Genomic DNA, 144179 nt, shown 5'->3' with positions numbered 1-144179 from the left:
CCCCATGAGTAGACAACATTCCATTAGAACTAGTGACAACCTTGGGAGAGCCAGTCCTGACAAAACTCTACCATCTGGTGAGCAAGATGTATGAGACAGGCGAAATTCCCTCAGACTTCAAGAAGAATATAATAATTCCAATCCCAAAGAAATCAGGTGTTGACAGATGTGAAAATTACCAACTATCAGTTTAATAAGTCACAGCTGCAAAATACTAATGTGAATTCTTTGCAGACGAATGGAAAAACTGGTAGAAGCCGACCTCGGGGAAGATCACTTTGGATTCCGTAGAAATGTTGGAACACGTGAGGCAATACTGACCCTATGACTTACCTTAGAAGAAAGATTAAGGAAAGGCAAACCTACAATTCTAGCATTTGTAGACTTGGAGAAAGCTTTTGACAATGTTGAGTGGAATACTCTCTATCAAATTCTGAAGGTGGCAGGGGTAAAATACAGGGAGAGAAAGGCTATTTACAATTTGTACAGAAACCAGATGGCAGTTATAAGAGGGGCATGAAAGGGAAGCAGTGGTTGGGAAGGGAGTGAGACAGGGTTGTAGCGTATCCCCGATGCTATTCAATCTGTATACTGAGCAAGCAGTAAAGGAAACAAAAGAAAATTTCAGAGTAGGTTTAAAATCCATGGAGAAGAAATAAAAACTTTGAGGTTCGCCGATGACATTGTAATTCTGTCAGAGACAGCAAAGGACTTGGAAGAGTAGTTGAAAGGAATGGACAGTGTCTTGAAAGGAGGATATAAGATGAACATCAACAAAAGCAAAATGAGGATAATGGGATGTAGTGGAATTAAGTCAGGTGATGCTGAGGGAATTAGATTAGGAAATGAGATACTTAAAGTAGTAAAGGATTTTTGCTATTTGGGGAGAAAAATTAATGATGATGGTCAAAGTAGAGAGGATATAAAATGTAGACTGGCAATGGCAAGAAAAGCGTTTCTGAAGATGAGAAATTTGTTAACATCGAGTATTGATTTAAGTGTTAGGAAGTCGTTTCTGAAAGTATTTGTATGGAGTGTAGCCATGTATGGAAGTGAAACATGGATCATAAATAGTTTAGACAAGAAGAGAATAGAAGCTTTCAAAATGTGGTGCTACAGAAGAATGCTGAAGATTAGATGGGTAGATCACATAACTAATGAAGAGGTATTAAATAGAATTGGCGAGAAGAGGAGTTTGTGGCACAACTTCACTAGAAGAAGGGAACGGTTGGTATGACACGTTCTGAGGCATCAAGGGATCACCAATTTAGTACTGGAGGGCAGCGTGGAGGGTAAAAATCGTAGAGGGAGACCAAGAGATGAGTTCACTAAGCAGATTCAGAAGGATGTAGGCTGTAGAAGGTACTGGGAGATGAAGCTTGCACAGGATAGAGTAGCATGGAGAGCTTCATCAAACCAGTCTCAGGACTGAAGACCACAACAACAACAACAACATACATGAGTTTACTCACTTCTGCCACGTAATATCCAACAAACTGCTTGGGATGTTGAGCAGTGGTCTAAAGAGGTGTGTGAGTAAGTTAAAACACAGAACTACCTTGAGATTCTGCATACTTCAAATCCACCCACACATTCTTGACCTGTTAATCTACCTGCCCTTACCTGTGATGCAGCTGTTCATGTGCTGCACTCCCACATGTGAACCAGATGGAACTTTGCATAAATACCACAATATCCCAGATAGGATTGGTATACTATTAAATACAGAACAGCTAATCTGGTAAATTCAAATATATAACTGAGGCCCTTTTTCCTCCACTTGAGTTGAGGTGCATATATTACAACATTTATGCAAAGTTGACTATAGGACTCATTAGAATTCAAGGTTCTTGCAAGACTGAAACTAATTCTGATTCACAAGATAATTTCATCCTACCAAATTATCTAATCACACATACCGTTACAATCACTTCGCTGTCCTGTCATATAGGACATACAGTCCACAGCTCTTGGTCTAATGGCTACTGCTGCTGCCTCTGGGTCACAGGGTCCCTGGTTCTATTCATGGCTGGGTTTTCTCTGCCCAGGGACTTGGTGTTTATGTTGTCCTCATCGTTTCATATTCATTATCATCATTCATGACAGTGGCCATATTGTATTGTGTAAAAACTGAACTTTGTAAAAATTAGGACTTTGTATGGGTGCTGGTGACCCCTCAGTTGAGTGCCCCACAAACTAAACATCATGATCATACAGGACATAGACACAAACCATCAGTATACTTTTCAAATTGCTGACAGTAAGTTACATGAATTCTCCTAGACACAAAATATCTTACTTAATCCCACAGTCAAAACCAGACGACCATCAGCAACAATCTATAGCAACACTGAACCAGTACACAATTAGATAAGTGGTCTTGTCCAACATACTGACATTTAGTTTATGTGCAATAAGCTTGGTCCAGTAAATCTAACACCATCAAAGTCTGTAGATGTGGTCTCCATCAAAAATATACTTCAAAACATCAACTAAAACCACTGTCAACATGACTTTATATATACAGACTTAGTTAACATAAATGAAGAAGTTTAAAGTTTATGATGTAACTAAGGTGAACTGCCATGCAATGTAGGTCAGACCTCAGGCAAGCCCCTATGCATTCTCTTCCACACAATGGTCTGCCACTCACACTTCTGGCTTTTGTGACTTCTGCAATGTCAGTTAAGCCATTTTATCATTAATTTTGTTAGCAAAACTGTAGTGTCCTTAATCAGTTCCTCCAATAGAAACTCTTCTGGAACACTATCAGAAATAATTCTCACTTAATTCTTACTCTTATGAAATGTGTTCTTAGATGAACTATTTTTCTTTCCTTGGTCGTCCATTACACCTTCTTGTTACCAATGGATGTCTGCCTTCAGGAACTGCATCTAACTTTTGACTTGTGCCCCTCATATTCTTGCATTAGCCTTCCAAAAATTGCCATCAGTGAATTCTAAACAATGCATTATTCACCCCAACTCATGACTGTGGTTGCCTTTGGCTTTTACATGCTGCTGTAAATTCTGATTTCAGTATTTAATTAAAACTGAACCATCTCATGATCCATAACGCTGATCACTATGTAGTTTTCATCAAAGTCTTAAAAAAATGACTGCACCCATAAAGCTTCCATTCCAGCCTTCTTCTCCTATTACTCAATTCTTATGCTCATGGAAACCACTTCATTGGCAATGAGTTATGTCAGTGATTGTATGCATGACTACCACATATAGAGCATCAGAATGTCTTTTTACACATAAGTATTGTTACTAAAGCACAGTTCTCAATAAACAGGAAAAAAACATAAAGGTAAAGTTCCACATTCTGGTCCTACACATGCCAACTGCGCCCAACCAACTGCCATGTCACAATTTGTCAGTGACATCACTGGATGCAGTATGAAGGGCACTTGTTCAGCTGTCAGGTTTCTCAACCTCAGAACCACAACTAATCAGTCAAGTAGCTCCTCAGTTGGTCTCGTGAGGCTGAGTGCACCTTGTACCAGTCCTCTCACTGAGGAAAAATCTGTGGCAGTATGGGGAATCAAACCCAAGTCCTGCACATTGCAGCCAGCTGAGCCAACCATTCAGCTATGGAGGTGGACAATAAATAAGAAAACTGTTAAACTGTTGCTGAATTTAATAATAAGCATATTTGCAGAGGTGATACTCCTGCAACGTATGTAGGAGAGATACTGTGAAGTTCAGAAACTGAGAGAGAATTGAGCTGGCAGAACTGAAGCTGAGGAGGCAAGTCATCAGATTATATTAGTTGTAATCTATGGATCCCATGGAAAGGAGTCTCTGTTATGTGGTGTAAAAGTGCAAACCTAACAACATGATTCATTACTGCAGGCAGCCAGTTGCTCCAATGTGCTGGCATGGCATTGTGCCATGGCATACACGTAGGCACCACAGCCTACCTTCAGGTGATGACCAGCTGGTTACCAAATCCAGAAACACTTCAGCAGACAGTGTATATGATATCTGCAGTAGTCACACCAAAACAAACCCACCTATGGTGAATCACAGCCATGCCACCTTGCACCATAGCTGAGCCAGCACTACTGGTAGCCTTAGTGTGCAGATACTGCAAGGTCCCTGCACTGCCATACTGAACTAGACATAGCAAAAGCCAGGCTGTGTCACCACTATGCTTCATGCACTGATGACTGAGAGCATGCTGCCCACTGCCCGAGCACCAGCTTGACATGGGCAAGAGCCTCCTGTAAACACTATGGACATAAAGGTACTTCCTGACAACAAGCTGCTTCTATTAGAGAACACCTACCACAACATTTCTAATTGATGTCAGAAGTGGGATTGGTGGAGGTGCTGTCATCGTCATCATCATCATCATCATCATCATCATCATCATCATCAGTGCACTCGAGAGTAAATAGCATTGCATGTATGCTCTAATTCCCCATGGGCTCATCATGTCTGCTGTTCCTTAGTTTTTAAACATCATCTTCCTGATGTCCTATTGACATGTCTTGATTATGTGAGGAATGTATTTGATTGTGTTATCTGGGGAGGGCCCAAGTGGCAAACCGATGGCATCTGTTATATGGATGCAGCGAAATGTATGAAGTCATGTGGCTCCATTTACCAACTCTCATGGTGGGATATGTTAGACATGATGGCAAAGAGGTCATAATGCCAGAAAAGTGCATGGCTGAGACATGGTAGACTGTGGGCATCAGGAAAGTTTAGGGTAATGTAAATAGTGGTGAGCGAAGGCATAATTTATTGTAAATATTGTTGTCATGTGAGTTATGTCCAAGGGTCTATACTAGTAGATATGTAGTTTGATGTCCATATCTACTAGTAGAATCATGTACAGAGCTTGTTCTCTCTATTTATGTTTCTGTGCAGTACTCCTTCTCCTTCAATTCTTTCTCTAGTGAGGTAGTTGTAAACAATGACACAGTGCTAAAACTAGTTTAGTGTCACAACAGTGTCTTGTGGTTCAGGTTTTTTTGCCTTCTCATCATGCAACTATGACTCAATATATTGTAGCAAGGTAATGAGGTACCACAAATGCAAGATGAGTCACTGGCCATGATATCACCATTATACCACTCCTGGTCCTTCAAAGACTAGTTGTCATGGTAGCAGGGAATCTACATAAGATAACTGTCAGAATCAGTGTGAGAAGTAATGGAAGAATGTATCAGATTCCAGCAAAATATGATCAGAAGGTGTTAGTTGAGTAATAGGAGTTGAAATAAGGTTGTACATGGTGTAGCTGGTAGAGTGCCAGAGTGTTATCACAGAGCTCATGAAGCGCGATACACTGAATGAGTCTCTTTGACATAAAGGAATGAGTTTTGAATATTTAAACAATAATCTACAGAGATGTTCAGAAATGTGACAGCAGTGACTTTACCACAGACTCCTTTTTATGTAAAATTTTATGTTAAATTTTTGTGCTTTTTTTGTGATGTGATAATATGTAATAGGCTCTTAGGATAATATGTAATATGAGGAACAGGATGACTATTTTGATGATGATGAGTCATAGTTTGATGGTGCTAGGTGTAGATTCAAGGAGGATAATCAACCGGGAATAGCAAGTAGATAATTCAGTAATGTTAGACAAGTCAAGCAGGAGAACTGTCATATGACACCTCCAAGAATTCGCAACCCTATCCCTATGAGATGATTTGACCCTACTTCCAAAGGGAAAAGTCAAAGTCATAGATGGTAAGTAGCTTATGGACACCTCAGTGTGACAGCATGGAGACTGCTGCAGTAAGCAAAGAGTGAGTGAATTGCCTAAAAGTGGACATAAGTGTGTATTGTGTACACAAAATTCAAAGTGTGATATTACATATGAGCTATCCTGATATTTGTTCACAAGACTAATACTAGTTCTCAGGGCCAGCTAGTAACTAGGATAGATGGAGAAATATACTATACAAAACACAGACAGGTTTCAAAACTATCTGGTTGGGTTGCAAAAATGGCTTCTAAAAATAAAGTGAGCCAAAGAAGATGAACAGTGAAAAATAAGCTACATCCAGGTACAGCAGCAGAGACAATTCAGAAGTCCAAATTAATGGCATGAACCTAATGCAAGAGGATTCATTGCCACAGGCAGCCACTCACTGTAAGATGATGGTGCAGCATTGCACCATGGTATGAGCTTAGGTACTATAGTCCGCCTGTCGACTGTTGACTAGTTGGTTACAGAAAACAGCCAGGCTGTCACTACTACACTTCATGTATAGGCAACAGAGAACATGACGCCTGCCATCCCAGCATCCACCTGATGTGGAAACAGGCCTCTTGTTTGGACAGAAACAAGGATTACTACTGACAATGTACTGCTTATCACTCACCTTGACCCACCATCCTCCACCAGAGAACACCTGCCACACCCTTTAGATAGGAAAGTATTCCAGGGTATACTTTACACAATGGAGAAATTTTGTTCTGCAGTGATGCTAATAATTACAAAATAGACTAAACATTAATGTTAAGATTATAAAGATATTCTTCACTGGAGTAGAAAACAAAAATTTTTGAGGCTTTTGTGGCCAAAGCTTACCTGTTGGGTTCTGTATCTGTTTCTGTAACTAATGTTTGATGATCTTTCTGCTGTTTCACCAGCACAAATGGCTCATGTTGTCAAAGCTTTGCCCTCTGCTGCTGGTGGTGGACTGGATCAAGCTCATAACTATCATTTACATGTATCTGTTAAGCCAACGTCTGAGAGGTTTTTACTGGTCATTACCACTGTGTTTCTCCCCTTTCTACCTGTAATTGTCATTCGGCCGCACTGGAATCCAGGAACCTTTTACTGTGAGGGTTTCCTCTTTCTTGTGGAAGCTATTGTCATGTTTGTGGATTTTTACAGCTCTCCAGAACAAGCAGCCACACTGAAATAATTTCCATCTTGGCAAATTTTACTATGGGGTCAGTCACACACACTGCATTCTGTGTTGTGGCTGATTTCTCCATCTGTCCCATGCTGCAATACCATTTATGTTCAGTGATCCTGGTGTTTATGAATCACCTAGTCATTCCCACATAGACTTTTCAACAGGTACAGGGTATGTGGCATACTTCTGACATTGCAAGTAGGCCCCTTTCATCCTATGCTGATATGAGACACTCTTTTGATCTTCTTGGTCAATTTGTAAATAGTCTTTACACTGTGTCTGCATGTGGTTAGTTCTGTCCCATCACCATGGGGATGTGCGGCAAAAAGGGCAGACCACATATTTCTTCTCCCAACATGACATTTTTGCTGATTGTCAGATTTTGTGACACTTTTTATACAGCCCGTTGAACCTCAGAATGCTTTCCAGATGTTGTATCTCATGTCTGAGGTGCTGCAGCTCACATATTCATCTCATGTGCATGATGAGCATATTTATCATTACTTTTTTCAGGTTTTGCGATGTTTGAGAGCTTGTGGAGTTATCAGTCTGTGAATGTTGGTTTTTGATACCTGCTGTGTCCCAGTTTCTCACCACTCATCATAACAAGCATGTCTAGATCTTTCATAGTAAATTTTATGTTGGCATTGAGACAGTTCAGATGTCTTAGGAAGTCACTGAGCTGTTCATCACCATGGCTCCATATGACAAAGGTGTCATTGGTATACCTGTACAACACCTTAGGTCTTCAAGGTGCCAAGTCCAGCACCTGTCTTCCAAAATGCTCCATGAAGAAATTGGGCACTACTGAACGAAGTGGCAATGATTTCCAGCTGTTTATACATATCGCCATTTCACATGGAGTAGCTCATGTTAAGGCATGTATGAAAGAGCTTGGTGATATAACTTGGGAAAATGTAACCATATGGTCCAGAGAATCACTGAGTGACACTTTGGTAATCAAAGAAACAACATCAAAGCTGACCAGAGGACATCATCTGGTCCAAGTTTTAGTTTCTTGAACTTCTCAATGAAATTTCCTGAGACCTTTAAGTTTGTGTTGGTCTTTCCCACATGTGGTTAAAGCAGAGAAGTCAAATGTTCTTCCAGTTTATATGTCAGTGAACTAGAGGTGCTTACAATCAGTCTTAGTGTTACATCATGCTTATAGATCGTTGGTAATCAATACAGGTGAGGCAATAGAACTTTTGTGTTGCGCAGGTTCCTCTGTATGTCTGCTGATGGAGAAGACAAAAGAGACTCACTTGCAATGCTTGGAATATATTGCATATACAGTACATGTGGGAAAGTCTATGTGAGAATGACTGGACAATCCATCACTACCAAGATCACCAAACATAAAAAGTATTGCAGATTGGTACAGGTAGAGAAATCAGCTGTGGCAGAACACATGCAGTCTGAGACCAACCATATAATAAAACTTGACAACATGGAAGTTATTTCTATGGAGGAGAGCAACCACACCTGCTTGTTCAGGGAAGGCATAGAAATGTACAAATTTGACAATAGCTTCAACAATAAAAAGGAAAGCCTCAAGCTACATGGATCCAGACTGCCTATGCTGCAGCAGATGACTATTACATGTATCAAGGGCATACCCACAGCCCCAATGACCAGGGAAAAGCCCACAGGCATTGACACAATAGGTATATATAATCTCCAGTCATGAGCTCAACTCCAGTCTGCCACCAGCAATGGAAAGTGAAGCTTTAACAATGGCAGCCAGTCATGCTTGTGGAACCTCAGAAAGATTGTCAAACAAACATCAGCCGCAGAAGCCAAGTCAGAAGCCAACAGGCAATATGTCAACAAGTGGCAGCAAAAGCCTCAACAATATTGTACTATGCCTCTGTGGGAAGGACAACATAAGCTTGTATGAAAGCTTTGATGAATGATGGAAGAAGAAATCCCATTTGCTCTCCCTTCTCACCTTTCTTTCATGGTGAAGGATAAAGGGGACACCCCAAAGTTTCTGAAATGTAAACACCTAATCACCATCTTCCAGGCACATCATATCTATGACAGAATGAAATGGGATTTTCTTCATGAGCAAATTCACGCAACATGTAGAGACTTGGTAAGAACTGATGAACAACTTTGGAACATTTTATATCAGTAAAGTGGCAGCATGCACAGAGACAGTTGGTATAAGATCAACAACATCACTCACAGGTGCATGCAGAATGAACTCAACTGCTGCACAGAGTGACAGAAGAAAAAGTTTGGAAGATGTAGAGAGCAGATCGACAAGTCGATTCCCAACACACCATGCATAGTGGTCAACCTCAGTGAATGAACATTGACCTCAGATGAACGGTCCATCATTCAAAAATGAGGGAATTTTGCAATCATTCCTAAAACTTTGCCTATAGAGGATATCATTGCTAACACCAAAACAGCAATCTGAACCATTCCTTGTGAAAAAGTTTTAAAACTGTCACAATACTGCACTTAGTAAAACCACCAGCTTGCAACCTGAAAAGAGAGTGTGTTACAAGCTATCAAGTACCTCAGTGCTGAAAAGAGTATATTGGTTTCTGCCTGCTGACAAGGGAAATATGGCTGTTGTAATGAAGACTGAAGATTATGAGCAGAAGATCTGAGACTATTAGATCCAAAAGCTAAACACACATCCAATACAGCATTTCACATGGAATATGAATTGATTAATCAAAGTGTCTTTTCTTTTGTGGTCATACAGAGGAACCTGCACAACACAGAAGCCCGTACTTCCTCACTGGTGTGGATTACCAAAAGTCTGTAAACATGATGTACCACCAAGGCAGATCATAACAGCTACTGGCTCACTAACACATGAACTGGCAAAAAACTTGGTGTGTCTGCTTCAGCTTCATGTGGAAAAGACTGCCACATACATAAAGGACTTGAGTCATTTCACTGGGAAGCTAAAGAAACTAAAACTTGGACCAAACAACATGCTGGTCAGCTCCAATATTGTTTGTTTGATCACCAAAGTGCCACTCAATGATTCTCTGGAATATACACTCCTGGAAATGGAAAAAAAGAACACATTGACACCGGTGTGTCAGACCCACCATACTTACTCCGGACACTGCGAGAGGGCTGTACAAGCAATGATCACACACTCGGCACAGCGGACACACCAGGAACTGCGGTGTTGGCCGTCGAATGGCGCTAGCTGCGCAGTATTTGTGCACCGCCGCCGTCAGTGTCAGCCAGTTTGCCGTGGCATACGGAGCTCCATCGCAGTCTTTAACACTGGTAGCATGCCGCGACAGCGGGGATGTGAACCATATGTGCAGTTGACGGACTTTGAGCGAGGGCGTATAGTGGGCATGCGGGAGGCCGGGTGGACGTACCGCCGAATTGCTCAACACGTGGGACGTGAGGTCTCCACAGTACATCGATGTTGTCGCCAGTGGTCGGCGGAAGGTGCACGTGCCCGTCAACCTGGGACCGGACCGCAGCGACGCACGGATGCATGCCAAGACCGAACGATCCTACGCAGTGCCGTAGGGGACCGCACTGCCACTTCCCAGCAAATTAGGGACACTGTTGCTCCTGGGATATCGGCGAGGACCATTCGCAACCGTCTCCATGAAGCTGGGCTACGGTCCTGCACACCGTTAGGCCGTCTTCCGCTCACGCCCCAACATCGTGCAGCCCGCCTCCAGTGGTGTCGCGACAGGCGTGAATGGAGGGACGAATGGAGACGTGTCATCTTCAGCGATGAGAGTCGCTTCTGCCTTGGTGCCAATGATGGTCGTATGCCTGTTTGGCGCCGTGCAGGTGAGCGCTACAATCGGGACTGCATACGACCGAGGCACACAGGGCCAACACCCGGCATCATGGTGTGGGGAGCGATCTCCTACACTGGCCGTACACCTCTGGTGATCGTCGAGGGGACACTGAATAGTGCACGGTACATCCAAACCGTCATCGAACCCATCGTCCTACCATTCCTAGACCAGCAAGGGAACTTGCTGTTCCAACAGGACAATGCACGTCCACATGTATCCCGTGCCACCCAACGTGCTCTAGAAGGTGTAAGTCAACTACCCTGGCCAGCAAGATCTCCGGATCTGTCCCCCATTGAGCATGTTTGGGACTGGATGGAGCGTCGTCTCACGCGGTCTGCACGTCCAGCACGAACGCTGGTCCAACTGAGGCGCCAGGTGGAAATGGCATGGCAAGCCGTTCCACAGGACTACATCCAGCATCTCTACGATCGTCTCCATGGGAGAATAGCAGCCTGCATTGCTGCGAAAGGTGGATATACACTGTACTAGTGCCGACATTGTGCATGCTCTGTTGCCTGTGTCTATGTGCCTGTGGTTCTGTCAGTGTGATCATGTGATGTATCTGACCCCAGGAATGTGGCAATAAAGTTTCCCCTTCCTGGGACAATGAATTCACGGTGTTCTTATTTCAATTTCCAGGAGTGTATCTGTTCCATATTCTCGTGTGATATCAGCAAGCTCTTTCATACATTTCTCACAATAAGCTACTTCATGTGAAATGGCAGTTTCTACAAACAGCTGGAAGGCATCACCATAAGTTGTCCACTTAGTGGCCAATTTCTTCATGGACCATTTTGAAAGACACACACTGGACTTAGCACCTTATTGACCTAACATGTGGTACTGACTGGTACATAGTGACGCTTTTGTCACCTGGAGCCACTGTGACGAACAGCTCAGTGACTTCATAAGACATCTGAACAGTCTCCATCCCAACATAAAATGTACTGTGGAAGTAGAAAAGAACCAACCTGCATAAACTGTGAAATCATCACCTGAGCCAGAAAATAGGAATGATTAATATGCTCGTAATTTGTGCGACAGAACTCAGATATGAAAGGCAACATCTGTAAAGCATTCTGAGGAGCTGTGTATACTCCACCAGTTGTATAAGAATTGTCAGAAATCTAACACTTGGTGAAGTGACAAGTTGGAGGAAGAAATATTGGGTTTGGCCCTTTTGCCGTACATCCCCAGGATGACGGGCAGAGTTGTCCATTTATTGTTCAAACACAGCATAAAGACTATTTACAAACTGACTGAGAAGATTACAGAGTGTCTCTGATCGGCAAAGGACAAAAGGGATGCACTTACAAAGTCGGAAATATACTGTACACCCTGTACCTGTGAAAATGTCTATGTGGCAATACCTGGATGATTAATGAACACAAGGATCATTGAACATAAATTGTATGGCAGGTCAGGATAGATGGAGAAATCAGCCACAGTGGAACACGACAATTCTGTTAGCTAGAGCAGAAACACAGTGATGATGATTGGGGAATAGCCCTCAGATATTAGTGTGATACATACATATAATCAATGGCTGCAAGTTCAACTCCAGTCAGTCACTTGTGCTAGCAAAATGTCAGAAAAATCACCAAACAAACACTGACTGAATAATACAAGACAGAAGCCAACAGGCAACATGTCAAGGAAATACAAAGTTCTTTAATTCAGTCTTAAACTTCACATGTTTATCCACAAGATATTTAATATTCTCTGGCTTGTTGTTCAATACTTGTATACCCATGTATCTGACTGTATCTGATTCCTTTCTGTAACACTGTTCAGCTCTTTAAGTCTTTGAAGGGATATTGTACTGATACTTTGCATTAGGTTTTGAAAAAAGATAAATATGGGTAATAACTAAGTTTTAATCTGTAAGTAAATTTCGTGAACATTTGATTCCAGGCTCTGTTGCTATGATGTATGATGAACTGGCCTATCTCAAGGACAGACAGTGGATTGTATTCTGTACTTGTTGTTAATGAAACTAAGAAAAGGAATATAACTTAAACACTGCCCGTAAATCTCATTATTTTTGCTCTCTGTCTCAGAATACAGCAGCTCCTTGACATCCGCCACTGAGATGACCTAACACCGGATTTATTGAATGCTGAAAAAATCAAAAACAAAAAACAACTTCTAGCAATTTATTGACAGTTTGAGAAAGAATACAACTGATTTTGTGAACTAGTTTGTAGCTGGCACCATCCGACTTCACATATGTCTATGTTTAAAGAATCTTTAGCTGGAAAACATTTGGGGGAGGTTATGTATGGCAGAACCAACTTCACTGATAGAATCTATTCACAGAGAAGGAAGGAAGTCTCAGTTTTAAGTTCCATTGATGACAATTTCATCAGAGACTGAGCATAAGTTTGCATTGCAGGGAGGAAATTGGCTGCGCTCTTTTAAAAGAAACAATATCACCAAATGCCTTCAGTGAGTTAGAGAAATTGTGGGAAATCTAAATCTGTATGGCCAGATGGGGATTTCATCTGTCTTAACCCCTGCACCACATTACTTGGTCTGCTTAAACAGCAGTCATCAGTGCCAGTAACTATCCATACTGGATACAGTTTTCTTTTCAGAATGAGTTTCACCAGAAAAATTTGGAAGCTGAAATGATAGGAATTCATTGCTGCAGAGCTGGCTGGGATCATTATTGCAACTTTTCATTCATAGACACAAACCAATCTTGTCACATGGTCTAAGTAATGTGAAAGTCACATAACATGGAAATCTGTTTATGAAATTCTGCTTTGCAGAAAACTGTTGCTAAACTAACATCATACAAATCTGAAACTGAAGTATTCTGCTATTGCATCAGAATGGCTCAAGAGAAAGAGATGTTCCATCAATCATTGCTGAAAGTTTTCATTTACTCTGGACCCTACATAAATAATTTGAACATATGTATGTACGTTCAAACAACTTATGGAAATGCAGTTGGGTGACATCTCTGAAAACACCAATGTTTCACACACACACACACACACACACACACACACACACACACACACACACACACACACACACACACAATAAACAACTAATTTCACCACAGAAGTGAAGAAAACTAACATCAGAAGTTATCAATAGTCAATATTAATTACCAACACAGTAACTATCATAAAAATTAAACACCTAGGAATAACCACCTGGAGAACTGAAAGTGGAATAATCACATACAAGTAACTGAAGGAAAAGCAGATTCAAGGATGAGGTTCATTGGAAATATAATAAGGAAATGTAATTCATCCACAAAAGAAGTGGCTAATGAAACACTTAACTATTACTCAACAGTGTGGGACCCCTCATCATTTTGGATTAGTAGAAGGGACTGAGAAGATGCAAAGAAGAGCAGTGCATTTCATCATGGAATCATTGAGTTAGCACAAGATCACCATGGAAACATTTAATAAACCCCAGTCACAGGTGTGAAAGACAGAACAAATGTGTGTTGCACTATCAGCCAAGGTGGCACTTAAGTCTATAACGTTTTGCATCATGGAGATGTTCACTGTTGAAATTTCCAAGAGAGCATGTTCTGGGAAGCATTGGGCAGCATATTGCTTCCTCGTACATATGCCTTGTGAAATGACCACAATGAAAAAATCAGAGAAATTAGAGCTGATACAGAGGTTTAGCAACAGTCGTTTTTCTCATTTCCAATTTGTGAACAGGTAACAGGAAGATAGTGGCACCAAAAGTACCCTCTGCTATGCACTGTGGCTTGCAGCATATAGATATAAATACCAATGAGTGAGCAAGTAGCATTAACTCTCTACCTCTGTTGTCTGACCACAAGAGAACAGGATTTCAAGCAGAATTTAAGTGGAAATTTCCATTTCTATTATTAAGGTCATTTGCTAATTTAATCTCAACTGCTTCCTTGATAACAAATTCCCAATAGCAGGAAGTGCATGCCAGAATCATTTATTTTGTTATATTCCATACAATGTTCTGGAATAGCACATTTGATTGGCTCCTGTAAGTGTGTTTGGTTCTAATGCTCTACACACTGGTCCTCCATGATCTGACTAAGGTAAGATGTCACAACTGCATTGGATGTGGTGTATGGTAGACACCATTTGACACAAACCAAGGTCATCAATTAAAGACCTTAAAAGGTCTCTATTATGGTCAAAAACACAGTTCTTATAGTGTTTCCGCAGCATATGATCAAATCTGTAGGAAATGCTAGTTGTTTAAGGCAAAAAGGTTATAGACTTAAGTGCCACCTTGGCTGATAGTGCAACACACATTTGTTCTGTCTTTCACTATAACCATTCTGGTAAAAGAGGACTTTGATGTGGGCTAACTCACCTGAGAAATTTTCAGAGTCTTAAATGACATGACCCCTATGAACAAAGATACAAATTATCCCTTCACACAGAATTGGATGGTCAAAACTATTAACTTGAAGATACAAAATCGATGTGGATTGGCTTCCTATAAATTATATGTCCCAAGGTACCATCAACCTTCTTCTTGATCAACACACCAAGGAAGTGAAGACAAATATCTTTTTCCATCTTCACAGTGAAGTGAATGTTGGGGTGGATTCAATGATGTGTTCTGCACTGTCCAGTCACATAAATGTGACCACCTGCCAAAAGCCTGAATAATCACCTATTGCAGTATGAACCGCTCCGAGACATGTAGGAAGAGTGTCAGTGATGTTCTGAAAGTACTGACAGCACTTTGGAGCCATGCTGACTCCTGTGCTGTGGCCAGCTGCACCAGGTTTGTAGACTGAGAATCTGTGGTGCGAACAGCTGGTCTCACGGATTCTTAATTGGATTTATATCCAAGGAGTTTGGTGGCCAGGGCAGTACAGTAACCTCGGCCAGGTGCTCTTCAAAGGAAGCTGTGTAACACATTGCATTGTCCTGCTGGTAGAAGCCAAAAAATCATGCTGAGGAAAAACTAACTGCATGTAGAGGTGGACATGGCCACCAAGGACAGATTTATACTTGTGTTGATCCACTGTGCCTTCCAGAATGATGAGACCACCCAGGGAATGCCATGAAAACATTCCTCAGATCGTAACACTCCCTCCTCCAGCCTGGACCCTTCTGACGATTGTTGCAGGATGTTATCTTTCACACATTTCATGCTGTACATGCCAACAACCATGTGTCATCTGAAAAGGCCTATTGATGTCTTGTCATGATACTGACATGCAAATTCGAGTCTTTGTTGCGATCAGGCAGCACAGGTGCATGAATCAGGTGCCTGTTGCAGTGGCCCATATGCAGCAATGTTCAGTGAACAGTCATTGAAAGGACATTGTTGGTAGCCCCTTGGTTCATCTGGGTGGTCAGTTGCTCAATAGTTGCACATCTCTGCAGCCAACCAACATCTATGGCCCATGGGGTACCACACTTGCCTCAACACTGGTTTTGAATAGCAGCTTATCAATATGCAAACTATGTTTCAACCATGGTGGCATGTGAACAGTTTAAAAACTTTGCCATTTCAGAAATGCTTCCACCTTTGTCGCAAAAGCCAATGATTATTTTGGATGTCAGATAAATGACTCCATTTCCACATTACAGCAATGAGTGCACTGTTTTCCGCATCCACTTACATGCTAGTGCTGTCACCTGCTGTCTGCGAGTTGTTATTGCATGTTGATGTCACACATAGGTGCAACTCCAGGGCACATTCCTCAAAATCTTCCATAAAGGGATTGGCGACAACAGAAGAAAAAGGGCTCTACATCACTACTACATCTGCCTGCTCATAGAACTTGTCATTGCATAAAATGCAAGTGGAAGTCAACATATGCCAAAATATGTTCGTTAATTCAACACCAAACCTAATTCAGTTAACCACAATGAATCTTGTAAACAAACACAGAGGTTTTTGATTGGAATCCTGCTCTCCCCTTGGTCAAACAACGGAGGTACCAAGCTAATGCTATTTGCACAAGTACTGTTAATTAATATTCATTACTGATAACTGCTGCCATTGCTCATCTTTGGTTCTGTGGTGGTGCTAGTTGTTTAAGTTGTGTGTTTTGTCTTACTATATATGCCATATTATGGTTCTTGGTCATCATAGCCCGGCCTCCAGAAGGTTTTAACTTCTTGCCAGTGCTCACTCATTGCATTTGTGTCTTGAAAAATGATAGGGTGTTTTCCTGCTGAAATACTAGCATTTGTCAAAGACATCACATAGCTGCATCCCCATTTGTTTGAACATTTTATATTCTGGAAGAGACTCAAATTTCACGTAGTTACGTATATTAATGAAATTGTTATTGATATTTCTATTTAATAAATGAACTTGTGACAATATTATTGCTTGTGTTATTTCTGTCTTCTTGAACATAGTCACTAAATTATATTTTCACAGGTGCACTCATTTGGTAGATAGCCAGTTACAATCTTTTCTGTGGAAGGAATTTTATCATCACTGTATATGGATAGCAAGACAGGAAAATGGCATCACATAGCTCTCAATCATTAACTGCACACCAACCCTAGACTCAATCTGCTTTTTTGCCTTCATTTTTGTTTCAGCATACAAGGACATTATAGTAGTTTGATATTTGGTCAAAGAATCCATTAAAAGTATGTTAATCTGCAACATATCAAACTGACATAGAGATTAAGTAGCAGTCCTTACTGTATTATTTTCTGATTTCATCAGACTATTTGTGCCTGGATTCCTTTCACTGCCTTTCTTACAATGTCAAAAAAAAAGTGTGTGGTTCTATTGTTCTACCTTGGTCCACACCTTCCATTTTGAGTAATACTGTGTACTGGCTATTTTGGCTCATCTGGTATTTTAACATAACATGTAGATCCTGTGGAATGGACCCAACTATAGCTTTTCTCATATATTTGTTCCACACTAGTTTCTGCTCACTTGCAGCCTGTCAACCTCTAATAACATCTCTCAGAGCTGTATTCTTGGAATAAAATATTCTTGCTTTCTTTGTTTCAAAAAGATCATGTCAGGTTAATAGTTGACATTCTTTTGTAAAAGATGTACTCCACTTGATGAGAAAATCTGTTTAGAATGTATCTTAGGTGGTTTTCCCCCTTGTTAATGAATACACCCCATACAAAGAAAATGAAGCATACAAAAGAAATTATCAGATACTAACATAACTTCATAAATGTACAAAACATTAGCATGTATGTAAATAATTAGAGTTGTGATTCTCTGTGGCAGAATGGCCACTAGGGTGCATTAGGTTTTTCATATTTAGTGTTGTTACCAGGCATGGAAGGTATATAAGAGGTGTGAACAGAATCACATGCTGAGTGATCACTGTGAAGGACAAAGAGATGCCATAAACTTGGGTGAGGGTGTGTTATCACCACCTGACATACTTCGAAATGGGTCTTATTGTGGGTTTCCATTTGGGCAACTGGTTGAGTGGTGCGATAATATGGCATCATTCTGATCTAACAGTACCCCATTGCTGGACTGCATGGAAACGCGGCAGCAGGCATACCCATCATTCTGGTTCTGGTCGACCACGTTTGTCTATCAGACAAAAGGCTCGCTGTAATGTGTGCCAAGTAACTCATAACCCCTTCATGCCTGCACCTGTCATCTGAGAACACATAATGGACACCCTGCAACATTCTGTGCCATCCCATACCATTGGTTGGATTAGGCTAGATTAGGAAATCACCTTTCCACACATAGGCTTCTGTTAACATCACAACACAAATGACTGTGTTTGGAGTGGTGTCATGACTGGGAAGCATGGATTGCTGATGGACAGTCTTGCACTGTGTTCACTGATGAACTGTGATTCTGCACTACCCTGGATGACCACTGTTGGCAAGTATGGTGGCAGAGAGGTCCCATTCTTCCAATGTTCTGAAGAGACACAGTGGTGTTACTCATGGTGTCATGCTGTGGGGGGACTATGGGGTGTGAATTCAGGTCACAGCTGTTAGTGATTCATGGAACTCTGTTGGCACAACTGTATGTCAAGAACATCCTATGTCCTCATGTGTTAATTCTTATGCGACAGTATCTTTGTCCTATTTTGCAACAGGACAATGCTTGTACACACATGGCATGTGTCTCTATGAACTAATTGTGTGACGCTGAGGCACTCCGAGGCCAGAGAGATCACCATATCCATCCCAGACAGAACATGTTGTACCAGCTCATACGTCAGCTCTACCTCAATGTCAATATCCGGGATATCAAGGACCAGTTATAACTCTTGTGGGACATCTTGCCTCAGGAGAGGATAAAACAGTTCTACAACTCTCTTTTCAGCTGAATCAGTGCATGTATCCTGGTCAGAGGGGGATGCAACATCACACTGGTAAATGGGCTTATATTGCAAAGTTTTTTGTAAATTTAACTCGAGTTTGTAATCACTGAAATAACATCTCACATTATCTCAACCCATGACATTTCATTTTGTTTCCTCTTCCACTGTTGGGTGCTTCATTTCTTTCCCATGCAGTGTATTAATACCTCTTGGACTTGAAAGTAATATGTATGTCATAATACTAGCACTCTTTCCATTAAGAGTTCCAGTGAAATACTTCTCTTCAGCTGCTCTGTCAATTCTGAAACACTGCCATAAAAACAGAGTGCTTCTTCATTACAATATCACTGGTAATAAAGTATGAATTTATCATATCACACAGCAGAACAAGCTAGTGCAGTGTTTACAACTCTAAATTCTTATTTTGGAGTAACATGAAAAACTTACAGTGCAAAGTCCCAAGTGAATGGTAAAAAGTACAGGTAATTTCTGTATATGAGAAGGGTAAACGAATTGACCTGCAAAATTACAGACCAATATCCTTAACATCGGTTTGCTGCATAATTCTGGAATGTATTCTCAGTTCAAATATAATACATAGATTTCAGAGAAGCATTTGACACGGCGCCCCTGTACACTGATAATGAAGGTTCCCAGACATGAAAGTGGATGGAAGACTTCCTAAGTAATAGAACCTTGTATGTTGTTCTCGACAGCGCTTCTCCATTAGAGACAAGATACCATAAGGAGTGCTACAGGGAAGTGTGATAGGACTGCTCTTATTCTCTAGATACATGATCTGACAAGACAAGGTGAGCAGTAATCTGTGGCTGTTTGTTCATGATGTGACATACAGAAAGGTGTTGTAATTGAGAGACTGTAGGAGAATACAAGATGACAAAATTTCTAGTTGGTGTGATGAATGGCAGCTAGCTGTAAATGTACAAAAATTATGTTAATGTAGATGAGTAAGAAAAACAATCCTATAATGTTCAAATACACCATTAGTAGTATATTAATCAACACAGTCATGTTGATTAAATATCTAGGCAAAACACTGAAACGTGATATGAAATGGGACAAGCACATAAGAATGATAGTAAGGAAGGTGAATGGTTGACTTTGGTTTATTGGGAGAGTTTTAGGAAACTGTGGTTCATCTGTAAAGGAGATAGTGTATACAACAATAGTGTGACTCATTCTTGAATATTGCTCAAGTGTTTGGGATTCCAACCAGGTCAGATTAAAAGAAGACATTAAAGCAATTCAGAGGTGGGCTGCTAGATTTGTTACCGGTAGGTCTGATAAACATGCAAGTATTATGGAGGTTTCTTCATGAACTCAAGTGGGGATCCCTGCAGGTAAGGCAACAGTCTTTTTGCAGAACACAGTTGAGAAGTTTTAGAGACTCAGCATTTGAAGCCGATTGCAGAACAGTTCTTCTGCTACCAATGTACACTTCGTATAAAGCCCACAAACATAAGCTATGAGAAATTAAGGATTGCATGGTGGCAATATACAGTTGTTTTCCCATCACTCTATTTGCAAGTCGAACAGGAAAGTAAATGATTAGCAGTGGTACAAGGTACCCTTCACCTTGCACCATATGGTGGCTAGTGGATTATGTATGTAGATGCAGATGTAGATGTAGACAAGCTGTCATATCAAAATGCCTCTGAGTGACAGTCATCATCATCATCATCATCATCATCACTACTACTACTACTACCACGCACAAGAAGGATGTTTATTAAGAAAGCAAGGCATAGTTTCTTATAAGACATAAACAATCACAGATTTTTCAAAGAACTGTTCATATTTTATTCCTTACATGTTTCTCTATTTTTCTACATAGGTTCCATATTTTTTTACACATTTGTCATAATGTTATACAAGCTTTTGTATCCCTAAGCATAGACGTCTGCCATCTGTGAGGATAAGCTGTCTCGTTTCACCTTTTCATCTGTTGTGAAGCACTTGCCATCAAGAAACTCCTTTAGGTAGTGGAACAAGTGAAATAGCTCAGTGCCAAATCTAGACTGTGCAGTCGGTGGACAATCTGTTTGCATCCAAAAGGCCTCATCATATTTTGTTTCTGAATAGCAGAATGGAGTCTGGCATTATCATGCAGCAACAAAGCTGCAGACATCAGAATGCCACATCACTTATTCTGTATTGGATGCTGAAGTTTTGTCAGGGAAGTGCAATAAGCAGCTGCATATATTGTTCTCTCTTGCTGCATAAATTCGATTATCAAGACTCCATATCCATCCTGAGGCACAGATGCCATAACCCTGTGTGTTGGGACTGTTTGCTTAGCCTTCACTTTGGCTGGTGATATTGTGAGACACCATTCCACTAACTGATGTTTAGACTCTGCGGTCATACGAGAAACACACATCTCACCCTATGTGACAATTTTCTCTAGAAACAGATTACCTTCCTTATGACATTGCTCCAGAAACATCAGGAGCACAAGCCATTCTTTCCATTTTGTTTCCTGAGTAAGTAGCCTGGGAACCGAACATGTACACAATTTGTAGGATTGCAAATTAAGAGAGACAATTTTGTGCAGAATTTTTCTGTCCATGTTCAGAAATTTCAATGCTTAAGCTGAAATTGTGATAAATGTTATTTTTCACAAATCTTTTCTTTCACACCTATGAACAAATCTTCCCAGATCACTGATGGTCAGTCTGGTCATGGTTCATCATGGACATTTTCCTATTCGTCCTTGAAAGCTTTCCCACTTACACACTTTGCTGTCACTCGTCACAATGGGGCACACCCCTAACTTACCTGCTGACGAATTTCCACTGCTGCAATGTTACTTGCTGTCAAAAAACGAATCACTGACCTTATTTCACAGTCAGCAGGCTGGTCAGTTGTTTAAAACATTTTGAACTAACACTATAAATAGCACACAGTGACAATATCAATGCAAATGGCATCGTTTGACGAGGGAGGCATGTGTGTTTCAATGTTTGTGTGACACTTGATTATAAAATGTAAACTTTCACGGCCGGAACTGTCATGATTAATAAAATTCTTTTCCGGGCTATTATGCCGTGGTCTGATGGATTTCGCATTGTAACCCAACGTTTCGTACCCATCTGCGGAGGACATTTTCAAGGGGGTTCGTGGCTTCTGTTAACTTTCGAAACACACACTGTCTCACTACTGACTGCAGCAAATTTTTGTTTTCGCGTGCTCCCGCGCATAGGCGTCACGTCACATGTTTTGAATACGCGAGCGCAATTGGCCGTTGTCGGTTGCCGCCGTCCGCTGTTGCTATCATCCCATGGCGGAAGACTGGTACACATCTTCTTCAGCACCGGCATCCAGATGTCATTCAATCGTTATCTACACCGGGATTCGAACCACCACCCACAACAAAAGCAAGGCATAATAAAAACGTTGGCGGATAGAGCGAGGAACATCTGTGAACCTGGACTACTGGATACGGAACTGGAACACCTCACTGATGCATTACTCAGGAATGGTTACTCGGCTGCTGAGATAAAAAGAGCGTTAAGACCGCCGCGTGAAAATCATAGCAATGCACAAGCGCTTGCAAAATCGAAAGTTTTCCTGCCTTTTATTAAGGACGTCACTGACCGCATAGGGAAAATATTGAAAAAAACGGAATATCGCGGTGATTTACAAACCTACCCGTAAGATACAAGAACACCTGAGATTGGCTAAGGATGCTCGTAAACCGCTGGAAAAAGCAGGAATTTACAGGATCCCGTGTAGTTGTGGGGAGGTATATGTGGGTACCACAAAAAGAACGGTCAAAAAACGACTAGAAGAGCACAAGGGCAATTGAAGAAGGGGAGAGATTGATAGATCAGCTGTTGCGGAACACGCTTTGCAGTCAGGAGACCACCATATTTATTTTGATAGAACTCAAGTACTGGCAGCCACAAGCGGATATCATGAAAGGCTTCACAGAGAGGCTATAGAGATTATGAAACACCCCAGGAATTTTAATAGGAAGGAGGAGGGCGTGAAATTGAATGACATCTGGATGCCGGTGCTGAAGAAGATGTGTACCAGTCTTCCGCCATGGGATGATAGCAACAGCGGACGGCGGCAACCGACAACGGCCAATTGCGCTCGCGTATTCAAAACATGTGACGTCACGCCTATGCGCGGGAGCACGCGAAAACAAAAATTTGCTGCAGTCAGTAGTGAGACAGTGTGTTTCGGAAGTTAACAGAAGCCACGAACCCCCTTGAAGATGTCCTCCGCAGATGGGGACGAAACGTTGGGTTACAATGCGAAATCCATCAGACCACGGCATAATAGCCCGGAAAAGAATTTTATTAATCATGACACTTGATTAGCTACGGCAATTCAGACCTTACTTTCTGATTATCCCTTGTCGAAATAAAGAACCTTCTAGCTTTCTTTTAGAGGGGGGATTAATGTCATTTTGAGATGATTCACTGGGCAATTAAGAACCACTATTAAGTAACAAATTTCCTTGTTTTATTCTTCCTTCTATGTTAGTATTTAATGCCTTATTTTTGAATGACGATCAAAGCGGGAGAATTTTCTATTTATGCACCAGAGATGCACCCATCATTTGTAAGTATTAATCAGTGGAACACTGCAGGAAGAAAATTTTTCAAGGTTTTGTAGTTAAACACCCTTTTAGTTTCTTATTAGCTTCAAAGATCTTTTGAGTTGTTTATTCGATATGATAAACAACACACATTGCGCAAATGAATGCCAAAATATCTGTATAAAACTGAAGCAGACCTGTCTAAATTAATTAGTAGTATGCTAAATCAGAAAGCAGCTGACCAGCAGGACAGTTTTGCAACAAGTCTACTTGAAATCTGTTTTTCTGTTAATGCAAGGCATTTCAGAATGTAATGCAGATTTCAAAACCATTTAAAGAATATACACAGTACCTAAATCTGGAGTTCACTCACATTCACCAGCATGTTTGAAAATTCTGTCTTCTACAGAAATACTGCTAGTAACAGGATTAAAAATTGTGAACAATGTGTACTAAATGCTTAGATAAAGTGTGTACTGTATAATATAACAATAATGTCAGCTGTAACTGCTATCTTCAGGAGATTGCATTGAACACAGACAGATAAAAATTTCCCAACAAGGAATTGTGCGAGGTAAATGAAAGTTGGTAGGCATGTTTCTACATCTTGAGGTTGATGTCTATTCAAATTTTGCACCAGCTGCATCAGAGTGGTACTTCAGCAACTCTATGAGGATGCAAATCAACTTTGCTTTAAAAATGCGCTGTACAGGTCATAAGCATTACTTACCTTTGAGACTGGACAGAGGGTTGATGTTAGTCAAAAATGTCTTTAAAACGATGAAGATGCCATTATAACAGCTCACTGAGTTTGAACAAGATTGTGTAATATGGTTATGAGAAGTTGGATGTTCCTCCCACAGTATTGCAGAGAGACTTGGTAGGAATGTAGCAACTACACATGACTGCTAGCAACATTGGTCATGGGAAGGTATGGTCACAACAAGATTGACTTCATATGACCACGTGGCAACACCTAGATGGAAGACTGTTGTGTACGGTGTATAGCTGTGTCACATCATATTGTGTCTGCAGCAGCAGTTGGCACTGTAATGACACAATGAGCCATTACAATCAGTTACTTCAAGTCAAGGACATCTCAAAGCCAGACACCCTGTAGCATGCAATCCCCTGACCACAGACCATAGCAGTTTTCAACTTCCATGGTGTCATGCGACACCTCACTGAAGGGCAGAGTGGAGGTCTGTTGTGTTTTCTGATGAAAACCAGTTCTGCATTGGTGACAATAATGGCCATGTGTTGGTTAAGAGGAGGCAAGTTAAGTGCCTGCAAGCAGCAACTTGTCTACAGCCTAGACACACTAAACATACACCTGGGGTTAGTGTCTGGGGCACAATTTCATAAAGCAAAAGGAGCGACTCCACGTGCCCAGACTGAAAAATGTGGTCGTCAGTCTGGTCATTGAACTTGTTGTGCCAGGGAAAAATGACCTCGCAGTTTGAGCCCTTACCCCCCCTTTCAAACCAACCAACCACACTAATCCACATACTGCTGTTGTAACCCAACACACACTACAGATTGTCGACATGTTGCCTTGGCCTGCTTGATCACCAAATCTGTCTGCAATCAATATTGTATGGGACAACATTGGATGACAACTCTAGTGTCATCCACTAACAACAGTAGCTATCCCTGGATTGACCAACCAAGTGGAACAGGCATTGAATTCCAGCCCACAAATTGGTATTTGGCACCTGTATTGCAATATATGCATGTTTGCATGCCTGCATTCAACATTCTCACAATTACACTGGTTATTTATGTACCAGCATTTCAAATTTGCAGTGGCTTTTCTCACACTTACATAATCCTGTGGTCTTGCAACATTAATCACTTAAGTATGTAACCTAGTCAAATGTATTCCTGAAATTTAATTACTCTAAATTAATTATTTCTTGGTGTGAAGAATTCCTTACCATCAAAGTATGTCAACTTGTCTCCACAAAGACTTGGTGTGAAATGTGTAAATTGTAACTACTTTATTACATTCTAGAGAGATAAAGGAAAGAACTAAATAGAAAAAGACATGTCCAAATCAGTCAGTATCTGTCTAAGGGTCATTAGACCACTCCTAAAATTAGATTCAGAACTGTACTGCATCTCTCTGTAATGTTCATCACGTAGAAGTATGACAGCAAGTAACCAATGAACAATAACAATTATGATAGACTTCATTTTGTTAAAAGAATGTGGGTCCTTTCCATGTTCAGTTTTCTCTCTCTCTCTCTCTCTCTCTCTCTCTCTCTCTCTCTCTCTCCCTCTCTTTCTCTATCTCTAACACCACATTCATTGTATCTGAGCCTAAGGCAAGGTGCCTGTGGATGTGGTGTAACATGTGATGTGACACATACATGGCAGTAGTGTGTTATGCATGTGACTCAACACCAATAGAAGTGATTCACTGTTAATAACATGGCACAATGTTCTGGCTTTAATCAACTTAATTTTAATCAGTGAAAGTCTAAAAGAAGATGTTTTGTACATCCTTACTAGGATACTAATGTGACTGAACAAGATGCTAATAGTATTTACAAAGTTGAATATGCTTCACACTTCTCTTTATTCTTTCTGAGGACACACTACAATTTGAATAACTGAGAGTGAAATGCGCAAAGCAATATGAGAACATCAGTAGATTGAATATTTAACAACACCAGCTCAAGGAATCTGAAAGAAGACTTCTAATTGTTACTGGAAACTATGGAATTTACCAAACTGTATTGGTATCTTAGACAGAAAGCACATCAGAGTTAAAGCTCCTGCTAAATCTGGGTCAACATTGTATAACAACACAGGTTTTACTTTCACAGTCTTATCAGCTGTTTCAGATTTAGATGGACTACTTTTATCAAATACTGGGGAATACAGCTGTATCAGTGACGGAAATTATTAGTCATGTCAGTAGTATATTATTTGGGGATGAGTTCTTACTTCTAGAACCTGCACCACTGCCACAAGAAGACTGCAAACTTCCTTATTATTTTGCTGTGGATGTTGCTTTTCCCCACTCAAAACAAATATTGAGTCCATATGATTGTAAACAATCACCTAATGAATGATGCATATCTAATAACAGATTATCTAGGGGTACATGACAGAGTGTACCCCTGAAACACTATTAGTCATTTCCTTTCCTGTTACACACTGAGCAGAGCAAGGGAAAAATTACTATCTCTATGTCCCCATACAAGCCATAATTTCTCTTATCTTCATGGTCCTTATACGAAATGTGAATTGGTGGCAGGAGAACCATTCTGCAATTAGCTTCAATTGCTGGTTTTCTAAATTTTCTCAACAGTGTTCCTCGAAAAGACCATCACCTTCCCTCCAGGGATTTCCTTTGAATTCCCAAAGCATCTCTGTAATATATGTGTGTTGTTTGGACCTACCAGTAACCCATTTAGCAGCCCACCTCTGAATTGCTTCAAAGTCTTCCTTTAATCCAACCTGGTGTGGATTCCAAACACTCAAACAGTACTCAAGAATGGTACACACTAATGTCTTGTGCGCGATCTCCTATGACAGATGAATCACACTATCCCAGAATTCTCCCAATAAACTAAAGTCTACCATTTGCCTTCCTTGCTACAATCCTTACATACTTGTACCACTTCATATCACTTTGCAATGTTGACCTAGAAATTTGGTCAATGTGACAAGCAGCACACTACAAATGCTGTATTCGAACATTACAGGTTTCTTTTTCCTACTCATTTGCATTAATTTCGATTTTTCTACATCTAGAGCTAGATGCCATTCATCACACCAACTAGAAATTTTGTCAAGTCATCTTGCCTCCTCCTACAGTCACTCGATGACACCTTCCCATACACAACCGCAGATTGCTGCTCACCCTGTCTGGAAATTCATTGATGTATATAGAAAATAACTGTGGCTCTATCACACATATTCTTGGAGCACTCCTGATAATATCCTTGTCTCAGATGAACACTCACGATTGATGACAACGTATTAGGTTCTATTACTTAAGAAGTCTTCAAGCCACTCACATGTATGTTTTCTTTTGTTTGTTTTGTCTTAGGGTGCAAAAACAAGTAAAGTCATATGCACCTATGTCAGGACCATAAAACATGACGACAAAAAAGAAGTTAAAAGCAACTACACATTAAGCCCAATTGACAGAAGGAAAGACAGTTAAAAACAGGGACTTGGAAAAACGCCCATAAAATGCACCATAGAGATAATGGAAGTCCTGAACTAAAGATTAAATTTCCTTGGCCATATTGCTATGCCAGATAAAAAATAAAACATGGTCAACATCAAGCGCATCGTTCGCTAAAATGGCTGATAACTCAGATGGTAAACATAAATTAGAATGTAAATGGTTAAAAAAAGGGCATTCCATCAGGAAATGGCAAACTGTCAAAGGTTGAAGACAATGAGCATAAAGTGGTGGCGGATCACCACTTAACAAATGGCTATGGCTAAGATGACAGCGCCCAATATGCAACCAAGCTAAAATGATCTCCACACAGCGAGACGGCCGAAAGGAGGTTGGCCAAGCCACTGAGAGAGGTTTAATTTCCCAGAGGTTTAATTTCCCAGAGGTTTAATTTCCCAGAGCTTGTTCCCATGAAGGTAAAACCAGTGGTGATGCCAAACTGATACCACTTGCTGACAGATGGCAAGACAGAGATTATTGGAGGCAATGGAAGAACTAGCAGGCTGAGATAGGACGCCTACAGTGTAAGCAGCAGGTCAGTGGCCTTGTTTTCCGTCAGACGGACATGACCAGCGACCCACATAAACATCACAGAGACTCCATCAAGTGAGAGCCAGCAAAAGCTTTCCTGGATCCACTGCACTAAGGGATGATTGGTGCAGAGCACACACAGGCTCTGGAGGGCTCAGAGAGATGGAGCAAATGACACAATTGGAAAGTGTGTCACCAGATGTACTGCATGCCCTGGTATGTGGCAAAGAGCCCTGCTGTAAATACTGAGCAGAGTTCCAGAAGCTGATATCAAAAATGGTTGGAGCCAATGATGAAGGCACATCCGACATCATGGTCAGTCCGAGAGCCACCAGTGAACACAAAGGTACTGTAGAGAAGTTCCACGTGAAAGTCAAACTTACAGCAATAGAGCAAGTCTGGGGTAGTTTCCTTAGAAAGCGAATGAAGTCCAAGGTGAACACAATCTGCCACACAAAGCCAAGGTGGTGAAGGGTTCACACCCATCGGAAAAGTGGCAAGTAGCATGAAGGTAAGCTGCACGAGCAATGGGCAATGGGCAAATGTGAACTCCAGGAGGTAACAGAAGAGGGACATGCCCCATACTGGCAGTTAAAAGAGTCATCAAAGAAGGCGGTACAAGTATCTGGTGAGGAGAACATCACATAGGTATGACAGTGGTAGTTCGGCAGGTTCTGCATACAGACACTCAAAACAGCTAATGTAAAAGGGAGCAATGGCCAAACGGATGCCATGATAGTGGATTGTATTGAGAAGGTATAAGATAGACGGACATGCAGATGCATAAACGAAACACCCATAGTCTAGTTTCGAACGGACAAGAGATCCGTACAAACTGAGGAGAGTGATTCGATCTGCCCCCCAGGAAGTACTGCTAAGGACATGTAGGACACTGAGGAACCAGTTAAAGCAGGTGTGAAGAACTGCATTATTTTGCAAAATCATTGACAAAAAGGGAGCCAGAGATGCCCAGCAGGAAACAGGCTATAACAGGGTTAATGGCGATAGCAAAGAGAAAAATGCTCAGGATGGAATCCTGAGGCACACCGTTTTCCTGGGTGAAGGTCTCCAAAAAGGAAGAACCCACGTGTACCTTGAAAACTCTGTCTTTGAAAAACTGCTGAAGGAAACAAGGAAGGTGGCCTTGTAAGCCCCACATGTAGACATCACAGAGATACCAGTCCTCCAGCAGATGATGTAAGCTTTGTCCAAATCAGAAAACATGGCCACAGTCTGGTATTTCCACAGAAAACCATTCATGACATGGGTTGACAAAGTGACAAGATGGTCAACTGCAGAACTAAATGCTCGAAATCCACATTGTGCAGTGGTTAGTAAATTGTGTGACTCAAGCCACCACACCAACCGGGCATGAATCACATGTTCCATCACCTTGCAATCTCAGCTGGTGAGATAAATGGGGTGGTAGCTAGATTAGAAGGAAGGTGTTTGTCCTTACCTGGCTTAGGTATGGGTATGACAGTGGCTTCATGTCAGCAACTGGGAAATGTACCCTCTGCCCAGATGTGATTGTATGTGTGAAGGAGGAAGCGCCTGCCCACAAGAGAAAGGTGCTGCAACACCTGAATGTGAACATTGTGCAGCCCAGGGGCATTGGACTGGGATGAAGTGAGCATGATCTAGCTCACTCGTAGTAAAAGTGGCATTGTAGCACTCATGATTCTGAGAAGAGAAGGACATAACCTGAGCCTACTCCAATCATTTCCGATGGAGGAAAGCAGAATGAAAGTGGGTAGGGTTCGAAATCTCCGCAAAATAGCAGCCCAAGATGTTGGAGATAGCAATAGAGTCCACTATGACATCATCTGCTATGGCCAGGCCAGAAACTGGAGAATGGACCTTGATCCCAAAGAGCCGTCAAAGGTTGGTCCACACGACGTAAGAGGGAGTGGAACTTTTAAAAGAACTAGTGAATGAAATCCAGCTAGCTTGTTTTCTATACTGAAGAAATATATAGCAAATACAGTTTGTCATAGTAGGATGATATTTAAAAACATGTAGAGCATGTGTCTGCACGCAAATTGCATTGCAGCATGCCTCAGTCCACTAAGGAACCAGGACACTGCGTGGTAATTATGAAGTGCGAGGAACGGAACGTCCTGTGACAATAAGGATAACATTCGTAAGGTCAAAGCGAATCAAAAAGAAATATGAGACATAAAAGTAGTTTTGAGGACACAATATTGTTCCCTGGAGGCAGAGAACAAGTGGATCCTGCAATTCCAAGAGCAGCCATAATTTCTCCTCGTTGGATCTAAGGCCGCAAACATTCCAGTGGAGCAGAGTCGTGACAGGGAAAGGGGAGTCCCCAACAAAAAAAATGGTTGGTGGTGAGCACTGACAAGACGGAGGTCGGCCAGGTGAGAGTATCACATGGCGACACCATTAAAGAGGATATCAGAGTCGGCGAAGGAGAAGACCATTTGCCTCTGCTTGATTTCTTGGAGCCTATCCAGTTGGCAGAGGAAGAATCAGACATTTTTTAGCTAGAGGGATGTAAAAAGTCTTCACGGAAGTAATATTTTTGCCCTTCCTGGCCTGCCAGTTGTGTAGCAGGAGACTTCATCCCGAGAGTTGAAAGTTTGGTGGCTTTTGCACAACTGGAAGAGGAGGAGGAGGAGGAGGAGGAGGAGGAGGAGGAGGAGAGAGGGATGTTACCATAACACTGGGCAATTTTACATCTGCTGTTCTGAATTTGAGGTTGCATGTCTGCATGGCCCTGTCCTTCGTGGAGCGAGATGCAGCAAGAACAGTACTATAAGTGCAGATTGGTAGAACAAAGGTTTTCCAACTAGCCAACAACTTGCAAGCGACAGGGTAAGGCACGTTTTCCTTCACCCAGATCTCCTTGGCAATCTCAGGAGGAGGCTGCATGGTCACCATTGCAATTGATACAGTGGAGAGGAGGAGTTGGACAATCACCCCTTGAGCATCCCTACCACAGGTTACACATTTGGGTGACTGTCAACAGGATATTCGAGTGTGGTTGTAATGATGACAATGGTTAGCAGCACATTGGGTTCAGAAAGTACAGTCTGACTGTGGTAACTACACAGCCTGCTCTGAACTCTGAGGGAAGCACTACTCTATCAAACATAAGAAAAAAAGTGCGTGTGTGTGGGCACTTAGAATGCATCTGCCTTTTTCATCACCCCATGGACTGCAATACTTCCGTGATGAGGGAGTTAAGTTTGGATTTCTGCCTCAGTCAGAGCATCGAGCAGCCTAGTGTAAAAGACACCTCATGAACAAATCAGCGTTCAATGGTCCTCAACACGAACAGAATAGCCATTGAGGAGTGAAACTGCAAGCATTTATTGTGCTTGAGAATCAGACGTAGTCTCAAAAAGCAAAGTCCCATTCCATGAACGAGAGCAAGATTTCACACGGCCGGCAATTTCATCAACACCTTTCTGAATAATAAATAGATTTACTGTAGTAAAGGAGTGGCTGTCTTCATTGCGTGGAACCATGAGGAACCATAGTGCAGCTCAAAGGTTCTTCTAATCGTTAGCCTCATTGTGTCCATGTTTAGTAGACATAGACAATGAAGAGATGATTGGCTGATACTGAGAAAATCCTGCACGATTGCCAGTGTCTCTGATGTTGCACTCCTCCCAACTGGGGATGCCCCTCAAAGGGGGTGCACCACCTTAAGTGTGTGTGTCACACCTCTGAACACCTGACAGGATGTCTAATTGGCAATTTGAGAATGTAATAGCTCAAGCAATGACCCTTTCCTGGGCCTGGCCTGTACCAGGGGGTATGTGCAAACCCTACCTGTCGACCAGGGGCTGGGAATTACACATTACACAGTCACCTGTTACATGTCAGATGTGTGGGCTGGCCTTCAGGAGCGAACAGGGAGGAAGAAGAAAAAGAAGAACCTCAAATGCCAATGTGAAGGAAGGATAGGAGAATGGGAAAGGAGGAAGAGAAAAGACCGAAAAAACAGTGGAGAGACTGTTCTGATGCCAGGCCACTGAAAATGCACAACACATTCTCTAAAACATCCCAGACATGTTGCCGAAAGGAGGGAAAAAGAATAGCAAGAGGATAGACATGCGGCACAGAAGGGAAAAGACGCTTCGAAGGCTACAGCCCCATGGTAGCCAAGCACTAACTTGCCAAAGATTGGTAAGTCCCCCTATGGTGGCCACTTACATATATGGGAACCAATTCCATACGCTTGTACCTTCGTTAATATGTGCAGAATGCTCTGTTCGTATGTTAGTGAAGAGGTTCCAGGTGTTGGCTACTTCAGTAAATTGTAAAGTGAATAAAACTGATATGATATTTCAAGTTATTTGTATGTTACGTAACTTTACACAGATTCATCATGGCGTATTTTCTGCCACTTGTGCAAGACAGTACAGAATGAGAACTCACATCAAAATCCGGGAAACCAACAGAGACCTATAAAAATGCTACGGACTTCAGAAAATGGCTCTGAAATTCCTTTCATAGTCCAAGTGGAGACTTGTCTTGACATGAAGTATATATGTAGCTACATACCGAAAGGATCTGATATTATGTTACATCCGGCGAAACAGAAAAATGTTTGTAGATCTATTTTATAGAAAAGTACATTATGTATCTCTGTTTTACCAAAAGGATCTAATATTATGTTACACCCAGCACAACTAAAAATGTTTGTAGATCTGTTTTATAGAACAGCACATTATACATTTCTGTTTAATTCTGCATCATTTTCCTCTTCCACAAATAAATTAAATGAGTTTCAATTACAATACAGGTTGCTCATATTTCACTTGCAATCCTTTCCCACAATTTATCTCAGATATTCCTGTGATAGTAAATACTGCAGAGATAATAAATACATAGGTATTTTTCCACAAAACTAACAAAACAAATGGTGAGTGCTGGAGTGTCTCATTTTTCTGGGTAGAGACACAATCACACAATCAAATCAGAAATGTTGATAAACTGTCACCACTCACAAATGTGTGTGGTAAAAGTGGAGCATGCCACATTCATCTGCAGTGATGTGACACGACATGTCTCAGTTACATTGCACAAGTCCAGTACGCATTGCTTCGTTAGACTGTGTTTATTCCTTATGCCACACCACACACCAGATCACTTGCTATGTCATTTCGGTGAGTTTGTGAACCATCTGTATCTCATGTGTGAGCACACTGTAGTACTCATGGACATACGTTTCTGCATATGAACAAACCGGGAGAAACTCAATTTAAAAGAAAACCACTGCAATTAAAACTAGTCATTTGACTGCAAAGTAATTTGAATGTATTGAGAAGAAGATGCACACAAACAGAGTGCAAATACTGCATTAATGACAATTTTACTAACATGTAGTGACTATTCACATTTCATATGTATGTATGAAAGTGGATGGGAAAAGAATGTTTGTAGATGTCACAAGTGTGTTCCTTTCATTAGGAGTACCGTATGACTTAAAACATACTGAAAATGGTACTTAATGATATTTTAAAACACACTACATAGTTGCATATAATCCACCTGTTTACAAAATAATACCCACTTTTCAGATAAAAATCTTTTATTTAACTCAGAAATATTCTCAGATCAAAAAGATACACAGTAACAATATATTCAGTTCACTACACATCCATCAAATGCTTTATAAAACTGCAATTGCACTATCAATGACACATCATCTCAAAATGCTTAATGTCAATGGCAGTTACCACATTTGATATTTTTCCCCTTACCTCTCAACAGAAACATAAAAAGACAGCTGGTAGTAATAAAATTAACTTGGTACAGAAATTCATTTTAAAACAGCATCCAGCATACCATTTTAAAATATCTGCACATTTACATGTAAGGACGAAAGGAATTTGCAAATGAAATCTACATACTTATCTGAGTACATTAATAATACTGTATAATATACTTATTCCAGATATAAGTCCAGAAAAAATATCACATTCTCTTTGATTGTGTTTTCAGTTTGAGTAATGAAACATTACTGCAGTTAATGCATGTTGAAAAGAGAACTGACAATGTTAACATTTGTAACAAAACAATATTTGTGGTACCCTTATGAATTCAGGGTCTTACAATTTACACTCGAAAAATGTAAATTATTTCCTAACTGAAATACTTTTTAACTTACTGCAATACATAGTCAAAACATTAAAAAAACTGTACAGTACCAACTTTCTGAGGAAAGTACAATGAGTTTTCTTACACTTCTGAACAACATATAGTCAGTTCTCTTTATGACATATTTAGTATTCTAATCACTCAAAAATATGCTTCAGCATGTGTAACAGATCCTAATAACTGGCAAGAGTCAAGCAACAACTATAAAACAATGATAAAATGCAATACTGATCTGCATTTATTATATGTTCATAAACTTAACAAATTCTTAGAAGCAGTACAACCTTCAGAAATCACTAACACATGGTGTAAACTTTCTAACTATTGATATAATCATCAAATCTTGGCTATACATACTGCCCACATTCGTATTATCTTTGGACATTTGAGATATATATTCATTACATTATAAAATATACTTCTCAATCTTGTCTATTCTCATCAAGTACATTTCTGCAGTTCGATTTTGATCTTTATTTTACAGCAAACAAAATTCTGCATTCAAAAAGTTCAACTTCATACTCATTCCAAAAGCCAAAGCAGTAACTTTAGTCACCACACTCCAGTTTATTTCAAAACTTGTTTTTTACAATTTGGAGTTTATCAGAAAACTAACAAGAATTTAAGCTACCTTCATAGCATAGCATTCAAGTAATTGGAGTACGCATTAGGAGTGATTTAAAATGGAACGATCATATAAAGTTGATCGTCGGTAAAGCAGATGCCAGACTGAGATTAAGTGGAAAAATCGTAAGGAAATGCAATCCGACAACAAAGGAAGTAGGTTACAGTCCGCTTGTTCGCCCACTGCTTGAATACTGCTCAGCAGTGTGGGATCCGCACCAGATAGGGTTGATAGAAGAGATAGAGAAGATCCAACGGAGAGCAGCGCGCTTTGTTACAGGATCATTTAGTAATCGCGAAAGCGTTACGGAGATGATAGGTAAACTCCAGTGGAAGACTCTGCAAGAGAGACGCTCAGTAGCTCGGTACGGGCTTTTGTTAAAGTTTCGAGAACATACCTTCACCGAAGAGTCAAGCAGTATATTGCTCCCTCCTACGTATGTCTTGCGGAGACACCATGAGGATAAAATCAGAGAGATTAGAGCCCACACAGAAGGATACCGACAATCCTTCTTTCCACGTACAATACGAGACTGGAATAGAAGGGAGAACCAATAGAGGTACTCAGGGTACCCTCTGCCACACACCGTCAGGTGGCTTGTGGAGTAGGGATGTAGATGTATAATAATGCAATAAATACACCACTACAAAGTGAACATAAAACAAGAAGTGAATGAAAAATCAGCAGGACCTGTTTGCAATTACAGTGTTACTTGGTAATGATTTACTTGAGTGTATAAATAACTCCTACAACCCACAAAAAGCACAGCCAAAGCTTTAAACTTTCACCTGCAGATTACAAGTATGGCTCTTTCATGAAAGATTAGTTTTACGTTTTAAATGAGATTGCTGCTTTGACAATTACAGCAACAAATTACACTGGTTTCACCTTTAATATTAATAAAATTTTCACATTTACACAGGAAGACTGAAAACTTTAAGACCATTAGGAGGCCGTTATGTCACAAATCCATTCTGCCAATGTGGACACAAGTGTTGAAAATGTAGCAAGTGGTTCTGAAAGGTAGTTAGTACATGTAGCACACAAGATTTGCTAGAGTATAATGTATGCCACTTATGATGACCAAAGGGACAGATACTATCAGAGACTAACATAATATTGAAGAAATTTAGGGAAAAAATACAGTATTACAAAATTATATTCAGAGAGCACACTTCATATCATTATGATCACCACTGGTAAATGATTGAAGACTGTCAATAATGAGTAAAGGCCAAAGGAAAAATTAAATGAAAAGCTTTCCCTCAAAACACATCACTTGGTGAAACACACCTGCACCTTATTCCAGTTGTGATGAACTAACTTGAAAAAGGGGACAGGGAGCCCTCAATTACATAAATAAAATACACAAAGATTTTGACAAAATGTTTCACCAGAACACAAAAGGTTGTGTGTGAAAATCTGAAAATTACATAGCTTCTCCTCGGTCAAATGTTCCTGTACTAAAATTTTATAATATTTTCATAAACTTAAATTCTTACAAGCAGTACAGCCTTCAGGAATCACTAACATGTGGTGTACATTTTCTAACTATTGATATAATCATCACATTATGGGCGCATATACTGCTCACATTAATATTGCTTTGGGACATTTGAGATATATATGTTACATTATAAAATATACTATTCAGTCTGGTCTGTTCTCATCAAGTTATGAAAGTAGCCTATACAAACTCAGTGTATAGTGAATGACAGCACCCAGTTTTTGCAAAGACAAAAGTTATGGAGGGAAATCTATCAAGCCACCACATTTAACAAAACAGTACTTCTGAACCAATTAGTCCTCTAAAAGCAAATTCCTAAGCTTAATCATGAACAAAATCTTATCTACACATCCAAGTGGTAGAGGACAGTAATGTCATACAGTGACTAACATAAGGATGAACTGAATAAATGCAAGGATAAGCATTTGTTAAAACTTCTATTTGTCACTGGGGTGAGAAATTGCCCTAAAAAATAAAAGAACCACTGTTATATGGAATGGAATGGGAACGAAAATGGCAACAAAAATCTACATAGATCCACAAATAGTTTTTGAGTAACGCCTTTCAGGAATAGTTGGGGGCGGGCAGACTTGCTCAAATGGAACCACTTCATAGATGAAAAGATGATGATAAACATTGGTATGTTCAACATAAATATTTCATTTGAAGCAGCAAAAGCTCAAATTTTATGTAAGAAATTGACAAGCTTCAAGTGGATAAATTGGGTGCTGCAGAAACTTGGGTGGTTTGGGTGTGAAAAATGTTGTGTCCCAGTTAGGGTTATCATGGTAGAATTTATAGGTAAGGAGTTGGAATCATATCAGAAAAACTCAGAAGTTTTGCTGTATATTCCACCCCAAAAATGTAACAAAAATTGATTAATTTTATGAAGATATCAAAGCACCATTAAAACGGGCAAGAAAGAATTGAATGCAGTCATGGACAGTTTTAAGACTAATGCAGAAATTACGAGGATATAATAGACCTACTTGGTCCAGGGCTTCATAATGAGAGAGGAAACCATTTCATTGAAATTTGTCAAGTGGAAAATATGAAAATCAAAAGCGCTTTGTATCAATGACCACCTTAGAGACTCTGGACACGGAAATTCCCACAGGCACACCACCGAACATATAAACAAAACAGATCATATACATACATCACAAAAGCTAAAACCAAAATAACATCCTAAAATTAAAATAATGTACTACTTACTCTGGAACAAGGGGTCAAAATGATCCCTAGCCTACATATTTTTGTTATAATCTGTTCAGTTTTTAGTTATTTAAAGCACATTATCTGACTTTTCATGATGATGTACCCTCATTACAATAATGTATTGCAACTTAAAAAAAAATACAAAATTCGATGTTTTCATTGAAACTTTGAACAGCAAAAAGGGTCAATTAGACTTCCCATCATTTCTACTCTGTGTGCTACAGTATAAATACTTTTTAGTGGTAAACATTCTAACAATAAATTAGCAAGTGCAGTAAATAATGCAACAATGAGGTAACAGTAGTTGATATCCAAAGCCAGTAAAAAAAACCTTCATTGTTGCTACCCTTTGTATGTAGGTTTCAGACGACACCAGAAAGACTCTTGAATCCTATATTGCCAGCACAAACTTTCTGACAAGAAATCTTTCATATTTCAGAGAATTCAGGTGCTGTATCCAAAACCAATTGCTTCCATAATGGCTGTAGTTTTGTACCAGAGACAAATGCAGGGCCAGTTCAAGAACATTTTGCCACACAAGCGAATTAGCATTTGGTGCCACTTTTTCCTCCCCTTTTCTCATGTACACTTTCACCCATGTCAGTTTCCATTACAAATTGGTCACCAATGGTGCCCCTCTCAGCTTGGCACGCCAAGCAGCCACTACTAATTGTTCATGTCCTATATCGAAATCTTGCAATTGTGGTGCCTCTGGCACCCATCATAGCTTGGTGCTCCAAGTAGCAGCTTATGTTGCTTGGGCCTCAAACTGGGCCTGAACTAATAATCACAGACTGGATGAACAAATTATGGTGGAGGTGAACAGGTTCACTTAATTGATTTAGCACTGACGGTACCTACAGATGGGACATGATAAAGTGTCAGACTCACCATAGTCATCAACTGGAAAACAGTCTGATATGAACATCCTAAATGTGTGACGAGGAACCATTAGTTACACCCAACAACTTGGTCATGCTGTTATCAGTGCTCTTTGAATTCTTGTCAATGAATCAGTGCTTCAACTTATGAAAACATGTAGAGTCAAATATTCTAAGAAATACTAAACAACAACAGTTAAACTGTGTTGGCAAATAGAATAAATTACTGCCATGATGTATGTTCAGGGTGCCACCTGCACAGGAGGAACATAAGCAGATGATCGGTAGTCGTATGCTTTGGAGACTACAGTTAGGGAGGACATGAGGGGAAGAACTAGAGTTCAGATTCCTCTTTTTTTCTTTTTCTTTAAAAAAAAAAAACAACCAACCCCAGTCAGTAACCTGGTAAGATCATTGTCCTGTCTGAAATTTAGAAGACTGTTGGAAATTGCCTTGCCTGATATCACCCATAAATAATACAGCAAAATAGGGTGCACATTCACATGTGCCCAATAAAACAGACAACTATGACATAAAACACCTGATTGCTGCTGACAGAGAGATGAAGAATGCATGCAATTCATTTCTATACATTGGCAAGAAAAATGCAAATTGAGTAAACCAGCTGTTGGGAGAGTAATTCATCTTGCATCTCACAGAGTCATCTGGAAGTCAAGAAAGAAAAGTGACTATAGACAATTCTTCACTTCTGTTCATCTATCTAAGAAGCTACAACACAAGGAAGCATTAGTGGACATAATAAACAAGGCTCACTGTGAAATTCTGGATGAGGTAAGAGGCCTGAAGCTGAAGTATGTCCCACTACAATCCAGTGACTGAATGGATACAGGGAATGCACTATGACTGCATTTATGTGTTTGACCAGATGAAACATAAATATACTATGAAGTATATGTGAGAGATGATCACTGATTGTCTTCTGCAATACCTGGTTGTGATGGCAATCAGAGCAATAGACAAGCTACAATACAGCAACAAATGAAAAGGGAGAAGTTAACTCCGCAGCCAGCAGATGAGCTAAAGAGAAGATAAGTTCACAGAGGAAAGCACTAGGGCGTACTACAGCATAACAGCCAGTCACAGTCAGTGTGGCCTGTTCTCCTGGTACATTTTGACAGGTCATCTGCAAGAGTCTACTTTGTGTTCAGTCACATTTTGTGTAGCACTTTTTGTTGGGTACATGTAGAAGTGTAAAATCTGGCCTGTTCGTGTATGGGTTTTGTTTTCCCACCTGTATTTCATTTAGACGTCCAAAAATTGTCACTGATAACACACTTTGGTTATGTACGTATGTGAATAGCATTAATTATTCACCTTACCACAACTGATAGTGAAAGGTACCCCTTTGAAACAAGTAAAAGTCATGAATAAATTCAACATGGCACAAGTATAACATTCATTTTACAAATATTTCTTCCAAAGGCCATGTGAAGATCATAGGCTTATTAGTATCATGGGGTGTGCTCCAAAAAACATATTTCAGACCTATTCACTTTGGATTGTATAAGGAAGGTGAAAATTTATTAGGTGATTCACTATATGGCTTCAGAATACAATTTCAATACAAGAGATGCAAAAGCAAAAACAAATCTTGGGATAAATTTAATATGATCAAAGGGTACATGCCTCTATTTTGTTAATTATGAAAATGCCATTGTAAGAACATTAGTGGTGTAGGTGCGTACCTAGTTACTTGGAAATCTAAAATCTATTTCATCCTTCACCTGAAAGAACTACAATACATAAGATTGAATTAAGTGAGGACACAAATGTGTGCACAGCAGTTGGTGGTAAGAAGGAAGGAAGACTAACTGAGGTTCAACAATCCATCCATGATTAGGTCTTTACATGGAGCACATGCTTGGATTAGAGAAGGAAGTTGGCTGTGCCCTTTCAAAGGACCTATCCTGCATTCACCATACACAATTTATGGAAAGCATGTGAAAATTCAATCTGGAATCGCTGACCACCTGAATACGAGTCAAGTGTGTTACCACTCTCACTCAGTGCATACTAATCCGATTGTCACTTTTTGACTGTGTGGTCTTTACAGTATAATAATACATGATATTCATACCAAGTCTGCCAAACCAACTAATAACAACCCAATAAAGCACCTGTAAAATTGTTTCCATGCAGAGTACAGTGAAATGCACCAATTCTTGAAATATTACATGAAAGAGAACATGTGGAATACCGGCCAAAAAGATAGGAGCAAGAACTCCAAAATGTCCTAAAACATGTCACTGGAAGTTTAATGAAATACTTTAGAAAATGATTGATAATGAGTGCACAGATGGAGATCACAATCTATTGTGAATGTGAGTTATATAAGGCTGAGACACAAACGTTATATCAATGATCTTACTAATTTAAAGGCCATATTGTGACATAACTGCCCGCAAAATATTGGCTTTATTATTTAATTTTATTAGTTCAGAGCTAAAATATATGTAACAGCAAAATTTCTTCAGTGCTCTTGCACTGAAAGGCAATAACGGATTAAGAATAGAAACATTTATCACAAGAATAAAAATAAAAGAAGTATCTAGAGATACTATCAGTTTTGTGCTGTAATACTACCAGGAACTGAATTTCCAAAAACTTATTAGTTTGACAGATACAAAAAAATTTCATAACTGAACAAAACCAGTTACTGTAATGGAGAAAGTGCAACAGCAGACTGTAATGAAAGACATGTTAACAGTTATGTTTCTTTCCAACAATTGTGTGAATGCCATTGTTTAACAACTTCCCTGTGTTTCAAATAGACAGACCACACAGTTGCTAAGAAAACAGTGATTAATTTCTCAATAATGTCGTTAACTTTGCTGTACACAGCAAATATTAGCAAAATGTAATTGCCACCAGACAAGAGAAGAGACAGATCAAGAAACTGAACTTCCTTACCAGTCATTTCTACAGTTAATGCATTACACAAACCGTACATGAAAACAAACCACATGATACTTTAGGTAACATTTCACAATCATTTAATACGGCTGCTGATATCAGTTTATAACAAGAAATGTTAGGCAGTCAGCATACACCAATTCTACAGTGCATTATCAAGTCATTTGAATACACAGGAGCACATTAGCCTTTGTACAACACACATATATTTCCAAAGTTAGTGTTGTGATAACATCACTAACAATTATGTCCTAGAAAGTATTGACAAATTACGGCAGGAGGAAAATGTGTGTACAACAGCTAATGGTAACAAGAAGGAAAGAATATTGTGGTTCAACAATCCTTAGATGATGAGGTCATTAGAGGTGGAGCACAAGCTAAGATTGAGGAAGGAAACTGGCCATGTCCTTTCAAAGGAACCATCCTAATATTTATCATTAACAATTTAGAAAAAGCACAGAAAACCTAAATCTGGATGATTGTACAAGGATTTGAATTGCTGTCCTACTAAATACGAGTCCAGCGTCTTACCAATGCACAACTGCATCTGTTCTTAGTGATAAAATGGTATTGAAAAACATGAAAAGCAGTATTAATGCACAGTCATTTGACTCTCCACTACTGACTGTGTGGGCTCATAGTGTAATAGCACACTGTAGTCCACGATGAGGCTGCAAACTAAACTAGAATCCCATAACAGTCCAGTTGTGAAAATGGAGCCAACTGTTTTTGTGCAGGGTGCTGTGAAATGCACCTATTCTTGAAAAATAAATGAGACAAAACATAGGAAACATTGATAGTACATACAAATTTAGTATAGGCACATAGATGGAAGCGTAAGTAAAACCTCTTAAAATGCACCTTTTAAAATTTTAAGAAAAACTTGACAACATAATTGATGAAGAGAGCAACAGTGGAGATTTTTAAAATGTGCTTTAGAGAACTGGGGAACAAGAAGAAATTCCATGTGGAAATTCATTTATTAAATTGCTAAGAAAATGGAAAATTATACGTTTCACGAATACTACTAGTTCATATTTCAAATGATTTTTAGAAGTTTTCAAGTCAGTACAAGTTTTTGTGGGACTGTCACAGCGAAGAAAACTGATTATGGGGCGCTGATAAACTTGTCGTTGAATGCTTGCAAACTCCAAACGCACAGGATTGACTGATGTTTTAATTGCTAGTAAAAAAAATCAGATATGTGCTTTTCAACAGTTTTGGTGAGATGATTTTAGCAATGATAGCTCTCAGTGTTGAGAGCCTTGAATTTCAAATGTTTAACTGGGTTATACAAACATTGCTGTAAAGTGTGTTAAATGCTAGTGAGTTATAATGAACATTTCATGAATACATTTGATGAAATGCACTGCACATTCAAAAACACTCCATTGCCAATAGGTACGGTAATATCATTGATGATTGCTATGTTGATTTCTCCACCAAGAAACAAGGAATCTCCCAAACAGTTTAGATACACCTCAACAATATTTTATTGTTTCATCATAACAAGTTAAAAAACATGACCCAAAAAAGTTTCAGACTGAACCTGTCATAATCTATAAGCCTGAGTATAAAGTTTTAAGTTCAGATAATAGTACCTGATAGTTCAGTCACTAGAGGAACATAAAAACACTATTTTCATAAAACAAATATAGCTTTTGAAAAGCTAAGGATTAATAAATGCCAAAAATGTGATATTTTATTGCTACAAGGGTAATCTCAAAACTAAGGTCTCCTATTTTTTATAAGTACATAGACCTGTTTATTTCTACAATGGTTTATGTCAGTTTACAGCTTGAACATTTAACTATTTTTCAGCATAATTACCATTTCTGTCGATGCATTTTTGTAGACACTGTGGCACTTTTTGTATGCCCATGTCATACCAGCTCGCCGTCATGCTGTTCAGATAGTTATGAACCTCTTTTCTCACCTCGTTGTCAGAGTTGAATCGCTGGGACCACAATTAACGCTGACAGGTACTATGAGACTCTGAAAAAACTCAAATGGGCAATTCAGAACCAGAGAAGAGGAATGTTGAGCAAGGGCGCACACATTCTCCATGACAATCAGTGATCATAAGGCTGTTGCCTTATCCCTGAATATGGAAGTAAATAGGAATATAAGAAATGGGAGAAGGTTTATCTGTTTAGCAAGAGTAATAAGAGGCAGATTTCATACTACCTAACAGATTAAAATGAAAATTTTTGTTCTGAGACCGACAATGTTGAGTGTTTATGGAAAAAGTTCAAGGCAATCGTAAAATGCATTTTAGACAGGTACGTGCCGAGTAAAACTGTGAGGGATGGGAGAAACACACCATGGTTCGACAACAAAGTTAGGAAACTACTGCGAAAGCAAAGAGAGCTTCACTGCAAATTTAAATGCAGACAAAACCTCTCATACAAATAGAAGCTAAACGATGTTAAAGTTAGCTTAAGGAAGGCTATGCATGAAGCGTTCAGTGATTTCGAAAGCAAAATTCTATGTACCAACTTGACAGAAAATCCTAGTATGTTAAAACAGTAAGTGGATCGAAACAGCATATCCAGGCACTATGGGATGATGATGGCATTGTAACAGAGGATGACATGCATAAAGCTTAAATACTAAACACCTTTTTCCAAAGCTGTTTCACAGAGGAAGACCGCACTGCAGTTCCTTCTCAAAGTCACCGCACGAACGAAAAAAAAAAAAAAAAAAAAAAAAAAAAAAAAAAAAAAAAAAAAAATGGCTGGCATTGAAATAAGTGTCCAAGGAATAGAAAAGCAACTGAAATCACTCAACATAGGAAAGTCCACTGGATCTGATGGGATACGAATTCAATTATACACAGAGTATGCGAAAGAACTTGCCCCTTTCTAACAGCCGTGTACCACAAGTCTCGAGAGGAACGGACGGTTACAAACGATTGGAAAAGAGCACAGGTAGTTCCAGTTTTCAAGAAGGGTCATCGAGCAGATGTGCAAAACTATAGGCCTATTAGGTCTGGCATCGATCCGTTGTAGAATTTTAGAACATGTTTTTTGCTCGCGTATCATGTCATTTCTGGAAACCCAGAATCTACTCTGTAGGAGTCAACATGGATTCCAGAAACAGTGATTGTGTGAGACCCAACTCACTTTATTTGTTCATGAGACCCAGAAAATATTAGATACAGGCTCCCAGGTAGATGCCATTTTCCTTGACTTCCAGAAGGTGTTCAATACAGTTCCGCACTGTTGCCTGATAAACAAAGTAAGAGCCTACGGAATATCAGAACAGCTGTGTGGCTGGATTGAAGAGTTTTTAGCAAACAGAACACAGCATTTTGTTCGCAATGGAGAGATGTTTACAGATGTTACAGTAACCTCTGCTTTTCACAATATATATAAATGACCTAGTAGATAGTGTCGGGAGTTCCATGCGGCTTTTCGCGGATGATGCTGTAGTATACAGAGAAGTTGCAGCATTAGAAAATTGCAGCGAAAGGCAAGAAGATCTGCAGCGGATAGGCATTTGGTGCAGGGAGTGGCAACTGACCCTTAACACAGACAAATGTAATGTATTTTGAATACATAGAAAGAAGGATCCTTTATTGTATGATTATATGATAGCAGAACAAACACTGGTAGCACACACTTCTGTAAAATATCTGGGAGTATGCATACGGAACAATTTGAAGTGGAATGATCATATAAAATTAATTGTTGGTAAGGCGGGTACCAGGTTGAGATTCATTGGGAAAGTCCTTAGAAAATGTAGTCCATCAACAAAGGAGGTGGCTTACAAAACACTCATTCGACCTATACTTGAGTATTGCTCATCAGTGTGGTATCCGTACCAGATCGGGTTGACAAAGGAGATAGAGAAGATCCAAAGAAGGGTGGCGCGTTTCATCACAGTGTTATTTGGTAACCGTGATAGTGTTATGGAAATGTTTAGCAAACTCAAGTGGCAGACTCTGCAAGACAGGCACTCTGCATCGCGGTGTAGCTTGCTGTCCAGGTTTCGAGAGGGTGTTTTTCTCGATGAGGTATCGAATATATTGCTTCCCCTTACTTATACCTCCCGAGGAGATCACGAATGTAAAATTATAGAGATTCGTGCGCGCACAGAGGCTTTCCGGCAGTCATTCTTCCTGAGAACCATAAGCAACTGGAACAGGAAAGGGAGGCAGTGACAGTGGCACATAAAGTGCCCTCCACCACACACCGTTGGGTGGCTTGCAGAGTGTAGATGTAGACAACACTTGCCCACACATTGCTCAGCAAACCGTTGCGCTCCTGCAGTTCCAGTGACTATCACCTGTTCCCTAGGTTAAAAGAACATTTGGCTGGAAAGCGATTCAGCTCTGACGACGAAGTAAAAGAAGAGGTTCATAACTTTCTGAACAGCGTGGTTGTGAGCTGGTATGACATGGGTATGCAAAAACTGTCACAGCATCTACAAAAATGCGTCAACAGAAATGGGTATTATGTTGAAAAATAGCTAAATGTTCAAGCTGTAAACTGATGTAAACCATTGTAGAAAGAAACAGGTCTATGAACTTATAAAAAATAGTAGACCTTACTTTTGCGATTATCCTCGTAGGAAAATTTTATTCAGATTTGAGTGCAGTAAGTAAAACGAAAATTGCTCATATATAAAATAATTCATCAGTGACTGAATTGAATCAAAAAGTACCTAATAATCACACAATGCCCGATTTGTATACATTTTATCATCCTCTCTTTGTTGTTTCTATAAGTGTAGAATGATAAACACACTGGTATTACTGCAGTTGCCATACTACACACATCACTTACAGCTTTTTCACAATAGTATAAGTCAAGTTTGTTCAAAAATGTTGTATGATGTGTGCAGAGCTTATATGGGCAGGTCCATAAAAACTAATAATCCTGTTGGGATACTCCTCAAGCATTACAGCTGGATCTTCAAGACGACGACAATATTTTGATGGCGTAACTAGTTATCTTCAGGTGAGATGTTGCAGTTGCCGAGTCTTATCACTGATTTTACAGCCTCAGCATAGCATCAGTTCAATGAGGCTCAGCAACAGCACTGTCAACAACAGCAGGGGTTATCCCCTTTGAAAGCCTAGACATTTACCCAATCATGTAAGGATACTAATAACCTTGCTGTCATGCAACCCCAAAAGTAACTCAAACTATTCTGGATTAACAGCTTCATCAGGTTTTAAAGAGATACTGTGAGTGAAAACTTCCCTACAATTAATAAAATATATATGATATGCAAAACAAGACTTGTGAAAATCAGTATCAACAAAGCTGATCAAAAGTTCACATTCATGCTACATAATGATGGAACAGCTACCACATAATTTTTACTGGCTGCAACATATGAATTATGACACCCACACAAAAGGATCTGCAATTACGACAATAGTTTTAGGTACATGGATGTGTCTATCAAATAAAAACTCCAAAGAACTAAGTTATTTTACTAGCTAGATATCAGTCCGCTGTCTCGCATTTTGTATAGATAAAAAAACATTAGGAGAATATATAGATATAAATCAAGATACCATTAGTTGCTCTATACAGTTTTAGTATGATCTTTATTAGTCAAAAGACAAACCCCTTTCAAAAAAAGGCATAAACAATTTTATTAAGTACATACTGCCAAAAAGTGTACTGCATAATTACGAATTTCAGAATACTTACTAAAATTAATATGGAACTTAGAAAAGTAAAGAACACATGCTGCCCACTATCCTAGCTAAAGCCAAGAAGAAATGAATTATGACTCATCTGGCACCTACGGAAAAAAATAACAACTTAACAATGATACATATTTCTCTTATGTTTATATAAAATGCCACAAACACCCAAGTGGTTTAGTTGCATCTTCCTGATAGCAACTGCATATAGGACAAGGAATAACCAGTTTAGTAAAAAAAAATGTGGGCTTCATCTGAAATAAGAGTCTACCAGAAAAGCTGAAATGAAAACAATAAAAACAAGAATAATAGAATTAAAGAAACTTGAAACCCACATACAATGATAAAACATGTTCAGTATCATAAAATACATAATGAAATGAATGTAAGCATTGAGTGGTTATATTATAAATGTCATTAAAGAAGTAAATTTTAATAAGGTTTCATATTTTAATAACAACATACAAGTAAGTACAATATTACTTTTGTGTATGAGACAGTTAAAAAGGACTTGTGCACAACATCTTGGACTGAACAATTTATAGTTACTTTAATAGCTCCAAAGCAAACTGAAGAGATAAAGACACTAAAACCACTCACAAACTGGAAAAATTTCTTACTGAAAGACTATTTAATTTTCATTAGAGATAGAATAGTTAACTAAAGGGCCATGAATTAGAGCATCAGGCTTTGTATCCATTACAAGATTTGTGGAGAACTGTGCCTTGGCTGATCTTTTCCCCAGCAACTTCACCAATAATAAATACTCTGCAAATAAATCTGGCACTGCAGCAAATTTTACACAGAAAAGCTTCCACATTGATTGCAGCTGTGGAATCATACTCCACACTGGTGATAAGATAGTATGAAACTGTGTAGTTTTCACATTTATCACATGAAAAAAGAAATTATGGTGAGATGTAAGGTGACCAACTCTGCCCTATTTCCCAGGGTCTCACATATGATTTTATTTCAGTCCTCCCAGCTCCCTAATTGACCACCTGTTTCTCCAATATATTTCATCAATGATCACTATTATAAATATTAATCCCACAAAGTACTGTTGACAGTTCAGATTACCTGACTGACAGATCTTGAAAAGTTTTGTATAATAATCAATACTACTGTCAACACACAGTCTGTTTTCCTGTTCCCACATCTGCAGAAAGAAGACAGTTTGGCTCAAGGGAATATGAGAAGTGGAATCACAATGACACAGCCTACACGTCTATAGGAGTAACAAGAGGGGTTATCTTTACTTGTTTCTCGGTCAGTACTGGCAACCCACGGACCAGCATCTATGGTACAAATAATAAAAGGAAGTAACATGGGCTTTGGAAAGCAGTTTATACGAAGCCCTTCATATTTAAACTCACTTGTTACATTATCTCTCAACTGACTCACACAACACAACAACATTTTGCAACACAAAATATGATAACGTACAATATAACAGACTAAAAGTAAGTAAAGTCTGTCAGTTTTCTTATATTTATATCTCCACTGTCACCCATGCCAATAAAATGTAATGCTGTTATGCAGATTAAATTATAGCAACTAAATCTCCCTTAAAATTGTGGTCAGATGTTGGACATCTCACTTAAAATCACAATCAAATTTTGGTCACCCTACAGTGCAGATACATGGCTCAGAAATACTGCAAAGTCTAGAACTGTTCTTACGAAGTTGACAACTGCTAATTCTTAAGCAAAGTGTGATGTCAAACACACTAATTGAGTCAAACACACAAATTGAGGCACATAGAAAACCAAGAAAATGTCCTCTATGTTTAAAAACAGGCTGCAAGTAATCACAAATATGGAGGGTAGGTTTATAAATGTTCTAGTCATAAACAACTAAGTTTCTCTACAAATTTTAAAAAAACATACAGAAAAACTTTTAAATCCTAATGCAAATAATAGTGCACAGCTTCACCGACTTAGAATTCTTTGCCATAGAATTATTGTTATTGAATTTGTAAGGCTTGCACTTCCGTTTTAATCCTGCCACACATCATCATATCATCTTTCACAGCCAAAATACACTAAGGGGATTTCAGTTACATGGAATGATGGGAGCAAGCACCAGAAAACAAACATGCATCAAATGGTGCTGAGAGCACTACTATGAATAGTATTGCAACATCAACAATGTATCACTTTGTTTTTAGTTCAGGTATGTAGCATGCATAACAGTTAGGTGATGTATTAAAAAGCTCTGCAGAAAGATGGAATTTTCCACCCAGCTGAACACCTAATACCATATTGCACCTTATTACTGACTCCATTAGAAATATACTGCAATAAAGATATTGAGTTGAAAGAATGGAGGCAATGAAAAGTTGTTGATTTTTTGCAGTGAAAAAAATTGCCATTTTAACAAACATAATCTAAAATCAGTAATGAGCAACAGAAATATCTACCACAAAAATATTAACCTATATTTTGCACAATGTATTACAATTTTTTAACTTGCATGTTGAGTCTCCACCAATGGGAAGTAAGACCACTCGTATTTGTTGACAAAGATAGCACATGGCAGTTTGAAGAAGAGGGGAGGAGGGGAGTTAACGCAGGTACACACTGTTTCAAAATATTGACTCCAGCTGAAATATCATAAAATATACTGTGTGCTTGCACATCACTACAACAAATGTATTATTCACAAGTAATTCAAATGAACTCGACACACAGTCTTCAACACTGCAGTAACTGTTATGTAATAATCATACTGGTGTACTATGATGATAACTGCAACCCGTATGGAAAAAACGCACAACTAAAGGCAAAAGCAACCCCTTCCCCTTTCCTCTAGCTGCTCCCAGAGAGTTAATTCCAGTTTCTACAAACCAATAAAGGTGCACCATACAAATTATAAATATAAAATTAATTTAAAATAAATGAATAACTTGACATACGTACATAACATCCTAGGACTGCCCAATGATCAAACATTTTTTCTTCTTACTTATGGTGAAGGTTTTAGCAGCTGTCACAAATATTAATTATATACATAAAGACAATAATATGAACAGGATAGATTGCTACTCGCCATATAGAGCAGATGTTGAGTTGGAGACAGGCACAACAAAAAGACTACTCAATACATAGCCTTCAGTCACAAGACATTCTTCTGAAATATACAACACACACACACACACACACACACACACACACACACATTCATACAAACACAGCTCTCGCACATGGCCACTGTCTCTGGCTGGCGGGGCCAGTCTTTTGTTGCTCATGTCTGCGACTCAACATTTCCGCTATATGGTGAGTAGCAATCTAGCCTTTCCATAATACTGTCACTATTCCATCCTGGATTTTACATTATAGAAATAGTTTACTTATATAGTAGTTTCAGGTACACTAGCAGATTTGATTGCAAACTTCACATCATCATATTTTACAGCATCAGATCTTTGTCGCAAACGTAACACAACATGTCACCATTAAGAAACCATAGTAAACTTATACAATCCACAACACCAAACATCTACGGAAAAACAACAACTAAATTCATTTAATGTCTTTAATAAACAAATTACTTTCATATTTGAAATTTAAATCTCATTTGCATACATCCGCCTCTTATACACTACTTATAATTACATGGTATCACCACTCAGAATGGGGTAACAGCTCAGTCAAACTATTTCTGAATATCCACAAAATATTGTCAATGAAGTTAATGTTTATGTACTTTTAAATGACTATTCCAGTGTAAAACTCTTGAAAAGCTAATCCCAAAATATTTTGTTTTACTCTTCTGCAGTGAAGTGTTATTTAGCAAGAGAGAGGAAGGTGGAGGGGTGGAGATGAGGTGAGGGAAAGGAACACACAAAGATAGCTTTTATATTTCAGTCAGATGGGGCAGTGGTTGCTATAAAAAAGAACAACTAGAAATATTATAAATAATGGAAGGCTCCACAAGTGGCTATTAATTTCCAATAAAATGTAATAATAAATGAACAAAATTAAATTATTATAAAATACTGCACCACACATACTGTAAAAGTCACTGATCTCATAAGCAGTAAAACCTTTGAAAATGCAGATTTTAACCTGCATACATTGGCAGATCAAAAAATACTCATGGGAATAAATAAATCAATAAATAAATAAATAATAAATAGATTAAATCTTCAAAACAGATCAAAAATAATGTAACCAATATATGCTACTATACAGTAGCATCCTCATTTAACTTTTACAGATTCACAAAGAAAGTGCACTGCTCCTCCTCCAAACCTAATAACATGTACAAAAATATAGTATTTTAAATATAAATAATTATCTTTTAGTTTATGTTCTGGCATGTGGCACAGAATTGTATTTCACACAATAAAATTTCAGTATCTAATCGCCACTTCATTTGTACACACCAACTGTTTCATGAACGTCATAAATGCTCAGATATACTCCAATTTCTTTGTGCCACTGAAGTTATAATGATAATGCCCATTAGCAACACCATTTGACTTGAAAGGAACATTGTATGCCTGATACTCAGGCACTGGGAGCACTGCATAGCCAGTCTGATTGTGCCACGATTGTTGTGAGAATGGCAGCAGTGTCTGTTTCTGGTGAGTTCTCTTCGCATCATATTTTGCCTGCAAAAAAGTTAATGAAAATTGACATTACATAGCAATTTAAATACACATAAAATATAACTAGTGAGATTTAGTTTCATTCAAATGTTTGAATAACCCCCTCCCCTGCCCCGGAGGGAGGGAGGGAGGAGGAGGAGGGGGAGGGGGAGAGGGACAGAGAGAGAGAGAGAGAGAGAGAGAGAGAGAGAGAGAGAGAGAGAGAGAGCGAGCAGGGGGTGGAGGAAGCATATTTTGGCTTTCTGTGTGATCTTATTACTACTGCAGTAGGCATTGATGAACTGACTGCTAATTTTACTTCCAAATTAATCTTCTTTTCACAGCTTATATTAAAAGAATAAGGATAGTTTTCGAAGAAAGGCAAAAGCATTACAAGAGAGCGCAGTCCAAAAATTTAGAGAGTGGATTAATAAAGAAATTGAGAAAAGTTAAGATGCTGGTTTAAATGCTTCAGCTATTCTACATAGCCTCCCTCTCCCCTAACCCCTCCAACTCGACTACAAAAATATTCTAACATGTTTATATAATCCTGTGAAACTCTCAGGAAAATTGAAACTGTCAGGCAAATTCCTTCTTGGGAAAACTGTTCAACTCATGTGACACATTGGCTTGAATGTTGGTTATGTCATCAAAGTGTTGACCATTCTTGTGAATTTCTGTACTTTCTTGTTTTATGGTAGCCTCATGAAGATTTTTTCCAGGAAGGAGTTTTTCACATTTTACATTTCAGTCAAGTAACAGCATATGTCTATGTGGCATTTTTGTTTGGGGTGCAGGATGACAAACTTTGCACACACTTTTCTCTTCTTCAGAACATTGTGGAAAATGTGTTGAATATTTATTTTAGAGATGTTCAGTACATTGCTCCACTCCAATTTTTGACAGAGCAACACTGACACACCACGCCTCCACATCCACTAGTTAACACAACCTGCTCACAACTGACTGGGTGAATGCACATTTGTTTTTTACAAATGTTAGTTCAAGCTGCTACCACAGTTACTGTGCTGATGTTGCTTAAACACCAGGAATAAAAGCAGTCTCTGAACTTTTTGGACAGACAATGGATAAGCAGACATCTGAATTTTCCTTTGTGAGAGACCGCGTGTGCCATAGACGTCAGATTCAAAATTCTAGGTTCTAATGTTTACTGTTCATCTCGTTTTCGCAAATCTTATAATGATTGTAGAAATACTCTTGTGTATCATGACGTATTGTGTATTTTCAAGCATCTGCAAGTGACATGAAAAACTTTTACTATATTGTCGATGTAAACTTGATTTGTACTTTTTAGAAAATTTTGACAACAGTATTCTCATTCAAATATAATCATTCCCTAATTTCATTGTAGATTTACATGAAATAAGATATGGTATATTTTTGATAATTTTTGAATAATTGCTTGAGAAATTTCGTACTTAGGAATGTTGTGCACAACTTATTTCATAGTAAGTTATCTTTTGTTATTTACAGTAACTAAATAACTAACATGCTGTGTCATACTAGTTTCCTCTTTTAATACATGTGTATATTCTCTGCATTTATTATAAATTAATGCAGTAATTGCATTTCTTGGTAATCATACTCTCAAAAACAATTTAGAGAAACAATAAATTTTACAGCAATTTTATGTTGTCATAAAACATCTCTCATTTTGGCTGTTAATAACTTTAGTTCTAGTTGTAGCATACCAGACCCGTAAATCAGGAGACACACTCATCGAGCTTAGTTTATAGTTATTTGTTTATGGTGTCTGTGCTATCAGAGACAAAACACGAATGATATTCCTTAATCTGTTTTTATTGGGAAAAACCAATAAACAAAAACACTGCTGATGTCAACAATGTAGTAAATACAACACACAATTTAAGGATGAAACAAAGTATGGATTCCACTTCGGATCTTATAATAGAATAACAATAAAATAAAATGTTTTCTTTGCAAGTCTCTCTCTCTCTCTCTCTCTCTCTCTCTCTCTCTCTCTCTCTCTCTCTTTTGAGAAAGTACACCAAAGAGAAGGCAGAAACAAAACTACTAGGCAGGAGTCAGCACAGCATGCTACAAAGCTGTCCAGGGAGGCTAGACCACTGTTACACAACACTCCTGAGTCACAGACCAAAGCTACCATTCCTAACAATCCAGGACTACCAGACAATTAAGCATGTAGATGTTGTGGCTAGGATGGCAGTTACCTACAAGTCTGGGCAGCATGTCAAACTGCCTTCTCACTGACTGTGTGCCAGCTTATAAGGCCAGTTGCTCAATGGATCTTCTGGGATAGTTTTCAATCACGCGATAGTTTTCAATCATGTAGGAAAATCGTCCGCTTATATATGAAGTCTTCACGGGTTGTCAGCCGAGTAGCATCATCATCTTGTAGCATCGTTTCAACGGAATGTGTCTCCATCATCATCATCATCACCACCACCACCACCACCACCACCACCACCACCACCACCACCATCACCATCATCACCATCAGGCTGGTGGGGGGTGGGGGGGGGGGGCAGGAAATGTGCGCCGGGTTCAAGTCTCGTCGTCCATCTCTGTCTGCTCCGTCCACGGCCCTTGGTGGAACAGAACGTTCTTCTCCGATTTTCCTGACTGCAGGCTTCCAGGCTGTGCTGAGATGGCAGCCACTGTCGTGGTTAATAAGGTTGTCGTGTAACCTTATTTCTATGGACACTCTGATTACTGAGTCCCAAAAACCGTTAGATGCAACACAGAAATCTGTCCTATATATTGCATCCCACATTAGCATCCGATCTTGTACACACCTGGTGCCGTCAGACCTTGTGGATCCTCTGTTGAACTGAGAAGGTCTTCACTTTATGTTTCTTGAGAATTCTCGCGATCTTGGACATTGGAGGACGCGCGTATGGAAAAAGCCCACTGCTTCGTCTTCATCCGGTCTCTCTTCTCTCTTCTTGTGGTCGGTCTTCAGAGCTCTCCTTATTTGTGTCTCACTGTATCCATTCTTCCTTGAAGGTGTCCTTTAGGTGTTGCAATTCTCCTGGCAAACTTTTCTTATCGCAGATGGACCTGGCCCCGTGCATTAAGGTGTGGAGTAAAGCATTGTGTTGTGCAGGGTGGTGGCAGCTATTGGCGTTAAGATAGAGGTCCGTGTGTGTTTTCTTTCTACACACTGCGTGTCCCAGCGTGCCATCCATGTTTCTTGTGCTCAGGATATCCAGAAAGGGTAAGCTTCTGTTCTCTTCTATCTTTATGACAAATTTGGTATTTCCATGTATGCTGTTGAGGTGTTGATGGAACTCTAACAGTTTGTCCCTGCCATGTGGCCAAACTACAAAAGTATAGTCAATGTACCTGTGTTTAGCAGTGTCCAGTGCTAGCCTTTCGAAGTGCTCCATGTATAGGTCAGCTATTCCTGGTGGTAGGGAGGGGGGGGGGGGGGGGGGAGACCAGACAGAGACGGACGTCGATCCAGGCGCATCAGGCGATTCGCCGGCCGCGGGAAATGGAGAGCAGTCCAGCAGATATATAAGCCCGTGACCTACGAAATCCCGACACTTCGCCTGAAGATGATGGAGACGCATTCCCTCAAAACGTTGAGATGACGATGCTACTCAGCTGACAACCCGTGACGACTTCATATATGAAATTCGCCAAGAATGCCTGCACTCGGATATGTACTGCTTGTTGACCACGACCTCTGGTGCTGCTGTCAATCCATGGGCTCAGGTAGCACACCCTGGCGGCTATAGGCTGAGCCATGGGGCTGTGTTTTCATCTCTGGCAAGGGCCTCAGTCATACCGCAAACATCTGCACCTCTGTTCTGTCATGTGGGATGTCGATATTGCAGGCAGATGGGTCACATGCTACAAAATCTTGCCCCAGCCACAATGCAGTCCCACTGTGTATGCTGCTCTCAGGCATGGGATTGAGTTAGTTGCTGTTCGTAAGCAGCTGGAAACTGCCCTGACTGTCAAGCCAATGGACCTTTTGCAAATGGTGGTGTTGGGAGGGCTACTGAGATTCATGTACCATAAATACCGGGGGGTCCCACAGGCATTACCCTCTCCTGTGGATATTGTCTCTGCTACAGGACATGCAGGATCTATCAATAGTTGTCCACTTGATTGTGAGGGACGAGTTAATGGTAGATCTAAGTGCCCTATACTGGGAAGACACAGTCCAGGGAGAGCTCAGGATGTTAAACTCAGCTCATTAACTAACAAATATGAGGTGCTAAAAGTGAATCATCTGCTGTTGGGAAAGGTACTGTATCCCATGTCATTGGGGAAGCCCACACAAGCGGGTAGCAGTCTCTTAATCATCAGCAGTTCAAACTTGCACTGAATAATGGTACCCAGTATGGAAATGGCAGCAAGGTATGGGATGGAACACCATGTGCACTTAGTATGGCAGAGAAGTATGAGAATAGCAGCCTCACTCGGAGTTTCAATGAAGCTCACAATCTGCAGCATTGTACCCAGAACAGTTCATAACTCCCTGGTTCCACGCTAAGTGGAAGGCTTCAACAAGAGGCTGCGAAGGTTCTTTGGATCCAACTTCCAGTAGCTGAGTCATAGGGTTGAGAACTGTAAGGTTCCGCTAAATGGGTCAGTTGTGTACTTCACATCAGAGGCTATGTGTGGGGTAAACACGAGTTTGTTTGTTTGTCGATTAGGCAAATCAACAAATCTGCATTCAATCCAGATAATGATAGCTGTAGGAGAACAGTAAGTAACAGTGTAAGATCCAAATAAATGCCACCCCGACTAGATAGTATTAAAATCTGGGTTATTAACTATTGAAGCATTCACAACAAAATGCCAGAGTCAGAAGTGATCCTAGAATGCAGTGAAGCTGCCATAGTACTATGTACAGAAAGCTGCTTAAGACTTGAAATCAACAGAAGTGTGATTTCTGGGGAAAACTTAAGCATGAACAGAAAGGATAGGCCAGTGAGAAAGTGATGTGTTGTATTTGTTGCAGTAGAACAGAAACTTAAATCTGTCAACATCAGAAACTGAAGCTGTATGTGAGAATGTTCGGGCAAAACTCAATACCAGGGTTGGACATAAGATTAAATTGGCTCTTTCTAACAACAACTATACTCACTTCCAAATATAACCAGAAACTTAAGAGGAAACCTCAGTTCATTAGTACGAAAGTTCCTCAGTTATACTGTAGTCATTGGAGAACACTTTAATCATTCAGCTATCAATTGATCAATTGGAATAATTACAGTTTTGTTAGTGGTGGATGTGACAAGATATTTTGTGAAACATTACTAAATGCTTCTCTGAAAACTACCTAGAACACAATCACTCAAGATTAACATATATTAGGATCTAATGGCAACAAATAGATTTTATAGTGGACTGAAATTGAATTGGTACCAGTGGCCATAAAGGAGTTGTACTATAAATGAGTACCCAAGGCCAAATAAAGCAAGTAGAAACATTTACATGTTCATTTTTATTCATTTATTTATTTTTTAGGGCATAACAACAACCTGAAGTCATAAGCACCCTTATCATAACCTTACTACAACAAGTAAAAGAAGTTGAAAGTGACTATACGTCAATCCCAACAAACGGAAGGAAAGGGAGCTTAAAACATGGACTTCCCCTTGGATAAAGGTCCACAAAATACACCGCAGACACAGTGGAGATATTGAACCAAAGATTAAATGTCTTTCACCATATTGCTACAATACATAAAAAGTAAAATGTGGTCGACAGCCCTCATGTTATCGCTAAAATGGCCAATAGCTCAGACGACATACATACACTGGAATATAAGAGATTAGAAAAAGAGCACTGGGTCAGGAAATGGCGAACCATCAGAGGCTGATGACAGTGAGCACAAAGTGGTGGAAGATCACCATGTAACAAATGGCAATGGCTAAAATGACAGTCCCCAACGTGCAACCTAGATAAAATGACTCCTCGCGACGAGAAGGCTGAGAGGAGGTTGGCCAAGCTGTTGGGAGAGGTTCAATTCCCTGGAGTTTGTTTCCGTGAAGAGACCATTGGTGATGCTGAAGTGACACCATCTGCCAACAGACAGCAACACGGAGAACATCTGAGGGAATGAAAGAGCTAGCAGGTCATGGTAGGAGGATTGCGGCCTTGGTAGCAACACCGACAGACGTGTTTCCCATCAGACCCAGGTGACCAAGAACCCACATAAACATCACCATGGCTATCTCAACAGTGAGCTAGTGGGAGCTTTCTTGGATTCTTTGCACTAAGGGTTGGACTGTGTACAGCACACAGAGGCTCTGAAGGGAACTAAGAGAATTGGAGCATATAACACAATTTAAAAGTCTGTGTCGCCAGGTGTACTGGGTGGTCAGATAGAAGGTGAAGAGCTCTGTGGTAAAAATCAAGCAGTGTTCAGCAATCCAATATCAAAAATTGTCGGTGCCAATGACAAAGGCACACCCAACACCGCTGTTGGTCTCCGAGCCATCAGTGTACACGAAGGTGCTATCACCAAGTTGTGTGCCAAGGTTGGGAAACTTACAGCAATAGATTGAATCTGGAGTAGTGTCCTTGGGAAGCAAATGAAGTCTTAGAGTAACATCGGTCGTCGCACAAAGCCAAGGTGGTGAAGGGTTCACACCCATCAAGAATGCAGCAGGTAGCACGAAGTTAAGCCCCTGAAGCAGTATCCAAACAAAAGTGAACTTCAGTAGGAAACAGAGAGGAAGGACATGCCCCATACTGGTGAACAATTGAGTCATTGAGAAAGTGAGCATAGGACGGGCGGCTGGGCATGGCAGACAAACGGAATGTGTATCCACTGAGGAGGATATCCAGCGGGTAATGACAGTGCTGATATGGCAGCTTCTGCTTAGAGACTCTCAACTGCACTAGTGAAAAGGAGCAAGTGGCCAAACTTATTCCATGATGGTGGACTATTTAAGATGACATAATACAGATGGATGGGCAGAGGAATAAACAGAATACCCATAGCCTAGTTTTGAACGAACATGGGATCAGTACAAATGGAGGACAGAGAACCGATCTGCTACCCAGGACATACAGCTTTGGACACAAAGGACATTGAGGGACCAGGTACAGTGTGCAGCCAGGTAAAGACACATGGGTGAATCAAGAAAGTTTCTTATCAAGCATGAGCCCCAGGAATTTCGCAGTTTCAGTGAACAGAAGAGCAACAAGCCCAAGATGTAAAGACAGTGGAAGAAACCTGTTGCTCTACCAGAAATTCATACATACGAGTTTGTCAGTGGAAATGTGAAAACCACTGTCGATGCTTCACCAGCAAACACAATGGAGACATCGCTGAAGATGCCGCTCAAAGAGACAAGTCCATATAGAACTGCAACAGAGCGTAAAGTAGTCTATGAAAAGGGAGCTAGAGATGTCTGGTGGGACAGTTGTTAATAGGGTTAATGGTTACAGCAAAGAGGGTGAGGCTCAGGATGGAGCCTTGAGGCACCCCATTCTGCTGGAAAAAGGTGTCCGACAAGGCCGAACCCATACATTACTTGAAAACTCAGCCTTAAAAATTTGTGAATGAAATGGAGGCAGTTGCCCTTGGAAGCAACACGTGTATACAGTACGGGGGACACCAGTCCTGCAGCAGGGGTCGTAGGCTTCTTCCACATCAAAAAACATGGCCACAATCTGGTATTTCCACAGAAAACCATACATGACATGGGTTGACTAAGTGGCAAATGGTCAACTGCAGAACAGCGCACATGAAATCCACACTGTGCAGAGGTTTGTAGATTGTGAGACTCGAGCCATCATACCAGCCAGCCATGAATCATACGTTCCAGCACCTTGCAAACACAGCTGCTGAGGGAAATGGAGCATCAACTAGAAAGTAGCTGTTTGCCCTTACTGGGCTTAGGTATGGGTAGAACACTGGTGTTGTGCTAGCATCTGGGAAACATGCCATCTACCCAAATATGATTATACAAATGAATGAGAAAGGCGCTGCAACATCTGAATGTGATCATCATCCTGTTATGGGTTGGAAGAGTGGGATGAGGTAAGAGTATGGTCAAGCTCCCTCATAGCACAGGCAGCACTGTAGCATTCATGATTCTGAGAGAAAAAGGGTATGACCTGAGGCTCTTCCACTCATTTCCAAGAGAGGATAGCGGGGCGAGCTCGAAATCTCCGAAAAATAGTGCCCCAAGGCATTGGAGATGGCAATAGGGTCCACAATGTCATCACCTGCTACAGTGAGTCTGGAAACTGGGGGAATAAATCCTTGAACCCTAATTACAGAGAGCTGATGGAGCCTGCCCCACATGATGTAAGAGGGAGTGAAACTGTTGATAGAACCAGTAAAGGAAATCCAGCTAGTTTTTTTTTGCTACCCTGAAGACTGTGATGACACTGTGCACACAACTGTTTATAATACAGGGTGTATACGTGGAAACCGAAAAAAAAAATTCCCAGATTTTTCCCGGATTTCCCAGTTAAAAATACACTTTCTCCTGGATGAAAATACAGTTTTTCCATGTTAAGTAACAGTATAATTTTCCTTGAAACTGTAAAACTTATCAATCCTTTAAATGGTTGTGGTTTTATACACCGGCGTAGAATTTCCCAGCACTTTAGACAACGAAACTCAGGGGGAAAAAAACACGTTTTAGAAAGATGTCTGAAGTGCAGCAACATGTACACTACATATTTTCTTATTACGAAAGTATAAATTCGAATTTCAACAAACACCGCATGTTACTTTCCGAAGGATTTAAATCGAGATTGCAATGCACTTTTGTAAGCCAGTTGTAGCTCATGTCAAGCGATCTCGCCAGCCAATGACAACGGATATTCAGATCATAGAACACGTGATGTAGTCAGCCAATAGCAACATCACTGCAAAGTAGCGTGAACACACAAATAGGAAAAGGTAATGGTTTAAATTAATATACATAGTGCTTCTACAAGAAAAGAAAAGCTTTTACATTTAATATTGGTCACTAAGGTTAATAAGCTGCAAGAGAAGCTAAGCTTTAACACATAATGATCATTTTTGCGCCTGTTACACTTTAAAGATACATCACAAAAATGTGCCAGTAAATTTTTTAACGACATATATATCTGACCTTCTGGGCTCAAAAAAATTCTAAATGGTCACTCTCAAAGATTTGATATTTGAATGAGAGTCAAATGCTCTTTGATTTAAGAAATTCATCGGACATTCGCGCGCATAGAGTTCATCTTGCGTAAAAGGAACTTTACTTTGAAGTAACACTTTCCAAACAACCATTTGCAACTTTTCCCACGAGCTGTTGGAAATAGAATCGTTTCAGCAGTTGCCAGCGCGTGCCAAATAACAGGTGTCGCAGCGCTTGCGCAGCTATGACGACGCAGGAAGCCCGTATGTTCGTACGTGTAAAACATACAAAGATCTTGCATTATGTCATAAACGAAACAAGACATTAGAGGACACTCCAAGAGCATGGGAATTTTGTGAACTATACTAAAATGCAACATTCGGCTTAAAGTGCACATTCGTATGTCCAGATTCAGATGTAAATTTTCTTGGAGTACTGCATTATCTCATGTTTGGTTCTTTATTGAGGCATAATGCCATATGTGCTAGAAGATGAAAACATGAACTTGACATGCAGCCAACAGTTGAAACTAGCCAATAGTGTGGAATTAAACACTTCATTTCAAATAAATTGACTGCCTCAACAGAAAAGATTAGTAAAAGTCAAATTTCTTTAACAATCTGGCAAAAATAACTTCATTGTTCTGCAAGGCAATTAATGCTTGACTGTCAGGAAGGTGGAAACAAAATAAAATCTGTAACTAATGACATATTTTAGCCTTCCGTAATTATGTGAAGGTATTTTAATCCGCTTGATAGGTCCTGGCCACAGAAATCCATTTTGTTTTCATTTGAAGTGAGAGCAATAAACGAAGAGGAAACAGCCAAATCACTTAACGTAAACACGGGTCACGTGGAGACTACCACTCCGACTACAACTCGGACTGCTCTGTAAATCAGGTCCGGATCTAGGATATTTCTGAACCGAGGCGATATTAGATAGTGGCGCTTCCCCCTCCTTGAGCATTTGAGGTAAGAAGCCAAAAATTTAAAAATCGGCTTTTCAAAAATATCTTCATTTTGTAGCACATGTCTTTCTTAAGAGTCTGAGACATAAAACATATATATTCGAGGGAACATAAGACATGTTATTTGGTCTTAAGTGTGGCAAAGTGCAGTGCCACGCCTCTCCACACAGCATTCTTCCATCGCACGTCTCCTGTATTTCGCTCTGTGGAATTCAAACATGTAATATTTTGTAATGGAATGGGTGCCATCAAACTATATTCACACCAGTGGAAATTAAAATGTCCTGTGGTGCCTCTCCTGCTCCCAGTCGGCAGGTTTGACATCCTGCTGCACTTTTTGACATCTTTTAAAAAATCTCAGAATTAATACTGGTTGGGATTATTTGTAACAGGCAGAACAAGAACTCTTCAGAAAATTTGCAGTCTTTATTGCCTATTATGTAATAACTTGCTGATTTGTGTGACAAAAAATTAAATAAAATATACGTAAAATGAGTTAAGACAAGAGACAAGCAAGACAGTACACGTTTCTTCAATCTTTAAGTCCTAGCTTCTTTTCTCTCTAATCTTGCCACAGCTTTATGTGGCGTACTTTCCTTTCTGGGAAAGAATCTACTACCTCAACAAAGTTCAACATTTTGCTACAGGAAAAAATGAAATGTCGTTGTCTAATACTAGAAAAGCTGTTAATACACATTGGACCCAAGACTGGTGTGGTTTCTTGATCTGATTACGTATATTTTGTCACTGCTATATAACTAAAGCGAAATAGGCCTGCCGAATATTGCAGCAATTGTTACTCACACCAAATAAACGAGTGTTTTGGCACAAATGGTCATTTTTATAACATGACGGAATATAATTCACGAAGTACCAGTATCAAATGCCTATTAGGCCTACTACAAGCAAAAAGTTTTGAGTTAGGAAATAGTTTCACATTTCATTCATACTCTCTAGTTTCTGAAGCATGAGATTGAAAAGTAGTGGTACTAAATTTGCGAATAAATTTCGAATCGTCATATTCTCCCGTAATTTGTGAGAGTCCCCATTTCTTCTCCTTCCTCGTTCTAACAAACAATCTTACGACTAATTCTGTAACTATTCCTATCAGTGTCAAAACTTATTCTCTGGTTAATTTCGTCACCGGTTTAGTTATCCGGTTGGGCGTTATTACGTGTTCGTACAACGCGTTTTCCACACTACTCCCAGAATAGAACTTTAGCGGCTGTTAGCCGCAGACTGTATAACTGGCCCTTATAGCAGTGTAGCGGTCTGGCCAAAAATTTTGTTCAAAATTTCATTTTCTTGGACACATGGAGGAGACAATACGCAATCTTTGTTGCCTGTTATTCCTGTTACTCATTTTTTTTTTTCCACTCTGGTAGTCTGAATCTATGGAATTCACTAGTTGTTATAACAACACTGATCATTTGCAAACCCAGTCAACCACATAAACAGCGAATGTCATTCATCCGTTCGGCTTTATTCCGCTCAGCTCGCATAGACCTGTTCCCATTTGTCTGCAGGAAAGTTTATTTCTAGATACGATGAGGATACTCCTGGCAGAAACATCACATACACTGTGCACACATTCAAAAATCAACTTACGATTCTTTCAGAAATCAACTTGGTTTTTGAACATTTTTGTACAAATTCTAACAGGGATGCATTCAAAATCATATGAGAAATCGATAGACCAACGTGCGCTGGGTGCTAGGGGCTTTGTGAAACAAGGTCTTTTTCCAGGGTGGATACGAGAACGAGAAAAAAAATTCCCGGGTTTTTCCCAGATTTCCTGGCTAAAAATACACTTTCTCCCAGATGAAAACACTTTTTTCTGTGTTATTAAGTAACAGTATATTTTCCCTCAGAATCGTAAAATTTATCAATCCTTAGAATGGTTATGTTTCTATACACGGGCGCAGAATTTCCCGGGACTTTAGAAGACGAAACTCAGGGAAGAAAACACATTTTGGAAAGATTTTTGATGTACAGCAACATGTACGCTGCTTATTTTTGTATTACAAAAGTATAAATTCGAATTTCACCAAACACCACATGTTACTTTCTGAACCATTGTAATCGAGATTGCGATGTGCTTTTGGAAGCCTGTCATAGCTCGTGTCTCGTGATCCCGCCACCCGATGACAGCGGATATTCAGACCACAGGACACGTGATGTTGTCAGCTAATACTAACATCACTGTTAAGTAGCATGGATACACAAATTGGAAAGGTAATGTTTTTAATTAATATAAATTGTGCTGTTACAAGAAAAGAAAAGCTTTCACATATAATATTGGTCTCTAAGGTTAATAAGCTGCGAGATAAGCTAAGCTTTCACATGTAATGTTGATCTTTTTTGCGCGTGTTACAATTTAGAATATATCACACAAATGTGCCAGTAAAATTGTTAGCGGAGTCCAGTAACTTGCCCTCAAAGTTTCCCACAAATAAATTAGCTACCGCAGAAGAGATAGAGCTTCCCGTAGCACTACATCAATTTGCTCATGATAATGACATGAATGTCTGGGCAAAAAATATTTCTAAAAGGCTCATCCTCAAACACACTGTGAAAAAAATGGCTCGTCCTCAAACACACTGTGATTTAAGAAGTTAATCGTACATTGTCGCACATAGTTCAACTTGCGTAAAAGGAAATTTACTTTGAAAGTAACGCTTTTCAAACCACCATTTGCAATATTTTCCCGCGAACAGTTAGAAATAGGTTCATTTCAGTAGTCATCAGAGTGTCAGATGACAGGTGCTGCCGCACTTTGGCAGCTACTGTTACGCAGGAAGCCCGTATGTTCGCATGTGTAAAACATTAAAAGATCTTACATTATGTCATAAAAGAAAAAAGACATAAGAGGATACTCTGAGAGCATCGGAATTTCGTGAATCATACTAAAATGGCACATTTAAAGCGCATACTTAAAAAGCACATTCGTAGGTCCAGATTCCCAATGAAGTAGGCCTCGACCTGATATTCAGCTTTTCAGTGTGGGTTCCAGGATGTGAATTTTCTTGGAGTACCAGTACTGTATTAACTCATTTTTGGTTCTATATTATGGCATAATGCCATACGTGCTAGAAGATGAAAACGTGCACTTGAAATGCAGCAAGCTGTTGAAATTAGCCAAGAGTGTGGAACTAAACACTTTGTTTCAAATACATTGACTGCCTCAGCGTAAAAGATTAATAAAAACCAAATTTCTTTAGCAAACCGACAAAAATAACTTCATTGTTCTACAAGGCGATTATTGCATGACTGTCAGAAAAGTGGAAATAAAATAAAATCTGAAACTAATAACGTATCTTAGCCTTCCATGATTATGTGAATGTCTTTTAATTCACTTGATAGCTCCTGGCCACAGAAATCCATTTTGTTTTCATTTCACGTGAGAGCAGTAAACGAAGAGGAAAAAGCAAACTTACTAAAGTGTAAACACGTGTCACATGGAGACTACACACTTCCCCACTACAACTCAGACTGCTCTGCGCATCAGCACCGGATCTACGATAATTCCGAACTGGGGCAATACTGCGATAATAGCGCCCTGCCACCTCCCTCGAGCATTTGAGATACCAAGTAAAAAATTTTAAAAAATTGAATTTTCAATAATATGTTCATTTTGTATGCACATCGTTCTGAAGAGCCTGATATGTAAAACATATGTTCGAGGAAATGTAAGAATGTTATTTGGTCTTAAATGTGCCAGAGTGCAGTGCCACCCGTCTTCGCACAGCATTCTTCTATCGCACGTCACTGTATTTTGCTCCGTGGAATTGTAACGTGTATATTTTGTACTGGATGCCATCAAACTATATTCAGGATAGTGGAAATTAAAATGTCATGTGGTGCCTCTCCTGCTCCCAGTTGCTCGGTTTGACATCATGCCCCTCTTGTTTTTAACTCGCAATTAATACTGGATGGGATTATTTTAATCGGGAGAACAAGAACTCTTCAGAAAATTTGCACTCTTTATTGCCTGTAAGCTAATAATTTTCTGTTTTGGGTGACATAAAATTAAATATAGGATACATAAAACCAGTAAAGACAAGAGACAAACAAGACAGTACACATTTCTTCGATCTTTAGCTCCTAGCATTATTTTTTCTCTAATCTTGCTACAGTTTTACATGGCGCGCTTTCCTTTCTGCGAAAGAATCTATTACCTCATCAAAGTTCGTCAAACGTTTTGCTACATGAAAAATTGAAATACTGTTGTCTAATACTGCGCAAGTTATTAATACAAATAGTACCGAAGACTAGTGTGGTTTCTCGGTCTGATTTCGTCTATTTTGTCACTGTCTACTAGGTAAAACAAAATAGGCCTTTCTAACACTGCATAAGTTGTAACACACACCAAATAAACAAGACTGTTTTGGTACAAAACACGACAGAATATAATTCACGAAGACCAACATAAAATGCCTAATAGGCCTACTATAAGCAAAAAGCTTTAGGTTAGAAAATAGTTTCACATTTCATGCATATGCTCCTGTTTCTTGAGCACGAGATCAAAAAGTAGTAGCACGAGATTTTTATATAAATTTGTAATCGTCATATTCTTCCCTAATTTGTGTGATGTCCCCGTTTCTTCTCCTTCCTCATTCTAACAATCAATCTCGTCATGACTAATTCTGGAACTATTACAGCCTTTGTCAAAACTTATTCGCCGGTTCACTTCACTAACCCTGCCAGAATCACCGGTTTAGTTATCTCTGATTATTCTCCAGTTAGGTGTTGTTATGTTCGTACAAATCATTTTCCGTGGTACTTGCAGAATAGAACTTAAGCAGCTGCTAGACGGGGACTGTACAACTGGCATTTACTAGTGTAGCGATCTGGCTAAAAATTTACTGACATTTTCCTGAATACACTGAGAAGATAACACACAATCTTTCTTACCTGTTATTCCTGTTAGTCGTTTATTTCCACTCTGAAAGTCTGGATCTATGGATTTCCCTACTAAGTATAACAATGCTTATCATTCCCAATCCCAATCAAGAACATAAAAGACAGTGATTGGCGTTCACTCGTTCGGCTTTACTCCGCTCAGCTCGTATAGCCCGGTCTCCTTTTGCCTGCAGGAAAGTTTATTTCTAGATGCAACGAGCATTCCCCTAACAGACATCACGTACACTATGCACGTATTCAAAAATCAACTTATGATTCATTCCGAAATCAACTTACACTGTGTTTTCAAAACCTAGCAGGGATGCGTTTCAAAATCATATGCGTAATCGACAGACCAACGTGCGCTGAATGCTAGGCGCTTTGTGATACAAGGTTTTTCCTTCTCAAGAATATGAATTTGGGAGCCCTCTCCCTCCCTCATATATCCGGGCCTGCTACGCATGCGTGAATCTGGCAGCTTGGGTGCGACAGTAAAATTTTTCCCAGTTGCATCTAGCAGTTTGCTGCGACTGTTTACACAGCCAACAACCACATTTCTGTAGCCAGAAGCGGGAGAAGGTACTACTCATACACCACCCAACTGCGCAAGCACATGAGCCCGCTCGTAACTGATAAAGTGAATCTAATGTACACAGTTTTGACGCCATGCTCATCGGAGGCAATCTGTTGTCACAAAGCATTTCATAGTCTTCCTAAACCCTTTGACACAATTTGTCGTTGGCAAAAGCTTCTATGAGCACTGTGTTTTGTTGTGTATGGCACATTTCCTTTGCAATTAATGTATTATTTTTGTTTTTTTCCTTGTTCACATTTTATTGTTGCAATATTATTCTGCAACAGCGCGATATAGTAATATCCTTTGTTAGAGTATCGATTCTTACCAGCCAAATTACAAAAATTTAACTGAAAACTAACAACGAAAAATTCCCGGAGTTGTAAAAAATTCCTGGGTTTTTCCCCGATTGTCCCAGGTCGTACACACCCTGTTTTCCTCAATAATATGAATTTGGCACCCCCCCCCCCCCCCCCCTGAAACTATCGCCAGCGGCAGATAACCCAGTTCACCCCCGCCCTCTAGTTTCGGCCCTGTTGCGCATATGTGAATCTGGCGGCTTAGGCGCACCAGTAAAATTTTTCCGGATAGCATCTGGCTGCTTGCTGCTATTGGTTATACAGCTAACTGCCACACTTCTGTAGCTAGAAGCAGGAGAAGGTACTACTCATACGAGACTCAACTGCACATGCGGATAAGCTCGCTCGTAACCGCTCAAACGAATCTAATGTAAAGTTGTGACGTCACGCACATCGGAGGCAATTTGTTGTTATGAAACATTGCATAGCCTTCATAAAGCGTTTGACACATTTTGCTGTTGGCAGATGCTTTTAAGAGCACTGTGTTTTGTTGTTGTGAATTTCTGTTTCAACTTAAATTTTATTTTAGTTTCTTTTTTTCTCGTTCTTTTTTATTGCAGCAGTATTATTCTGCAGTAGCGAGATACAGTAACATTCTTTGTTAGAGCATTGGTTCTTACCAGTTAAAGTTACTAAAATTTAACTGAAAACTAAAGGAATGAAAAATTTTGAGAATTCTAAAAAATTCCCGGGTTTTTCCCATTTTTCTCCCGGATGAAGAAATTCCCGGGTTTTTTTCCGGATATCCTGGTTTTCCTGAGTCGTATACACCCTGTAATAAATACCCCTTGTCATCATAGGATAATGGTTAAAAATTTGGAGAGCATGTCTTGGCACACGAACTGCATTGCAACATGCCTCAGTCCATCAGTGGACTGGGACACAGCACAGTAAAAAAGAGGTGCAAGGTATGGAACATTCTGCGGTGGTAAGAGTAACACTCTTAAGGTTCTCAACCTGATCATCACAACGGAGGCCATAGTGCAGTAAAGCCTCCAGTCAGCCTTAGATAGCTGCCGATCAGTTGGGTTTACATGTAGGTGGGGGTAGGAGTCAGCAAGTGGATAGTACATGGGAAATTGTCATTTGAACACACATCACAGAGAACAGACCAATCAAGACCAGAGTTAAATGAGATGTCCAAATGGGAATAGGTGGGCGTGCAGTCGGAAAGGAACATGGGTGCTCCAGTGTTAATGCAGATGAGGTTAAGTTGACTGAGAAGGTCAGCCAAGAGGGAACCTCGCGGACAGGTTGTTGAAGAGCCCGAAAGAGGATGATGGGCGTTAAAGTCACCAAGCGGCAAGAAGGGGTGAGGGAGCTAACCAATAAGAAGGATTAAGTCTGACCCAGTAACAATGAATGGCAAAGGGATCTACACGTTATAAAGAGAAGGGATGTAATGAAGACAGAAAATGCAGACTGCAACAGCTTGCAGCTGGATGTTCAATGAGATGGTTTGGCTATGGACATCATCCTGAATGAGAAGCATGATGGCCTCATGAGATAAAATGCCATCCTTGCCAGGAAGGTCAAAGCACACCAGACAGAAATGCGAAAGCTCAAAGTAGTCGGAAGATGCAATCTAATTGCTTGAAGGCAGAAAACAACCGGACACTGTGATTTCAAGAGCAGCCGTAAATGCTCCTTATTGGATATAATGCCATGAATGTTCCACTGGTTAAGAGTGATAGTGGGAATGGAGAGGAGGGAACAAACAAAGGGCATTCATCTAGGTGGCTCCTGAGTGTAAGTGTTCGAAGACTCGCTGGTGCTGGGCACAGAGGCTGGAGGATCCTGTTCAATGAAATCTATGGAGGAATCGCCATTCTGCCTGGGTCAGACTGGGGACTACAGGGCAGGAAAACAGTAGATGGTGTACACCGGAGAAATTTTTTTCAGGTAGACCAGTAAAGATATCCATTTACAGTGATCAATTAACTGATGAACACAGTCAGATAAATATGTTACTTTCGTAGATTTGTAAAAGCTTTCGACACAGTTGACAAGAGTATTCTAATACAACACATTAAAACTGTCTGGATAACCTCAAGATCTCAAAGTAACACAAAGTCTGAACAATAATACAGTTGTAATGATAAACACTAGCTATTGATTTTTAGCTTCTATCTAGATTAACAGAGGAGTGAGACAGGATTGTAGTTTGTCACTATCATCATTTAACAAGTAGATGATGAGAGGAGAAGCTATATTCGTCTGGAGATTACTTTTAGCCAAAGGTGCCATAATAACTGCTTTTTCTTTGTTGATGACATGAGAGTCACCCCACGTGATGAAACTAATCTACAAAACTTAGTATTTATTTTTGATAAATTTTGTGGAAGGCACAATATTTACACTGAAGACAAAAGTCAACTTCCAGATGTGAAATTATAATAAATTGCCAGGTTCTTGAGCAAGCCTCACATTTCAGACATCTTGACTGTGATTGCAGCTATGAATTTGACGATAATAACTTAAGGAAAGTATTTAAGTATCAACACACGTGGCAAATCCACCATAATTTCCAAAAGAGATGAGAATTAAATTTTACAGGAGAATGTGCATTGCCTTTGCTACTTAATGGAAATGAGAACTTTACTCTTTCAGCGGATGTTAGAGCAGCGATATTCCTGAGAAATATTTTGGAGGTGTCCATATTGCAACACATCAGAAATGGTGACATTCATGCAGGAATTGAATGTTTTATATAAATATGGTCATCTCCTATTACAGACTGACAGAACAGAAGATGGTGAGATACTACAGGCAAATCTTGCTACATAAGCCTGTGGAGGGAAAAAGATCAGTGATGCTCATAGAAATAGAATATCAAATGCAGCTGGGACAGACATAGAAAATAAATATGCGCAGAAAACATTTGAGAAAATGAATAATGGAAAGAATCAGCTTAAAATCCCATAATTCATTTTGTTTTATATAAACTGTCCATGGAAACTTTCTTCACATAGAAAAATGATAATGATTTTTCAGTTAGTATAATTTAAAGCATCCATGAACTTCTAATTTTTCCTGTAAAATAAAATTTGAACTCTTACAAATGATACATCTCTCTCTCTCTCTCTCTCTCTCTCTCTCTCTCTCTCTCTCTCTCTCTCTGTGTGTGTGTGTGTGTGTGTGTGTGTGTGTGTGTGTGGTTTTTCCCTTTTAAATAATTATTACATACAAAATTGTTCATGCTTTCATGACCACTTGTTGACACACTGCCAGTTGGCTTCTGTCTCTGGAATAACTTCAACAAGAAAGTCTCAAGATAAACAGATCCTGGCTTCCTGTGCAGCAGCAAAAGAGGTACCAAATAAAGAAAAATATTTAAAATGTCAAAATACATAAATATTCAGGACAAGACAGAATTGAGAGTGTAAAAACCAAAAAGTAAAATATATTATTATTCAGTCTTGGGAAAAATACCGCATTTACTTGAGTAGGAGATGACCCTCAGCATCCGATGATCCCCCCCCCCCCCCCCCTTTTTTTAAGAGACTTTGTAACTGTGATTTGTCAGATTATATTGAAAATGAAATTTTCTCGAACTGTTTCAGTGATATAATTTATCTGCCAAAAAGATCATCACCATACCTGTAGCAACCCACCGGACTACTACTTGGTCACTACGAGGAGACACAGCAGTTGAGTGACAGCGTACGACGATTGCAGAGGCGCATTCATTGCCACCTACCACACATGTCTATGTAGGTGAACACCACCCAAAACTTGCCCTCATTCTGCTCTGGCTCCGTGTGCAATTCACTTTGTTACTGAACTGTTTGCAAATGTCAAGCCACATGGCACCCCCCCAAAATTGTACTTCTTGTTAAACCTGGTAGTTGTGATCAGAAAGTATACTTGTTCTAGAAGTGACAATGTGCTCTTATGTTGTGTGTTATGCAATAGTTGTGGGCACTTTTCGTGTTCGTTTCACAACCGTGGACCATGCACCCAAGGCTACCTCACTGGATGTGTCAAGGAAAGTTGTGCTCCACCATTCTCTCTCCAACAGGAGTTAAGAGGGACTCAAATGTCAGCAGGGCTTGTTGTCCGCATTGCTCTCCCAGCAGTTTACAATGGATCCGCTGCCGTTTTCATTATAAGAGTCAATGGAGGAGATGGAGGCATATGAGAAATACATCCTACAGCATTCCAGGTAACAGATCCAGCTGTGACCGAACACCTTTTCCTGTCATGGATCTTGCCTATTATGTACCTGTATCAGCTTTTATGCAAATGGGCTCCTCTCACAGAATGCACATCTGACCACTGATGAAATGCGTGCTTTGTTATATACCCACTTTAACTGTCACTGCCATTTCATAGCATCCTCTGTTGTGTCTTATCAGTGTTGTAAACAACCTAACCAATCACCCTGTGCGTGGGTGACTGAACTGCACAGACTCAGTTGGAAATGCTGTTTTGTGACTTATGTACATAAGGGATCTTATGCCGAAGTGATGATTTGGGACAATATTATTCAGGGAGCTCTGGATAAGGAAGTGCATCAGAAATCTCTACAATTTGAAGACCCTTCTTTGGAGGGCGTTTTAAAATGAGTAAAATCCTTCAGAGTTTCCCAGCCCCTGGGCAGCTGGTTAAATTTTGAGGGCAGGGTGGCAGCCATCACTTTAGAACTGGAAGAGGAATCTTGCCTAGTTGAAGTAATGCGGCAACCACAGAGAGCAAACGCCGTTGCCCTACAGCTCAGTCCCATAAACAAGGAAAGCGATTTTGCCCCTCCATTAGCACTTGCTTCTGTTGTGGCTGGAATGTTCTTGAAAACATGTCTGAGACAACTGCCCCAATAGGTAGGCACAGTGTGAAGCCTACCTGAAGCAACGAACCTTGCATCAGCCTGTCGTGCTTAAGATAAATGGATATTAATATGATTTTGTCCTAACCCTCAAACCTGGGAGTGTCCCCACAGATACTGTCCATCACACTCACTTTGTGTGGCAAACAAGTTCAGCTAAAAATCAATAGTCACCTCTGCATTCCTGTTAAACTATGAAATACATCTCCAGCTCGGAGCACCTCCCCTGGAATCCTCAGCTTGCTGCTTGGTGACATATAAACTGCAAAATATTACACTTAAAGGAAATATCATGATTGTGGCATTATACAAACAGGTTGTATGCCACCTCACCTTCCTTGTGGTTTACAGCACAGATACAGATAATCTTTTCAGCTTCAATACCTTTCAGATTCCAACTTCTTCATCGAGGACTCCACCCACCTGGTGTCGGAACTAATACCATTTCAATAATTGGGTGTCATCAATATGGAGTTTTTGGAGATCTTCTCTCAGGGGTCTCGGCAAAGCGAGGAACTCCATCACACATATCATCTTAAAATAGTCAGTGCACCCCCACTTTTTGTGTGTGCAACACATGTCCCATGCATTGTGAGATGCCATCAAAAATGAACTACACTGGTTGATAGCTTTGGATTCATTGAACCTGTGTTTGCCAGGGAGGGGGTGACACCATTAGTTATCACAAAAAAGCCATTGGGAAAACTGTGCCTGTGTGGAGATTTTAAAGTTACAATCAATTCCCAGTCAAGACAGCAAATATATATATCATTCTCAAACACCACAAACTTTCCTCTGCACTCATGGAAGGATAGCATTTTTCAAAAACCAGTCTCTCTGAAGCTTGCTTACAACTACTTCTGGATCAATAACCATAGAAAGTCCTCTTAGTAAACACACCACATGTGTTGTACAGGGTCAAAAATTTAGTTTTCACCATGGCCAGTGCCCCTGCTATTTTTCAAAGATTCCTTGAACAACTGCTGCAGGATATCCCTGGATGCATAAATTACCTAGACTACATTATAGTGATGGGTCCACAAGGGTAGAACACTTACCAAACTGTGGCTGTTTCACAACCTCCAGTCTGCTAGCCTCAAATGCAACCTTGAGGAATCAGTTATTTTTCCAACTGTCAGTGGAATACCTAGGGTACTTTATATCCTGCAACAGTTTTCAACCCACAAAGACACTTGTCGAATCCACCATCACGCTTTCTTATCCTGAGAATGTCAATGAGTTCCCATCTTTCTTGAGGAAGATCACATATTAAGCAAATTCAGCCCGGATGATGCATCGACTGCGCACCTGCTGTACAAACTGCAGAAGAAGTGCATCTCATTTGTGCAGCCAGAAGCTTGTGAACAGGCTTTCAAGACTTTGAAACAGCCCCATATCTTGCCACACTTGAACCAGATAAACAACTGGTGTTGGTGACTGATGCCTCTGAAAGGGGCCTGAGGGCTATCCTGGTTCGTAGACACACAGAGAGTTCGCAACATCCGATCATTTTTGTGTCAATGCTGGGCACATTTTCTCAGAAGATACCATTACAATATTCAGTTCTGAAATAGCACACAGCACTCCAACATGGATGTACTTTTCCATCTCCCAACGGGACCTGACTCGAAGTTCGATGAAGGTTAGATCTTGTGTTTCCATTTGGATGAAGAGGATTGACAGGCAGTGTACACTTTCCCTATCACAGTGACCTGTGTGGCTGCAGTGATGATGGACACTATCTTTCAACAGCTGCAGTGGTACATCTAACATGGCTTGCCTGACCACATTCCTGGTCAGGACTCCAATCTGTCGTGCCATTTTTTTCACCTTTGCCATCAGCCCATCCTAGTGGACAGTGTTATCCTCTTCTACAGCTTCTGCATGAAGGTCACTGGGGAGTCCTCATGCACTAAACTGCTTACCTGGCACAAAATGTACTGGCCAGGCATAGACCAGCAGGTTAAGCATCTTGTTCATTGCTGTTCTCAGTCTGAACAGCAGCAGGGGGCACCCCGCCAGATGCTCTCTTCCTCGTCGACACCCTCCTGCTTGTGGGAGTGATTTCATGTCTAATTTGTGGGTTCCTTCTTGGTTACTATCTACCTGATTTTCATCAATGTGTGCTCAAAACTTTATGTATGTGGTCAACTGTCGGTGCATGAGTGCAGAAGTTACAGTTGCTGCACTCAATAGAATCTGCACTAAATTTTTTAAGAACATGGTTGTATGATGTGTTCACTTCAAAAAACAGCCCACTTAATACAGATTTCACGAATCCTTGTAAGCCAGTATCACTCTGCAAGCTGGGTTATTAACTCTGCTTCGAACATATTTTTGACCATAGGTAGTACATATTACATGAAAAGCAAAAATTAAGTGCAGTCACATATTTTAAACCTATGGTGCACTTGTCCACTGCAGTGGACACCTATTAATGTTGCTTCTTTGGCTTTGCAGTGGACAGCTGCACCACATGGTTAAAACAGAAAATCAAGCAGTATAAAATATCAAATCAAGTGACCACAGGTTTGAAAACAATTGTCTACTGTTTTCATTCAATGAATTACATAAAAAAAATTTAATCAATGCACACAACAACATAATAGCCCTTAAGCAGTATCTCACATATACAACAAATACTTTTTCAGTGATATACAAAAAGTTCCAGCATCATAGTTGAATTTGAGCCTTTATCTAGAAAACAGCATGCAATCAACTTACCTTATTGTAAAACAAAACACCAAATATAGCCATCATCATGCCAAAAACATTTGTCAGTGTCACTGGGTTGCCCAACACAAACAGAGATGATGCAATGACAAAAATACGCTTGGAGGCACTCGCTACAGCGTATGTCAGAGGAGTAACAAGTGATAAAACACTGAAAGCTATGATGTTCTGTAACCAGTTTAGAACTCCATCGATGAACAACAGAGAGAGGACAGTGGTGTTATCTCCATTGATCTGTAATAAAGTACAAATACCTGTATCATTTTTTCCATTTGTATACTTATTCTCACAGTAACAATCGCCTCCTTTAAATGTATCAGAATCAGAATTAACTCTCCCTTTAACAGCCTTAAAAGACTAAAGAGGTTACGACTCATTTTACTGACTTTATTGTGTGACTGCTTCCAATTGTGTCAAGAACTACAGTCAAATATTACTGCAAAGATAATACCTACACACAATACATTAAATAACTTCATAATACTTAAACAGATTTACATCTGAACCCCCATTCTGAGCCATCTGACAGTAACTATGGAAAATCTATGTATAAGCTCAAATTTCTCTGATTGGATATTCGTGATTATTTTGTGAAATAACTCTTACTGAAATATGTATTAATGCCATTTTAGCATTATTCCTGTAACTAGTTTTATGTTGTTAGTCCTGTTAACTACTCCGGATGCAAACTTCATATATATTATGGAATCTACTGATTCAGTAATGGGTCTAGCCATCTGTTTACACACAATATGTTACATTTGCTTGTGATGAGAGTCAACTGACAGCCATTACATCAAATGTTGATCCTCAGTAGGCCTTCCTGCATTTTGCTACAATTCCTGATATAGTAACGTCTGTAAACAGTAACAGCACTACATAGTGATATAAGTCTTCCTCAGCATACACCAAAACTTCTTTCACATCATCTGCTTAATCTCCACTGCAAGCAATGTAACAATTTATGTTTGGAAAAGCTTTTTTTCTTCTTCATCTTTTTTTAAAATCTAGTCATTGTGCTGACATATGTTTTACTCATCATCCTGTGGTTTGTATGACGTGAAAAAGTTGTTCAGGGACCACTACAAATCACGAATGTTTCTTGACTTCCTTATTTAATAAAGCAACATGTTTCAAGGTACAATCCTTATCTTCAGGCTATAATAATGGCAATACAAACAACATTAGAGAAAGTACATCTTGATATTAAACTTGTTCATTACAGTTTTGGCATGTGCTGCAGCCATCGTGGGGAGAAAGAGTGGGATCACCTAACATGATGAAATATTCACTTCATTTGCCAGTCTTCAGATGTTGTATGATACCTCTCTAGAAAGCAAATTCTTCATTTACTAATATACTTACGCTAGCTCTACTATGCATCACAAAATACCCCAGTCCTCTCAGAAGGTTTCAATTTTTTCAGCTACCCCAGTCCTCTCAGAAGGTTTCAATTTTTTCAGCTGATGACTCCAGACTAAATACTAATCCCGAAGTATTGGTAGCCAAAGTATTTTTAAGAAGTTACTCAAAACAGAGAACCTTAAACCAATCAGACTTTATGCAATGAAATATAGTCTGATGTTTTGCTTCTCACACTACTGATGCAGAAGGTTGTTCCATTTCATATCATTCCCAAGGAAGAAAGATTAGGACTTAACCTCCCATCAAAGGCAAGGTAATTAGAGAAGGTGAACATGTTACATTTGAGAAGGGAATTAGCTGTGTCCCTTCCAAAGGAAACATCTCGACATTTTCCTCAAGTTGTTTAGAAAAGTTGCAGAAAAACTAAATCTGGATGGTCAGAAGGGGATTTGAACCACCATTCTATTGAATGTGAGTACAGTGTTTTACGAATGTGCCACAGTGATTGGTTGATCAAAGTAATAGGTCTTGTACAGGGTGAGAAAGTTTCCAATTTTGAAACATGCGTAACTTAGTTTATGTGCAACATACATCATCCGCAGAAAGAATATTACACCATTACAGGTGGAAACAGGAATCACAAGAGCTATCATGGGGACCTGGAAGAATGGCTGCGTAACTCAGGTACTTAGGTTTTTCTATGGTAGCCTTCCTAATGTATAGGTGCTATCACTCTGAAGAACGAGTTCCTCTGCACCACTCTAGGTAGAGAATCAAATGATTTATATTTGATTGTATATTCAAAGAATACAGGTTACTTCCATCTGTTTATTCATGTTGGTATTATTTCTCATCAGTCAATGTTTCAAGAAAGCTGAACTAAAATCTGATCCTGTCTGAAGTCAGAACAAACAAATACTTTTAATTATTTTCAGTTTCTTTAACACATGAAACTTCTTAACCCTATTTCCTAAAAACATGATTCACCAGGAGAAAGTCATGTGAATAACGAATGTAACATGTACTGAGTCAAAAAAAGCTTTTCCTAGGAAAGACCATCCTACTGTCATTCTCTTTTATGTTCATCTCAGAAAATGACAGCAAGAATATTCCTTACTGTAACGATAAGTAAGGTGAATGGAGAAAGTATCTTCACATTTGATAGTGTTTAGAAGGAATCTGCCACGTGCTTGTTGGAAAACTGGATTCAGGATGGCTAAAACTTAATCTGAGTGACGATTTTTCATGTATCATACCTAACATTCTATCACTCCACTATCTTGCCTTTGAGCTACCAAGCTCCATAACAGTTCAACTGCACTGAACATTAGTAAGCTTCCTTGTATGACTCAATGCCTTTGTTGTTGTGCTACCCAGTATGGTGGCATTGAGGTTCAGACATGGACAGACGCATTTGAGAGGATTGAAGTTTAGTTCACCATACAACCATTGAATTGAGTGTTTCTTTTATTTTTTATTTTCTTGTTTGTGTACATCTCTTTAACTGTAAGGGGGTCTTCACTAGTCACAGAGACTACAGGCTACATCTTAAGCAAAGAAGGAATAACTGATCAGAGTTTAGCAACCACTGACACATTGGAGGTGTAAAAAAAATTTAAAGAAATTCAATCCTTTTCAGGAAAAGGAAATGATTATGGCAGGTTTCTGTCACACAAAACAACAATCACTCACCCCATTTTATTGAACATTAATATGTGACCAGGTAGATGCAAAATTAAAACAGAACCTTTACTTGGAGGCACTGTTAGTAAACTATAAGCTTGGGATACCCTTTGTTTTGGCAGCTAGTTTCGCAATGGGGAGTTGATCTAACTATGACAAATTCATATGGCTCCAAATAATAACAAACGTTCTAGATCTTAACCTCAACCAATTAAAATTCACCTAGTTTGGAATGTAAAGTCTTTCCCGGCCATTTTAGGCCACCCTTCAACATACTCAACATAACTGTAAAAACCTTTCACCAACAAACATTGTGTCTTAGCATCTATAGCTACAAGATTCACTTCAAACCAATCAGCAAACACACAAACACTGATGCACTGTCATGTCTCCTCATGGGCACTCCCCTATTCTTCACCCAGTATGAAGAGGTCTGTTACCATATTGACACCACCCTACAAAACACCATTGACCCTTTTCCTGCATCGAGGCAATGGTGGTACTGGAAAGCAAGCAGGACCCAACCGTACCCGTACAGCAAGTCTTGCACTTCTAATATGAATACCCTGCCAAACTCTATATGGCACCAAAGATTTCCTTTGCCACTTCTGTTCAAAAATAATTTGCATCAATATACTGAGCACAAGTGATCAATGCCCTGCAAGGTAAAAGTTGCAAGGGGGGTGGGGGAAGGATCTCCTACCACAGCCACTGGAGGATACCTGCATGAAGAACTTGACACTTGATCACAGATTAGTAGCACACTGAACTCACTGTTCATGCTGGTGGGAGGTGACAGAAAATTAGACATAACAATATTTTGTTGCTGCCCAATGCCCTGCAAACTGCAGAGCTGGATTCACACTACTTTGTGGGCACATTCTTTTTACCAGTTTGGGTTATAGTGGTGGACGCACTGCCCAACTACCCACACATTGTACATATGTCATCCACAACTGAGGCTACCCTCTGGATAAACCATCACTGAGGGGTTGACATAAGCTACCATGACAAACAATGGTTCTCAATACTGATCACCAATGTTCAGACAATTCTTCACACGACACCTAGCAACAGTGGTATTACACACATAATATAACGACAAAGTTGAGTGCCTGGTCTAGACTTTTAAGCAAGAAATTCAAAAAGCTGAGGGAGATGCCCTTGAGGCAAGGCTGACATTCCTCTTGAGCAGATAATATTTGCCACAGTCCTGCTAAGCTCATTCATGGTAGGTAACTCCATGTACTGTCACATCAAACAATGCCAGTCATCATTACCTTCCAGGCAGCACAATACATGGATAAAATTGAAATCTGGGTTTGTAACTTTGGCCTTCCACTGACGTCTCCTACAAGAAAAATGACTAAGTCACAATTTCACTGAAATTCCAATCTGGAGTTTTTAGTCTTTATCCAGTGGAAAAAAGGAACAAAGATGCAAAACTGTGTCAACTACGAAGTCATCAGAAACCGAGCACAAGCTTTGGACAGAAAAAGGATTGTGATGGAAACATACTATGTCCACTAGATTTAGGGGATGGTCAGACAGGGATGTGAAACACACCCTTCATGTAGATGAGTTCTGTGTAAACAGTGTATTACATCAAGTTCCGAACTGGTCTCTTATTTTTTTCCCCTCAAGGACAGATTGTCAACAATAATGAATGCCGGACAACTATACTATCATGAGTTACAGAACATATCCAGTGTTGTGTCAACAAATTCTGCTTACGTCTGAAAGGCAATGGCAATGAAGCCACCACCTGTAGAGGCTTATCACAGCCACTGATTATGAACAACACATCATTTCTACCCATTGCAGGTGAGTCATAATCAGATTTTGCCAATCTATCAGCAGCAGCAACACTCCACATGAGGTCTATAATACCATGCTGTATTGCAAGTGACTGTAGATCTATTATCTTTGACCTCTCTGGACAACTACACATTGCTGACCAAGAAAGTTGAACACACTATACAGACCAAAATTCTGAAATTTATTCTTTCCTCCATGTAAATGTTAAGACAGTACTTGCCACCCTTGATCCAGTTTCCACTGAGCAGTAGAAAAACTCCAGTTTTACATCACATAGCATCTCCCAGCAATCGAGATCTTTAAACTTTGCCACTGGTCATCTTGGGAATGCATCCCTGTCACCGTCTGACTTACACAAACTCAATGCAAAATGTAACTTCACCACTGGATACCTTGTCCACTTTCAGTATTTTCTATTAACTCAGACACGATGCTGTAGGCTATATTATTCATTTAGTTATTCTACAGTTTTCATTTTAAATCCAAAGTAATACCGAGCAGTCCACACTGCCAAATGTGTCAGTTTAGGGATTATGATAAATGCATTAATGCTTAATAATAAAAAATTATGAAACGTAAACTATTAGCACTCCCATTCTACCTTTCATTAATGATGGAATAATACAAATTTCATTTATAGCAATAACAGTATGTTATCTCATTATGAAGAAATATTAAATACACTTTTTCTTGCAGAGAAAAAAGTAATAAAACATCACAAATACTTAAAACATGGCAAGATATTAAATTTATATTCCTATAAGTCACAATTTTTAAAGCTATCTTGCTACTTACAATAACTTGATCCTGTAGCAGCACCTGCAGGTCTGTGAAGACCCATACGGGAAGAAACATAAAAAGAGCAAGGCGACCAAGTATATGCAACAACCGTAAGTGATGGACACCAGTATCATGTAACACCTGCAAATAAAGAGAGAGAGTTGAGAAGTGTATACATACTTTGCATTTTCTATGAATAAATAACTTGATGAACTGAATGTGTTACAAAAATAAAAACTTTCCTCTTTCACTTATTTCACCTATTACTGATGCAGATATTTGTGTAAAAATGTGGAAGTAACTGTTCACTGCTAAAAATGACAATATCGACAATATCTTTTTTGAGATGGAGACTGCCCTCAACACCGGGAAGTTATCCGACAATGCAGCTATATTATGAAAACAATAGATTGCTACTCACCGTAAAGATGACATGTTGAGCTGCAGGCAGGCATGACAATAAAGGACTGTTGCATATAAGCTTCCAGTCAAAGCCTTACTCAGAAAGGAAAAACGCACACAGAGTCACAAAAGCATGCACACCTCACCTGCACACGACCGCTATCTCCAGGTAGAATATATCTATAAGGCAGAATATATCTATAAGTAAGAAGAGGTACTATCCAAAACATCCAAGAATTTCATTGTACTGGTCACACCAGTAGCAGAACAACTGTCTGCCACTAGATGGCTCGAGGTACACTGCAACACAAAGTTTTGTCATCTTTGGCGCATGCAATTGTGAGTTGTAGTGGTGTGTGACAGGACATGTTTCAGTGCTGCTGCGAATTGTGAAATGGATAATGTGATGGAACAACGGACCTGAATGAAATTATGTTTTAAGTTGAAGGAAGTTGCAGCTGAAACCCACCGCATGCTGACAGAGGCATTTGGTGAGAGTGCACCAAGACAAGCAAGAACATTTGTGTGGTTCAAGTGCTTCAAGGAAGGCTGAGAATCTGTGGAAGATGGTAAGCATTCTGATCGACTGTCAGCATGTGCTAAACTAGAAATGGTCATGAAGGGGCATGATGCGATTTACGAAGACCGAAGGTACACAATTCACACTGTTTGTAACAGACTTGGGCTGTTGTACAATACATGTCAACAAATTCCAGCCAAAGAACTAAACACGAGATAAATTGCAGCAAAGATTGTTCCTTGTCTTATCAGCTCTGGCCAATGAAATCTCAGGATTCACATGTGCACTGAGATACAACAAAGAGTTCAAGAGTGTCCAAAATTCTTATCCAAAGTCATACCACGTGAGAAACAAAGCAGTAATTATTACAATGCAAAATGTCATCTTCCCCAAGGTTGAAAAAAGCTTGACAAATTCGCTACACATGAAATCAATGCTGATCATTTTTTTCGACATTTAAGGAATTATGCATAAGGAGTTTGTTCTGCCTGGTCAGACTGTCAATGGGCAGTTTTACTGCGATGTTCAGATGTGACTGAGGGAAAACGTTCGGCATGAACAGCCAGAGATGTGGAAACATGGTAATGGTTACCACCTATTTATCAGAGCTAACCTTGTGAGACTTCTACCTGAAGATGAAAATCACATTGAAAGGGTGACATTTTGACCCAACTGAAGACAGCCAAGTGGAATCGCAACGGGTCCTGAAATTCCAGGCATTCCTCCTAAAATGGGAACAATGCTGGACTCATTGCATATGTGCAATCACAATTGCTATCGGAACATGACTGTAGTATGAGCCCCTACATTGCAGGATTTATAGGAGCACTGCAAGCACAGATAGCCCAGCACGACAGGCACTGTCCACGCATAGTATTGTGGCAGCGAAAACAGTGCTCACACATTATAGGGGCTGTTGTCTACGTCAAAGCCTTCTGGCGGGCTATCAAAACTGTCAGATTGGGATACCAGAATATTGGTCTGTAATGTTCAAGGTGTGTTCTTTTACCCTTCCTGTATACAGGAGTCACCTGTGCTTTTTTTCAATTGCTTGTGACTTTGCGTGGGCAAGAGACTCATGATAAATGAAAGCTAGTGAGGAGCCAATGCCGTAGAGTACTCTTTGTAAAACTGGGCTGGGATTCCATCCCAACCTGGCAACCTCTCTGTTCTCAACTCTCTCAGCTTTTTATCTATGCCAGGGATGCCTATTAATACATCATCCATACAGGACTCTGTGGGATAGTAAAATGACAGTATGTTTGTAAGATTCTCCTGCATGAACGATTTCATAAATGCAGAATTTAAAACTTCAGATTTAGTTCTTCTATATTCAACTGCCAAACCAGAGTGGTCAATGAGTGACTGGATGTAAGCCTTAGAGCCACCTAGCACCGAGCGAGTTGGTGCGGTAGCTAGCACACTGGTCTCTCATTCTGGAGGACAACGGTTCCATCCTGCATCCAGCCATCCTGATTTAGGTTTTCTGTGATTTCCCTAAATCGGTTTAGGCAAATGCCAGGATGATTCCTTTGAAAGGACACAGCCGACATCCTTCCCTGTTCTTCCCTAATCCGATGAGACTGAAGACCTCGCTGTTTGGTCTCCTCACCCAACCCAACCCAACCCAACCCAACCCAACCCTCCGCCTAGTGATTTTATACAGGACCAGAATTTTCTTGGGTTACCAGCCAGATCTTTCGCTAAGGTATTTTGATGATGATGATGATGATTGTAGTTATGCACTTCACACAGAGACCTTTTCACAGATGCATGTTCATAGTGCACCAACCCCATTTTTGATAAACAACTTCAAATTACAGAGTTCAAACCATCATCAAGGTTCTGGGCTTCATAAAACCCCACACCTTACAACACTTATTTGAACAGAATTCATTCCGCACTGAGAGGATGAAGCAAGAGCATGTCATGGATGTGAGAGGAGTTTTGCAGCATGCTTAACAAGAAGACACATGTGGCAGATTGCTGCTGTATGGCTGAGCAGGTGCAGGCAACTGCTCCTGCTCTGACAGCTGCCTCTTCTGGTCCCCCAAGTAAGTCAACTTCCGCCAAGACAATGGAACAAGCCATGTATATGGAAGCATGTGCCACTGCGTCCACACCTCCTACTACCAACAACACTACTGCGCAAGAGGGCGCACCGAGACTTTGCCTGAAGAAGGAGTCCATGACCGCAATTATGGTGGAGTTCGAAGACATCTGGCAGAAAAAGGAGAAGAAAGAACGGCCAACCAACAGGCCATCCACTGAAGTGGAGAGAAAACAAGCACAAGGGAAGACGAATGGAATATTCCAGAATTTGAAACACGAACATCTGCTAGCATGAGTTTCTTAGAAGTAGATACCTTAGGGGTTGCGAAGCAACTCAAATCGCTTGATACGGGCAAGTCTTCAGGTCCAGATTGTATACCGATTAGGTTCCTTTCAGATTACGCTGATACTATAGCTCCCTACATAGCACTCATATACAACCGCTCGCTCACCGATAGATCTGTACCTACAGATTGGAAAATTGCGCAGGTCGCACCAGTGTTCAAGAAGGGTAGTAGGAGTAGTCCATCGAACTACAGACCTATATCATTGACGTCGGTTTGCAGTAGGGTTTTGGAGCATATACTGTATTCAAACATTATGAATCACCTCGAAGGGAACGATCTATTGACACGTAATCAGCATGGCTTCAGAAAACATCGCTCTTGTGCAACGCAGCTAGCTCTTTATTCGCACGAAGTAATGGCCGCTATCGACAGGGGATCTCAAGTTGATTCCGTACTTCTGGATTTCCGGAAAGCTTTTGACACCGTTCCTCACAAGCGACTTCTAATCAAGCTGCGGAGCTATGGGGTATCGTCTCAGTTGTGCGACTGGATTCGTGATTTCCTGTCAGGAAGGTCGCAGTTCGTAGTAATAGACGGCAAATCATCGAGTAAAACTGAAGTGATATCAGGTGTTCCCCCAGGGAAGCGTCCTGGGACCTCTACTGTTCCTGATCTATATAAATGACCTGGGTGACAATCTGAGCAGTTCTCTTAGGTTGTTCGCAGATGATTCTGTAATTTACCGTCTAGTAAGGTCATCCGAAGACCAGTATCAGCTGCAAAGCGATTTAGAAAAGATTGCTGTATGGTGTGTCAGGTGGCAGTTGACGCTAAATAACGAAAAGTGTGAGATGATCCACATGAGTTCCAAAAGAAATCCGTTGGAATTCGATTACTCGATAAATAGTACAATTCTCAAGGCTGTCAATTCAACTAAGTACCTGGGTGTTAAAATTACGAATAACTTCAGTTGGAAGGACCACATAGATAATATTGTCGGGAAGGCGAGCCAAAGGTTGCGTTTCATTGGCAGGACACTTAGAAGATGCAACAAGTCCACTAAAGAGACAGCTTACACTGCACTCGTTCGTCCTCTGTTAGAATATTGCTGCGCGGTGTGGGATCCTTACCAGGTGGGATTGACGGAGGACATCGAGAGGGTGCAAAGAAGGGCAGCTCGTTTTGTATTATCGCGTTATAGGGGAGAGAGTGTGGCAGATATGATACACGAGTTGGGATGGAAGTCATTACAGCATAGACGTTTTTCGTCGCGGCAAGACCTTTTTACGAAATTTCAGTCACCAACTTTCTCTTCCGAATGCGAAAATATTTTGTTGAGCCCAACCTACATAGGTAGGAATGATCATCAAAATAAAATAAGAGAAATCAGAGCTCGAACAGAAAGGTTTAGGTGTTCGTTTTTCCAGCTCGCTGTTCGGGAGTGGAATAGTAGAGAGATAGTATGATTGTGGTTCGATGAACCCTCTGCCAAGCACTTAAATGTGAATTGCAGAGTAGTCATGTAGATGTAGATGAAGCTGACCTGCTTGGCAAATGCAGCACCTGATGATGGTGAAAGGAAGAAGAAGTTGGCAGCCAGCATCCCGAGTGCCAACAAGGGATGCAAACAGAAGATTATTATTGATGAGTGAGGTTGGTCTGACCTACTTTTGCACGCAGACAAATAAGTCTGCACACAATCTCCAGAGGCAGACGGCCACCCCGAGTTGCAACTTGGTGGCAGTGGAGGTGTCTTTGCTGCCATTCACGAGGTGGCAGAGGATGCTACCATCTCACCAGAGACGACTTAACCCACTACCTGCAGCAGTTAAGCACCTGAGGCCAATTCCGATTGTCTATCAAGTGAGGAGTGACTACTTTGAGTTCCTACAACAGATATTGCAGTGGACAAATCAAGACTTCACTGCAAAATCTGTAGGAAAGAGCTTTGTGCGCATTTTATCTGTGTGACTGTGAAGACTACTGTAGCATATCGGGTGAGGTGGCCAACAACCCTCTGCCGTTCTATACCTACACTAAGGTGATCAAGACCGTACTCCAGGGCTTCCCACAGACTATGAAGCTAGATCAACTCCTGAAGACGTTGGAATGACTTGGGTTCAGGATTCACACTGTGGAACAGATGAAGCCCGCAAACACTGGTGAAGATAGGCCGCTACTGCTAGCTGGGCTACAGACAACTACTCCATTAACTGGGGTCTGTATGGCCTCACACTGCTCACATGGCACACCACTACTCAATGCCTGACGTGTGTGAAGTGTGGCAATCATTCCAGCAATCAATGCACACTCAAAAGAGAAGCTACACCAATGTGCACAAACTGTGGTGGGCTGCACGTGACGAGTTACAGTGGCTGTGAATATGTGGAAGCCATGATAGCTCACCAAATGCACCATACCATACAGGGTGCCACAAAAGGCAGCACCAGCATGCCCAACCCACCATCCACACCCCTGCCAGAAGCAACATGCCAGCAACAGGAGGTGGTGTGACATCACACCTCTTGGTGCAAGCAAGGTGAGAGGCGATGCTGGCGCAGATATGACACAGCAACCGGTCACCATCACTGTGCTCTGCAGACACAGACAACAGCTCGCTGCATGAGCTTGAAAGTGCAGGGTGGCCCACCCAGCAGAAGAGGACCAGGGGTGACACCAAAGAACTGCAAGGCTGTGACTGTGGCAATGCTCAAACCGCTGACCACAATGCGTTGGCACCACTCAACAACAAACACTGATGCCACAAAAGTGCTAATGACCATGTTCCATCAAATGATGGGCATGATGGAGCACATGACGAAGAAATGCAGATAGTTGTGCCAGCAGCTAAGCGGTCCACTGACAGGCAGTAGATGGTGCAATATCACCAGTCAACGTGTCCATGGTCAACCTACCAACCTCCATCACACTGATGTGCTGGTGCCAGAAGAAGATAAATCTGAAAAGGGTCTACCTGAAGATGATCAGCTGAGAGTCAACAACAGAATCTTTAAGAAGCTGGAGACAGATGACCTACAAGTTCTGACCTCTGTCAACCCCAGAGGGAGCAGCTACCTCCGTAAAGGCACCTTTATCAGCACATATTTGAATGGATAAATTCACTCTCGATATCCGAACTTATTGCACTATTTCCACTGTTTTCTCCATTCTCAGTATTTTGTCACAGCCACAAATGGAATCAAGCTTTACATTCAACTTCCTCCTTGATACACTGATGGGTTATCTAGCATGATGGAGGCATTGCCCCTTCAATGTGACAGGCACACTCTTCAGCACAAATGGGAAGTTAGGAGCTCTAGCTCCCATAACACACAATTTTCTTGTACAGTGGATATGTTTTGGTAGTGGACCAAACAATGACATCATCAGTCTCATTGGATTAGGGAAAGGAACAATCCTGGCATTTGCCTGGAGCGATTTAGGGAAATAACAGAAAACCTAAATCAGGATGGCCGGACGCGGCTTTCAACTATCGTCCTCCCGAATTCAAGTCCAGTGTGTTGGCACGATATGTAATTTAATTAAAAAATTGAGAGTGGACTCAAGAACCTATGATTTGTCCTAATAATGGCTGGGTTGTAAACAAGAAAGATGTCCTAATACTTCATGAATATACATTTTTCCATTGAATGCTGCCCTTGGGTTCATAAAGGCTGAGCAGAGCCTCACCCCACCCGACATAGATCACATATGCTTGATTTAGAGGCAGGATTTCTCCATAACATACAAGGCTGAGGTGCAATTCCATCATCGGATAGTTTAGATAGTCCATGCATGCAGCTGTGGTAGCCACAACACTACAGTGGTGTAATGGTTAGCACATCAGCCTAGTAAGCAGGAGGGTCCGGTTCAAGTCCTGGCTGTGGCACAAATTTTAATTCATTGCTTCAGCTTTTATTCAACAGCAGCACGTTTAGTGTGGTATGGGTCTGTTCCGGCATAATGACAAGTGCCAGCATCACGATGATAAAGGACTGAAAAGCAGAGAGGGCTGTGAGGTGACATCAGTCAATAGCACACTGATTAGGATGACACCAAGACAGGAGCAGCATCTAGGCAAAGACAATACAAGTACCGCTCCACCTAGTCACGTGACAGTGGAAGACGAGCCATCATACAAACACTACAGCAGTGACTTATGAACTCTTTTGTTTTGCTTGCATTGAAATAGCATATACCGAAGGACACTGATTATCTGCATGTCACCGTTTGCTTACGACAACTCTGTGAATATGCAAAGTTAAGTACTGTCAATTTAACTTACTGTAATAAACTCCAGTAATACGATTTACTTGAACTGTTGTCTAGCAACCCAAGAAAACAGCTTCCTAGGCACCCTATATTAGACAATTGGGCAGGATACTACAGGGTCCACAGCATCTGTGTAATTAGTAAACATGGTAGGTTCCACTTACAGCTGTAAAATAATTTTTTTATTTATTGTGATTTCAGTTTTTAGTAGTACTACTCATCTCCAGACAGAAGTCTCAAATACAGATATCCACACAGACATAAACACAGCCACTAACCCAAATATCAGAGGAGTAGGAATGGTAACAACATGCGTGAGAAATAGCAAAATGAGATAAAACCCACAACAGTATCTTGATGAGTAACATGCTTTAGACATGTATCTTGCAAGATCATGACAGTAGAATCAGAGAAATTCAATCTCATACAGAAACTTAACTGACAAGTGTTTCTCCTGTTCACCACTTGTAAATGGAACAGCAAAGTGAGTTAATAGGTGATAGATGTTATAGGGTGACTGGGTTATCTATGGTGTCTAAGGTTTAGCATGACTCATTGCTAAAATGGAGGTCCTGCATTAGAATCCTGATGACCATCTCAAATTTTTTTGTGATTAAAATGTGGGCAACAAGGTGTACTCAAATGAGTAGTTTCCTAATAACCTAAGTATCAAAACAGGCACACAAGTTGTACTGGTGTCAAATCAAAAGTCTTGGTTTGTTGGTTGGTTTGTGGGATTGAAGGGACCAGACTGCTAGGACCATCAGTAAATCAAAAGTCTTCCCACAGGCTGAGAACCACATATGTTCCCATAAGGTGTAAAAATACAGATCGGCTAGGTAAACTGACTGACTTTTGATCAAAAACAAATGCAAAATTTGTCCGAGTATCAGTAACAAAACCAAACTGTTTTGGGTTTCCAATTAGATTGCACTTGCAATACTTTGGAAGTTTACTTTGGTAATATCAGATTTACAGAGAAGGAAAAACTTTCCAAAGCTCCACAGAGGATGGCTGATAACAAGTAGCAAGAACCATGGGACATTTTAACAGCACACTATTCAAATCAGATGCTTAAATTATGCTGTTTACCTGATTCTGTGTAGCACTCTTATGGCAAAAACTTCTGCATGATATAAAGAGTAGGAGCTCACATGGAGCTATTATTCTGCCATACTACAGTTATAACATAATATGAACTCCTGCCATTTTCATTCCCTTCCTCTTCTCACAGGAAGTGAGAAAAGGTTTAAAAGTAATGCCAGTCTCTCCTTTTGCAAATATGACAGAGGCATTAATTAAGTAGTTTGATGGCAAAATTGAATGTATTTTCATTTTTCCCTATACTTTATTTCACGAAACAACTTTCTGGAAGAAAGATACAGGCTCACTTAATGAACTAGTTTTGTTGTAATTCATCATTCAATACAGACAGTAAAAAAAGTGTAACTGGGGAAGGATGCAATAGAAGAATAAACACAAACCCATTACACACCAACACATTTATGATGCAATGCTAAACATGGTGTTTAAATTGTACAGGACAGTATCTCCATGATAACAGTGCACCGATTTCAGGTAGTAAGTAGCCAAGTTTTAACAGAAAAATGAAATGGTAAATCCACCACCTATAATATCTCAGTTACTTTTAACTCGATTAATTTTTTATCCCACAGGACTTGGAGTCTTAGATACAAGATTACGGAACTGGCCAAATATGCTTACACCGATGTTTTATGCTGCCGTACATGAGCTTTAGTTACAATAATAGGGCTACATAGTAATTACAAATCATCTGATTCTTTGATAAAACAATTTTTCACACACACACACACACACACACACACACACACACACACACACACAATGTGAGGGGTGGGGTGGGGTGGGGTGGTGGTGGTGGTGGTGGTGGTGAACATGCCTGCAATATCAGTTAGTGCATGGTCAGTGCAAGGCTGCTGTTATCAATATCAGCAGCATGGAAATTTTACAGAAGTGACTCTTGCACAAACTACTGCAGAACTAATTATCACCAGTGATGAGGATACACTGGTTTTATCTAGAAAATTCAACAGAAATATGTATAAATATGAGAACCTGACAAACCAAACATTATTAATGAGAGTGAACAATGTTCCACACAAATACGACTAATACTGCTTCCAAAAAATGTGAGTTTTTCTGTTTTCAGTGCCCAATAAACTATAAAAAAGACAAGTTTACATGAATGAGTTGGGAATTTGGCTAATATGACAACTTATGCTAGAGAAGGAAAACAGAATGTTCATATCAGATCACAGTTATGGGACTCTTAATGACACAAATTTCAGCACTCTTACTGAATATAAGTTTTTATTTTTAGTGAGCTGCTTTGAAGTCTTTCCTTACAAATAATGTTATTGATATGATGTACAATGGAAAAATATTGGCAACTATTTTAAAAGTTTATATGACAGATTCAGTGTTTTGCAGTGGGTGAAAGGCCAACCTCCCTGGCCAAACTTGCAAGCAGAGCTGACAACAAAAAGCCCTACATCTACATCTACATCTACATCTACATCCATACTACGCAAGCCACCCGACGGTGTGTAGCGGAGGGTACCTAGAGTACCTCTATCTGTTCTCCCTTCTATTCCAGTCTCGTATTGTTCATAGAAAGGAGGATTGTCGGTATGCCTCTGTGTGGGATCTAATCTCTCTGATTTTATCCTCATGGTCTCTTTGTGAGATATATGTAGGAGGGAGCAATATACTGCTTGACTCCTCGGTGAAAGTATGTTGTCAAAACTTCAACAAAAGCCCGTAGCAAGCTCTTGAGCATCTCTCCTGCAGAGTCTTCCACTGGAGTTTATCTATCATCTCCGTAACGCTTTTCGCGATTACTAAATGATCCTGTAACAGAGCGAGTTGCTCTCCATTGGATCTTCTCTATCTCTTCTATCAACCCTATCTGGTACGGATCCCTCACTGCTGAGCAGTATTCAAGCAGTGGGCAAACAAGTGTACTGTAACCTACTCCCTTTGTTTTCGGATTGCATTTCCTTAGGATTCTTCCAATGAATCTCAGTCTGGCATCTGCTTTACCGACAATCAACTTTATATGATCATTCCATTTTAAATCACCCCTAATGCGTACTCCCAGATAATTTATGGAATTAACTGCTTTCAGTTGCTGACCTGCTATATTGTAGCTAAATGATAAGGGATCTTTCTTTCTATGTATTCGCAGCACATTACACTTGTCTACATTGAGATTTAATTGCCATTCCCTGCACCATGCGTCAATTCACTGCAGATCCTCCTGCATTTCAGTACAATTTTCCATTGTTACAACCTCTCGATACACCACAGCATCATCCGCAAAAAGCCTCAGAAAACTTCCGATGTCATCCACAAGGTCATTTATGTATATTGTGAATAGCAATGGTCCTACGACACTTCCCTGCGACACACCTGAAATCACTCTTACTTCGGAAGACTTCTCTCCATTGAGAATGACATGCTGCGTTCTGTTACCTAGGAACTCTTCAATCCAATCACACAATTGGTCTGATAGTCCATACGCTCTTACTTTGTACATTAAACGACTGTGGGGAACTGTATCCAACGCCTTGCAAAAGTCAAGAAACACAGCATCTACCTGGGAACCTGTGTCTATGGTCCTCTGAGTCTTGTGGACAAATAGCGAGAGCTGGGTTTCACATGATCGTCTTTTTTGAAACCCATGCTGATACCTACAGAGTAGATTTCTAGTCTCCAGAAAAGTCATTATACTCTAACATAATACGTGTTCCAAAATTCTACAATTGATAGATGTTAGAGATATAGGTCTATAGTTCTGCACATCTGTTCGACATCCCTTCTTGAAAACCTTTCCTCTTTTGAGTGATTTTAATTGTCTCTCTATCCCTCTGTCGTCTGTTTCGATATCTACCATTTTGTCATCAATGTTCAGCTCTATACTGTCTCATGTTAAATATTATAATGTTGGACAACATCTAGCTGCATACTGGCACCTGAATGGTGTGTGTGTGTGTGTGTGTGTGTGTGTGTGTGTGTGTGTGTGTGTGTGTGTGTGTGTGTTTCAGCCTCTGAGAACCATCAGCGTACACAAAGGTACTATTGCAAAATTCCATGCAAAGGTCATAAAACTGAAGGCGATAGAGCACGGTTGGAGTAGTGTCCTTAGAAAGTGAATGAACGCCAAGGTTAAAACGGGCCACTTCACAAAGCCAAGGTGGTAAAGGGTTCACACCCACCAGGAAAGTTGCAGGTTGTGTGAAGTTAAGCTGCCGAAGCAAGCGGCGAAAGTGGACTCCAGGAGGTAACAGAGAAAAGGGACATGCCTCGTACTAAAACGAAAGTGGTAGTTCAGCAGCTTGAGCATACAGACTCTCAACTGGGCTAGTGTAAAGGGCGCCAGTGGCAAACGGATGCCACAGTAGTGGATAATGTTAAGACAGCATAGGAGGGATGGAAGTGCAGGCGCATAAAATACAGCACCCATAGTAGAGTTTCGAATGGACAAGGGACCAGTAAAAACGGAGGAGGCTGGTTTGATCAACACCCCAGAAAGTACCATTGTGGACATGTAGGACATTGAGGGACCGCGTACAGCGGTGAGAGAAACCATTTGCTCAACCAGAAATTCATACAGATGGTTTCATCAGTGGAAAAACGAAAACCATTGTCAATGCTCCAGGAGTAAAGATGATCAAGACGGCACTGAAGATGCCGCTCAGTGAGAAATATCCATGGAGAACTGCAAGAGATGGCAAAATCGACAACAAAAAGAGCTGGAGGTGACCAACGGGAGACAGGTCCTAATAGGGTTCATGGCGATAGCAAAGAGGACGACGCTTAGGACGGAACACTGAGGTAGATTGCTTTCCTGGTTAAAAGTATCCGGTATCCGACAAGGCAGAACCCACATGCACGTTAAAAACTCCGACTTTTAAAAATTCCTGTAGGAAACAGGGCAGGCGGCCATGCAAGTATAATGTGTAAAGAGTACGGATGATACCAGTTCTCCAGCAGGTGTCGTACGCCCTCTCCAAATCGAAAAACACGGCCATAGTCTGAGATTTCCGTAGAAAACCATTCATGACATGGGTAGACAAATTAACAAGATGGTCAACTTCAGAACGCTGCACTCAAAATCCACACAGTGCAGTTGTTAGTAAATTGTGAGACTCGAGCCACCACACCAGCGGGGCATGAATCATACATTCCATCACCTTGCAAATACAGCTGGTGAGGGAGATGGAGCAGTAGCTAGAAGGAAGGTTTCTGTCCTTACCAGGCTTAGGTATGGGTATGACAGCAGTTTCACGTCAACGTCCGGGAAATATGCCCTCTGCCCAGATGTGGATGTATGTGTTAAGCAGGAGGTGCTTGCCTGCAGGAGAAAAGTGCTGCAACATCTGAATGTGGACAGTGTCTGGCTCCAGAGCAGAGGATCGGGATGAACTGAGAGCATGACAGTGCCCCCTAATAGTAAAGGCAGCATTGTAGCACTCACGATTCTGAGAAGAGAAGGGTATCGCCCGAGCCTCCTCCACTCGTTTCTGATGGAGGACAGCAGAGTGATAGTGGGAAGAGCTCGAAATTTCCGCAACATGGCATCCCAAGGTGTTGGATATAGCAATAGGGTTCACAATAACATTGTCTGCTACTGTCAGGCCAGAAATTGGTGAATGGATCTTGGTCCCAGAGAGCCATCAGAACTTGGTCCACACAACAGAGGAAGTGGTGGAACAGTTTTTTTTTTAATTTTTTTTAGGGCGTACAACTACAATGGTCATTAGCGCCCTAAATAAGTTAGGAATGCACTGAGGCACAAGGTTAAAAGAGCAACTAAAAGGGACAACACTATATAAGATGTAGTAACAGGCATAGGATTAAAAAACTACAGCATAATCAAACGTCCTTAGACAGGTGTGTCAAGTTGATAAAACAAAGAACGCGAGCAGCAGCTCCTGGGTCATCCACTAAAATGGCATCCAGAGTACATGGCAAGCCAAGATCAAGACGCAGTGTAGTAAAATCCGGACAGGACATTAAAATGTGGCGGACCGTCAGCAATTGCCCACATGGACAGAATGGCGCCAGCGCTGCCGTCAGCAGATGGCGATGGCTGAACCGGCAGTGTCCAATTCGTAGCCAGGCTAAAGCGAACTCCTCCCGCCGTGAAGGACGTGAGGAGGACGTCCAAGCTGCGGGAAGAAGTTTCAAGGCCCAAAGCTTGTTGTCCGTAAGTGCAGCCCAATCGGCATGCCACAGCGATAAAATGCACCGACAAATGACCCTGCTACAATCTGATGAAGGGACACAACAAGAAGCCGTCCGAGGCTGTAGGACCGCAGCCATGGCCGCGGCATCTGCAGCTTCGTTCCCAGGGATACCGACATAGCCAGGAACCCACATAAAGCTAACTGGAGACCCGTCGTCCACCAGCTGCTGAAGAGAGTGTTGGATCCGGTGCACGAAAGGGTGGTCACTGAGGCTCTGGATGGCGCTCAGAGAATCAGAGCAGATGACATAAGCAGAATGTCGGTGGCGGCAGTAAATAACAGCCTGGTAGAGGGCAAATAGCTCAGCTGTGAAGACCGAACAATGGCCATGTAGCCGGTATTTGAAACTTTATGCCCCGACAATAAAAGAACACCCGGCTCCGTCATTGGTCTTAGAGCCATCTGTATAAATGAAGGTCATATTAATGAACTTCGAACGAAGTTCGACAAAACGGGAGTGGTATACCGAACTGGGGGTAACCTCCTTTGAGAGCGAGCTGAGGTCGAGGTGAATGCGAAACTGAGCCTGGAGCCAAGGTGGCGTGTGGCTCTCGCCCACTCTAAAGGTTGCAGGGAGTGAAGTGTGTGTGTGTGTGTGTGTGTGTGTGTGTGTGTGTGTGTGTGTGTGTGTGAGGTTTACGGGCGCTAAACAGCGTGGTCATCAGCGCCCAAACGCATAGAAACAGGAACACATGCGGTGAAGGGACGAAGACGGACACCGAACAAGGAGAACGGCTAAAAGACACAGGCCTGACTCAGTTCCAAATGCTCACATACAGAGGCAAAACAAGAGGAGAAGAAACACACTAAAAAAGGAAAGGAAACACAAGGAAAAGAGAACAGATACCGAAGGGAAACAAGGAGGTAATCGTGACTGGCGGACCTCTTACCTAAAACCTGGGTGAGCCAGTCACCCAGCAGCACATTAAAACCCTCTCCCTAAAATCCGAGGCAACAGATTGGACAGGACACAAAACCGTAAGACCTTATCCACAGTCGCTGCGTCGTCTTGCAAAATAGAGGGCAAATCCGGTGGCAAAGAAACCACCGCCCTCTGGTCAGAGAATAAAAGACAGTCAAGTAAAATGTGGCGGACAGTAATCTGGACGCCACAAGGACTGCAGATTGGGGGCTCCTCCCGCCGGAGTAAAAAACCATGCGTTAAGGGACTGTGCCCAATGCGGAGGCGAGTGAGGAGAACCTCATCCCGCCTGTACGACTGGTAGGACGTACGCCATGGTCGCGTAGTGGCCTTTACCAGATGCAGCTTATTGTCAGAAACTGCCAGCCACTCCTCTTCCTATTGATGCAGAACACGAAAACGCAAAAGGGAGGTTACAGCATGGAGGGGGACGGCACATTCAACAACGTGAGGGAGGGAACATGAACTGGCGGATGTGGCTGCCAAAGATGCGTTTCCCCTAATACCCACGTGCCCCGGCACCCAGCAGAAAGAAACCTCCTTCCCCTGCCGTTGCGGGTGGAGTAGGGCATCATGGATGTTCTGGACGACCGTATCCGCTGGGTACAATTGTTGCATGGTCTGAAGGACACTCAGGGAGTCAGAACAGACGAGGAACTTAAGACTGGGAACACATCTCATCTGCTCCAATGCCCACAAGATTGCAAACAATTCGGCATCGAGGATGGTAAACGCCGCAGGAAGCTGTAACTTGACCACTCGATCAGGGAAAACAACAGCACAACCAACAGAGTCCCCCTGTTTAGAGCCATCTGTGAATACAGGTACATGGTCCGGATGCTGGTTTAAAATATCGTAAAATAAGGAGGTAAAAACAAACGCCGGAGTGCAGTTCCTCCGGTTCTCCGACAAGTCTAGAAGGATGCTGTGCCTCTGGAGCAACCAGGGAGGCAGGCGAGTAAAACCTTGTCGTTGGGGGGCCACACGCTCCACACCAAGGGACTCAAGCAAATGCTTGGCACGAATCCCAAATGGTCTCGTTGCCCTGGGACGACTGGAAAAGAGACGTTCCATAGGCGGTCGGGCAACGGTAGGGTACGCAGGGGAGGTAGGACAGGCAAGGAAATGACACACCCGTCACACCATGAGGAGTTTCCGCCGGATGGCGAGCGGCGGTTCCCCTGCCTCAGCACACAGGCTGGGGATGGGACTGGTACGCAAAGCACCAGTGGCCAGCCCTCATGGTGTACTGCGTCAAGGATCTTCCGATACGAAGGCCTTGCTGACCCATACACGGTGCAAGCACAGTCAAGACGCGGTCGGACGAAAGCCCTATAAAACTGCAGCAGACGCGCCCGATCTGCTCCCCAGGACCGATGGCTCAGACACTTCAAAATATTCAGTGCCTTCAGGGCCCACACCTTGAGGTCTTTAAGGTGAGGCAACCACGACAACTTGGAATCAAAAGTGAGGCCCAGGAACCTCACAGTGTCTCTACAAGGAAGAACAGTGTCCCTCAGACGCAATTCAGGGGAGGTAACGATTAAAATGAACACACACCGATTTGTCTGCAGAAAAGGTAAAACCCGTCTTTGCAGTCCATGCCTCTAAACGCTTTATCGTAAGCTGCAACTGCCGACTAGCAGTGACAAGACTGGAGGAAGAACAGAAAACAGCAAAATCGTCCACAAACAAGGAGCATTGGGCAGGACTCCGGATAGTGGACGTGATACTGTTAATAGCGACGGCAAAGAGGGTGACACTTAAAACGCTGCCCTGAGGAACACCATTCTCCTGCACGTACAAATCCGATAACACATTACCAACCCGTAACCGAAAGAGGCTGTGAGAAAGAAAGGACCGAATGAAGATGGGGAGACGGCCACGAAAGCCCCACTCATGGAGTTGATTGAGGATAAGGCAGCGCCAAGTAGTGTCATACGCCTTATTAATGTCAAAGAAGACCCCTAGACAATGCTGGTTACGTAGAAAGGCCTGCTGGATAGCGGCCTCAAGCAGGGTCGAGTTGTCTATAGTGGAACGACATCTCCGAAAGCCACACTGAGAGGGGCTAAGGAGCTGCCTGGTCTCGAGCAGCCAAACCAGGCGGCGGTTGACCATGCGTTCCAACGTCTTCCCAACACAGCTCGTCAAAGCAATACTCCGATAACAACCGCAGCAGCACAAGTGCACTGGCAAGCGCAGGTATTAGTGCTAACACTAGCAACCTCCATTTGTGTAGCAACAGTGGCCATTTGTACCGGTTTTTTCTGAGCGGAAGCGAAAGATGTTGAAAACACAGGAGGTTGCATGGCCTTAAAGAGTTTCTTGGCCTCACTATAGGGGATGCGCTTAGATGTTTTAATCTCCTATACCTTCCGTTCTACGAGATAGATGGGGCAGATCCGGCTCCAGACAGGGTGACTCCCAGAGCAATTCACGCACTTCACAGGCAATGAACAATTGGCTCCGTCATGGGCAGGCTGACCACATTTACCACAAGTGGCTATCCCATTGCACCCCAACGTAGTATGCCCAAAGCGCTGACATTTAAAACAGAGCATTGGGTTGGGGAAATATGGCCATACTGACAAACGTAAGAACCCCGCTTTAACATGCTCTGGGAGTCTCGGGCAACTGAACGTGAGAATAAACGAGTCAGATTTGACGAGGTCCCCATCGACTCATTTCATAATATGCTGCACGTCAACAATACCTTCGTCAGCCCACTCAGATTTTAACTAGTCTATGGGGATATCCACTAAGTCCCTACACGTCACAACACCCATACTATAATTCAAAGTGGAGTGGAGCTCGGTCTCGATAGCGTACTCTCCTAGACAGGTTGCTTTCCGAAGGGAAGCGACTTGATGGGAACTAGAAGTCTCAACTAACAGAGTCCCATTGTGCAGTCTCTTCACAGATTTCAGTATTCTTGCAATTCCCTCAAGACCCTTGTGGATGTAAAAGGGAGACACCCTCTTAAAGCTACCCTCCTTCCGTTTAATAATCAAAAACACATTCTGATTATCAGCATGTGCTCTGTTACGACATTCTGTTAAATCTCTAGCAACACCAGGCGCTGGAGGACTTGCAGCGCGTAGCCGCTTTTTCGATGGGGTGTGTTTTCCTACCAGCGGCCCACCCAAGCCACTGGTAGGGGGAAATGTAGAGGTCGAAGGGTCCATTGCGGTCCCACGAGAAGCTAGGGAATGAAGAGTCCGCTCAGACAGAGCCCCGCGTGCCTGAGTAAGCCTTATACAACTGGGGTGCGGCAGGTGCCCCAGAGGTTGCCCGCTTGCGACTGTTCCACCCCAACAGCCATGCATCTTCTAGGCGTTGAGCACACCGAAAGATTGAGAGGTTTTTAAAGAGGCTTGCCTTCCTCGCAATCCAGGCGGTCAAGCCAAGATTACCATTCTCCGCAGCACACAACATTTCACCGCCGCGCCGTAAGGGTGGTCGCTGAAGCATGTCTGGGGGTTACGGTGACAGGACACTGGCGGCGCAGACCAGTCCCCAGTTCAGGACCCCGGGGTCGCCACGCCCGTACTCAGCAAGTGAATGCTGAGCCCCTGGGGGATGCAGGGAGTGAAAAATCAAGGTGTTGAAGGAGGCAACGAAAGCAAACTCCAGGGGGTAGCAGGGCATACACATACAACCCGTATTGACGGTCAAGAGTCATCAAAAAAGGAACAATATGATGGGTGGTCGGGCATTGACAGTAGCCGACAGGCGTAACGACATAGCAGTATATCGCGCCGGTAGGTGAGTGGCATTTCACCAGCTTCAGCATGAAGACTCTCGACGGGACTAGTATAAAACGCTCTGATCGCAAGACTTAAGCCCCCGATGTTGTATGCAGTTGAGGCGGCGTAAGATGGACGGCCGTGCGGAGGAGTATACAAAGCTCCCATAATCCTGATTGGAGCGGACGATCGACTGATATAGGCGAAGTAGGATGGTTCAATCCGCTCCCCACGACGTGCCACTGAGAACACGGAGGACATTTAGAGAACAGGTACAACGTGCAGCCAAATATGACATGTGGAGACCAGCTAAGTTTCCTGTCAAACGTAAGACTTAAAAATTTTGTTGTCTCCACGAATGGGAGAGCAACGGGACCGAGTCATAAGGACAGTGGGAGAAACTCTTTGTAGTGCCAGAAGTCAATACAGACAGTCTTCTTGGCAGAAAAACGGAGGCCATTGGCGACACTTCAGGAGTAAAGACGGTCAAGAGAATGCTGAAGACAGCACTCCTGGAAACATATACGCTGCGCGCTGAAATAGATGGTAAAATCGTCCACGAAAAGGGAGCCTGATACATCAGCTGGGAGGCAATCCATTATTGGATTGATCGCTATGGCGAAGAGAGCGACGCTCAAAACTGAGCCCTTGTGGCACCCCATTCTCCTGGTGAAAGGTGTCTGACAGGACAGAACCCACACGTACCCTGAACTGTCTATCCATTGAAAAGGAACGAATAAAAAGAGGGAGGCGACCGCGAAGGCCCCATGTATGCATGGTGCGGAGAACGCCCGCTCTCCAACAGGTGTCTTAAGCCTTCTCCAAATCAAAGAACACAGCCACGGTCGGGCGCTTCCGCAAGAAGTTATTCATGATGAAGGTCAACAAGGTAACCAGATGGTCAACAGCAGAGCGGCGCCTACGAAATCCACATTGTACATTGGTAAGTAGGCGTCGAGATTCGAGCAGCCAAACCAAACGAGTTAACCATTCGCTCCATCACCTTACAGAGACAGCTGGTAAGCGAGATAGGTCGATAATTGGAAGGCAAGTGCTTGTCCTTCCCCAGCTTAGGAATTGGTACAACAATAGACTCGCACCAGGATGCGGGAACATGTCCCTCAATCCAGATGCGATTGAAAGTACAAAGAAGGAAACCTTTACCCGCAGGAGAAAGGTTCTTCAGCATCTGAATATGAATAGAATCAGGCCCTGGAGCGGAGGACCGTGACCAGGCAAGTGCATTTTCGAGTTCCTGCATGGTGAATGGGGCATTATAACTTTCACAATTCGAGGAGTGGAAGTTAGGTGGCCGAGCCTCCTCTGCCTGTTTTCGGGGGAGGAAGGCAGGGGGGTAATGAGCGGAGCTCGAAACCTCTGCGAAAAAGCAGCCGAAGGCATTGGAGACATCCTCAGGGGCCACAAGGACGTCATTCACGACCGTCAAGCCAGAAACTGGTGAGTGGACCTTAGTGCCAGATAGCCGGCACAGGCTACCCCAGACAACAGGAGGAGGAGTAAAACTGTTGAAGGTGCTTCTGAAAGCAGCCCAGCTGGCTTTCTTTAAAAATACGACAACACTGCGCACGTAATCGTTTATAATTGATACAATTCGCCACTTTAGGGTGGCGTTTAAAGGTGCGTAAAGCACGTCGACGAGCACGTAAAGCATCTCTACATGCTGCGGTCCACCAGGGGACCTGTACGCTACATGGAGAAGAAGTAGTGTCAGGAATGGAATTTTCAGCAGCAGTGAGAATGACTTCCGTAAGGTGTGCGGCCTGACTATCGCAGCTTGTGAAGGTTTGATCCTGAAAGGTCGCCCTGGAAGAGAAAAGCCCCCAGTCTGCTTTGGAGATGTTCCAACTAGTTGAGCACGGAGAGGGGGTATGATGCAGGAGATGGATAACACACGGGAAGTGGTTGCTCGAATATGTATCAGAAAGTGCATAGTCTGCTAACAGGGAGCCCCTCGGACAGGATGCTGGAGAGCCCCAAAGAGGATGGTGAGCATTGAAGTCTCCAGTTAACAAAAATGGTGCAGGTACCTGAGCAATAATTTGCATAATGTCTGCCCTGGTAATGACAAACGACGATGGAGTGTAAACGGTACAAATGGAAAATGTAAAAATGGGGAGAGTAATGCGGACGGCAACTGCCTGCAGGCCATTGTGCAATGTGATGGGATCATAGTAGATATCATCCCGGACCAGCAACATAACCCCTCCATGAGCCGGAATACCTGCCACAGGGGGTAGGTCAAAACGCACAGAGGTGTAGTGTGCCAAAGCAATTTGATCGCATGGGCGTAGCTTCGTTTCCTGGGGAGCTATGACGAGCGGACGGTGCAAGCGGAGCAGGAATTTCAAGTCCTCTTGGTTGGAGCGAATGCTGCGAATATTCCAGTGAATAAGTGCCATCGTGAGAAGAAGAAGATGCAAGAAGGGGTCATCTCGAAGGCCGCTGAGGGCCCGGCTTCGAGCGAGCACTGCCGCTGCTAGCAGTAGGCGGACAGTCATCGTCCATTTGTTCTATAGGTTCATCGGCCATCTTGTTAAGATGGCTGGGAGGGGAAGCTTCCTCCGCTGGTGAACGCGCAGATGTTCGGCTACCAGCAGTGCAGCCAGGCGAAACGGATGACGGCCTGGGGTGGCAACCGCTGGGTGGTGCAGGAGAAGAAATGCGCCGTGGCAGGGAAGGAGAACTGTGCTTCCTATGAGCCTTCTTGGAAGGTCGTTTTGTGGAAGTATTGCTCGATGGCTGAGAGTTCGAGATACATAGAAGGTCTGCACGAGACGGTTCCTTCTTGAAGGCCCGTGCATCTGACTTCTGGGTCTTCGTCCTGGCAGAAGTTGATAAAAGTGCTTGTGTCGGAGGGGTGACGGGAGGAAGAGGAAACGTCGACTGGGAGATCTTAGCACTGGCCGAACGGATGACCGTAGTGCTGAAGGTCGGATCGCATGTCTGCGTCGCCACATCCCTGGTAGTCCGAGGAGAGGCGAGGACAGTACTGTATTTCCTCGCTGGGAGCAGCGTGGGCTTCCTACTAGCAAATAGCTTGCAAGCAGCCGAGGTGGACACTTTCTCTTTGACCCGAATTTTTTGGATACAGCGTTCTTCCTTGTAGATGGGACAGTCGCGGGAGGACGCTGCATGGTCACCGTGACAGTTCACACAACGAGGAGATGGAGGTGGACAGTCACCCTCATGGGCATCCCTGCCACAAGTGACACATTTAGCCGCATTGGAACAAGACTGGCGAGTGTGATTAAAACGCTGACACTGGTAGCAGCGCGTAGGTGTCGGGACATAGGGGCGAACAGAAGCCCTCGTAGCCCGCTCTGATGCGCGACGGCAGCTGAACACTATCAAAGGTCAATAAAAGTGTCCGGGTCTGTACAAGGTCATGGGTCGACCTTTTTCATGACCCTATGGACAGCTGTCACGCCCTGCTCAGCGAGGAAAGACTGAATCTCCTCGTCAGTCAATCTGTTGAGTGATCTAGTATATACCACACCACGAGACGAATTTAAAGTGCGGTGAGCTTCCACCCGCACAGGGAACGTGTACAGGAGTGTGGCCCGAAGCAGTTTTTGTGCCTGAAAGGCGCTCTCAGTTTCTAGTAACAAGGTACCGTTACGCAACCTGGTACAAGACTTGACCGATCCGGCTATGGCATCTACGCCCTTCTGGATAACGAAAGGGTTGACAGAGGAAAAATCCTTTCCGTCCTCAGATCGAGAAACTACGAGGAACTGTGGGGCAGGTGGTAGTACTTTTGTCACTGGTGGCTCATCAAGTTTCAGTTTGTGGGCAGAAGTCGAGAGAGAAGAAGAGAAATCCATTGCGGAGGAATCCCCCATGATTGCCAGTGTCTCCGATGGCATGCTCCTTCCTTGTGGGGACCCTCTCAGAGGGCACTCCCACCTTAGGTGATTGTTCACACCTCAGGTCACACCCCCCGAGAAACGGACGGAGGGACCAGTCGCCATGGTCGGAAGGTGTCAGCTCAGGCAATCACCCCTCCCTGGGCCTGGCCTTTACCAGGGGGTACGTGCGTGTCTTACTTGTCTACCCAGGGCGGGGAATTACGCGTTACCCCGTCACTGGCTACGCGTGGGTCCGCCTTCAGGCACACACAGGGAAGAAGGAAGAAAAAGAAAGGAGAGAGGGAAAGAAAGGACAGACTGTCTCAAACGCCGAGGCAGAGACCAGAGGCGGCAAGGAGAAGAAGGCAAGGGAAAGAGTAAGTAAGGCAGTGAGATGGAGAAGAACAAAGAAAGGAACCAACCAAAGGAAGGAAGAAACCAGAAGAAGTGAAAAACCAAAATGAACGCAAATGTAGGTTGTGGAACTGCCGTCTCCAGACGCAGGCGCTAACTAACCCCTTGAGGGGGAGGGACTCCTTTTAGTCGCCTCTTACGACAGGCAGGAATACCTCGGGCCTATTCTAACCCCCAGACCAAGCCACTGGTAGGGGGGCCGGCCAGAGTGGCCGTGCGGTTCTGGGCACTACAGTCTGGAGCCGAGCGACCGCTACGGTCGCAGGTTCGAATCCTGCCTCTGGCATGGATGTGTGTGATGTCCTTAGGTTAGTTAGGTTTAAGTTCTAAGTTCTAGGCGACTGATGACCTCAGAAGTTAAGTCGCATAGTGCTCAGAGCCATTTGAACTGGTAGGGGGAAATGTAGAGGTTGAAGGGTCCATTGCAGTCCCACGAGCAGCTAGGGAACTAAAGGTCCGCTCAGACAGAGCCCCGCGTGCCTGAGTAAGCCTTATACAACTGGGGTGTGGCAGGTGCCCCAGAGGTTGCCCGCTTCCGACTGTTCCACCCCAACAGCCATGCATCTTCTAGGCGCGGAGCACACCGAAGGGATTGAGGGGTTTTTATAGAGGTTGGCCTTCCTCGCAATCCAGATGGTCAAGCCAAGATTACCATTCCCCGCAGCACACAACATTTCACCGCCGCGCCTTACGGTGGTCGCTGAAGCATGTCCGGGGGTTATGGTGACAGGAGACTAGCGGCGCTGACCAGTCCTCAGCTCAGGACCCCAGGGTTGCCAAGCCCGTACTTAACAAGTGAATGCTGAGCCCCTGGGGGCTCCACCAAGGGACTGGGACACGGTGCGGTAAAGAGGAAGAGCGAGGAATGGAATGTTCTGCAGCAGTACGGATACCATTTGTGAGATGGTTCACCTGGTCATTACAACTAGGGAAATCCTGATCTTCGAAGGTCGCCAGGGAGGAGTAAAGCCACCAGTTAGCCTTAGTAAGCCCCATGCAGGTGGAGTAGGATTCAGCTAATGGATAGTACATGGGAATTGGTCATTTGGGTAGGTGTCAGAAAGAACAGACGACTCAAGACGGGCAAGCTGGGCAGTGCAGAAGGATAGGTCCAAATGGGAATAAGTGCGTGAAAAGACTGAAAGAAATGTGGGTGCTCCAGTGCTAAGGCAGAGAGGTTGAGTTGATTAGGATAATCAGCCAAGAGGGCACCTCTCTGAAAGGTTCTGGAAGAACCCCAAAGGGGATGATGCGCATTTAAGTCACCGAGTAGCAGAAATGAGGTAGGTAGCTGCCCAATAAGCTGAAGGAAGTCTGCCCTCATGACATCGAATGACGGAGAGACATAAATGGTACAGAGGGAAAAAGTCAGGTGAGGAAGGAAAAGGCGACTGGCAACAGCTTGAATTTGGGTAGTCAGGGAGATGGGTTGATTATGAACATCATCCCGCATGAGCAGCACGACACCCCCATGAGATGGAATGCAGACCTCAGGGGGAAGGTCAAAATGCACTGAGAAGGAATGTTAAAGCTCAAAGCGGTTGTGGGGATACAATTTTGCTCCCTGAAAGCAGAGTACAAGGGGACACTGCGATGCTAGAAGTGGGCGTAAATCCTCTTTGTGGGACCGAAGGCCACGAAATTTTCATTGGAGGAGAGTCCTGAGGAGGAAGAGATGAAAGGGTCTCACCTTGGCGGCCGCCAAGTGACAGCTTGTGAAGAGTTGCCGCCACAGGGCACAGAAGCAGGAGGATCCTTCTCCATGGGGCCCACAGAAGAATCAGATTGCTTGTGCTGTTGGTCTGTGAACACAGAACAACAGTTAGTGGTGCACACAGGTGGCACGGAGGCTGGCCGGGCTAAGATATCACACAGCCACACCGTTGAAGAGGATCTTTAAGTCAGCGAAGGAGAAGACCCTTTGCCTTTGTTGGACTTCGTCGATCCTTTCCGGTTAGTAGATGAAGACTCAAGTGTTTGGCTGGAGGGATGTAGCAAGTTTTCACGGGAGTACTCCTTCTGCCCTTTCCAGCCTACTGGTTATGCAGTTAGTGGCTTCACCCCGTGAATCGAGAGTTTGATGGCTTGTTGCACAGATGCTACCGTGACACTAGGCGATTTCACAACTTCAGGGCTGAATTTGAGGTCACACATCTGCATGGCCATGTCCTTCATGGAGCGAGAGGTAACAAGAATTATAGGTGCCAGACAGAAGAACACAGGGTTTGCAACTAGCCCATAACTTGTGAGCGACTGGGTAAGGCACTTTTTCCTTCACCCAGATCTCCTGGACAGCCCGCGCATCAAGATACACGGGACAATCTCGACAGGTGGCAGCATGACCGCTGTTGCAGTTGATACAGCGGAGAGAAGGAGGTGGACAATCACCCTCGTACACATCCCTAGCACAGGTTACACATTTGGCTAGATGTCGACATGATGTTCTAGTGTGGTTGAAAGGATGACACTGGTAGCAGCAAATCGGGTTCGGAATGTACGGTCTGATTGTGATAATTTCAAAGCCTGCTTTGAGCTTGGACGGAAGCACCACTTCAACGGTGAGAAAAAGAGTACAGGTGGGCACTAAGGAAGAATCTACCTTTTTCATTACCCAATGAACGGCAATGACACCCTGATCACAGAGGTAAGATTGGATTTTGCCATTGGTCAGACCGTCGAGCAGCCTTGTGTAAATAACACCATGGGAAGAATTCAGAGTTCTGTGGGCCTCAACACAAACAGGGTAGACATAGAGAAACGAGGGGAGCAAGCAGTTATGCTTGAGAATCAGATATAGTCTCTAAAAGCAAAGTGCCATTCTGTAAACAAGAGCAGGATTTCACAGGACCAGCAATTACATCACCACCTTTCTGAATAATAAACAGGTTTACCATAGCGATGGACTGACCGTCTTCAGTATGCGAGACCATGAGGAACCGTGGTGCAGTTGGAAGGGTTTTTGAATGTCAGCCTCATTCTGTTTACATTTCATAGATGTTGATTATGAAGATCATCAGCTCAGTGTGGGAAAATCCCCCATGATTACTAACATCTCCAATGGCGCACTCCTTCCAACAGGGGGGGCACTTCACAAGGGGGCGCACCTGCTTTAGGTGATTGTTCCCACCTCAGATCACACCTCCTGAACACCTGACAGAGGGACCAATTGGCAATTTGCAGCTCAGGCAATCTCCCTTCCCTGGGCCTGACATGTACCAGGTGGTACGTGTGAACCTTACCTGTCAACCCAGGGTTGCGGATTACATGTTACCCACTCACCTGTTATGCATCACTCATGTGGGCCAGCCTTCAGGAGCGCACAGGGAGGAAGAAGAAAAACAGGAACCTCAAACGCCAAAGTTGAGGAATGAGAGGAGAATGGAGGCAAGGAAAGGAGAAGGGAATAGAAAACAGTGGTGAGACTCTTCGTATGTCAGCGACAGACAATGCGGAACATTCCTGATAACACCCCAGGCATGTTCCCCATGGGGGGGGGGGGGGGGGGGGGGGAAAGAATAGCAAGAAGTGAGGCATGCAGCACAGAAGGGAAAACATGGTGAACAGGCTGGGGCCCAGTGCTAGCCAAGCACGAACCCACCAAAGAGCGGCGGCCCCCTAGGGGGGACAGCTATAGATGGAATCTGGAGTAGTATTCTTGGGAAGCAAATTAAGTCCTACAATAACATGTGCTGCCGCATGAAGTGCGGGCAATGAACGGTCCACACCCATCCGGAACGTAGCAGCTAGTGTGAAGTTAAGCTCCGAGAGTAACAGAAAGCAATCTCCAGGAGGTAATAGAAAAGAAGGGCACGCACCATGCTGGCAGTCAAGGGAGTCACTGGAAAAGGGGCGTAGGATGGGTGGCTGGGCATGGCAGACAAACGGCATGTGTATCTCTTGAGTAGAATATCATGCCAGTACGACAGTGGTATTTCAGCAGCTTCTGCATAGAGACTCTCAACCGGGCATAAGATAAATAGACATGTAGATGCATAGCCTAATTTGAAATGGACAATGGATTGGAGCAAACAGAGGAGGGTGGTCCTATCCAATCCCCAAAAAGTACCACTTAGAATGCGCAGGACACTGAGGGACCTGGTAAAGCACGCGGCCAGGTAAGACACATGGGTAGGCCAAGAAAGTTTCCTATCAACATGAGCCCTGGCAATTTATTAGTTTCAGTGATTGGAAGAACAACAGGCCCAAGATGGAAAGACAGTGGAAGAAAACCATTGCACCAGCAGAAATTCATAAAAATTATTTTGTCAGTAGAAAAGTGAAAGCCACTGTCGATGCTCCAAGAGTAAAGATGATAGAGATATTGCTGACGACACCACTCAAGGAGCCAAGTCCATGGGAAACAGCAAAATTTTTGACAAAAAAAGGGAGTCAGATATGCCTGGAGGGAGACAGGCTATAACAGGGTTAATTGCTACAGGAAAGCGGACGACACTCCGAACACAGCCCTGAGGCATCCCGTTTTCCTGGATGAAAGTGTCCAACAAGGCAGAACCCACACGGTCCTTGAAAACTGTCTTTTAAAAATTCCTGAATTAAATGAGGCAGGCAGCATCAGAAGCCCAGCATGTAGAGTGTACGGAGGATACCAGTCCTCCGGAAGGGGTTTTGTAAGATTTCTCCAAATCAAAAAACATAGCCACAGTCTAGTATTTCCACAAAAAAATGTTCATGACATGGGCCGACAAAGTGACGAGATAGTCAGCTGCAGAATGACGCACACAGAATCCACATTGTGCTGTGATTAGTACATTGCGAGACTCAAACCACCATACCACAAGGGCGTGAATCATATGTTCCATCACCTTGAAAAACACAGCTGGTGAGAGAAATGTGGCTGTAGAAGGTAGGTGTTCGTCCTTACTGGTCTCAGGTATGGGTATGGGTATGGGTATGACAGTGGCTTCACACCAGCATCTGGTGTGCCATCTGCCCAAATGTGATTGTACATTTAAAGGAGAACGTGCTTGCCCTCCCGCATGATAAAGGTGCTGCAACATCTGAATGTGAACATCGTTCGGCCCTGGGGCGGAAGATTGGAATGCAGGAAGAGCATGATCTAGCTCCCTCATAGTGAAGGTAGCATTGTAGCATTCACGATTCTGAGAGGACAAGGCTACCACCGGAGCCTTCTTCACTCGTGTCTGGCGGAGGAAGGCAGGGTGACAGTGGTTAGAGCTTGAAATCTTCGCAAAACAGTGGCCTAAGTTGTTGGATATAGCAATGGGGTCCACAATCTACATCTACATCTACATGACTACTCTGCAATTCACATTTAAGTGCTTGGCAGAGGGTTCATCAAACCACAATCATACTATCTCTCTACTATTCCACTCCCAAACAGCGAGCGGGAAAAATGAACACCTAAACCTTTCTGTTCGAGCTCTGATTTCTCTTATTTTATTTTGATCATCATTCCTACCTATGTAGGTTGGGCTCAACAAAATATTTTTGCATTCGGAAGAGAAAGTTGGTAACTGAAATTTCGTAAATAGATCTCGCCGCGACGAAAAACGTCTTTGCTTTAATGACTTCCATCCCAACTCGCGTATCATATCTGCCACACTCTATGTCCTAATAAGTGATAATACAAAACGAGCTGCCCTTTTTTGCACCCTTTCGATGTCCTCCGTCAATCCCACCTGGTAAGGATCCCACACCGCGCAGCAATATTCTAACAGAGGACGAACGAGTGTAGTGTAAGCTGTCTCTTTAGTGGACTTGTTGCATCTTCTAAGTGTCCTGCCAATGAAACGCAACCTTTGGCTCGTCTTCCCGACAATATTATCTATGTGGTCCTTCCAACTGAAGTTATTCGTAATTTTAACACCCAGGTACTTAGTTGAATTGACAGCCTTGAGAATTGTACTATTTATCGAGTAATCGAATTCCAACGGATTTCTTTTGGAACTCATGTGGATCATCTCACACTTTTCGTTATTTAGCGTCAACTGCCACCTGACACACCATACAGCAATCTTTTCTAAATCGCTTTGCAACAATGACGTTGTCCGCTATGGTCAGGCCGGTAATTGGGAAATGTGCCTTGGTCCCGACAGCCATCAGAGGTTGGCCCACATGACGGAAGATGGGGAGGGGGACTGCTAAAAGAACTAGCTTTTCTACTATCCCAAAGAATGCAATGACACTTTGCATGCAACTGTTTGTAATGAATACAGTTCACCATTGTAGAATGAAAGTTAAAAACACAAGAGTGTACATCTCCATGTGCAAATTGCATCGCAGCATGCCTCAGTCCACCAAGGGGCCAGTACACAGCACTGTAAAGCTGAAGTGCGGAGAATGGAACATTCTGTGGTGGTAAGGGTAACATTTGTAAGGTTTCCTACCTAGTCATCATGACTGGGGAAATGTTGTTTGGTAAAGATCACCAGGGAGGGATAAAGCTTCCAGTCAGTCTTAGAAAGCTGACAGTTGGGTTTACACGTCAGTGTGTTAGGAGTCTGAAAATGGATAGCACATGGGAAATCCTTGCTCAAGTACATGTCAGAGAGAACAGACCACTCGAGGCATTGACAAGCTGGGCAGTGCAGAACAAGGTGTCCAAATAGGAGTAGGTGGGCGTGGAATCTGAAAGGAGGAAGGGTGCTCCAGTATTAAGGCAGATGAAGTTCAGCTGATTGAGAAGGTCAGCCAAGAGGGCACCTCTCGGGCAGATTCTGGAAGAGATTCTGCCCTAGTGACACTGAATGGTAGTGGGATGTAAACATTACAAAGACAAAAGGCGAAGTGAGGAAGGAAAATGTGGAAAGCAACAGCTTGCAGCCAGGTGTTCAGTGAGATGGTTTCACTATGAATGACATCCAGATGGGCAGCATGACCCCCCATGAGATGATTTTAAGCAGACCAGAAAGAAATGTGAGAGGTCAAAGCAATCACAAGGACACAGTTTTGTTTCCTGGGGGCAGAAAACAAGTCTCTGTGATTCCAAAAGCAGCTGTAATTCCTTCTTGTTGGATCTAATGCCACAAACATTCCAATGGAGGAGGGTCACGATGGGGAAAGGAGAGAAGGGAAAAAATAAAGGATTGTCAACTCGGTGGCTGAAAAGTGGCAGACTTCGAAGATTCAGTGCCATAGGGCACAGAGGCTGTACAAGCCTGTTCCATGAGATCTACAGAGGCATCGGCATTCTCACTGGGTTGGCAATGGATTTCAGGACAGAAAAATGATGGCCGGTGTATACCAGTGAAATGGAGGTCAGCCAGGTGAGGGTATCACATGGCGACACAGAGGAAGAGGATCTCTTAGTCAGCAAAGGAGAGGGATGTTTGCCTTTGTATGTCTTCTTACTTTGCAATTGGCAGAGGAAGATTCAAATGTTTGTTGTTTGGAGGGATGTACAAAGTCTTCGCAAGAGTATTCCCTCTGTTCTTTCCAACCTGCTGGTCCTGTAGCAGGTGATTTCACCCCCAGAGGTGAAGATTTGGTGGCCTGTTGCATAGCTGGAGTAAAACTGCCCATCGACATACATGGGTCATCCTCAAGATGAGGCTGCATGGTCACCACTGCAACTGATACAGCGGACAGGAGGCAGTGGGCAATCGCCCTCATGAGTATCTCTACCACGAGTAACACATTTGGCTGTGTTTCGACAGGACATTTGAGTGTGGTGGTAATGTTGACACTGATAGCAGCGCATCAGGTTTGGAATGTGCAGTTGGACTGTGATGACTTCATAGTCTGCTTTAATCTCAGATGGAAGCACTACTCAATGAAATGTGAGAAAAAGACTGTGTGTTGACACTAAGGTTGCATAAACCTTTTTCGCTACCCAATGGACTGCAGTGATGCCCTGATCAGGATTTCTCCCTCAGTCAGGCCATAAAGCAGCCTAGCATAAATAATACAACATGAAGAATTCTGCGTTCTATGGACCTCTCAACATGAACAGCATAGCCATGGAGGAGTGAAGCTGCACGCAGTTGATGGGCTTGAAAATCACAATTGGTCTCCAAAAGCAAAGTGTCATTACATAAATGATAGCAGGATTTTACAGGGCCAGCAATTGCATCATCACCTTTCTGAATTATAAATGGATTAACCGTAGCAAAAGATTGACCTCCTTTAGTATGTGATACCATTAGGAACTGCGGTGCAGCTGGGAGAGTCTGAATTTTTAGTTTCATTCTGTTTACATTTAATACACATATACTAAGATGGTGATTGGCTCATTGGGAAAAAATCCCCACCATTGCCAGCATCTCTGATGACGTGCTTCTTCTCACAGGTGGGGCTCACCCACCTTATGTGATTGTTCACACCTCAAGCTCACACCTCCCGAACTCCCGACAGAGGGACCAATTGGCAGTTTGGGAATGTAACAGCTCAGGCAATCAACCCTCCCTGCACCTGGGATGTACTAGGGATAACGTGTGAACCCTACCTGTCAACTTGTAGCTGGGAATTATGCACAACCCAGTCACCTGTTACACATCAGATGCATGGATCAGCCTTCAGGAGCACACGTGGAGGAAGAAGATATGAAGAGGAACCTCAAACGCCAACACACAGGAAGCACAGGAGATGTAGAATGGAGAAAGAAAACACAGTGGAAGACTGTTATGATGTCAGGCTACTAAAACTTCAGAACACATGCCCAAAAATATGCTAGGCATGTTCTCCAAGGGAGGGAAAAAAGAATAGCACGAGGACGGACAGGCAGCACAGCAGGGAAACAGAGTGGTGAGCCCGAGGCAGGATGGGGGCGAGGAGGTTGGTTGTGTTATGCCCTGCGTAGTAGAGTGTGCAGGAAAGAAGAACAAGAACCTATGAAAATGCAAATACAAATACAAATGTGTGTGAGAGAGAGAATCACAGGTGTAGAGGATAAATGTAGACATAGCAATATCATGCTGTTTCAGTAGTTCACAGGAGCAGCTAAAGCCTGAAATTTGGAGAACTGAATTTTCCCAAGGAGGAATGCAGTCATGCAGTGTCAGCCACAGGCATGACTCAGCAACCAGCTGGCTGCTAAAATAATGATAGCACATCATTCTGCAGTGTAGCAGTGGGTGGCTTCCTTCACACTGTTGCACAATGTAGTGGCTCCGCAGCAGTCTATGTGACTGGAAGCAGGCTCTTGTCACAACACACCCAGGCACGATATGCACAAATGTCTCCAACTCAGCCATCAGAAGCACTTTTCCTGGGACTTCCAACTTCTGCTGGTAACATAAAGGTCTCTACACCGCCACGAAGTGGACAGCTGTCTCAGACCGGCGAGCCCACACATGCTACTGGCCGTGTTTCAGCACGACACTACCTTGGTGTCCATATTGGCCACCCGGTTCCTGGGCAGAGACATTGGCCTCTCATATGGAAGCTGTGCTTAAATAAAGATTGTCATCATCAAGTGAGCACTCTGATCACTGCAGGATTGGAATATCCCCAATTGTTATTCCACACCCACCATTCTGGGACTGAAATGATGGTCCCAGCTAGTACCGATCTGCCACTCTGTTGTTCCATTACACACAGTACCAACATCCACTTAAAAGAAGGCACACTATTATAATATTGGCACTTACGTAACAATATTGGCACATTCGTGACATACTGGAGAGTCTACAGCCACAGGCAAAAACGGGTTAAGAGAAGGAACACTAAAATACTCTGTGTTTGTGTGACTGGATGTAACTATACCATAGGGAGGTGGTCAATTTTACCATCTTAAGATTATTCTCACTGATTTTCAGCCACACTATCTGGCATACCCACAATTACCATCCTTAAAAATGATGTAACTGAACTCAGGGGATCTCAGATGACGCTATTCAATTTTCATCACTAAAATGTTTGGCAGCTGCATCTGTGATCTAGTTACTTTGAATTCCGATGTGCCCCAGTAACTGACTAAATGACTCATTCATCCTGTTTCTGCAGAGGAAACAAGGTATCCTGAATGTTCTGCAGGGCACTCTGCACATTAAAGAAGATGACCCAAGTCTTTATGTGGGCACATTTCATCTGGTTGAGAGCAATCAAAACTACATATAAGTTCTACACAGAGTACGCGAAGGAACTTGCCCCCCTTCTTGCAGCGGTGTACCATAGGTCTCTAGAAGAGCGTAACGTTCCAAAGGATTGGAAAAGGGTACAGGTCATCCCCGTTTTCAAGACGGGACGTCGAACAGATGTGCAGAACTATAGACCTATATCTCTAACGTCGATCAGTTGTAGAATTTTGGAACACGTATTATGTTCGAGTATAATGACTTTTCTGGAGACTAGAAATCTACTCTGTAGGAATCAGCATGGGTTTCGTGTGAAACCCAGCTCACACTATTCGTCCACAAGACTCAGAGGGCCATAGACACGGGTTCACAGGTAGATGCCGTGTTTCTTGATTTCGGCAAGGTGTTCGATACAGTTCCCCACAGTGGTAACAAAGTAAGAGCATATGGACTATCAGACCAATTGTGTGATTGGATTGAAGAGTTCCTAGGTAACAGAACGCAGCATGTCATTCTCAATGGAGAGAAGTCTTCCGAAGTAAGAGTGATTTCAGGTGTGTCGCAGGGAAGTGTCGTAGGACCATTGCTATTCACAATATACATAAATGACCTTGTGGATGACATCGGAAGTTCTCTGAGGCTTTTTGCGGATGATGCTGTGGTGTATCGAGAGGTTGTAACAATGGAAAATTGTACTGAAATGCAGGAGGATCTGCAGCGAATTGACGCATGGTGCAGGGAATGGCAATTAAATCTCAATGTAGACAAGTGTAATGTGCTGCGAATACATAGAAAGAAAGATCCCTTATCATTTAGCTACAATATAGCAGGTCAGCAACTGGAAGCAGTTAATTCCATAAATTATCTGGGAGTACGCATTAGGGGTGATTTAAAATGGAATGATCATATAAAGTTGATTGTCGGTAAAGCAGATGCCAGACTGAGATTCGTTGGAAGAATCCTAAGGAAAAGCAATCTGAAAACAAAGGAAATAGGTTACAGTACGCTTGTTTGCCCACTGCTTGAATTCTCCTCAACAGTGTGGGGTCCGTACGAGATAGGGTTGATAGAAGAGATAGAGAAGATCCAACGGAGAGCACCACGCTTTATTACAGGATCATTTAGTACTCGCGAAAGCGTTACGGAGATGATAGGTAAACTCCACTGGAAGACTCTGCAGGAGAGATGCTCAGTAGCTCGGTACGGGCTTTTGTTAAAGTTTCGAGAACATACCTTCACCGACGAGTCAAGCAGTATATTGCTCTCTCCTATGTATATCTCGCAAAGAGACCATGAGGATAAAATCAGAGAGATTAGATCCCACACAGAAGCATACCGACAATCTTTCATTCCATGAACAATACGAGACTGGAAGAGAAGGGAGAACCGATAGAGGTACTCAGGACACCCTCCGCCACATACAGTCAGGTGGCTTGCGGAGTATGGATGTAGATGTAGAAGTTGGCATTAAGACACTAAATGCTGCTGGTAGACAAATCCTTAGGTCGTAATGTAGACACAACAATTGAACATTCAAGTAAGACTCCTTGCATGGAGACATCCATGTAAACCACAGAGCCATTACCGTCCTTGTTTAAGTGACACAAGAATCAATACTGATACATAAAATTTGCTTTATTGAACTGCTTGTATGTAAGCAATTTAAAATTAACGTAATTGTCTACATGTCGAAGGTGGGTGACTTATTAGCTTCGACTACATGGACCTATATGAGGGATGAAGTAGTGAAGGCAGCAGAGGATCGAGTAGGTAAAAAGACGAGAGCTAGTAGAAATCCTTGGGTAAGAGAAGAAATATTGAATTTAATTGATGAAAGGAGAAAATATAAAAATGCAGTAAATGAAGCAGGCAAAAAGGAATACAAACGTCTCAAAAATGAGATCGACAGGAAGTGCAAAATGGCTAAGGAGGGATGGCTAGAGGACACATGTAAGGATGTAGAGGCTTATCTCACTAGAGGTAAGATAGATAGTGCCTACAGGAAAATTAAAGAGACCTTTGGAGAAAGGAGAACCACTTGTATGAACATCAAGAGCTCAGAAGGAAACCCAGTTCTAACCAAAGAAGGGAAAGCAGAAAGGTGGAGGGAGTATATAGAGGGTCTATACAAGGACGATGTACTTGAGGACAATATTACGGAAATTGAAGAGGATGAATATGAAATGAGAGATAAGATACTGCGTGAAGAGTTTGACAGAGCACTGAAAGATCTGAGTCGAAACAAGGCCCCCGGAGTAGACAACATTCCATTGGAACTACTGACAGCCTTGGGAGAGCCAGTCCTGACAAAATTCTACCATCTGGTGAGCAAGATGTATGAAACAGGGGAAATACCTTCAGACTTCAAGAAGACTATAATAATTTTAATCCCAAAGAAAGCTGGTTTTGACAGATGTGAAAATTACCGAACTATCAGTTTAATAAGTCACAGCTGCAAAATACTAACACGAATTCTTTACAGACGAATGGAAAAACTAGTAGAAGCCGGCCTCAGGGAAGATCACTTTGGATTCCGTTGAAATGTTGGAACACATGAGGCAATATTGGCCCTACGACTTATCTTAGAAGCTAGATTAAGGAAGGGCAAACCTACATTTCTAGCATTTGTAGACTTAGAGAAAGCTTTTGACAATGTTGACTGGAATACTCTCTATCAAATTCTGAAGGTGTCAGGGGTAAAATACAGGGAGCGAAAGGCTATTTACAATTTGTTCAGCAACCAGATGGCAGTTATAAAAAGATGAGGAGCATGAAAGGGAATCAGTGGTTGGGAAGGGAGTGAGACAGGGTTGTAGCCTATCTCCAATGTTATTCGATCTGTATATTGAGCAAGCAGTAAAGGAAACAAAACAAAAATTTCTAGTAGTAAAATCCATGGAGAAGAAATAAAAACTTTGAGGTTCGCCGATGACATTGTAATTCTGTCAGACAGCAAAGGACTTGGAAGAGCAGCACGGAATGGACAGTGTCTTGAAAGGAGGGTATAAGATGAACATCAACAAAAGTAAAGCAAGGATAATGGAATGTAGTCGAATTAAGTCGGGTGATGCTGAGGGAATTAGATTAGGAAATGAAACACTTAAAGTAGTAAAAGAGTTTTGCTATTTGGGGAGCAAAATAACTGATGATGGTCGAAGTAGAGAGGATATAAAATGTAGACTGGCAATGGCCAGGAAAGCGTTTCTGAAGAAGAGAAATTTGTTAACATCCAGTATAGATTTAAGTGTCAGGAAGTCGTTTCTGAAAGCATTTGTATGGCGTGTAGCCATGTATGGAAGTGAAACATGGACGATAAATAGTTTGGACAAGAAGAGAAAAGAAGCTTTCAAAATGTGGTGCTACAGAAGAATGCTGAATATTAGATGGGTAGAGCACATAACTAATGAGGAAGTATTGAATAGGATTGGGGAGAAGAGAAGTTTGTGACACAACTTGACCAGAAGAAGAGATCGGTTGGTAGGACATGTTCTGAGGCATCAAGGGATCACCAATTTAGTATTGGAGGGCAGCGTAGAGGGTAAAAATCGTAGAGGGAGACCAAGAGATGACTACACTAAGCAGATTCAGAAGGATGTATGTTGCAGTAGGTACTGTGAGATGAAGAAGCTTGCACAGGATAGAGTAGCATGGATAGCTGCATCAAACCAGTCTCAGGACTGAAGACCACAAAAACAATAACAACAATATGGATCTGTTGCCACTCCATTGCCTGCATGGTGTACTGCATGATACTCTGCAATTCACTCTTTATTTGTTTGGCATTGAGTTTATAAAACCACTTTCGGACTACTTCTCAGCTGTTCCATTCCTGAACAGTCAGTGTCAAAAATAAAAACCTAAATCTTTCTGAGCAAATGCTCATTTCTCGTTTTATTATAATGGTCATTTCTCCCTATGTTGCTATGAGTCAATAAAATATTTTTGCATCTGGAGGAGAAAGTAAGTTATTGAAATTTTGTGGAAAGACCTCACTGCAACAAAAGTCTTTGTTTTAACGACTGCCACCTAATTTGCGTGTCATATCCATGACTCACTCTCCCCTATTTTGTGATAATACACAATAAGCTGCCCGTCTTTGAACTTTCTGGATGTCCTCTGCCAATCCTGGTACGAACACTGTGCAACCATCTACATCTACATACATACTTTGTAAGCCACTACACGGTGCATGGTACAGAGTATCTTGTACCACTACTAATCATCTCCTTCCCTGTTCCACTCACAAACAGAGCACGGGAGGAACGAGTATCTGTATGTCTCCATATGGGTCCTAATTTCTCATATTTTATCTTCATGGTCCTTACATGAGATGTATGTTAGTAGTAATAGAATCATTCTACAGTCCGCTATAAATGTCAGTTCTCTGAATTTTCTCAGTAGTGTTCCTCGAAAAGAATGTCACTTTCTCTAGCAATTACCATTTGAGTTCCTGAAGTAAATCCCATTGAGTTCCTGAAGCAACTCCGTAACACTTGGGTGGTGCTCAAACCTACTGGTAACAAGTCTAGAAGCTCACCTTAATAGCTTCAACATCTTCCTTCAATCCAAGCTGGTGCAGATCCTAAACACTCTTAGCAGTACTCAAGATTAGGTCGCACTAGGGTCCTATATGCGGTCTCCTTTACAGTTGAACTACATTTTCCTATTCTGCCAATACAATGAAGTCGAATGCTCACCTTCCCTATGACAATTCCCACATGCTAATTCCATTTCATATCACTTTGCAACTTTATGCCCAAATAAATGATGTGACTGTGTGAAGCAGGACACTAATAATGCTGTATTCAAATATTATGGATTTGTTTTTCCTACTCATCTGCATTAAATTACAGTTTTCTACACTTAAAGTTAGCTGCAATTCATCGCATCAACTACAAATTTTGTCACACTCATCTTGTATCCTCCCACAGTTTGTAAACGTGGACAAGGAAAAAAAATTCCCGGATTTCCTAGTTAAAAATATACTTTCTCCCCGATGAAAATACACTTTTTCCGAGTAAAGTGGCAGTATACTCTTTCTCGGCACTGTAAAAGTCATCAATCCTTTGAATGCTTATGGTTTTATATACCGGCGTAGAATTTCCTTGCACTTTTGAAAACAAAACTCGGGGGATAAGCACGTTTTGAAAGACATTTGACGTGCAGCAACGTGTACACTGCATATTTTCGTATTACGAAGGTATAAATTTGAATTCCACCAAATAACGCATGTCACTTTCTGAAGCATTGAAAATGAGATTGCGATGCGCTTTTGTAAGCATCATAGCTCATTCACGTGATCTCTCCAGCTGATGACAGCAATAGGACGCGTGATGTAGTCAGCCAATAGCAAGATAACTCTTAAGTAGCACGAATACACAAATATGAAAAGTTAATGGCTTAAATTAATGTACATAGCATTCACATACAATATTGGTCTCTAAGATTAATAAGTTGGAAGAGAAGCTAAGCTTCCACATATAATGTTGATCTTTTTTGTGCGTGTTGCACTCAAGATACACACACACGTTCCAGTAAAATTTTTAATAACAATGCAAATGTCTCATCTTCTGGGCTCGAAATACTTCTAAATGGTCACCCTCAAAGAGTTTATTTTTAAATGAGAGCCAAACACTTTGTGATTTAAGAAATTCATCGCACATTCTCGCACATAATTCATCTTGCGTAAAAGGAAATCTGCTTTGAATGTAACGCTTTTCAAACCACCATTTGCAATATTTTCCCGCGACCTGTCGGAAATACGTTCGTTTCAGCAGTTGCAAGAAAGCACCAGATGACTGGTGTCACCTTGCTTGCGCAGCTACGATGATGCAGGAAGCCCATATGTTCGTACGTGTAAAACATTATAAGATCTTACATTCTGTCATAAAACAAACAAGACATCAAAGGATACTTCAAGAACATCAGGATTCGAGAACCATACTAAAGTGCATAATTCAACTTAAAATGAACATCCATATGTAAATTTTCTTGGTGTACCAGTACTCATGTTTGGTTCTTTATTATAGCATAATGCCATACTTGCACTTGAAATGCAGCGAACAGTTGAAACTAGCCAATAGTGTGAAATTAAACACTTTGTTTCAAATAAATTGACTGCCTCAGTTGAAAGGATTAATGAAAGTCAAATCTCTTTAGCAAACCAGTAAAAATAACTTCATTGTTCTGTAAGGCAGTTAATGCTTGACTGTCAAAGGTGGAAATAAAATGTGGAGCTATAAACATATTTCAGCCTGCCGTAATTATGCGAACGTATTTTAATTCATTTGATAGCTCCCAGCCACAAAAATCCATTTTGTTATCGTTTAACGTGAGAGCAATAAACGGTTGTCCTGGGTCGTACACACCCTGTCCTACAATCACTCACCTCTGATACCTTCCTGTACACCAAAGTGTCATTAGAAAACAAAATGCAGACTGCTGCCCATTCCATCTGCCAGATCATAACACTATTACACTTCCCTGGGCCACTCCTGATGATACACTTGTCTCTGATGAACATTCACTGTCGAGGACAATGTACTGGATTCTGTTATTTAAGAAGTCTTCCACCAACCCCCATATCTGGAACCTACTACATATGTTCATAGCTTCATTAACAGTCTGCAGTTGGGCACCGTGTCAAATGCTTCTTGGAAATCTAGAAATATGGAATCTGCTTGTTGCCCTTCATCAATAGTTCACAGTATATCCTATATAAAAGAGCAAGCTGAGTTTTTCATGAGCAATGCTTTCTAAAACTATTCTGATTCGTGTACATAAGCTTTTCGGTGTCAAAGAAATTTATTATTTCAAATTCAGAATATGTTCATGAGCTCTGCATGAAACTGATGTTACGGATATTGGTCTGTAAATTTGCAGGTTCATTCATTCACCCTTCTTATATACAGGAGTCACCTGTGCTTTTACTGTTGCTTGGAACTTTGGAGTGGGTGGCAGATTTGTGGTAAATGCAAGCTACGTAAGGGGACAATGCTCTAGAGTATTCTTTGTAAAGTCAAATTCGGATTCCACCCGGACCTGGCAATTTCTTTGTTTTCAACTCCTTCAGTTGTTTTCTATACCATGGATGCCTATTACATCAGGAGTGCCCCAGCGCAGCATAATAGGTCTGCTCCTTTTTACAATTTACATAAATGATCTGGTTGATGGTACTGACAGCAGCATTAGATTGTTTGCCGATGATGCTGTAGTCTACAGGAAAGTCCTGTCACACGAAAGTTGTGAACAAATCAACGAGGATTTGCACAAAATAAATGTGTGGTGTAATGACTGACAGTTATCTCTCAGTATTAGTAAGTGTAACCTACTGTGTATAACAAAGCGAAAATCCCCAGTAATGTACGAGTACAAAATAAATGGCCAGTCTTTGGAAGCGGTAACATCTGTCAAGTATCTGGGTGTGACTATTTGAAATGATCTCAAATGGAACAATCAGATTACACAAGTAACGGATAAGATGAACTCTAGATTGCAGTTTATTGGTAGAATCCTGAAGTGATGCAGTCCTTTAACAAAGGAAATTGCTTACAATACTTTAGTTCATCCAGTCTTAGAGTATTGTTCGTCTGTATGGGACCCTTGGCAGTTGGGTCTGATTCAAGAGATTGAAAAGGTCCAAAGAAGAGCAGCTAGATTCATGACTGGTACATTTAGCCAATGTGAAAGTGTTACAAATCTCATAAAAAAGCTTTAAGTGGGACACACTTGCAGATAGACAACAGGCTAAACAGAAGGGGCTGCTCACTAAATTCCAAAATCCAATCTTTGCCGAAGATGTAAAGCATATATTATTACCACCAACTTTCAAATCACGCAATAATCACCATTCAAAGATAAGGGGAAATTAGAGCTTGTACTGAGGCCTTCAGACAGTCGTTTTTCCCCCAACAAGATCTGCGAATGGAACAGACAGGGGAGGGGAGGGGGGGGGGGGGGGGGAATTACGACTTTGGCGAGAATAGTGCCCTCCACCACAAACCATTTGGTGGCTAGCGTAGTATATATGTAGATGTATTACTATGTTGTCCACGGAGCAGTCCATGCAAAGGTCAAACAACGGTATGTTTATATGATTCTTCTGTGCGAACCATTTCTTAAATGCGAAATTTGAAACTTCGGCTTTCCTTTTGCTGTCTTCCACTGCCACACCAGACTGGTCAATGAGTGACTGGATGGAAGCCTTAGACCCGCTCAGTGATCTTACATAAGACCACAATTTTCTCAGGTTCTCAGTCATGTCTTTTGCTAAGATATGAAGATTGTAGTAGCTGTATGCTTCATGCATAGATCTTTTCACAGATGCATGGATCTCTACCAACCTTCGTCTGTTGTCATTTGCACATTCTCTTTTTAACTCTATGAGTGCAACAGCCTTTGCTTCCTCAGCATTACCTGTTCTTTCTAGCAGAAACACTCCCCTAGTCGTCTTAATTGATTTATTAACTTTAGTAACCATAGTCACTATGAGGATTTCATGGTCATTAATCCCCGTCTTTATACTGATGCTGTCATTAAGGTCTGGCCCGTTTGTAGCTACACGGTCTAAAATATTTCTGTTGCATGTGGGCTGCCAAACTAGCTGTTCATGACAATTTTCAGTAAGCTGTGTTTGATCTATCTGTCTGTACCCCATTTAATGAATATGATGATGCCCCATTCTATACTGGCTATTCAGTTAATGATAGCAACACTACAATAACTGCCTGTGGAGGTACTATGCTTCCCTGGTTTAAGGATGGCTACTGTAAGATGTTCATTCTATCACAGGTTTACTTTTTCAACAGATAAAATAAACAGCCAACCAGTTGCCACAAGTTTATTTATTTAAACTCTGTCTAAATAAGCTTCTCACTACTGCTTGTGTTTATTTTATCAATTCAAGGTACTCCCAGTTACTACTAACAGCTAAGTTCAAGACCGTGTTAACTTATTATGAGCATCTCTTTAGATTCTTTATAAAACTGACACACCATTCTATGCCTAACAGCATTTAGTCCCAGTGTTCTGTCTCTAATAGCAGATAATGCATTTTCCAGTTTCCACACACCAAAGGGGCAGGTGTACTACTCTCAGATGTCTTAACTGAAGTCCAACTGCACACACTCTGCAGCATCTTTACAAAGTAAGATTGAGGGATCTCTGCTGCTGATAGATGTAACATTTTCGAAGTAGGTAGAAATTACCTATGCTATGTCAGGTGCACAAGTTAAAATGATCTTATCATTCATTATGGCAACAACAGGCATCACTCTGCCTTTACCAAAGAAGACTCTTCTGATTGAATCCCATACTATTGTGGTTGGTGTAGAACAGTTAATAAAATTATTACCAGGATAAAGTAGCACGGAGAGCTGCATCAAAACAGTCTCAGGACTGAAGACCTCAACAACAACAATCTTTTTCTGTTCTCTTTAATTGTTTTGTGTGCTTTTGTCCTTGTGACCAACAGGGCTGCTGGGTTCTCTTCTAATGCCATGGCCTTGAACCATTGCAGTTATGCCTACCTGTCCCTGCAGTGCAGCATCTATGCTTCCACCAGGCAATAAGGGTGTTCTAGAGACATTTAATGTTGACTTATTGGCATGGTGGATCACATGCCCACCTAATCCAGGACACTATTTGTGTTCAAACCTAGTTAATTAGCTACATAGCATCCAAATCAAACACGATTTTCCGAAATTCCTTTACCAAAGAAGACAAAATAAATGTTACAGAAACCAAATCAAGAACAGCTGCCAATTCGAGCTTATATTCCTGCTGTAGCGAAGCAGCTTAAATCTGCTTTTATTAAGCTGTATAGCAGTTAAGTTCCTTTCAGAGTATGCTGACGCAATGACTCCATACTTAGCAATCATAAAACCACGTACTCAACGAAAGATCTACCTAAGACTGGAAAGTTGCACATGTCACAGCAGTACACAGAGAAGGAAACAGAATTAATCAGCTGAATTATAGACCCACATCACTGACATCGACTTACACTATGATTTTGGAACATATACGTTCCTTGAACATTATGAAATAACCCCAAGAAAACGAGCTATTGATACATAACCAGCATGGATCTAGAAAATATCATTCTTGTGAAACAACTAGTTCTCCTTACAGTGCTACTGACAGGAAGGGGAGGATCTTAAGCCAATTCCATAGTCCTAGATGTCCAGAAGGCTTCTGACACCACTCCTCACAAGTGGCTTCTAACCAAATTGTGCACCTACAAAGTGTCATCTCACTTGGGACACATCTATTCATGATTTATTCTCAAGGAGGCCACAGTTTTTAGTAATAGATGGGAAGTCATCGAGTGAAACAGAATTAATGTGTAGTGTTCCCGGAAAAAGTGTTATAGGTCCTCTGCTGTTTCATGACAGTTTGCATATGACACTGTCATTAATTGTTTAGTAAAGTTGCCAGAAGATCAAAACAAATTGCAAAATTATTTAGAAAAAATCACGTGTGTGGTTCGAAAAGTGGCAACTGCCACTGAACAGTTGGAAGTGTTTGGTCCTCCACTTGAGAATGAAAGAATTCCATTAAATTTCAGTTACATGATACATCAAACAAACTGAAAGGATACTGATTCAACTGAATACCTAGGGTTTACAAGTATGAACAACTGAAATTGAAACCACCACATATAAAACATTGTGGGGAAGGTGAACCAAAGACGGCATTTTATTGGCTGAACACTTTGAAGACACAACAAACCAACTGAAGGACTATGTAACTACAATTGTTTATATTCTTCTGAAGTATTGCTGCACAGTAAGGGATCCTTATCAATGGTATTGAAAGAAGATACTGAGAAAGTTAGAAGAATATGGTATTTGACATTGTGGTGAGTGTGTGTATGAGTCACAAAATTCCTATCATCATCGTTCTCCTCCGACTGTGATAATATTTTGTTAGCTGCCACCTACATAGGTTGAAATGACCATCATAATAAGAAAGACAAATCGGTGCTCACATGGAAAGATTTAAATGTTCATTTTTCCTATGTGCTGTACGAGAGTGGCACAGCCAAGAAATAGTCAAAGCAGTTGAATGAACCTTCTGCTATGTGAATTGCACAGTATGTAGGTGTTGTCATGCAGTGCATCCGGTTGTGTATCAGTTTCCCAGTCTGCCATATCTCTGAGGGCAGACACACAGACAGAAAGATAGTTTCATGCCCCACGGATCATTTGCGTGATTAAGCGTAATGTTTTGGAATGAATCCTTTTACATTCATATTACACATTCACATGTGAGCATGGCTGCATGTTGGGCACTTACAACTGTTTTTATTTCACATGTGAATTAGAAATTCCTACCCACCACCTCTTATACATTACAAAAATAGAAATTCTTTGACAGAATGGAAAAAGCTGTCAAGAAGAAACAATCTCAGTTGGTTTTTAAATTTAACTTTGAATCTCAGTTGGTTTTTAAATTTAACTTTGCTGTCTGTCAGACATTTGATATCATTGGATAGGTGATAAGAAATTTTGATGGTAGCATTGTGCGTCCCCTTTCCATACTAATGACAAATCTTAAGATGGAATAATGTATGTTAACAATGCAAGAAAAGATAGATTGCTACTTACTGTAAAGAAGACATGTTAAGTTGAAGACAGGCACAAATAAAAGATACTTACACAAAGCTTTCGGCCACAGCCTTCATCAGCAAAAGAGACACACACATCATTCACACACACACACACACACAGCTTGTTAGATATGACATTCATACATTGGCTGTACCACCAATTCCAAATTACCTAAAACCTCAGTTTATCTAGGAGAATATTGTGATTCACATAGTTCAATACCTTAGATAGGTCTCATATCAATGACCACTAATGACACTGACACTCAGCTGAAACTTGTTACTTGTCTTCTGATACAATGAGGCTTTCACAAATTCAACCCTGTAGCAAGTGTTGTTGGCATCCCAAAACACAGTGTGTGCATTTAAATGGCTCACAAGAAGGATTTGTGTCATTGGAGTTATGAAATCCTCTGCAGCAAATATGTCAAGATGCAAAAAGCAAGTTATACATTTAGTGATTTTCAGTGACATGTGGCTGACGACAGTTGCTGCCTGCAAGATGGTGGTGAGTGGAACAGGTGATGTGTTACTGTTGAATACCACCACTACACTCTGTGGCCTGTTACCACTAAGGAGGCATATGCCACAGCTTGAATGGCTAAAAGCAAATACAGTGATTATTGATATTTGTTTGTTCTAGCAGCCATCAAAGTTATTTAACTGTAAAACTTGGTATTTGCGTAATTGATATTTGAAGGTTAGTAAGCGGAGTGCAAGATTACAAGTCACACTGAAGAAAAAATAGTGTGTAACAGACTCACAAGCCATAAACATGAATTTTTTTGGCAAAGAGCTAGCCATTCTCTTGGAAATAAGATATGTGACCACGCCAAGTACTTGCAGAGTCATTTTCTCGAAATAGAAGTTGCTGTGTTGCTGTTCTTTCCTTATTCACCACTGAGGTGCAAATGTGGAACCAGTATTTTCGAACTGCTGTAATCACTTCCAGTACCAACAATTTCATCATAGATACCTTCCTGTGCTATCCAATATATGTAATTGCCATTTTTAAGAGATGTCTATTCTTCCTCACCAGAACTACCTACCAGGTATTCATTTTCACACTGTCTATAACCTCTCAGAATTTTGAATGCATATCACCATTTCTCAATAATTCCATATCTCACTTACTGAATGATGACTCTTCTTGACAATTTTATTTAAATTCTATTTACTCTTAATCATCACTAATTGTGATTGTACCATATGTCACTTCCACAAAAAAATGGCTACAGAGTCCCGACTATCCTGCAAAAAGTACTAGCAGAATTCCTCATAGATCTGCCACTGAACACATGTGAAGAAATATGTTTTCAATATTCTCCTCACATTTTATTTCCTGTTTCTGACCAGCTAAAAACATCCTTTGAGGAAACAGGGATAGGTTGAAGTGAACCACTTTCTTGGCCACAACAGTCCCGTAATTAATAGTTCATTAGACTTTTTGCTTTGGGAGTACAAGAGAAGTCTTGTTAAAAAGACATGTACACAATCTAGGGAAGATATGGCGGCACAGATTATGTATGTGGCACAAGTGGTTTACTATATGCCAGGTATTTGAAGTGATGTATATCAAAATGTACTGCAGAGACGTCAGTTGTATCACAAACAATATGGTCACCATATAAAGGAGTTTCTGTAGTGTACTCCATTAGAGGCAATAATAGTACAAGGATTAAAATCGTGAGTAATTTTTTTTTTCTTTGCAACATCAAAAACTAACCATCCCCTGCAACATGTTCCGCGTACAGGCAGACAGTGCCAGCAATATACTAAAATATTATTATTTTCCATATTCTTATGCATTAACGTCAAATGTGAGAATATTTTGGGCAACTAAGTTTAGGTCAAAGAACTAAGTGAACTATGTGGTGTAAACTCATTGACCACACATAGTCCTTTAATCAATGAACAATGGATTTCAATGCTGGCATCACAGCACTTCTAACAAAAGTTGTGGTTGACAGAACAGTAATATCAATCCAGTGATTGCAAGGCACATGAAACATTTTTATGTTTCAACTGTATCTTACACAGTGGAGAAAAAAGATGAGGTGGGGGCATTGTACACTTTGATAATATTTCCAATGTATTTCCATACAAACTGAAGACCACACAAGGTTCACTTAATTGTGTTTTGTCTCCAGCATTCATATTTGTTCGGCAGTGATTCCAGGTTGTGCAACCAATAGTGAATCTCATCAATCTTTTGGGAAGCTCCTGACATTATATCGGGGATGACTTTCAGTCAAAGCAGTTTACTGAAGTAGCCTTCATCGATCTGACACCTACATATGAAGTACGACTTACCATAAAGATGAGGCCTGGCATAAGCACTCTCAAACATATATGAAAACAACAAACCAGTGCCAAATCACACCAGACAATTCATATATACTAATGGTAAAGCAGTGACAGCTCAAGGCTTGAACTTTAAAGAGGTACAAAAGAAACTGTCGTTGGATGTACTATAGCACTAATAACTTTAAGCTCAGTTCCAGCACGACAGGTTTGTGTTTACCATCTCAATAATAGGGAACACGGCAACAACATCATATAGCACAGATGGATGAACAACAACAACACTGTGCACAGTGCAAATACATGTGTGTCCTTCTGGCTAGAACACTGGCATTCAAAAAACAATGTACCAACACGAAAGCTAAAGTCTGTGCCACAAACATTGTTGGTACTAGGAGATAAAGGAGCTTGCACAGGATACAGTAGCATGGATAGCTGCATCAAACCAGTCTCGGGAATGAAGACTGGAACAACAACAACCTTCTTGTAGCTGTCAATTTCAACAAAATTATTTCAGGCATTCTATCACTTCATTGCCTTACTGAGTTCTGATCCACCTGGGTGTCAATTGACAGACATTCAAAATGTTGACTGCACAACAGATTGAAGGAGATAGTAAAAAAAGCACTCACTGTGCCTGCAGCATACCACTGTTGGTTACTACTACCATATTCAATCCATAGTAATGAAAATACACAGCTGCAAGTTGTCACATATAGTGACAAGGGCAATGGGGTATCTTAGGCATATCTATAAGATAAGTAGCACCCGGTCTCCATGTATAACACAGTAAAAACAAAAACAAGTTCTAACAATAAACTTTATACTCAGGGGAGCCAATCAATTATGTACTGTTGTTAGTTTATAAACATTTTCAGTACATCATGTCTTGCATCTCTAAAATATTGAAGAAAAGACATTTTAACACCAAAGCTGCTGTTTAATTATTGGCTGAGTAGTTTACAGCTTTGCCCATTTTCACAAGCTGCCTATTACAGAGAACAAAATCTGTTATGAGTGGAGACGTAGAACATGGATAATAATAATAATAATAATAATAATAATAATAATAATAATAATAATAATAATATCAATGATAAAATTGTTTCTATGGTAACTACTTACATATTAGCATTTATGACATGGTTGGTGTGGACAGTTCTATTTATGTCATCGCACTTAGATGTACTGTATCTCGTATTTGAAGTAAAAGATGTCACATGTCACTGCTATAGTTGTACCTTACACTATTATGTTAACGTATGTGCATAATATACATGTTTCTTAATTGTGGTACCTTCATTATCCAGCGCTGTGCGTGTCATATGACAACAACACTGTATAGGCAATGGAGATTTTGTTCTTATTGGAAGAAGGAAGGAAGGAAGATTGGGTTTAACATCTTGTTGACATTGACATCATTAGAGATGGAGCACAAACTCTGATTGTGTCAAGGACGGGGAAGGAACCCAGACGTACGCATTAAAAAGAACCATTCCTGCATTTGCTTGGCATAACTTAGGGAAATCATGGAAAACCTAAACCTAGTGGCCAGATGTGGGTTTGAACTGTCATCCTCCTGAGTGAGAGTCCAGTGTGCTACCCACTGCGCCCTCTCGCTCGGTGTTGTTTTTACTTGACTACACTTACTCATTTATCATAAGTGTTATTGCAATTTTGACATATGTTGATACAAAGAATTCTAAGGTCTTATATAATCTTAAATACTTTCAATTTGCTTCACTGAGTATGTTCAGTGTGAGGCACAGTGTTCCAATAAATTTTCATTTCCTTTTCAGCACAGTTTAAGAGGAAACATTGTTTCATTCATATTTCAAAGGAACCAACGTACAACAGTATTGTCATGCTGATAAAATTTTTGGTGTATTGTTTGTAGTTTTGTGCTAAATGAGCAACTGAGGTAGGATTCAGTGCAATAGCATCTTAATCAGCATATGAATTGACCTCCATCCTACCTTACTCATTCACTAAATATGAGACTGCAAACCATACACCAAAAATTTTAACCAGATAGTAATTCTGTTGTATGTGGATTCCACTAAAATATGAATGGAACAATACATTTCCACGTGATATACTACTGTGATGTGACGGAATACTGTCCCTCTCACTGAACACTGTCAGTGATGTTAATAAATCTGTGAAAGAAATTATAATATCTGAGATTACATAAGACCCCATAATAAATTTACTTGCATAAAATATGTAAATCTTATGATAACCCCTAAGAGAAGTCAGCGTGACACACAGTGTAATCTGGTAGAAACACATTCCCTATTGTGTATACAATACTGATGCCACATGGAGCACATCGTGCTGGATAATGAAGGTACCACAATAAAGAAACATATACATCACATATGTTAACATAATACTGTAAGATGTAACTACATCTGCAATAAGCAGATATGAGATGCATCTAAGTATGAGGACAAATAGAGCCATCCACACCAACCACATCCTAAATATAACCATTTTATCACTGATACTTTTATTACCCACATGCTACACCTCCACTGACAAATTTTGTTCTCTATAATAGGCAGCTTGTGAAAATGGGCTAAGTCAAACTAGTTATCCAATAAATAAACAGCAGCTTTCGTATTAAAATGTCATGTCTTCAATTATTGTTTTACTTTCAATGTTACATTTGTTTTCAAAATAATGTTAACCATCTGCACAATTCACTTCATTCTTGGGTGTACTCATTCTCAGTAAAATTAAATGTGGAAGACTACAGGTTGGAAGAAATGCAGCAAACTGCCCACATATAACAAGAAGCAAGTGAGTAAAGAACTGCTACTAATTAATATAACAAATATGGTTCACCATAGGCAGGTTTGTGTTGACATATGTGGTTTTCACGTCATTTCTATTAAATCACGCTTTATATACTGGCATTTAATATGTCGGAATTCGAGTGAAAGCCGGCACCAAACAACATTACATACACTAATATGTTTATACAAAGTTGGAAAATAATTTGCAGTGAGGTTTAATAACGTAAACTGTTACGAAACTAAATGCTGAGGTTGTTTAACACGTACTAACCTTTTTTGAAAATATATTCTGGAGTGAAAATCCCATTGTCGCCACTAAGGCGCTGATCAGACCAATAAGATCAAATGACATTTCCGTTACTGTCGCAATGGCAACACCCAAAATAATTGGCACAAGTGAAATGTACACCTGTGGAAAGAAGCGGATGTTAAAAATGAAAAAGCATAACACAATATCGCTATTCCGAAAATCATTTCCTTTTACATACTTTCAGTGTTTGTTTCTCCCCAATTATTAGTCTTGAAAAAATTACTGTGAAGAGCGGCATCGTAGCTTTCACTGGAAAGAAGTAAAACAATTACATGCTATAGAACAGCTGCAACAATAAGCTGTCAACAATATTGTTCAATTGCTCCACGGCAATCACCTGTGTGTGCGTAGGAAACTGGTACTTTCCATATACTGATGTGTGAAGACACAGAGGCGAAAAACTTTCCTAATGCGAGGGGAATTATGATCTTTAGGTAGTAACTTCTGCTGATGTCAACAAATTTCCTGACGCCCGACATATTGAAGAAAGGTCCGGAATATAACGTAATAGATAGTAACTGCACCATCGTTACAGTCATTGGATATGGAAAATCATTCAATAACATCTTACCGATCACATTATTACTCGAACTCACAAGATACCACAACAAACACAGCACCACAACACGAACAGCAGACTTCACCTGCCTTCCATCAGCCATGCTACCACCACGCTTCCCTCAAACTGCTGCCATATGATCTCTGTTCAGCCGAGTCAAAGATATTAGATGTTTTCGAACTAATTAGATTCTTTGTAACATTGTTGCAGCCTATGTTCTAGTTGCAACAGAAAATTATTTCTGTTATGTGTTTCATGCAGTAACGTTTCTTCATGGTATAAGAGTTTCACACGGAACAAATGTGCGTGGGTTTGTTTTCTACAACTGTCAAAGCAAGGCATAGCACAATGAAGCCTCCGTAAAACTATAGTTAGACTGCGGTATAACATTTACCTATGCAACGCTAAGCCCGGGTACAGCGATAATTTTATGTGGTCCCGGTTGATATCCTATACGTACTGTGTTAATTACCCCTCATTACAACGATGAAGTAATTTTAGCAACGCCTTGTTGGAACGAAGACAAAGTTTCGGGGATCTTACTATTTCTGCTTCTAAAAGACTCTGATCATGGCGCTTAGCAGGAAAAGTGCCGTTACGTCGGTTTTCGGGATTTTTTTTTTATAAAGGTAGTTGCTGTGCTCTCCAACAGACTGCGCAGCGGTCGCTTGTGGTTGGCTGAAGTACGCTTCTAACAGGGCGGCTCTTAAGACGAGTTTAGAATTATTGTCGTGTTTGGTTGTGTTTCGTGAAGTTAGAGAACTTTTCATCAAAAGATAACAGCGGAGTAATATTTACGTGTGTGTTGGTAGACGTTCTACGCATTTACTGATAATCTGTGTGGCGTATTTAATTATTGGCATCCGTCAAAGGAAACTGCGTTCCCGTGTGTCGATCACGGTACACGTCATGCGCAACAGATAGGCCAGTGATTTTGCTAAATGGGCTAAAGCTATTCTGAGGAAGGATATTCAATTAAAAAGTAAATAATACAAATGTCACAAACATTTCGCAGTTAATTTGCTTGTTAAAATGGACTCAATCGGTATAGAAGGAAACAAGATCGAAAAACTGAGAACAATATAGAATTTAAAGCCAGGGTCGGTACCTCACATTTTCCAAATTTGCCAGGCTATTTAATAACCCACTTGAAAGCACGCAAATCTCCTCCAAAATGAATAATGAAAAAAAAAGTCCCATTATGTATCAAAAGTTCGGCGACTTGTACACCAGTTACAGTACATAGTGCTCCCCATGTAGCAGAAAGTAAGGTTAATGTCAGAAAAATTATCGAGTCTGAAGCGCAACGACAAAAGTCTTAAAAGAATGTTACCGAGAACACAGAATCAGGTACTGAAAGACAGGGAGAGAGTAATTTTGTTAGAAAAGAAAGTTTATGCTGTAAAACGAACCAAGTCCTGTGCATGTAGTACATCGAATTACAGAAATTAGTCATAGACACTATGCTTAATAAGTACTAAATGACCCCTACTGGTATTTGATATAGTGATGAATTTATTCTGTGAAGCTTGCTTCCCAAAATTAAATCACCTGAGGGCTACAGGCACTGTCAAAGGCACGACTTACTTCCTCTGCATTCTGATGATCTTTTAAGAAAGCTCTGAAAGGAATTTAAATGGTCTTACAGTGTCAACCTACATGCCATAAATGCTATTAGAGAAGTATTTATAAACGAACAGAACGAAAATAAACGTTTAGGCCCTATAATTTTCTATGAAATTAAATTACATGAAGAAATTCGGTTTAATTTCTCCTCACTCAAAGTGGATGGCGTAGTAGAATTAGGTGATTTAACACCATAGTTGGCTAACCATGCTTTGATATTCATGTTTATTCTTCTCCTTTACAGCTGGATCCAACTGTTTATGGTGGTAAAATGCAATTTGTGGTGATATCCTAGCTAAAATATTGATAAGATAATCTTATAGCTGGAACAAGCTGGAGCAAGAGTGATAGGTTTCACAAATGATGGAAGTCACAAAAAAAGTCTTAGATTAATCCAGGAATTACCAGCAAACAAGGAAATGTGAAAAGTAGTACCAAAATCCACTTAACCAGTACAGAATACTTTGGACCTATTTAGAATATGTACATGTATTAAAATGTATAAGGAACTACTTTCCGATAAAAGTACGTTTCTGTACAAAAATCAAGAAATAGATTTTAATTCAGTAGACAGATGTATGCTTTGGACTCGTTCTATGAATTTGGAGGCCTTATAGAGCTTGTCCAAAATTGACTTACTCTCATATAGACCCTACATCTTTCCAAAGAATGAATGCAAAGCCGATTTTTTTTCATTTATTCAGCAATTCAACTGCAACTCAAATAAAAATTTGCCTCAAAACTAGTCCCGAGAATATCAGCTGCAGTGAAAACATGGAAACACTCATGAGAGATGTAAATAATGTATCAGATGCGTTCAACTCTAGAATCTCAAGTAACTCACTTTACAAAGATTCCCCGTCACACAAAATATTAACTGACTTTTACGAAACCGTTTGCTCAGAAAACAACACATTTTCCTCAAACAGAACAATGGAATCTCTCAGAATCACGCTAAAGAGTACATTGGAAGTTTTTTAATATTTATGTTTCACAGGTTTTAAATAAGTACTGACTGTATAAACCAGTCAAGACCCTCTGGAATATCATTTTGAAATTCTGAAGTCCATAAGTTGTGATGACCATCCATCAGCTGTAGATTTTCTGCAATTACATATGTTACAGTGCATGTATGTCCCTGTTAAGATGGCTATATCTGCATCCCAGCACAGTGAACTGAATTCAGAGCCACTTCTTACATCATTTCTTAATCAGATGCGTTTATGTTCTAAGGAAATAGATGTACAAAACAAATGGATTGCCTTATCTGCTGAGAATAAATTAAGGAAAAATGGTGATAGGGGACTGGGAGAATGATCTTCCTATTGTGTATAAAGACAACATTCCAAAACAATGTTTAGTTTATTGGATACTGGGTTACATTATCAAAAAGCTTAATAAACAGAGCAGCTGTGTGGAGTCAGTAAAATCCTGTCTGACACAATAGCTGCAACCTTCACTGCCATAAAGGACTTCGGCTCATTAATGGCCTTTCTTATTTGACTTACCCATCCTAAAGTGTTTTCAACATTCTTTTATGGGTTGAAGTGGTTCTAGAAAAGAAATTGTCTTCTGTCTCAAGTCTATGGGGTGATATATTTTATGAGTGTTTAGACAGCACTGAAGATTTTTTTTAGAAACAGATGATTTAGAATTCTGTGAGGAATACCTGTATAAACATGACATTGTAATAAATTAATTTTCCATTTCATGAAGGGCCGCTTTTTCTTTTGCACAAAAGAAATCGGCAAAGAGCTCTTGTCAGAGAAGACTGCAGAATCACCATGCAAGCTTTCCAATGTTTCCAACAAATAACACCTACAAATTAAATGAGTGAGTTTATATTATCTTTCATTTCCTATGTTTTAGTTTTATTATTGATTAGTATGTGCCTCCATTGATGATTATTTGTGTGTTAAGCTGCATTTAAATCTTTGTCAGTATATTTTATTTGCTTGTTATATATGACGAAATGTTTCATAATTGCCTTAAAGGGCGTCAACGTTTTATATTTTCTATATAAATTGCATAGTTCACTTAAGTTGTCTTAGTCTTTTCAAATGCAGTGTTTTAAAATTTTGTAAGAACTGACCAGTACACATATCATCTACTGAAACATTCCTCATGCAGCACTAAGCCATGGTAGAGTCACCTAATGACAGGCCCATGGAAACTTGTTGAGTGCCTACAATTCTGCTTCTAGACACTAGCTCTGACCACAATTGTACATATAGTTTCTTAAACCTCTCGACCTTCAGCACAATATTACTAATTGTGCCACTGGTAAGCAGATGGCGTATTAGTGTATAGCCGCTGTCGAGTTGTGCTGAGTGACAAACAGAAAGAGTCATAGAGCTCGTGTTTTCGAACCAGTGGTCACTGTTGTAGTCTGTACATTGTTGAGCTTGAGTTGCAGTCAGAAGTATTGTGTTGGGCTCATACACGGTTTATTTCTGTGCTTTTTGCATTCCTGCATCGTCTATCACTTGGCTAAGAAATGCACTGCGCTTGAAAAATCTTGTGACCTGGTACCTATCACCTAATTTGCCCTGCAAGATCTGGTTCACACCTCTTTCATGGCTACTACCTAACAGCAAAAGTTTCCTCCTACTTCCTACTATTATTGAAGCAGTAGGTAGTCTGTTGAGTATTAACTATACTTACATCTACCAAAGCCTCTTTCTTTATTAACTGAGGTAGCAAGGCAAATCTGTTGTTTCTGCCAATGATAAAACTGTCAGATACTGCTCTCTTTCTGTGGCCCCTGTTCCTTGCTACCATTTCCCACATATGTTTGCCCTTCTCTCCCGTTAACCTCATGAGATCCTCCCTAGCACTGTCAGTTTAGCCTTAAGGGCTCTAATCTTTCCTTCCTGTTCAGCTGTTTTCCTACTCCTTGAACATACTGGGCAGTACCTGTGAAGACATCGTTATTTGCGATAGATATATATTTATCTTGTTTTTTTTTGCGTCTGTTCATATATCTTTGATGTTGTAGTGTATTTTTCGTTTGCCCTGTAATATAGAGATAAAAGTTGTTTTCTAGATGTAATATGTAACTGGAAATTATTTCTTTTTTGTAAGTAGATAAATATGTTTAGAGTTTATTGATTGTGGAAAGCTTTAATTTTTTTGTTTATCGTTTACTGAAATAAGTTTGGTAGAAAATAGGTGTGTAAAGATATATGTAATTTACTTTGATGTTGTATAAAGCGTGGGCCAGAGTATTGAGAGAGAGAGCAATATCTATAGTCGATCCAACAAAGCGGGTGTGTGTTGTTGGGAAGCTAGAGAGGCGGACACATGTTTGGTGTGGGAGTCGTGACTTTTACGAGCTGGTGAAGATTGAGTTTAATGGCAAGCGATGTACGTTTTTTAATGACTGTTTTATACCAGGACGTGATATGATAACAGTGAGTGTAGAAACTGGGCAAAGGAAATACTGAGATTGTAACATGGGACGAAGTAACTATGACAATGCAACTTAGAATGGACGGTATTGTAGCTCTGTGCCAGTGAATTGAATTGCGCTTGTATTTTGACTGTGTTTTCGTACACTCAAGTACTGTGAACTTACGCGTTTCGATGAACTACCGGACGCTTATAATCAGTAACACTCGTTCTGAACTTATGCGAACTGTCTATTGTGTGTGAGTACATTCCCGCCCAGGACGGTTTTTCGCGATCGCGGCACTCATAATACGAATTGACTTTCTACAGAATTCACGGTCGGCAAGGTTTATAAACTGTGTGTGGCATAAGTAAACTTAAACTGAGTGTGCCAGAAACATTACAACTGTGCACATACGGACATCTGTAACAACAATTACATCGACCTGCCTGTGGCCTGCAAAACCCCACTGTAATCAGATTTACAGTGTAATTACGAGGAAAAATCATCAGCTGCAATCACACGACCGTGGGAGCAGATCTCAGCGTTTCACCGGGACCAGCCAGCTGCCGTCGATGTCGTGACCATCGTCACAACACACAAGGTAAGATTTAAAAGCAGCGCTATCCACTCAAAGACGCAAAATTATTACAAACTGTTTTAATTTGTAATTTCTTTTCCTTTAGGTTGACGTTCACATAACGTTTGTCTTCTTTAGAATAAAAGTGTTCTCTACGAAGTGGTGTGTTCTATGTAGACATTGTTGACTTTCTTTAGCAGTAGCCGTTTCCCTTTTAATTATTTCCATTTTTTTTACATTTTAAATCCGCTGCCGCTGCATGTATATTTTTTTATAACTTTTGGAGGGTTTGTGTCTAACTTCGTGTGCCGTAACATTTACCAGAAGTATTGTACTGTTTTGCTATTTGAACAAGAGCGCCCGTCATTAATTTCTTAAACGTCGGCCAGTGACAGTGAAGCTCGCTTGCTATTGGTGCTAACATTCTATAGTGGGTAATTCAAAGGTGGGTAGCTGTCAAACCACACGGGTTGTGATTACTTTGAATGAGAGTCGTGTAAAATTGTGGGTTCATCACTCAACTTTAGTATTCTTTTGTTTATCGATGTTAGAAGAAAATTTTTTGGTCAATGTCATTAAATCTTATTTAATATGGTTATTCTATGCTAAACTGGGATAAATGCACGGTCAGATATTGCGTTGGGAAGTAAAATTTGGAGAAACGTCTATTTAGATTCAACTTCATTTTGACTGCATTAGTTAACACGGTACTTTTCGGATATTTTGGCGATACTTAGTGAGAGGGTAGAATAGCAGTAGTCACATACCACAACAGAGACCCATTTGATTCTCCAATTCTCATGGCACTACATTCGCCGCAATGCAACCATCTATCACAACGTCTGCATAGAACCTCAGAACTAACCTTCCTGTGGCAGCTCAAACACTCCTTGCTCATGGCTGTTTACAACATTTTTACAAAATGTATCTACAGAATAACAGTAATATTTTGTTAACTACAGATCACAAGAGTTACTAAAGTTACATGGAACGCTAATACATGTGTTGCTTTTAATATAGCAACGGAATACAGTTAAAATAACGTTAAATTCCAAAACCTGTATACCTGAAAAGTTAGGCCTAAGATCACATATGCGCGATGTGGACTTTAAGCCCTTCGAAAAGACATAAAAGGTAGAACTTCAAGTCTTTAATTCTCCAAGTAGATATGGCACTGCTAAATATATGTGTAACGAAAACAACCTGAATTCTTCACTTAACCCATTAATACCCAGTGGCAACTTAAGTTGATAGTGAATTTAAAAGTTAATGTTGGCAGCAACGATAATGTTGCACGCAATTTAATTGTTGGGAGCAGTTATACACACTTTTCTTTCTTGATTAAATGTGAAGCAGCAGTATTCATTCCACTGTTGTTGCTTCCGACTGTTAGATGTGTGTCTGTGTGTGTATGATAAAAACCGCTTTGATGAAAAATGTAAGTACACAACAATATATGATTATTTGAAGTAAAGTTTCGTTGCTGTCTTGTAATAAATAGTCTAAATTATACATGGGATTTCTTTGGAATTTGTAAATTTGCTCTTAGGATGTTTTATGTTAAAGAAACTATGTTTTCCATCTTTAGTTGCCACTGGGCATTTGTGCTGTTTGTGATGTGTGACGATAATTTATGGACTGTGGTCGAAATAATAAATTTTCTTGAAGCAGATCGAAACAGAATACGATCAGTTGGTATCATCCCTACTTATGAAGTACCAGGTCGAGATACTGATCAAGATTCCGATTTATCAGATGTAGTTCACGGAAAATCATGTCATCTTCCTCTAAGTATACTAAGGATATAGGCACAAGTTCAGTGTGACGAAAATGAACATGTTGCAAATAAAAAGGGAAAGAAGGATATGTCAAGGCAAAATTTTGGGGTGAGTGACAGAATCGAACGAGAAGAAGAAACTGAGAACTCCACAGACATTCAAGCTACACTTCCTGCTGCAAATACTAAAGGAAGTCCGCCACCATAGCTGAGTGGATATTACTGTCCCATAGGAAGAGAAAGTATTTATTACTGATAAACAGTTAACTTGTGGAAGAGGAAATGTATACCTGTATAACATAATGAGAGTAACATTAAGAAAAATCATTTTCTATTAGTACAGTATTTGAACACATGTCAACAAGCTTTACTAAGGAGATGATTCCATATGCAGAAGACCCACTCCTCATCATTAACAGTGAATTAGCATAGAGATTAGAATTTGTTTGAATATAGTAGAAACTGATAAAAACTTTGAGAAAACTACTGAGACTGAGAAAAATAAAACGATATACATGAGAGTTCATAAAACGTGGAATGAATCAAAATTCTGTACAAATGTCTTCAAAATAATGCCAAAATATGCAATGCAACATTACAAGAGGAAAAACTGAAATTATAGCTGTATGAAGAAAAAAACAGAAACTTATGTTGTGTAGACATTGAATTCTATTAGTTAAGGTGGCAGGTGTATTAGTAATTAATAACTGAGAGAAATGTTGCTGACAACATCTGTTTCTGTTCTTCAGCTGACATGTGACTGATAGTTTGACATTTGAGCAACTCTAGTGAGTGGCATTTTCAAATAATTTGTCCTCATTGCTTGTGATATGCTGAAGTTTAGCTCATGCACTGATGTCATAATTATCTATACGTGACAGCATTGCATGAGGATTTTTCCATGGCCATTACCAGTATGCCCTCTCTGTTGCTACCTGCAGTTTTCTGCCTCTGTAACATGGCAATTAAACATTCGCTTAGCCTGAAGCGTTCTTCTTTCTTATTGTGATCATGCTCATACAGTATGTTGACTTTACAGAGCAAACAAATAGGACTTCAGTTTCAGTTAATTTTATTGAATGTATTACATCATTCAATGAATGTTCGGCCATTGTCTATTTCTCTAGCTGTCCCAGATTGCAGTTCCATTTATGTTCCATGACCATAGAGGTAACAGACCGTCCCATGATTCCAATACTCCCTTTGCCTAATGCTTGGTATTTGGTGAACCTGTGGAGCACTGAGTAGGTACCATTTATCTTTTGCTGATCTGAGGTACACACTGATTTTCTTGGTTGGTCTGTATACTATTTTTCTGCCATGTTTTTGGAATATAAAGCTGATTCCATCTGTTATCGTGGACATGTATTGAAGACAGGCCACACTTGAGTGAGAAGTGGCCACAAAAGTCTCAATGCTCATATAACAGAGGTAAAACTGAATAATCATTTGAAGATCTGTTTAAAAGTTTGCGTAATTTAAAGAATTAATTACAAATATAGATAGTTGATAATGGCATTAAAGAAGTAATACCAAGTTATATACATAAAACTATTTGAGAGATATGAGGAAAACGAAAAGCGGCTGAGAAAGGAAGTGTCTCAACTTACCAAATTATTTATAGAGAGTCTGCAGAGGAAGAGAATTCAAGTACACAGGAACAACGCTGTAACTGATTTACTTTACATGTATGGAGATAGACAACATAAAAACTAATGACATATCAGTTTCCTCCCAGCAGTGCAGAAGAAATTCAAAGAAATTATCATTAACTGTATGGAAATGAGCATTCCATTTTATTCAACCAAAGGATGAAGGTGGCTTTAATGGTGAATATGTGGGTTCGATCCGAACGAATGGAATACGTCTAGGACACGATTGGGAGCCAGCTCTGCACCACAAACCACTGGCTCATAATTTACGGGAACTGCGTGACTTGTGCGTAGACCTTTAGTTGCCACATACCTCCAGAAACATACCAAGGACTTGTTGAATCCATTCCACAGAGCATCGCTGCTGTATTGTGTTCCAAAGATGGACTAACTTGCTATTAAGTAATAAGTTATGAGCAATTGATTTTGGAATCGTCTTATTTATCAACATGTTAGATCCATTCAGTCTTTTCTGTTGTCTAAAGTTGAAAGGGTTTGGAAAGAAGTCAGTATCAGTCTTTGGCATTCAGTTTCAGTTGACACAGATACTCCCGTCAGTCACTTTCTTGGGTGGTAGAGGATGCGTATACTACTGTTATACTTAAATGGCATGCTGTGTAACAAAACAGAACTCCTTTCATCGAAATTATTGTTTTAAATCCACTTACACTATGTGATCAAAAGTATCCGGACACCTGGCTGAAAATGACTTACAAGTTTGTGGCGCCCTCTATCGGTAGTGCTCGAATTCAATATGGCGTTGGCCCACCCTCAGCCGTGATGACAGCTTCCACTCTCACAGGCACACGTTCAGTCAGGAGCTGGAAGGTTTCTTGGGGAATGGCAGCCCATTCTTCATGGAGTGCTGCACTGAGGAGAGGTATCGATGTTTGTCTGTGAGGTCTGGCACGAAGCTGGCGTTCAAAAATATCCCAAAGGTGTTCTGTAGGGTTCAGGTCAGGACTTTGTGCAAGCCAGTCCATTACAGGGATGTTATCGTCGTGTAACCACTCCTCCACAGGCATTATGAACAGGTGCTCAATGGTGTTGAAAGATGCAATCGCCATCCCTGAATTGCTCTTCAACAATGGGAAGCAAGAAGGTACTTAAAACATCAATGTAGGCCTGTGCTGTGATAGTACCACGCAAAACAACAAGGGGTGCAAGCCCCCTCTACAAAAACACGACCATAACATAACACCACCGCCTCCGCCTGTTGGCATTAAAAATGCTGGCAGACGACGTTCAACTGGCATTCGCCATACCCACACTCTACCATCGGATTGCCACATTGTGTACTGTGGTTTGTCACTCCATACAACGTTTTCCCACCGTTCAGTCGTCCAGTGTTTACACTCCTTACACCAAGTGAGGCGTCGTTTGGCATTTCCCGGCGTGATGTGTGGCTTATGGACAGCCGCTCGACCATGATATCCAAGTTTTCTCACCTCTTCCCCTAACTGTCATAGTAACTGCAGTGGATCCTAATGCAGTTTGGAATTCCTGTGTGATGGTCTGGATAGACGTCTGATTATTACACATTACAACCCTCGTCAACCAGCGATCTCTGTCAGTCAACAGACACGGTTGGCCTCTACGTTTCTGTGTTGTATGTGTCCCTTCACGTTTCCACTCCACTATCACATCAGTAACAGTGGACCTAGGGATGTTTAGAAGTGTGGAAATCTCGCATACGGATGTACAACACAAGTGACACCCAATCACCTGACCATGTTCGAAGTTCGTGAGTTCTGTGGAGCGCCCCATTCTGCTCTCACGATGTATAATGACTACTGAAGTCGCTGATATGGAGTACCTGGCAGTAGGTGGTAGCACAATGCACCAAATGTGAAAAACGTATGTTTTTGGCGGTGTCCAGATACTTTTGTTCACATAGTGCACATGTGTTTCAAAAAATTAATGAAGGTATGGAGTTCTTTTTGTATTCAAATCAGAGGACACAATGAGATCTGCCCCTGGCACTGCCCTGGCTGTTCCCAGTTTGTATAAATGATTACATAAAGCGTAATAAACAATTGATTATGCTTTAAAAAACGAAAAGCTACTAGAAAACTGTAATAAACAATTTACAGCAAGTTTCTGAAAACAGAAAAATTAAAGCTTTTGTAGAAATTTGACAATGTCGGGGTTTTATGGTCTGTAAGCTAGATCAGATGTGTATTTCCGATACATATCTTATCTTTCAGATGAGTGGCCATTTTGCACAAAGTCCTTACTGCGACTGGAACAAGCGTTTATTCTGTATAACACTATGGCATTCTCCATTGGCTAGTCCAACAATCTGTGCGTAAAACTAATGAGTATCCAAGCCACTGTGTCTCTGTCCAACAATAGCGGACACAAGAAATCGCCAGAAAAGATATTGGGGTACTATTTCAGTACTGTTGTGCAAAAGTTTGCAAAGTTCTTGAATTCAGGTTAGTTAGTTAGTTAGCGCAAAAGGGGCAGCTGCGCCGAAGGAAACGGCGTAATTTATCGTAAAGCCTACGGTACACGGCTGCAAGAAGGGGGGCAAGTTCCTTCGCGTATTATGTGTAAAATCGAACTGGTGTCCCATCAGGTCCAGCGGCCTTTCCTCTTTTGAGCGATTTTAATTGTTTCTCTATCCCTCTGTCGTCTATTTCGATATCTACCATTTTGTCATCTGTGCGACAATCTAGAGAAGGAACTACAGTGCAGTCTTCCTCTGTGAAACAGCTTTGGAAGAAGACATTTAGTATTTCGGCCTTTAGTCTGTCATCCTCTGTTTCAGTACCATTTTGGTCACAGAGTGTCTGGACATTTTGTTTTGATCCACCTATCGCTTTGACATAGGACCAAAATTTCTTAGGATTTTCTGCCAAGTCAGTACATAGAACTTTCCTTTCGAATTCATTGAACGCCTCTCGCATAGCCCTCCTCAAACTACATTTCGCTTCGCGTAATTTTTGTTTGTCTGCAAGACTTTGGCTATGTTTATGTTTGCTGTGAAGTTCACTTTGCTTCCGCAGCAGTTTTCTAACAGTGCGCAACGAATTTTTCTATTATGTAGACTACCGTTTCCCTGGTTTTTGCTGTAGGGTCAACCGCTCGTAATTTCTCGTTAAAGAATTATAAGCAGCTGCCTTCTAATCCCTTTCGCCGTATTCCGTGTTTTTAATTTTCCGCAAACATGTATGACTCATATACATTTCGATAAATTCGGCAATGAACTATTTAGAACACTGACGTGTATCTGCCTTTTTAAAACTCACTCAGTACTCACAGACGAGAAACAGCTGACTGAACGAACAGCTTACACAAACTCGTCTTAAAGCGAGATTTGCCGAGAAATCCTGTCCACTCGCTTCAACTTGGTTGCACAGATGTGTTTTGAAGCCAGAGATTTGAGCAATTTCTCTCACATTTTCAACTCCAAATTCCAGGTTTGCATACATCTCACATTTGCGCAGGTCTCCTGTTCACACCCAATGATCTTTTTGCGCAGATGTGATGTGCGCAGACGTTTGTGTAGACATGTCGTTGTATGTAGACGAGCCTTATAGAGAGTATTCAATGTGCTATCTATATATACGAAGCAAGAAAGTCTGGGCGCAGTGATATCCGCCGTTGCCGCAAATTGGAGGTAAACGTTTTGTGCGAGCATGAGTTAAAATTTCGTACAGTGACTGACACACGAGTTACAATGTTCCTACTAAGCCGCCATTTACATAGTGGTCAGAACATTAAGAGGAGGCCAACTAGTTAAAACCAGGCTCCTCAATACTCGGTATGAAGTAAGTCTAGAGCCGACTACAACTGTTTTTGATCTTCCAAGTCCAAAAAAGCTGCGCTGTGTACATTACATATGCAGATACGGAA

The 144179-nt window shown here is 41.1% G+C and overlaps 1 protein-coding gene across 1 annotated transcript; it reads right to left on the bottom strand.

Moving 5' to 3' along the window:
- Positions 1-47111: 47111 nt before the first annotated feature.
- On the bottom strand, positions 47112-131434 carry LOC126298435 (solute carrier family 35 member E1 homolog). The gene is made up of 6 exons (XM_049989760.1): positions 131071-131434; positions 130912-130982; positions 130695-130832; positions 80948-81073; positions 75278-75520; positions 47112-51852 (listed from the first exon to the last, which is right to left on the bottom strand). Exons 1-6 carry the CDS (start codon positions 131393-131395, stop codon positions 51652-51654), a joined length of 1104 nt encoding a protein of 367 aa, XP_049845717.1. The 5' UTR covers positions 131396-131434; the 3' UTR covers positions 47112-51651.
- Between the last annotated feature and the right edge of the window lie 12745 nt (positions 131435-144179).

This window comes from Schistocerca gregaria, chromosome X (assembly GCF_023897955.1).
Source record: "Schistocerca gregaria isolate iqSchGreg1 chromosome X, iqSchGreg1.2, whole genome shotgun sequence".
NCBI lineage: Eukaryota > Metazoa > Arthropoda > Insecta > Orthoptera > Acrididae > Schistocerca > Schistocerca gregaria.
Note: the sequence above shows the minus strand (reverse complement) of the source record. Positions and strands in the feature narration are given on the sequence as shown.

Coding starts and splice junctions, on each gene's coding strand:
- LOC126298435 (XM_049989760.1), bottom strand. CDS start 131,395: ATGGCTGATGGAAGGCAGGTGAAGTCTGCTGTTCGTGTTGTGGTGCTG. Junction 130,983..131,070: donor AGTTTCCTACGCACACACAG/GTGATTGCCGTG, acceptor ACTTCTTTCCAG/TGAAAGCTACGATGCCGCTC. Junction 75,521..80,947: donor TGCTACAGGATCAAGTTATT/GTAAGTAGCAAG, acceptor ACTTTATTACAG/ATCAATGGAGATAACACCAC.